The 144179-nt window shown below is 33.0% G+C and overlaps 1 long non-coding RNA gene across 1 annotated transcript; it reads right to left on the bottom strand.

The window, feature by feature from the left end:
- Positions 1-46354: 46354 nt before the first annotated feature.
- On the bottom strand, positions 46355-133529 carry LOC144287471 (uncharacterized). Its single transcript, XR_013355261.1, has 3 exons — positions 133399-133529; positions 57408-57540; positions 46355-46460 (listed from the first exon to the last, which is right to left on the bottom strand). It is a non-coding gene; the product is annotated as an uncharacterized LOC144287471 (long non-coding RNA).
- Positions 133530-144179: the final 10650 nt, after the last annotated feature.

The following is a 144179-nucleotide window of genomic DNA, read 5'->3' as shown; positions in this document are numbered from 1 at the left end:
ATTCTAAGCAGATTTTAGTTATTTTAAAAAATATCACTTAAAATTAAGCATATATATACATATATATGTATATATATACATACACACGTATATATGTGATTTAAGGGCACCATTTTCAGAGGATATGAAAATGATATTTCATACTTTCGTCCTTTCTCTTCTTACAGTTCTATTTTTGCATACACATAAACAAGATGTGTTTATCCTTTTATCTGTACATCAATTTAACTTACATGTAAAGCAAAGGTGTATTTTAATACATCTTTAATAATTTATTTCATATACGTAAAACACACATTATAAAATATCTTTCATGTTTCTATATGTATATTATATGTGTATCATCTTTCATGAAATAGCTTGGCAGCAGTCACTGGCTTTAAAATTCAGATTACTTCTGGAATGAAAAATATGTTTTTAAAAAGGCATTAAGAGGATAATTTGCTTTTTCTATATCAAAAGTTATAAAAATATGTTCATATAAGAGCACCTGGGTGTCTCAGCTAGTTGAACGTCAGGCTCTTGGTTTTGGTTCAGGTCATGATCTCAAGGTGATAGATGGAGAACCGATTCAGGATCTACACTCAGTAGGGAGTCTGCTTGAGATTCTCTTCTCTCCTCTGCCCCTTCCCCCTCACATGCTCTCTCTCTCTCTCTAAGATTAAAAAATAAATCTTAAATATATATATATATATATATCTCCTTATCAATTTAAATATTGTTAAATAACAGAAAAATAAGTGAATATAAGTCATCCTAATTGATATTGAAAATTACATTTAAAATAATAAATTTTCATATATATAATTAGATTTAACAGTTTTCTAAAATTTTAATACATTCATGTTATAGGTAGACATATAGAACATTAAATAATCAGTTTTACAACTTTGCTTAACCATTTTCCAACCCAGTTTGGTTTTCTGGGTTTCATTCACTGCAGCCAATCTTATTTCAAACTATAACCAAGAATGTTTTTTATTAAATTCCATGACATTATTGTGCTAAAATTAGATAAATGGATGTTACATTAATTTTGAAGTCTCACTGCATGTCAAATGAGATCATACAATCCTTTGGGATAACTGAGTTTGCCATTAAATACTGAATCTGAAAGTTCACATCAGTTCAGAGTCAATTATCCATTCTTTTCCATGATGAGAACTCTTTTTGAATAATATATAGTTCATTGTTAATTGTAAGCAATTGCTGTCTGAATTTTTTAAGTAATACTCATTGGCTTATTTTTGAAGAATAAAACTAAATAGACTTTAAATCATAAACATAATTAATACATTATTTGATCATACTGTTCTATTAAATATGACAAGCTTCATATTTTGCCAAAACAAATTATTCCAAATTTAAGTATTGTAGAAACAAAAAATGCATATTTTGTGAATATACATTTACCTTTTTACTCTATAGTCTTGTCACTTATATATATGTTTCCTGTTTTAACTGTCATAAGCTTTAAATAGAGTTCTCTAGGTTTATTTAATATAATGACTAAATTTAAACTTTTTTCTTAAAACGTTATTGTTGGATAACTGATTAAAAAAATTAAGTGTTCATTCCCAAGAAAGAAAATATACTAAGGACTGTTTGAGTTGAGCAATTCAACCTTCAAAAGACTATATTTGCCTTTAATATTGAATAGAATGTACAACAAGAGTGAAATTTCTGGGTAGAAAGAAACAAAAAAAAAAGGCTAAATTATATGGCTTTGAAAATCTGCTGAGCATTCCTCTTCACTTTGTTACATTTGAGGGAAATGAGTGGAGAGAAGTTTATGGATTAGCTGCAGGTATAAAAAAAAAAAAAAAAAGTGGTGGAAAACATAAAGTTGTAAATCCACTTAAAATACAGAATTTTCTAACAATAAAAGTTGCTTAACAGTGGCACGAGATTCTCTGTTGGTAGTAACTGAAACTCTTGGCACTGGAATTGTATACAACCTGAAGCTTTGTGAAAAGGTGAAGTGAATTTGAGGAGAGGCTTCTGGCAGTGAGCAGATATTTGTCATAGGTAATCTCAAACATCCCTCCAACATGAATAATACTGTCTGGAGTGCAGTTGGTGAATCTCTACCATCAAGAAAAAGTTGGAGCTAATATTGAGTGTGAAGGGTAGTATTAGAGGTTAACTTGTTGGGGATCCCTGGGTGGCCCAGCGGTTTAGCGCCTGCCTTTGGCCCAGGGCGTGATCCTGGAGACCTGGGATTGAATCCCATGTCGGGCTCCCGGCGCATGGAGCCTGCTTCTCCCTCTGCCTATGTCTCTGCCTCTCTCTCTCTGTGTGTGTGTGTGTGACTATCATAAATAAATAAAAATTAAAAAAAAAGATGTTAACTTGTTTATCAATAGTCTCTTTTTTATTTGTAAGATGAAAATCTGAAATAAAACATGCTAAATATGATCTAGTAATATGGATAATACAAGATTCTTTAGACAGAAGATAGGGTGTAAGGCATGAAGATGGTGAAACGGAGCACCCAAGAGAGGCATTATGAAAGAGGTAGGGCTTGAGTTGAACTTGACTCTTGGATAGGGAAATAGGAGGAGTCCTAATGAAAAGTTTTGAAGTATATCTGGGTACTGAGGGACAATGAAAAAATCAGCTTGGTTGAAACAGAAGATTCTTGTAAAATAGTGAATGATAAGTTAAACTTAAAACTAATTACAGGCATAACTTGGAGATATGGGTTTGTTTCCTGACCACTGCAATAAAGAAAATATTTCACTAAATAAATCAGATGAATTTTTGATTTTCCAGTGCATCTAAAAGTTATATTTACACTATAGTATAGTCTATTAAATGTGCATCAACAATATGTCTAAAAAAAAAACACTGTATGAATCATGACTAAAAAATGCTGTATGACTAAAAAGTGCTGACCATCATCTAAGCTTTTAGCAAGTCATAATCATTGACCCCAGATCACCATAACAGATAAAATAATGAAAAAAAATTTAAGTATTTTGAGCATCACCGAAATGTGACACAGAGACACAAAGTAAGCAAATGCTTTTGGAAAAATGGCACCACTAGACTAGTTCATTGCAGGGATGCCACAAACTTTAATTGTAAAAAATATAAAATCTACAACCCACAATAAGGGTAACACAGTAGCCTGAAGTATGCCTGTATTTCTATGCAATCTATTGTGCAGAATATTAAATGTCAAAGTTAAGAAGTGAGATCTAGAGCCACTAAAGGTTTCAGAACAATGGAAAGGCATTTTTGACCCAGTCCTATTTGGTAAACCAACTCATATTCAGAAGATCCCTGGAAGAGCTACTCACGCCTTTTTTTTTTTTTTTTTTTTTTCTGGATTAGGATTTACAACCTAACCAATCTTGTCAAGACCTCACTAATCATTGCTTGGAGTCATGTAGAAACAAACTTTATATATGGTACTCCATTTAAGGAATTACCACATATTGCATGTACTGAAGAACTACCTTCATTGTTTTCCACTTGGCCCCTCCTTCCACAACAACCAGCAATAATCCAACAGGAACAATGTCCATATATCCCTGTAAGCTCTGTATTCCTGCCAAGACTGTTTGTGAGAGATGCTCTTATGTAGGCATTGAGACTGAGTGGAACATAATGATCTAATGGCAGGAAAGAAAAATTCTTGAGCTCCTCTATTTGAATGGAGCTAAATAAAACAAGCTTGCAATGCCATCTCTTCACCACAGGATGTCAAACAACATGACCCTTATTCTAATTGTTGAATACTCAACACTGTCTTTTATAGTTGAATGTGCACAAAAACTACCCACACAGTCTATTTAAACATTTATGTTCTCATCCCACACTCAAGAATTCTGATTCAGCTTTGGATTAGGGCCATAGATTATTCTGACTCCATTTGCCTGTAAACTGGATTTTGGGAAAAACAAAACAAAAACAATATTTGGTGTATTCTTTACAAAGTACTAAATAAATCTCATGTTTCCTTTTCTCTAAAAATCACTATATCTTTAGAATGTCTGAGCCTGTAATATGTTCAATAATTCAGCAATTAAATTACCACGTTAAGAAAAGGTTGCTGAACAAATACATAATGGCAAGGTTAAGGGAAAACAAAAATTATTTGAGACAACTGAAGTTATATTTTATAAAATACGCCTTGTTTTTCAAGTAAGGCATTAAACTTACATCCTACTACCTTCCTTGGTCTTTCCATGATAAATTCTAGTTTCAAACTTTGACTGCAAGAAACTGACAGGCCAAGAGCCCAAAGCCAAGTGCAGCTTCATGAACGCTGAAATAATAGGTATAAGTACAATGGATCAGGAAATCCTTCAAAAATATTATTATAAAAGTCATTCTTACCTTTGCTCAGAGATTTGGAGTATCAGCTGCTATAGGGCCCAATTAAAATTTGTGCATGGATTCAATAATTTTTTTTTTTTTAGTATATTTTCGGGCAGCCCAGGTAGCTCAGAGGTTTAGCGCCACCTTCAGCCCAGGGCCTGATCCTGGAGACCTGGGATTGAGTCCCACATCCGGCTCCCTCAATGGGGCCTGCTTCTCCCTTTGCCTGTGTCTCTGCCTCTCTCCCTCTCTCTCTCTCTCTCTCTCTCTCTCTCTGTGTGTCTGTGTGTGTGTATGTGTGTGTGTCTCATGAACAAATAAAATCTTTAAAAAATATATTTTCTCCATTATTTATTAGGCATCATCTTATGGACAAAAAGTCCACCTCCAGTTTAATATAAGAAAAGATAACAAAAGTATCTCATCATTCAAGAAAAGAATAAACTTAGTTCAAGGGAAAATATGTTATCTAAAGATGATTTCACAATAATGCGTTTACAAGGTAATAATCGTTTCCAAAAATGTTTTATTAATTGCAATTTTCTGTCTTTATCTCTTGTTTTTGCATATTGTTTAATGAACTAGAAGAGGAAACCAATTGCATATTGTTTAATGAACAAGAAGAGGGGTTTGGATATTTTTTTAAATGTATCACTTACAAATATATTCTTTGATCTTTCAAGCAAATTTTTCTCAAGACTTGGAGGCTGGGGCATGCCACGCCACACCATTACAGTAAGTGGGAGATTTCAGAAAGGTAGACAAAGGGATCCCTGGGTGGCGCAGAGGTTTGGCGCCTGCCTTTGGCCCAGGGCGCGATCCTGGAGACCCGGGATCGAATCCCACGTCGGGCTCCCGGTGCATGGAGCCTGCTTCTCCCTCTGCCTATGTCTCTGCCTCTCTCTCTCTCTCTCTCTCTCTGTGGCTATCATAAATAAATAAAAAAAAAAATTAAAAAAAAAAAAGGTAGACAAAGAACACCTACAGATGGGAAAGAACTACTAAAAGGAAACATTACACATCTATCTATATATTTTTTTAGCGATTTTATTTATTTATTCATAGAGACAGACAGAGAGAGAGAGAGAGAGATAGGCAGAGACACAGGCAGAGGGAGAAGCAGGCTCCAGGCAGAGAGCCTGACGTGGGACTCGATCCCGGGTCTCCAGGATCATGCCCTGGGCTGCAGGCGGCGCTAAACCGCTGCGCCACCGGAGCTGCCCCTATACATTTTTTTTATATATACCTATATATCTCTAGCTAGAGGTATAGAGCCAGATCCAGATATATATCCAGATAGATAGACATGTCTGTATCTATCTATATCTATATCTATACACAGATATATATGTATATTTGTATTTGAAAAGTAACTCGATTTTATGCCAAACAGACCTTATTTTGTAGATACCTTCATAAATGTTTAATAAGAATATGAAATAAAGTCATTTTAAATTTGATCAGTTCAAATGAATTGGGGCCATAATTCAATGAATTAACTCAAAAAAAGATATTTAAGGGATGCCTGGGTGGCTCAGTGGTAGAGTGTCTGCCTTGGGCTCAGTTCGTGATTGAAGTCCTGGGATTGAGTCCCACATCAGGATCCCCACAGGGAGCCTCTCTGCGTCTCTCATGAGTGAATAAATACATAAAATCTTAAAAAAAAAAAAAGAAAATCTATTTGTTTTAAGGTATAGTGATGCATTTTAGGTATATAATTTAAAAAGACGGATAGCTCTGGTGGCTTAGCGGTTTAGCGCTGCCTTCAGCCCAGGGTGTGATCCTGGAGACTGGGATCAAGTCCCAAGTCCGGCTCCCTGCATGGAGCCTGCTTCTCCCTTTGCCTGTGGTGTCTCTGCCTCTCTCTCTCTCTCTCTCTCTTTCTGTGTGTCTCTAATAAATAAATAAAATCTTTAAAAAATAAAAAAATAAAAAGACTTTTTGCTATTCCATGATAATTAATATTATTAAAATTAAATTTAAAGGCAAATTGTTAGGACTGTTTAATAGTTCTCTCATTTTGCGCACTGATGTTTCTATACAAATGTATCCCATTGAATTATCAGTCTCTATCATTTTATGTTTCTAAATTGCTTGTCATGAGACCATTCAAACAACCTAAGTAGCATAAAGTCAACTCTGAAAAATGGGCACAAAGGTGAATGTAATTAGAGCTGATCTAAGGGAAATTTTGTTTAAGCTAGTAATAAATCTTTGGGTAACATTTAAATGTAACTTTCTGAGCTTTCAGTAGGTTTAAATATAGCTACTGTTCCCAGGGATATGTTTAAACGTTTAAAGTTTAAAATGCTGGTGAATAATTTTGTTTGACTATTTCTATGAACATGTCCATGCTTATCACTTGTTTCTGAACATCAATGTCAAAGGAGCATCAATAGATGGTCCAAACTCCCAGTCCACTACTTTGATTTGTTCATTTGGAATTCTTGCCAAGTATCTAGAGCCTATTAGAATTGCACTATTGTCTTTCAGTGAAGCAGATCCTGGTGGAATTTAAAGCAAACTATGCTGGCTTAACATTTTTAAATACATACTTTTTGTCTTTTCATTGTAATTTAAGCATTTAAATTTCCTGTAAGTTTTTCATTGGAAAGTAGTACCTTTTATATTTAGTCCCTGCATAGATTAGGAGTCCCCCAGACCACTCTCACTTTAGGCACCAACTACAAATTCAGAGGTCCTCAAGATTACCCTCAAGTTTGATAATTTCCTGAAATAACTAATAGGGCATTTCAAAGCTGTTATATTTGTGGTCATAGTTTATCACATTGAAAGAATACTGATTAAAATTAGCTATGGGGAGAAGTGCATAGAGAGGGTCCAGGAGAGTTCAAAGCATGAGCTTCTAGTTCGTGAAACTTCCCAGGGTAGTTAGGCAAACAGTGCTTGTTCGCTGCAGTTATTTGTGATAATATGCATGAAGTAGTGCTGACCAGGGAAGATCACTTGAGTCTTTAGTTCAGAGTTTTGATTAGTGTTCAATTGTGAAGATATGGCTGACCACAAGAGTGATGATGTTACTCTCTAGGCCCTCCAGAGGTCAGAAGTCAAAATGATATTGCAGAGTTCTAAGTTCCCCCAGAAATCATATGGTTAGCATACAGAATTTAGTTTGTCCCAAAGCACCAAGGTAAATAAATATACTCATTAGGAAAGAGATTCTATTGCTTAAAAATCACTGACCAAGAGATGAGGGGAAGGTTAGGTCTCCTTTTGTCAAAATAAATTCTTTACTGCATAGAACTCTTAACCGTACGTATAGTTTGGAGAGCAATATGAAAAAAATATACTCACAAGTTTTCATTAAAACCAAAAGATCATTATTTTTCCGTAATAGTGCTAAGTAGGAAAATTTGAAGAGAATTTCACCACCACAACATTAGTTTTACCTTTTCCTCTGTTTATTAATAAAGGAGATAACTACAATAAAAACATCTTGACCTGGTACACATTAAATCCTTATCCCTTAATACATGAAATTTTACTTTGATCTCCCAGCATATAAAAGAATGACAAAGAAGAACCAAGTAAGAAAATACAACTTTAATTTTAAAATTCTGCTCTAAGAATTAGGAAACTGGAAGTCTTATCCTGGCTTTGTGACTAAATTGTTATGTGATTTAGGCAAACAGTTTAACCTTTCTAGAGCTCTGTTTGCTCCTCTGTAATTACTGAGTATATTGAACTAGATTGATTTTAAATCCCTTCACCACCTTCAAATTTATGCGTATTTATACTTCTCACAAAAGAATAATAAGTGTTCAAAATAAGATTTAACCCCAAAGATAAAATGAAGTCAGTAAAAGAAACTTCTTTCATTTATTAAAAAATACCCAGAGAAATAGGTATTCATGCCATTTTTATATTCTCATTATGATTATTGAACTCATTTTTATTAAAAACTATCCTTGATATGTCCCTAAGAAATTAAGATATGTATATTTAAGAACTCTAATATAATTAAGTCAGAAAATTAATGAACATTTCAATCAATAGTCAGGGTTAAAATATAGTCCTTTGCTCAATTCCTTGAAGGCTGTAGATTTTTGCCTTAATTTTTAGGTTATTTATGCAATTTTAAACCTTGCATCTAGTTAAGGTGAACAAGCTAAAATAGTATAGTACAAACATACTTATTCTCTTATTATTCAAATGAACTCTTGCCCAGTTTAAATATGCTGCTGAAATATCAATCATAAGTAATTTTGAAAGGTGGGTACATAATGTGTACTAATTCTCCATTCTTTACATATTTTGTGTTCTGTCTACAATAATGTGTTTTTCTTGTATATACCTTGACATGGCTTATTTACCCTGGCAAGAATTTCTCAAGTAAAATATTTATTTCTGCTAAGAAAATGTTTTATTGGGCTATTTCCTAATAGATTCAATGTTAGTTTCAGTAGCAAACATTTGTTTTTCCAGAAAACATTTCCAAAATGGACTATTACTTTCAAGGGTTTTGGCAACTGTGTTGTATGGGCAGTAGGTTTAGCCAACTGTCTTTCCATCTGCTACTTTTTGTTCCCTGCAAATTTTTCCAATTAGCCAGAAAAACTTTAGAGATCCCAGTGGCTTCCTGGAAAAAAGCATATTTAAACATTTGTTCCACTAGGGTAAATCAAACATTTATAACAATCCACACTTATCGCGACCTTACTAAGAGGTCGTGTAATAACACATTACCTGAGTTATCTTGAAGTTAGTGAACTTTCTGTAACATTTCCTTTTGAAGTGAATATGTAACTTTTTAAAATATAAGCTATTAGACCATTAAGTAGATCACTAAAAAAATAGTTCTACAGATATCAAATACTAAATTAGAAATATAGTACTTGAAAACTAAAAACCTGGTGATTGAATCTACTAGTAAAAAAATCTAAAGATGTTGCATTCTCTAACAAAATAAATTTATATATTCACAAATATAAATATTTACCAAGCTTTTCAAAATTACAAAACAGGAAAATAAAGAACTATGTTATTTCTAAGATTACTTCCATTTTCAATCATTTCTGAAATAAAAACAAATGAAATTATAGATTAAATATTTATTAAAAATCTATTAATTTGTATATGCTTTTTCATATCACTTTATTTGGATGTCTTATTTGACTAGATTTTTGCACAAATTAATCAAAAATGAATTTAACATTCAGTTGATTGAGGATTTATTTGGTAATTTTATAAGTAGAGGTTGTAGAAAAGATATTTAGGGTACATTAACTTATAGGTCCATCATAGAAAGAGAGTAGCAGTTACTGAGTGGAAGTAGATTTGTTTCACATTTATTTTCTCTGTCCTTTAAAACAATACCTCTTAGGACAGTTTTGGCTACTGTCCTTGTCTCAAGCATGTCAACAAGACTGGTCTCCGCTGAACCTTATCACATTGCTTTCTACTCTCGTAATCTTGGCTCCTTCATTCATTGTCTCATACTTTTATATCACAAATCCACTTTGGCTTCCTTCCTATTCAGTCTCTCCTCTCTGGCTTAGTGAATTCAAAGCTCACTCCAAGCTCCAAACCCTAACTTGGTGTGGTCTCTTAATTCTGAAGTGCCTGAAGTTATCTGAAGCATTTGATAAAGAACATTTTTTTTCCTCCTTGTTTTTTTCCTTCTTTTCTTTATTTTCTTTCTTTCTTTATTTTCTTTCTTTCTTTCTTTCTTTCTTTCTTTCTTTCTTTCTTTCTTTCTTTCTTTTTCTTTTTTTCTTCTTTCTGATGCTGGTGTATAACCTCTAGGTGGAAAGAGAGGTAATATAATTTAATTTTATGGATTTTTATATTTGATAGCTTATATATTGACCTGAAGATATGCCATTGCTCAATAGAGTGAAATGAATATTCTTTTGTTAGAGTTTCGAGTGCACTAACCACCACACCTCTTCCCCATATGGGTTCTGAGTCAATTGATACATTATAGAATCAGTAGTTGCAAAATAAATCATCATCACCATTACTAATAAATTGGATTAGATAAGACTAGAGCATAGTTAGCATATATTAACTTCTACCCTTTCCACCTTCAGTCCAGACCTGGAAAAGATAACTGAGGAAAATTTCATTTTTGTAGTGTAGATGTCTTTACCTATTTCCCTGCCTCTCACTGGTTCAGTAGAAAAGACAGAAGTCTTCATAATCATGATTTTTAATAGATTAGCTCCATCCAACTGATCAGAAGAGACACATTATATCCATCTATTAATTAGGTAATTGAATGAAGAGTAAGAGTATAGAAAGCACAAGAAGAGTTAAAGGAAATTCCTCTTTTTGGTGATCCAGACTCCCAATATGATACTTTAATTTGTTCCTCATGGAATCCTTGCTAAGAGCTACTGACTGTTTGATTGCTCTAGTGTCAAATTATAAGAACTTTTTCTCTGAAGCATCAACCAGCAGTCTCCCTTATATGGGGGAAACTCTGCATTCTCTCTCACAGCAAGTTAGTAATATGAATGGATAACTTACAATTTTCCTTTTACGGGAGATGGTGCCAGTAATGTAAATAAATTGAGTATGCCTGAGTTTCAGAAATTTTATTAGTAAGAGCTTAAATACATATTTCTCATCACTTTTATTCTCTTTGAACATTCTGTCCCTGGGCAGGTTTACTATAACATTATCTTTGAAAACTAAAGATTAATGAGAGAAAAAAGAAGTATAGTTTCAAGATAGGTTAAGACAGGCACCTTCTTAAACACTTACCTTCCAATTCTTAAGATAAGCAAGCCTCGGTTACACAATTTCAAAAATACCTAGACATCTCCTGCTATTAATTACAAGACAGTAAAATAATTATATGCAGTACAAATAAATTTTACTTGAGAAAATTGTTTACTAAAAAGTGAGATATATAATGAAAAAAATAACATTTGTTTTTTTTAAGTGTTGTAACTCAATATCTAAAATAGTTCCTGAATCATAGTAGGAAAATATTTGTTACACAAAAATATTGAGAATACATCATATTCAATTTGGTGTTGTGAGTTTTATTTAGCACAAATGAAGACCTAACATTAAACGTTTTATCTTTGTAATTTCTTACGTGGAAACCTTGCTATGTGATATGGTGACAATGGATACTTTAGGAAATGTATGTGTATGTGATCACTTGTGACACTGTGTGACTATATTATCTATCATCTATCTATCATCTATTTATCTATCTATCTATCTATCTATCTATCTATCTATCATCTATCTATCTATCTATCATCTATCATTTGTTGGTAAATTAGATGGTGAATAGATCATTGATTTTTTTTTCTCAGATGTATTAATAAAGGTTCTCTTCTCCAGAGAAACAGAAACAATAGCATATATATGTATATATACGAGGAGATTTATTCTAGGATTTGGCTCACATGATTATGGAGGCTAAAAAGTCCCATGATATGTTGTTTACAAGCTGGAGAAAAAGGCATGCCAATGGTGTAATTTGGTTCAAGTTCAAAGGGTGGAGAACCAGAAGCTCTGATGTTGAAAGGCAGAAGGTAGTCTTCCCAACTCAAAGAGACAGAGAGAATAAATTTGCTCTTCCTCTACCATTTTGTTCTATTGAGGCCTTCAATGGATTGGATAAGAGCAAATATTTTTACTCAGTGTACGGATTCAATGCTAATCTCCAGACAATCTCACAGACACACCCAGAAATAATGTTTTATCAGCTATCTGGGCATTCCTTAACCTAGTCAAACTAACATAAAGTTAACCATCATACCAAGGAACTTTTCCAGCCACGAAAAACTAAAAGAACTAGTAGGAAACAAATAATCAATTTTCAAAAGCAATTTACAGTGGATCCAAAGGAAAACAAACAAACAAACACACACACACACACACACACACACACACACACACAAAAAAAACCTTTCCAAATTTCTCTAAATGATACTAGGTCTCCTCCTTCTATATTCTCAAAATATGCATGTCTTTTTCTGTCTCCATCCCAGAGATCCTAAGCTCCTTCTTCATATCAAGATTCTCCTGGATAATCTTCCTCTGTTCGTAGGACTTCTCCCTCAACTTATAATCTTCATGTGAAGAATAATTTTCCTTTCTTTGTCAAAAGTTGAAAATAATTTTTACACCAGGGTCACTAGGATTACTTCATAAATTATTAATTCTTGATACCATTTCCTATTAAAGTGGACATTAAAATGCTACTTAAGTTTACATTTTAAATCATGGTTATTCTTCCTCCTCTAAGAATTGTGTTTCTTTATTTATATGCTAACTTTAGTCTAGGACCAGAGGGAAAAAGTACAATTGGATAATTATAGACTATTTTTTACATCTGCTACATGTGATTCTTGAATTCTTAATCTCTAGAGCTATTGATAGGCAAATTGTCCTCTTCACTGTATTTTCTTCTTGATTCAAAACACAAAGATAATTTGGGCCATGTCCAGAGTCTCTTTGGAATAATAAAAATATTTCAGCAGCTTTTGGCTATTATTGTACTGCATATTGAAAAATAAAATTTTGAAGGAATAATTACCTTTATTTAACTGTTACCTACATATGCATAATAAGAAAACAAAAGAAAGTAAATAGTACACATAAATTGAGACTTCTCAACTTATCTGTTTTTAAGCACTTTTTCATAATATCCACATTTTAATATTCAATGGCTAATGTAATCCCTGTAATGGCTCTTTAAGAGAAGGTAGATAAACATTTCTGTTTTGTCCTTTCTCACGGACAACTTTTTATATACCTGGATCTATATCCATATATTTTGCCATAATATATGATATTCTTTTTCATTTTAAGGTATAATTACTATATAACATTATATTAGTTTCAGATGTGTAACATAATGTGATATTTGTATATATCATGAAATAATCACCATAATAAGTCTGGTAAACATTTGTCACCATACATAGTTACAAGTTTTTCTCCTTGTGAGGAGGTCTTTTAAGAACTTCTTTGAGACTTTGAAATATGCAATATTATTAACTGTAGTAACCATGCTATACAGTATATCCCCATGACTTATTTTTTAATTTATGTATTCATGAGAGACACACAGAGAAAGAGGCATAGACAGAGAGAGAAGCAGGCTCCCTGCTGTGGGACTCAATCTCAGGACCTCGGGATCATGACAGAGCCAAAGGCAGACTCTCACCCCCTGAGCCACGCAGCTGCCCCTTAACCACCTATTCCACCCAACCCCACTACCTCTGATTCTGGATTAAGTCTGGGAGCACACTGAACTTTGAAGGCCTGTTTTAAAATTTGCTTTCAGTAGTATTTTCTGTGTTATGTTCAGTCTTGTGTTCCTCCTTAAATTCCATTTGAGATGTAGAAAGGGAAGTCATAGCAAGAGAACACAAATCTCTGGGATGACAGAAAGCTCTGTGGGATCACAGAGAGATCCTTTAAATTCCCTTATGACAATGGTACACTGGGTAAGTGTGGAGTCATATTAGGATATGTAGCTCTGTGGGACTTTTGAATTTTTTCTCTTGATGGGTAATATTTATTTTCTACATCTGAAACTAGTAAATATATTCTCATTTCTTTGTTCCTAGGTCTTAATTTCTTTTTTAAAATTTCTTGTGATTGTATTTCTTAATTTTAGATAATTTCCTCAGATTTATCCTCTCGTTTTCTAATTCTTTCTTCAGTTGTACATAATCTACAAGTCTAAATAATCTTTGATTAAAATTTTTCAGTTAGAAAGATATGTACAAGGGTTACTGTTAAAGTGGAAAAGAATAAAAAATAGTTGAAGCAGTTGGCTCAAAGGAAGCACAAGTTTTCTACTAAAAAGACCACTTGTGAGCTATATAGTGTCTTAAGGATGACTCACTATATTTCCTTTCTCCAGAGATTAGTCAAAGATTAGTTGTTACCTATCAGGATCTGTACAAAACTTCCTGATTTGGTGGTGGGGGGGTTAATTAACTAATTAATTAATTAATTAAGAGCAGTCCTTATGGACACGGAAACAAGATATATGAAGAAGTTTTGGAATGGAACTCTTGGAAAATTTGTCTAGAGAACACCATTCTGAGAAGAAGCATTCCAGACTTCTCTCTCCCTGGGAACACCTTAGTCTTCTGATATTAGTCCTTTAACTCTTAACTTTTTCTTTTACAGATAAACAATAGTTATGATACTAGAAAAGCGAACAAGATAGTAGATGTAGATGTTTGATGCTAGAAACTAATTTCACCAATTATAATACAAATCAGATTAGATAAATAAAAATCACAATCCCAATGGAAAATGTATTCTTTGAAAGCAAAATAAAAAAATAAACACAATGCTTAAGGGATTCAACTAATTACCATAGCTCAGCTCAGTGTGTTGAACATTAGGAATCTTCAGTGAGTAGAAACACAAGGGGTCTCAGATGTGCATACTGTTCTTGAGTTGAGGGACTTAGTCAAAATAATGAGATTCTCAGTTGACCCTTAATGTAATGAATCTCCAATTCTGCTAATACCCTTCAAAACTGACATAACTGAAGAGCCTCTCAACCAACTTCTCAGAAGTGTAAGTTAGAAAATAATTTTTAATATAAGCCACTGGGATCTGGAGGTTGAATCCTATACAAAATCATTATGACAATAGCTGATTGATACAGCTAAGAAAACTAGAAATACAATATAGCATCAATAAAGCCCAGAAGCCCCTGATTAAACACAGTTTATGTCTGAAACTAGGAAAATAAGACCTTTAAAGTACAGAGATGAACTCTCCATACTGTTTTAAACATAATACAGAATTTTATATTAATTTTATCTACACATGTTATATCTAAACAAAGTTCTACAGGACAAATTCCATTCAACGTTCATGAATTAAAAAGAATTTTTTTTTTTTTTACCAAATCATTTTTGGAAGTGCTGTATAAGGGGGAAAAACATTATTAACCAGGAACTTCATGGGTTACCTTATTATTTTTACTATTTCGAATATATTTCTTAGCCTTATCAACTTTGTTCTAGGTTATTTTTTCCTATGCATTCAACATTGATCTGTATCGAAGTGTCTGAATGATTTGCTCAGTCAGTTAAGCCTCTGCCTTAGTCTCAGGACATCATCCCAGAGTCCTGGGAGCAAGCCCCATGTCTGGCTTCCTGCTCAGTTGGGAGCCTGCTTCTTCTTCTCCCAGTGTCTGCCATTTCCCCTGCTTGTGCTCTTTCTCTCTCTGTTAAATAAATAAATAAATAAACAAACAAACAAATAAATAAATAAATAAATAAAAGTATAAACACACACACATTGATATATATCATTGAACAAAATGACCAAATTAAAATAGTGTTTTGTTTTGTTTTGTTTTGTTTTTCAGTACTTTCTGTTCATTTTAAGTTTGTAGCCTTACTGTTGCAGACTGAATAATATCCTCCAAACTCATATGTTGAAGTCTAACCCCTAGTGTGAATGTATTTGGAGACAGGATATTTAAAAAGACAATGGAGGTTAAATAAGGTCATGACAGTGGGGCCCTAACCTGGTAGGACTGATGTCCCTATAAGAACAGGAAGAAGCTAGATACTGCTCTCTCCTTGCCATGTGCACAGAGGAATGGCCATGTGAGGACACAGCAGGAAGGCGGTCTGCAAGCCAGGAAAAGAGGCCTCCACAGAAACCAACCATATTGGCACTTTGATCTTAGATTTCCAGACTTTAGTATTGTGAGGAAATAAATGTCTGTTATTTAAGCCCTCCCCCCACCCCAGTCTGTGGTATTCTGTTATAGCAACCCTCTTAGATCAATGCATTTACTTAGACTCTTGAAAAAGCATCAGAAATATAACATGTTTAAAATTGTATTATTCATTTCCTTTATCACCATAGTTTGTCATCATCCATTCTTCCTTATCCTGGGAAATTATAGCCACATCCACCCAGTTGCTCAAAAAAATGTTAAATTTGTATTTGAATAATTTCTTTTACACCCACCCATATCCATTACAGCAAGTTCTGCCCAATTGATTGCAAGCTCCTGCTTGTTTCCAACATATCCCAAATCTATCCATGTCTTCTATTCACCCTCGATACCAGTCCTCTCCAAATCAGTCTCACTTCTCATTGAGAATATATGATAGCTTCCTCACTTATTTCCCACATTCTACACATACTGTCCTAGAAATCTGACCTCAGGAGATGAAATCCTGTGACATTTGGAAAATATAAACCACAATGCAGCTAAATTCCCTCCAGTGACTTCCTATTGATAAAAAGACCTTTCTTCAACTTCATTTTCTGCTTCCATTTTCCATTTTCCATTCACCACATTCAGCCACTAGAATCTTGACTCATTGAAGATTTGATGAATCTTCAATTTATCAAATAACTCAGTGGTTCTCTTCTGATAATAGAGCTGATGCCTCAGCTCTGTTCTCTTCTTGCATTGTTCTTATTCCTGATTTCCATGTCCCAGCTGAAATTTTACCTCCTCAGAGAGAATATAATATCTTTTCTACCTGGAGATTCCCCTCGCCTTCAATCACTGCTTAACTTTTTGCCAGGTTTCTATGTGAGTTCCTTTTAACACTTAACATTATCTGAAATTACCCTTTTACTTGTGCTCATGGTCAATGAGTTTCCAATGAGTATTTACTGAGTGACTCCATGAATGACTACTCAATAGTTATATTGTCAGTAATGACAAGATGACAGGACTGGAAGAATATATGGGTGTATGGATATAAAACATATATACAAACAAAGAGACACACAGGGACATACAGACACACACACACATATAATGTCATTCAGGCTGAGATAGAAGCCTTGTTCAAATTAAGATTATTTTGGTTGCATATTTAACAATAAAAACAAACAGAAACTTATTAGAAGAATACAGGGATATATTGAAGGAGTTGTAGTATGGAAAAAATCTTAACAAAAGAAAGTTAGGCTTCAGGGTCAATTGTAGATAAGGACTTGAATAAAGTTAGCTTGCTCATTCTCACTCTCTCACTCTCTCTTCACACCCTCTTCCTCTGTTCACACTTGTTTTAGCATGTTGGTTTCCTCTTCTTTCTGAGAACAAAGGTAGCTCATACTATTGTCGGCTTAGAAGTTTCATCTCAGTTTTGTTCTCAATTCCAGTTTTAAAATTATGAGGGACCCTTCTGATTGACGATGTTAGTGTTGATAGCTTATTCATACCAACACTGTAGCCAGAAAAGAGAGGCCACGTGAAAAGGTGGGAACCTCATTCTAAGCATGTAGATTTGCAGATATGTGCAGGGTGGGAAGGACAGCTCTATTTCTAGAAGTGACCAACACTAGGAGTGCTCTATCACTGAAGTCCTGACTAGGTTACAAAAGTAATTATTCACCAAGATGATCTCCAATAGAAGTGTAAATCGTGTGATTTTCAAAAGTACTATCTTGTACTTCTCCCTACTTCCTTAATTCATCATAGGTTTGGCACAAATCAGGAAACTTAAGTTGCCAAGGTTTGATTTTTAAACTATTTACTGATGCTTACTCTAATGTTACCCATCAAAAGATGTATTGATTTAGTCCATACAGGCTTCTATAACAGAATATCAATAACAATATCATAACAGAATATCATAACAGAACCAGTGGGTTATGAACAACCAAAATGTATTTCTTACAGTTCTGGCAGCTGCGAAGTCCAGGATCAAAGTATTGGCATACTTGGTGACTGGTGAGGCCCTTGCTGGCTGTCCTCTTGCTGCAATCTAACATGAGGGAGCTCTCTGGGGTCTCTTCAGTAGGGACACACCTCTTTTTGGGTGTATTGCCTTATGACCTACTGACCTCCCAAAGGCTCACCTCTTAATACCATCACTTTGGAAGTTAGGATTTCAACTTATGAATGTAGGCTGCTACACAAACCTCTGGTCTATGGTGTGTGTATGTTATTTTTATAGGTATTATTTTTATAATAAATTATAAGACATCACATTAAAATAATAATGTATGGCTATAAATGATATTGGTTTTAATAGTAATAACAAAATATGTTTCAGGATAACTTATCAATAAAGATTAACTTATTTTTTTATTGTCTCTTAAAGATTTTATTCATTTATTTCTGAGAGAGAGAAGAAAAGCAAGGGAAGGGGCAGAAGGAGAGAGATGAAGACTCCTTTCCAAGTGCATGGCCTGATTCAGGGCTTCACTTCAGAAATCCCTGATGACCCTGATATCATGACCTGAGTTGAAGTCATATGTTTAACTGATTGAGCCACCCAGGAGCCCCAGTAAAGGTGAATTTTAAAAAATTAATAAATAAATTAAATAAAAGAAGAAAAACATCCTCATTCTTTGTCCTACATGAAATTATTTTGTTATGTAATGAAAGCTATTAACTCTCATTAGGCTTAATTCTATAATGTGATTCTTAGAAAAGCCTAAGGTGACTTAGCATATTTTATAAATGATTCACTTTGCTTTTAGACCTGGTTTTCACTTTGTGATATGAGAATAGTACCTTTCCTATATTCCATTGTTTTGATGTAAAAATGGATCATAGAATGATTGTGTGGTGGAAAATAGCCCAACCTGTTATATTCCTGCCCAGCTGAAACTTTGCTTTAATATAGTTTTATCTCTTGATTAATGTTCTGTCAAAAGGAAGTCACATTGTTTGTGATTTCTAGCTTGATAACATGAATCTTGTTCATAGTAAATATGCACTTTCTAACCATATCTCTTTGTTATACCCAGTTAGGCAAGGGACACTAAAGTATTGAACTGTGACATATTTTTTCTCTATTTAGTACAAAACTACCTTGAACTAAAGATGTGATGATAATAATAGTTGATGGAAGAATATAAATAGTATAAATTGCCTTCCCAGTGACTTAGATGTCTTTGTTTCAAAAACAGTATTTATTTAAAAATATAAACATTGTCTAAAAGCCTTTGTTTCCAGTGCTTGTTTTCAGATATTTTTTCCTAAGCTAAGCTAAAATACTCTATACTAATTTTTATATGAAGATTGCATTTGATTTGATTTTTTATATGTACAAAATAATTATAGCTTCTAATAAGATTGTGTTATATACTATTTTTAGATACGAGATAGGAAATCAGAGGAAAAAAAAACAGTTATCATACTTCTGAGTAAGAAACACTTTATTTTATAACTTTAGTCTATTTATTCCTGGAAAAAATTTTTCTTTTTCTTTTTCTTTTATTTTTGTTTTTTACATTTTCCTTTTAAAATAATATTTATACATGGAAATTTTTTGTGAATTTGGAAAATGTATTGGCAAAATTTTGACTTGAACTGGGAAACAGACATGATAAAAAAAACTGACCTTTTAATATCCTTACTTCAATGTCTTTCTTCTGCTTTAGGATAAATGTTAACAATCAAAACTCAGAATGTTCCAAGCCCTCACCAATCTCACTGTCCTAGCTATAAGCAATTCCATTTCTAAACTTCATATTGTTGCTTACTTGCAATTTTTCATTTTCCCACTATCAGATCTTCACACATCCTGATCATTTTGTTTAACCATCATCCTGCCAATTCACCTAAATCCAGCTTATCCTAAGATAATTTAGAGACTTTTATCAGATTTCGGACTTCCACCTATGCATATAAAATCAAGTCTATCAAGTATATATTCTCACCACTCTCAGCTTCTCCAACTTATGTTTTATAACAAATATTTAAATAATTAGGGGTATTTATTATTTCTTTTTCTTTTTTTTAAAGATTTTTATTTATTTATTTATTCATAGAGACAGAGAGAGAGAGAGAGAGAGAGAGAGAGAGGCAGAGGGAGAAGCAGGCATCATACAGAGAGCCTGACATGGGACTCGATCCAGGGTCTCCAGGATCACCCCCTGGGCTGCAGGCGGCACTAAACCGCTGCGCCACCGGAGCTGCCCGTATTTATTATTTCTAATGTCAATCTTCCACACTGTGGTAGGCAAAATTTTATTTCTAACTTTCTAAAATGATCTAAGATTCCTCTCCCAATTTTTCCAATTAGGTTACATGATGGGACTTAGTTGAACTTTACATAGATTATAAAGGTGGAAAAATCTAGTCATATGGGCCCTTTGAATGAGGGAGAGTTTTCTTCAACTGGTAGCAGACAAAGAAATCAGAAGTAATTGGGATGTGAGAGGGATTAAAACAGGAGAGATTCTTTACTGCTGACTTTGAGGAGGACATGTGGGGAAAGACCTGAAGCCCACCTCTAGAAGCCAACAGGAGCCAATAGATTCAAGAAAATAGGATATCAGTTCTATATCTGTAAAAAAAGATCCTACTTCTCTTTAATTTTGTCCTTCCCTCACCGTTTCTCACTTTTGTGGCCATAAAAAGACAGAGATCCTATTGCCTTTTTTGCTACGTAGGTGCCAGGCATCAAGTGGTCTATGTCTCAGTGGTTTCACCTTGTGCTCATATTTGAGGAAAAGAAAAACAAAACAAAACAAAACAAAACAAAAAACAACAATAACAAAATTCTGAACATTTATGATGAGTTGAGAAGAAGAAAATAATTGGCCTACCTATAAATCTGTGCTGGCAGAATGACATACCACTGAAGGACAGTAATACATCTACCTGTTTACTTAATGTGTACTTGAATAGAGTCACTTTATATGATGCTATAGATTATAAACAGCAAGATTTCATGAATGGTGCCCCTGGATTTGTGCAACACATAACTTATACAATTGCATGTGAATATAGAGAACAATGTTTCTTTTTAAAAATATTTTATTTATTTATTCATGAGAGACAATGAGAGAGAGAGACAGAGACATAGGCAGAGGGACAAGCAGGCTCCTCTCAGGGAACCTAGTGCAGGACTCAATTCCAAGACCCAGGATCACGACCTGAGCCAATGGCAGATGCTCAACTACTGAGCCACCCAGGCACCCCAGGAAAATTTTTCTTGTTGCACTATCAAGAAAAGTATTAGTCAACTCTTTTTGCATTTGCTTTCAGCATGTGTTAATGTCCTAGATCTCCTTCCCTTAACAAGAAAGTTGAAATGCTAATCATTTTGACTGATTGCTATTGAGTTAGGACTGTTTTTGAAAACACGTCAACAGGGACGCCTGGGTTGCTCAGTGGTTGAGCATCTGTCTTTGGCTCAGGGCGTGATCCCGGAGACCTGGGATAGAGTCCTGCATTGAGCCCCCGCAGGGAGCCTGCTTCTCCCTCTGCCTATGTCTCTGCTTCTCTCACTGTCTCTCATGAATAAATAAATAAAATCTTAAAAAAAAATAAAACAGGATCAGGGATTCATTATATAGAGGTTAGGTATGCTTAGATTATAAACTTCTTGGGAAAGCAATGCTACCTAAATTTAGAATTGCACAGCTTAGATAATGTCTTTTTTTATGTTTATATAGTATGGTATTTGCATGCATAATTTCCTTTAGAATACTGTGTATGTCACATTAAAATGTATTAAAGTTTTTTTTTTAATATTTATTTTTTTGAGAGAGGGGGAGTGAATGGGAGGAGGAGCAGAGGGAGAAGGAGAATCTCAAGTAGACTCCCTGTTAAGAACAAAGTCCAATGTGGGGCTTTATCCCGGGACACAAAAATCATGACCTGAGCTGAAATCTAATAGTCATACGATTATCTAACAGAGCTACCCAGCTGCACCTTAAGGTTCTTTAAGGGAAAATTATTTCTGTCACAGTTAAAGTTCAAATTTTTATTTCTGTAGGATTTTGTTTCCACATCCATGATTTGAATATACCATTTTAATAAAATAAAAATGAAGATGAATATCTAGTTCTCTAAACTGTAATTTGTTTCTCTAGGTTTCTCAGAAAATTGGGACCGTGAAGAGTATCTGATAGTTAGTACTGCCCTTTGCCACATTCTAGTTATCCAACTGTGAGGAAGTAACTGAAATTGTTGAGAGGTTTCTAGAGTTTCTTAGTTCTTCCAGAGAATATTATTTTTTAATTAATTATTTTCAATTATCAAGACAAGCTGTAATATGACAAACATAATTTGGATTTCAAAATAATTACTTTAAATTGTTCGTTAATTCTGCTTATGCTAGAAAGCATTTGTTAAGCATGCATTTATTGAGCAAAAATATTTATAACACCATAGGTAAGTGATAAAATATAAAATATTTATATGTTAATATTTACATAATCTAATTGTATTGGGAATTTTTAAGCTCTCTCCTTTCTAAATGCAGAAAAACAGATTTTTTTTCCTGAAAATTTTTATTGAGGAAAAGGTGACAATTTTATGTCACATTTTTTTAGAACTGCCATGACTGGGAGGAAAAAAAAAATGAATTCAATTAACATCAACACCAGCATTTCTGTTGCATATGCCAAGAAAGAGCAGACATAATGGACTGATTGAATATATCAGCTCTACCTCCTTTAAGAACATCTTTATATTTTCTTGAATAATTATATGATTTCCTGAGTGTCAGTGAAAGAAAACTTAATGTTCAACACTATTGGGTTGTGTGCTAACCTGATTAAGAGTCTTAGAACAATAAAACCAGAATTTGAAGTTCTATTTCCCTCCAGACTACTATCAGTTTTGAAGGAAACCATCCTTCACAAAGATAAAGAAATGTCCCCTGAAGATTTAATTTAGGAAAAAATATGCAATGCATCATTTTGTGATGACTCCACGGAACTGATAGAAAGACTAGAACTTGCGTAAGGAAATAATACACTAGGCTCTTCTTCATTTCCTTTTCATTTCCAACCATTTTATATAGACTTATTTAGTAAATGAATGTGTATCTGTGAACTCATGTGCTTAATTTGGAATGTTGCAGAGGAAGGTAATAACCTTGCCATATTTTAGAGATATCATTATTCTTTGCAAGCATAAAAGCATAAAACTGTATTTTTTGATCACATGAAATTGAAAGCATAAATTTATTTGAATGAAAGTTCAAGGTCCTAAATGATGATTACTATGGTTCATTCTTACAGAGGTATTCATGATCCAACATTTTCTATACATTATTTTCAATGTTGTGTTCACATCTGCAAACAGTGAAGGAAACAGTAACTACTCAGTTACTCTTGAACTTGAATTACCAGCTTCAATGGAGTGAGCACTACTCTGAGAGTCAGTGTATGTGGGTGTTAGTAGTGTTATGTCACATTCCAGCTATGTGACCTTGAGGAAGTGACTGTAGTTGAGAAACAGAATCCTAATTTATTAGTTTTTAAAATATTTATTTATTTATTTTAGAGAGAGATAGAGAGTGAGCATGAGTTGGAGGAGCAGAGAGAGAGGAAAGGAGAATCCCAAGTGTACTCCATGCTAAGCACAGTCCCACACGGGACTCATTCTCATGACCGAGATTCTGAAGCCAAAACTGAGGGTCAGATGACTAACTGCACCATCCGGTGCCCCTAGAATCCTAATTAAAATTTTGAAATAAAATACAAAGAAATTATTGCCACTAACAGATTTCAGTAGAATATGATTTTTAAAATATTTTAGGAGCAGGGAGCAAGCACATGCAGGACTAGATCCCAGGATCCTGGGATCATGATCTAAGCCAAAGGCAGACACTTAACCAACTGAGCCACCCAGGTGACCCCAGTAGAATATGAATCTTAAGAGAAAGTTGCTTTTTACAGCTTATTAAGGCATAATTGACATACAGTAATCATACATATTTCAAGTGTGCAAATTGATGGATTAGGTGAAATGGAAATGCTTATACCCATGAAATCATCACTGCAATCAAGATCTTGAACATATCTCTTACTCCATAAATGTTTCTTATGTTTCTTTGTAATCCCTCTCTCTCATTTGTAAACACCATCCTCATTCTTAAGCAACCCTTGATTTGTTCTGTCACTGAAGATCAGTTTGCACTTTCTAGAAATTTGTAAAATTTGAATCATACAGTATATACTCTTGTTGTCTAGATTCTTTTATATAACATAATTAATTTGAGATTCAGCCATGTTCCACATATTTTATTGCTGAGTAATACTCCACTGTATGGCTATAATGCAATTTATTTATCCATTCACCTGTTGATGGACATTTGTATTGTTTCCAGGGTATTGTTATAACACATAGAGATCCTCTGATCTTAGCCATATTGTGGGGGTGTAGTATCGTGGGTTTTATTTACATTTCCCTAGTGACTAATAATGTTGAGCATTTTTTCACGTGTCTATTTCCTGTATATATTTTCTGTAAAGATATTTCATGGTGAAATATCAGCCAAGTCTTTCTAAACATGTAAGAAAGAATTACTTGATTGTGCCTTTGAATTTTAAAGACATATCCTTATAATATTTAAATTATATGTGCAATTGGTTTTCTAGTATATATATGGTGATAGCAATCAATTCCCACTATTTTTCCTAACTTGCAAGTGAAATCTCTAAGGTGATTACTTCTGCTGCTTTTAAAATGTTCATCCTTTCTCTTCCAAATATCTTAGATTTATGCTTTTTAAATGAAATAGTTTTAAAACATAGTTAATTTATTTATAACTTCACGACTTATAATTGTATCCAAATCATGTTGTCTTCATACCTATATAAACATACATGTACATATGTGCATATATACTTGTGAAATATATAATTTTAATAGTATTAGTCTTATTTCAATACAGAAGAATTTTGAATGATAAATTTATTAGAGTCATTATTACCTTACTTTTTCCCCAAATTTCTGATTCTGTTTTTCTGGTGGTTTTATTTTATCCTTATTTTCTTACATGAGATACACTGGATTGTAGAAAATTTAATTTTTTTAATATCCCAACTTTAACTACCCTAAGCTGAAGGATTGTGAATCATGGATGTTTGTCAAAATCTGATTAATAAGAAGATTTAGCAAATGTGCTTCATTTTCTTGATTAAAAGAAATCAAATCCTTGAGGTCTGCCAAGTGACCTAAAGAAAAAAATAAAAAAGATATTCCAAGTGAGACCACATGTTTTCAACTGGAAATAAAGCAAAATGTGTAACAGCTTCATTAAAACCTTGTTGTAGACCATTTTTAGTAACAACAAAAATCAACATGCCCAACATATTTGAATCATGAGAAAAATTCTTCTACATAACTTTGCCCTTTTGCTTCCTCTGGCTAAATAACATCAGTCAAATTTCTTATTGTGCAGTTAAATACTTTTATGTAATCAGGAAGATGTCTAGAAATCTCCCATTTTAAGTAATGTATTAAAATTGTATCACTTTCTTTTTGTGAAAAAAGATACATTAAAATTTTGTGAAATGATTTTGATTGAGAATAAGAATCAACACACTTTCACTGCCAAGAAGTGTTCAAATAAAAAATCCAAAATTTCCTTTTAAAAATAGCTATTAGTATTGTTTCAGAAAGGCTGATGTAAGAGTTTAGCGGTGATCAAGGCTTTTCAACTCTGCCAACTTAATTTTTATAAATCTATTACTTTAATTGAACTATTATTTTTGTCTTGTTTGTTCCTCAATATTGACATTAAATATAAAAGAGGGAAATTATATGGTGCATTTTAGGGACTTATTCCGTTAAGCATCTGCCTTTGGCTTAGGTCATGATCCCAGGATCCTGGGATCCAACCCTGCATTTGTGCTTCCTGTTCAGCAGGGAATCTGCTTCTCCCTCTGCTTCTGACCTTCCCCAACAGCTCATGATGTCTTTCTCTCTTTCTCTCTCAAATAAATGAATAAAATATTTTTTTTAAAAAGGAAAATTATAATATCAATTATGATGGATGTTTATTTGTATTTGTATTTAAAGATATTGCATTTTTAAATCCAACTAAGGTATTTCCAAAGCAATTTATCTGAGAGAATTTCAACAGATATTTATACGAATTAAGTCTATAATCTTTTTTATTAAACTGATAATTCAGAGTGGAAAATTCACTCCATAGAAATATGGAAGCAATTAAGAAAAAGAAAAAAAATCAAAAGGAGAATTGTTTGATGGCACTGAAACAAAAAGGAATTCAGAACATGATGGCTAAGAATGACCTAATCTTTACTTGGTCTCCTTCTGTTGTTTCTGTTGCATGCCAGAAAGTACATATTTAAGCTTGAAATAAACAGAAAAAAAATGAAAACACCCAACAGGCTAAATTTAATTTTTTAAAACATGTATTTCCTTCACAAAATTCTAGCATTTTATGATTATTTCCAATATGTCATATAAATATTTATGTCTATTGACATGTATATGTCATTCTTTGTGGTGTTTATTATATTTAAACATATTTTTTTATATTTCCATTAATATTTGTATCATTATTTAATTATTAAAGACTTATTTAGACTTCTTGTACATGATTCATATATATATGAATGAACATAATATATGCATGAATTATATATATGTATATATACACATAGTACCTTTGTATGCATTTAAATTATATCAAGAGATTTAAATCAATTAAAATATTAGCAGATTTTTGATATACCTGTGATTTCTTCAATACGTTAAGAAAGAACGTAATTCAATTTCTTTACTGTGCTTCCTTCTTTTTCAGTTGTGTCTATAGATATACACCATTTTCATTTATATCTTAAGTGGTATATTTTCTAAAAAAAAAAAAAGTGTATTTACTGTCTTTATAAATCCATGAAGCTCATGTGTTTCCGATGCACATTTGAAAAAAAGAATTAGCCCACATAATTGCAAATCTAAATATTTATCTTCATTTAAATATAAGCATTCTACTTCTATTATTTTTTTAAAGATTTTATTTATTTATTAGAGAGAAGGAAGCACAAGTAGGGAAAAAGGGGTAGAGAGAAACAGAGAAGCAGACTCCCTGCTGAGCAAGGAGGCTGATGTGGGGCTCAATCCCAGGACCAAGAGATGATGACTTGAGTCAAAGGCAGATGCTTAACCGACTGAACTACCCAAGCCCCCCAAGCAGCTACTTCTATATTCAGTTTTGTGTAAAGATCTAAATAGTGAATAGAAGTTTTAGACTTATAGCCTTGGACAGACAATGAATAAAATTACACGATAGACAGCTACGAGAGATTATAAATTTCCTATCACTTGAATTCAATAATATAATTGAATGTTATATGCAGCATTTGTGGATTGGATATGAAAATATAACCTATATGGCCGTAAGAAACTGATGAAGCATTTTTCTCTTCTTGGTGACACTCCATATTTTCTTCCTCATAATATGGTAATTTCGAGATAGTTAGATGTCTCATGTTGTGGCCTGCTTTCCCCAAAGTAAAGGTTCCAAGAGACTATGGCAGAAGCAACAGAGATTCTTATAATCTTATAATCAGACAGATCAATCCACCTTTTCTGCTCTACATTGTTTACACAGGGCCAGCTCAAGTTTAAAGAGTAAAGGACTATACAATACCAGGAAGTGTGGTTCATTGGATTTGGATGTAAGTCTTCTATAGATTACCATGATGGTAACCAAATTAATGACATTTATAAAGATCTAATCTTTTAAAAATTACTTGAAATTATAAAAAGAACAATACAACAAAATCTAAATGATTATATTAGTATGGCAGTTACCAACATTCGAGTGGATAAAGTGTAAACTCATCTGAAAAGTTCATTTATTGATCTCCTTATTTTGTCATTAACTCATCCTGTTGGATCTACAGAGTTGCTCTCAAAATAAGATACTTCTCAGTAGCCACAGTAAATCTTTTACAGTTCAGACAGCTAGCTGATGATTTCTAGCTCTTTATCTACTATATGATAGAGAACACTGGGACAACAGTCAGTCATTTGCCAAGAGAATTTAAAATGTGCAAAGCTGTTTTCTCTGAAAAAAAAAATGATAATTCTGCCCATGGAAATTCCTGTGGGCTACTTATGAGATGCAAGAAGATCCTCTATTTGGGCAAGTTTGTTTAGATTTTTACAGTGATGTATTTCAATATATTTTTTCAATTAATAAAGCAAACGTTTTATTCCAAGGTTCCTTGAGAACATTCATTCTATATTTTACCATTAACTAAAATGATTGTTCTAAAAGTTAATTCTTAGGGAAATTTTCTAAAGAAAATCATAATTAAACTTAAATTATTTCCCCTTGATAGTGTAGAGGAAAAAAATAAATGAAGTCCCTTAACAATGATAAAGCAGACTTTATTTAGGATCATCATTATAGGCATAAGGGTCACTGCAATGCAAATTTATAGAGGGGAGAGAGAATGGGCTGAACTCTGAATACACTATGGGCAAATGGGAATTAGGTAAGGAACAGGAATGGATCAGTTGGTAGAAAATCAGTGAGGAAATATCAGAGGTAAGGAGGAGTTCAAGCTAAATTGATGTAATAGGATTGTGGGTAAAGACAGGCCAGGGTGATCAGGCCTGGAGGATGATGGAAGGTGAGAAATATGATCAGATATTGAGGGAGACCATATATGGAGGATAGGAGGTTCTGGTTAAATCCACTTAACAGTGTTCTTGCTAAAACTAGCTTTTACAAGGAATTACACAGATGAGCATAGACAAAATTTCAAGAGCCTGACTAATGTTTAATCAAACAAACAAAAATATGTCAATAGTTAATGAGTTTCTTTTCTTTCTTTTTTTTAAATATTTTTTTTAATTTTTATTTATTTGTGATAGTCACAGAGAGAGAGAGAGAGAATGAGGCAGAGACACAAGCAGAGGGAGAAGCAGGCTCCATACACCGGGAGCCCAACGTGGGATTCGATTCCGGGTCTCCAGGATCGTGCCCTGGGCCAAAGGCAGGCGCCAAACCGCTGCGCCACCCAGGGATCCCCTTTTCTTTCTTTCTTTCTCTTTTTTTTTTTTTTTTTTTTTGCTAGTTCCTGAGCTAATCTATCTTTGAATGAGGATTATTGATCTAGTTACCTCTGTCTAACTTGGCCCTAATGAACTTAAACCTAACTGCATGGCATATCTTGCCACTAGAAAGCACATTCAATTTGGGGCAAGCCCATTCAGAAGTATTAATTAATGCATACTTATAAATATGACAGATTCCCTAGTGTATTTCACTCTACAAATGAAATTTTTCCTGGATTTTTAAGGATCACCATGAGTGTGATTTTTTTTAAGGTTTCCTACAAGCAATAGACCTGAATGTTGCATCTAGATATTTGCCACCCCAAATCAGAGATATTGTATTCAGCACTTTTCACTAAAATTACTACTCTCCCAGATTTTTAAGGCTTCTATTTGAGATACATTTATTCAAATTTTATAGCAATATGTGTTTCACAAGTTACAAGACTATAGTATCCAACAAGTGGCTTTAATTAGAAAAAGGTAGACTTTAGACACATATGCCAAAAAATGAAAGTAATTTTATTAGATTTTTTTTCAAGTTTTGTTCATTTGGAATTTATATGGGCAAGAACTAGTTAAAAGTCAAACTTTTATAAGATTGAAAAAAAAAGGTCAATAGTCATTCATTATCTGTGCCTCAGTCCTCATAAGCAAAACAAAGCTGATGGAAATAATCTCATGAGTGATTCAAAAGGCTTCTTTTGATCAAAATAGGATTTCCTTTAAATGTGAATTCTCTTTCAATTATTTATTAAATATCTGACATCATAGTTAGACCACTAGCATGGAAACAGTCACCATAAAAAAAAAAGATGATTGTCCATTTAAATGAGAACAGGTTAATTATGTTGCTAAGTAATCATCTTAAAGACATGATGTAAAATTAATTGTTTTAGAAGTATAATTTTTTTGGATATACATGTTACAGCTTGAAAATAATTTTAAATGATAATTTCACAATATAACATAGACCATGGTTTTTATATAGATAGTAATATCATTCACCCATATCAAGTGCATAAGTCAATATTTATTTTATTTTATTTTATTTTATTTTTCAATAAGTCAAACTGTGTAAATATTATGATAAATCAGCTTAGAATATTTCTATCACTCCAATAAGATCCTTCACACTCATTAGTATTAATATTTGGCCCAGCTCTCCTAACCACTCATCTAGGCAACCATTATAAGTTTGAGTTTATCTCTATAGATTTGGGTTTTCATGACATCTTTTTTACAAATGAAATCATATAATAGATGGTATTGATGTAGGAATGAGTTAGGGGAAGATAGGGTAGGCAGGGAAAGATAAGGGAAAGGCTCCGGAGTCAGGCTCCTACCCATCCCAAGAAAACAGAGATAAGATAGTAAAAACAAAAAATAAATCTGGCTCCCTAGCCTCAAAATGTTAGGGAATATCACCTTTAATGGCTACTAAGTAATCACAGAAACTCACCAGGCTACAAAGAAATATGTCATTAAGGTGTTATCAATAGTCTCTGCTCAAACCAAGATGGCACAAGAATCTCAAGGTCATAGGCTACCTGATGAGGCTCACAGAAATCTCAGATGTAGAGAAATATTATGGAGGATATATTAACCTGAGAAAAAGGAACACCTTGTTTGGGCTCATGATATTCACAAAGAAAAGTCTTATTTGTTACAAGTCCACCATGTTTGTTCTAAATATCCACCCTGATATTGACAAGGAATTTACCAAGTTCCCTGGTCAGTTTCCTATAAAAGACAGACCATAAAAACCCTCAGTGGCCACCCTGTCAGGACCCCTCTCACTTTTGAGAGCTTTCTCTGTATCTCTGCTTAATAAACATCTTTGCTCACTTTCTGTTGTCCACAAGATTCATTCTTTGACTCTGTGAGACAATAATCAAGCTCTCCCGTATCAGTATCATGCACTTGCCTACTTTATTTAGCATAATATTTTTGAGGTTCATCCATAGCTATTATAAATAATGCTTCTAAGAACATTAATGAACTTGTCTTCATGGGATGTATGTTCTCAGTTTCTTGGGTATATACCTAAGAGTGATTGCTGCATCATTTGATAAATTTATATTTAACTTTTTTAAGAATATATTTTCTATTCATATGAACATGAATCATATGAACATGATTTCAGCATTTTATATTGTCATCAGAAAAGAGTGAGGATTGCCATTTTTCTACATCCTTGTCAATGTTTTCTATCATGTGTCATTTTTCTTTAAAGAAAGAAAAATGGGTGGGTGAGAAATGATATATTATTGTGGTTTTAATTTACCCTTCCAAAAAGAATAATATGACTGACCATTTTTTATGTGGCTATTAATTATTACTATATACTATGTAATCCTTTTGAGACTATTTTATCTTTGAGGCTCACCAGACATCAGCATTACCTATAACAAATCACTTTATTGAGCACTTAATTAGACTATTATGAAAGATTATATTTGAATTATCATATCATAATTATTTGGGGAGTGGGATTAAAAGCAAAAGAGTAAAATTACAAAGCCTTACTTGATGTTTCTTTTACAATCTTGATTCATTCATAAGAATTCTCTGTATAACATTCTGGTTTATTCAGCATGCAGTGCCTCAGTTCAACTGAGACATAAATGGAGTAGACATATACAATGTATATTTGATAGTTAGGCTAGTTAGGCTTTTCACTAATAAAATGATGTTAACCTTGTCCTTAGCTGGTTATTAAACCATATGGCTTTTATTCAACTGGAAATGTAAAATAATTTTTCTCCAAGCACTGACTCTAATAGTCAAATTTGAAGTAATATTACCAGATATTTCAAAATATGACTTGAGACTCCCATGTCCAGGCAGATGGTGGTTGAGGTACTTTGAAATATTATCATACTGTATCACAGACTGATGGATACATCAAAATAAATATAATTTTATATTCGCAGCAGATTTTGTAAGAGTGTGAAGAAAACTCCATATGCTATGCCAGTCCCAAATAAAAGGAGAACAAGAGGAATCTGATGCCAGAGTAGAATAGTGAGCAAATGTGGAATCCAGAACAATAGAGCACTTTGGACAGACACATAGAAAAAATGGCTTGGTTTGGGCCCACGTACTTGGTTGGGGTGACAACAGACTTGAAGCCACAGAGAGCCTGCATTTTCAAAAATGTATGAAAAGGTAGATTAGAACAAAATTGAACTTACAAGTTAAAGAGCCTATAAAGAAAATCATTTGCCTCTACTATGAACTCAACAAAGAATATTAATAATAAGCTAATAATAACAAAAATAAGCCCACCTTAAGAGATTTGGACCTTGAATTTCTTTTACTTAGATGGTTAGGAAAATTGCAATATGGGAAATTATTTAAAGTGGTTATAGTTTGATAGTGTTCCTGCCACCCAGAAGAAGCAAAAGCAAAATTTCTCCAGGAAAGTCATGTTCTATTCAGGTTGTCAAGTATTTTCACAGCTAATATTCAGCCAACTATTAGCTATGAAAAAGTGGCAAGTTACGTGAGCAAGAAACTGGAGAAATAAAAAAAGAAAGCTTTAGCTCTCATGGCTTTTGTATGTTGGAAATATGAAATGCAGAATACAAAATAAATGCTTAATGCATATCAAGAAATATAAAAGTGGAATAAAATTAGCAATAGGAGAAAAAGTAGCTAGAAAGGATATTTTTAAAAAGAACCAAATGGAACCTCTATCTGGATTCCAAACCTAAGTAAGCCTCTTTCCCATTTTGCCCCAAAGTGACAAGCTGCTCTGATTTCCATCTTTGCTCACTATTTTACTGTGCCTTCCATTTCTTATTTTCCTTCTTTACCTGTGTCCAGGGAGTACTTTTAGAGATTTCTTTCCTCTCTGGAACATTTAGCTATGTACATAAAATTATACTTATTCATTTATTAAGCATCTAGGCAATATGGCAAGAGGGTCTTTGAAAATATCTCACTTGCCATATTCCTGTAGAAGTCTCATAATATTTTGACAGATTTGAATAACCTCTCTAATACCTTTTAAGAAATGTCATTTTGTATTCAATATTTATAAGAATAAGTCATTTTATCTTTCATACACTAAAATTACTAAAAGTTTTTATTCATTCTAATGTTCTATAACTATATACTTATTAATTTTCTACAAATATTACACATTCTGCTGTCATTTGTGAAAAATACAGCATTATTCTACTCTTTCTATTAAAATATCTTTCATTTATTTTCCTCTCATTTAATGTTTTTATTTTTTTATTTTTATTTATTTTTATTTTTTTTTCATTTAATGTTTTTAATGCAACCACTTTAGAGATCTGTTTCTGTATGATGCAATCTATTAAAGCAGAATTAATGAATATCCTATACCATAGCAATTTTATTTCTAGTATAAACCAAAGGAATGTATGAATAAGCTCTACCAAAGTCATGTACCAAGGCAGTACATTATCTGAAAAGCAATGACAATGTTTCAGTTAGCAATCTAACTGAAATAAGAGGAGACAAGGTAAGAACAGAAACTTGTACAGCATGTTGACATTATTACAACATCCAATGACCAATGCACTGAACAACATGCTTAGTAATCTAGTCAAAATTCAAAATTACATAAAATCTTATGCATTAAATTTGAGATTGTTATGACCTGCTGGTTAAATGTGCTTGCTCATTCTCTAAAAAAAAAAAAAAAAAAAAAAAAATCTGTTTGAATATGAGAAGTACATTTTTATTTATGTGTTAAACTCCAATAAAATATTTATTTAAAGTTATTAAAACCTACAGCAACAAACAATGTAATCAGGAATATATCTAACAGAACATGAAGAATATGTTTGTGGGATAAGATATATTCTTAGTGAAGTATGTTGTAAAAGACCTCAATAAATGGATAAACATGTAATACAAGGAATCACAATAGTAAAGAAGTTTATTCTACTCAAATTTATCTTCAGATTCAATAAAATCCAAACTAAACTTGAAAGATTTTTATGAAATTTGACTAATATTTTAAAATTTATGTGGAAACAAGAACTCAAACAGAAAAGCTAAACCTGAATAAGAAAAAAAAAAACAAAACACTGTGAAAGTTGCCCTACAGAGTATGCAAACATTCTGAAGCAAAAGAATGAAGACAGTGAAATAGCAGGACTAGAGAGACCTAGAAACTGACCTATACATATATTAAGCGCTTGATTTATTACAAGGGGGTATCAGGGAGGAACAGATTGCCTAGGTGAAATCTTGTGTCCTGACAATTTATCTATATGAAATCAATTGTTTCTCATCTTTACATCATATTTAAAAGCCTCAAATGGAAAAAAAAAAAAAAGACAGTAAACTTTTTGAAAAGGAAATATACAGCAACACATTTTTTACCTTGGCAAGCACAATGTTTTAACAAGCCAAAAAAATAATAAAAAGACTATGCCTTAAAGGAAAAGTATGATAAATTCAACTATATTAAAATTAAGTTTTGTTTTCACCAAAGGAAACAACACCCGGAAGAACGTATTTGAAATGAATATAATGAACAAATGATATTATTCTGTCATAAATGAATTAGTAGAGTGAGAGCTATACAACAAAAACAGGTAACTGAACTATTCAGATGCTTAATGCATTGGCAGCTATAATTATTTGTTTCAGTGCAAGCAGAGTGGTCTTGTTCTGTGGCAGCAGTGTGTGTGTGTGTGTGTGCGTGTGTGCGCGTGTGCTCTGGAGGGCAGGGAGAGGTGAATGTGGGGAAGGACTCTGTTTCACACAATTAGTCAGGAAAGAATCTTCAACCTCTCCTTTTCAAGATTGTGCTGAGGTTTTCATCCCAATTTTCAGGAGGGAGAAGCACTGAGTTGAGTGCACATTGAAAGTTTTTATGCATCTGTCTTAGAAGTGGCACACATCATTTCCATTCACATTCCTATCACAAGAACTCAACCACAGAATATGCTTGGTTAGGAGAGGCTGAGAAATGAAACCTAGCATAACCCAAAAGGTAAAAAGAAGTGCATTTTGGTAAGCAGCTAGGGGATCCTCCCATAATAAATAACTCACACAATGAATAGGAAAGTAAAGAAATTACACAATAGAAAACAATAGATGAAAAATCCATACATATATTTCAAAAAAATGGAACAGAACTGTGAATAAACTCATGGAAAGGAGTTAAAGATAAGCATAATTAAGGATACACAAGACCAAACTAAAAATAATAATATATTTTATGCATTGTGGTCAGAAATTAAAAAGAATACTAATGGCAAATGAGGATAAGCTACTGGATTGATTGTAAATTATGCTATAAATTGGTTCAGACAGAGAACAATCTGACAATATCTGACAAAAACAAGATCCACATATCCTATGATCTACCAACTCCACTCCTTAACATATATCTCATTAATATCGTTCACAGGCACACCAAGAGAAATATACCAAAATATCCATATAACAGCAAACATAAAAGTGAGCATGTAAAAACAAAACAAATGTACATATGCAGAAGAATGGATAAATGGATGTATTATGGTCCACAATAAATTTCTTCACAACAGTGAAAATGATAAACTATTGCTAAAGAAATAAACATGGATGATTTCAGAAACATAAAATTGAATGTAATAGAACTAAGCTCTAGAAAATTACTCATCATATGATACTATTTGAAAACTCAAACAAAATCATGTCGATGATACATAAATGCACATAAATATTAAAGTATGATATAAAATATATAATATATGATATATATAAATCATATATATATGTATGTATATAATTCAAATGAAAACCAGTGAATGTTGAACTCAGAGTCATAATAGTGCTTATTCACACTGGAAATAGAGGCATTGATTCCCCAAAAGAATGTATGGATCTTGATCATATTTTTTATTACTTTCTTCTTAAAATGGGTTGTGAATATAGGGGCATTCATTTCATTTTTAAAAAATTGTATATATATGTATATATATATAGTAATACTACATATTTCCTTTTAAATAAGTGATATATCTTATAATAAATAATCTTATAATCTTTATTTTTATTTTTTATAAAATAATCTTGAAGATTGACTAGCTAAGATTCTCTGTATACAGGGAAGACAAATAGGTGATCAATTCACTCTCCTTAAAACTCAAAAAATATATCTAAATAAAACAAGATTTAAGTAATCCATCAGTTTCAGAGCCTGATGCTTGACATTAAGTTTCTTTCACTCTTTTGTTACCTTTTTTATTTTAATGGAAATCTTAAGTGCTCTTTTGACACATATATTCTTAGAGGTGAATTGATTCTATTTTCTTTGCTCTATTTGTTATTTCATATTTTATATTTTATGCTCTTTATGTATATATTTATACATAGTTTGTTTCTACATATATATTCTTTGATATTTTTGAAATTATAGGGAAGTTTGCATATATTTCATATATGCAGTCACTCTGAAAATATGACCCCAGTACAATACTCTAATTTTCTCATAATTTTAAGTATTTAGGTTATAAGTCAGAGTAGTCTGATAAAGAACATTACTTGAATTAATTAAGCAATACTATCAAATTGATGAATGTAATTTTTCAATATGTAAAAATTTAATAGCACTGTTCATGCCTAATGAAGTTGCTGTGAAAAGCATCTCCTTGTTTTTATTTCACTCTTACACAGTTTAAGTGATTGAGTTAGCATGGAACAGGAAAACGGAAAGGAAGGAAGAAAGCATGAGTCAAGAAAGCAATTAGCAAAAGATGATAGTGTTATTGAACTTAATAAAACTGTAATGACTGCTCCTCTGATTCTAAAAGGAAAAAAAAAGTGATTCACTGCTAGTAGTTATATTTGAAAATAAAGCATTCTGTCAATCTTTCTTGATTAGTAATCTATTCTTTTTCTCTGTAATAGTTTTGAATGAGCTATGTAATCACAATGACTAGACTTGTTAATTCTATTCTTAAGAAAAGTTAGAGATGCCTGGGTGGCTCAGTGGTTGAGTGTCTGCCTTCGGCCTAAGGCATGATCCTGGAGTCCTGGGATGGAGTCCCACATTGGGCTCTCCCTGCATGGAGCCTGCTTCTCTCTCTGCCTATGTCTCTGTCTCTCTTTGTGTCTCTCATGAATAAATAAATAAAATCTTAAAAAAAAATAGGTAGAGACTATTTTGTAAATCTTTTCATCACCAACAATATTTTGCACAGACATTTAAAGTAAGCAATAAACCTTTAAATTATGCTGTGTGTGAATGTGTATGTTTCACAGGAATTATTTCTTAAATTTAGAAAATCAAATCCAATAGAATTGTTATATACATTTTATAATACATATGCCATATTATCAATGAGAATTAAACTTTGAAATTAAGTTCCCTAAATTAATCATGGTAAAGCATTCAGGACAAGCATGTAGACAGATTGCAGCTTACCAATTTTCTGTGAACTGATACGACATCTCTCCCCAGGTTGTTTGCTCCTGCTGGCCATAAAATCATTATCATTAGAGTCATCCGTATGGAAATGATAGAGGTAACTATTAAATTACATGTCTTTTATGAAATTAGTTGATTTTGAGCATAGCATGATAAACAATGGAAGAGAACATTTTTTGTTAAATGAGAATAAAAGAGTAATCTTGATGTTTGAAACCAGTGGCCCCGACTGAGCAATGAAAATGTTTTTTTTTTTTTTAAACAGAAAGATGTAAATAATCAAAACAAAGTTCTAACTATTTCACAACATGTATATGACCAGCTTCGTGTGAGGCAGGTTAATGTATTATAAACACAGGCTTACTACTTAGTTCTTGAAGAGTAAACTAAGTGAAAGAAATTGGTTTCCTACCACCTATGAAGTTCTAAATAGATCCTGCATTCAAATAAGACTGCTTGAAAAAGAATTCTGATTAGGTCCCAGCCCCACTCAGTAACTTTCTGGTGTTAATAATCATGTATGGAAAAATGAACACACTCTTATCTGGCACTGAAGACCTTTCATAATACACTCTTCTGGAATCCATTGCATTTTATTCCATTTCTTCCTTTCACAATCACCACCCTTCACCCAGTTGAAAACTCTCTTTTTCTCATACAGGCACAATCCTTTTCCTCTTTCTGTGCTGTGCCTAAAATTGTTTACTTTTCCAGGAATAACCTTAAGTACCTCAGTTGCTTGCCAAATTCTATTCATATTCAATAGTTACTTCAGAAATTAAGGCCCAGTTCAAGTGCTCAGTGCCTTATGACATTTTTATGAATCTCTTTTCCCAGAACATCCATAGCACTGTCTGTGCTCATCCTGTGGGACAGATCTATTTATGCCTTTTTCTCTAATTGTTTATATGAATGGGACATTTTTTTCTCATTTTCAAGATGGAAAAATTTCAGGAGATAATTTTCATATGTAAGTTATCTATAACATTGTATGTATATCAGTGTATATACAATATACTGATAGATTATATATATATATATCATATATCTATATCTAGCAAAGAACTGTCCAACCTACAGAGGTCAGGAGATGGGACAGAAAAGTCAAATTAAGAATTTTAGGGGGAAAAAATGTGTTTTAAGAAAAGAAAAATAAAATACTGAGGTCCACAGACTTAACCATATTCAATGGATCAACTAGACTGTCTTTATACCTGTGCAAATACCCAGATCAGACCAGATCACCTAGCACCTACTTTAAACAAAGTAAACTTCACTCATTTCTACTAAGTATCATTAGACAATCTTTGAACAAGCAGCAGCTATGTCATCATGGTCAGAATGGCAGGAGAGGAAATCTGAAAAGCTAAGCATTGATCCAAGGAAAACTGGGCCATTCAAAAATTAGTTACTAGCCAAAAGAATCTAAAGATGGTTATTTCAGAATGTTATGCCCCCTGAAGTTATTTCAGATTGTTAGGTCCCATGAATCTGATAATTTAGATCAATGATAGAATATGAAGAGACATAGCTATCTTGTGCCATGAATAAATCTGTTTGCTGTTGTTCTGTATTAGCAAAGATAATATAATATCTTTATTAGGCAAACATTTTTATTTTTAATGAGAATAAGAAAAGTCAGTAAAAAATACCCTTGAATGGAAAATATGAAATATGTGAAAAATGGCAATAGCCATCGTTTAATTTACAGGGTTTTTTTGTGTGTGTATGTGTACATCTGTGTGAAAATTAGAAATCCATATTTATTGTCTTGTAACTCAAAATGAAAGAAGTAAATAAAGATTCAGGGTAATGTCCAAAAGTCCATTTTATACCTGTTTACAATGATATGTTGATGAATTGTCTATATTTACAGAATCATTAATCGGGGACTTTCTTTGCAGTATATTAATGAGGAAATACAGTGTTTAACATCTACTACCAACTCAAAGGGGAAAAAAAAAGAGTTCTAGGAGCATTTTCCACCTTCAAAATTGTCTTGATTAATGTTCTATTTCTTTCTCCTTTGTGTCATGGAGAATTAGCAGATAACAAATCCTACTTCACAAAGAAAACAGAAGCTATATAAAGTGGTTTCCCTCAAGGACACATTATTTATACTTTATTATCTCACTTCTCAATCAAATGTAACAGAGCCTTTACATTTCCCAATGCAATGAAAGTATTGTAAATATATTAAAAACAATAATTGTCAAAACTGCAGTCTTCCTTATTCCTCTGTGGCTTTTGGATTATATTGGTTAATCTTTTTCCTTTCATTGTTCCTGAAACAACTACTCTATTTTTAGACCTTCACACTTTAAAATACAGATTTTTGTTAGTTATCTGTCATTATTTCTTTTCTTCTCATTTCCTTCATTTTTTAAAGTGAGGTTCCATGATTTAATTTTGCACCTATACCTGATGAATTTTAGTCTACTTTTTCCAGACCAAACTTCTTTCCAATCTCCAGAATATGTGCAATTGATTGTTGGATATTTTCATTTGGTTGTCTTACACAGATACTTCAAATGCGATGTCTAAATCTATGGTCATTATTTATCATGCAAAAGCCTCTTCCCATATAAACCTACTTTGGTAAATCTATCTATCTATCTATCTATCTATCTATCTATCTATCTATCATCTATCTATCATCTATTCATCATCTATCATCGATCTATCTATCTATCTATCTATCTATCTATCTATCTATCTATCCTAAATTTTCTTCTTGTGAAACTCATCCATTAATAACTAATGGATAACTATAAATGATGGCAACATTGTGTACATAGCTATATATGATGGCTTCTAAATAATTCTATATTATATCCTCATTTCTCCATCCCTACCATCTTCTCATTAATTTGGTACCTGATATTACTGATTATGATATCTGTTGAAGATGATGAAGAGAAGGATGATATAACCCTTCACAATTGTGAATCTGACTTTTTCCCAATTTACAATGCCCTTTTCATACCTTCTTCTATTTGAAATCTTGTTCCTTTCATAGGACTACCCTTTGCCTCCTTCTCCCTTTCCTAATTGGATAATTCTTACTTAATATTCAAAATCAAGTGTGATTTTTTTACATAACAATATTAGGAAAGATTAATTGTTTAATATTAATTCATGTGTTCAACAGAGTAAATTTATTGGACTATAACTCTGTGCTGGAACCCTAAGAGGGCACTGAGAATACAATGTTGAAGACCCTTGTCCACTCAGAGTTTACAACCTAAGTTTGCTGCTATTTTGTAGGGCTTAATATATACAGATTAGATGTTGTGATAAGTCCTTTAAATATATCATTTAACTTTCAGACAAGCTTATTAAAGAGGTATAATAATTAATGATTGTTTCCCTATTTTGAAGATTAAAAATTGGGTGACACAGATAGTGACAAATTTAAACTCTAATGAATTTGTTCCAATATGTTCCCCTACTGATTATAACTATTCAATAAAAACATTACAAACATAATTGATTGCCACAAGCAAGTCAAACCTTAAGATGAGGGCATTTAGAGGCGGCATTTACAAACAACTAGGAAAAATGCACATTGATTTTAAAATACATTGGTATGTGAGAGATCATGAGGAATTCCTTGATTTCCCATTATCAGTTCATTAGCCTTATTGACTATCAAAGATCTGGACCTTTTTTATTCAAAGAAACCTACTGCCTAGTGAGGGAGAAATACATATGGAAAAAGAAGCAAGAAATAGGGATCCCTGGGTGGCGCAGCGGTTTAGCGCCTGCCTTTGGCCCAGGGCGCGATCCTGGAGACTCGGGATCGAATCCCACGTCAGGCTCCCGGTGCATGGAGCCTGCTTCTCCCTCTGCCTGTGTCTCTGCCTCTCTCTCTCTCTGTGTGACTATCATAAATAAATAAAATAAATAAAAAAAAGAAAGAAGCAAGAAATAAATAATGACCACACTATTGCTCCTAATAATATTTGGTGGAAACAAGGAAAAGTAAAATAAATTCTTGCAAATAGGTCAGGAAACATTCTACAGACAGGTGTCTTTAGAGACTGGTCTTGAAGACAAATGAGGACTGCCAAAAACAGTTAAAAATATTTCACACTGATGTAAAAATGAAAACTGTATGTTAAAAAATATTAAGTAGACACACTCATTTAAGATCGAATGGGGATGACAGTAGTGTGTAATAAGGATAAAAAATTAGGCTGGAACTCAGCAGTGATGATGTTTCTGTGCTGAAATAAGAAATCTGAATTTCATTCTGAGCACTGGGTGGTTTCTTGACATCATGTCAGAAAATGGCATGTTTTTCAAATGTACTTAAATATATCCTTGACCAGCCTGGAGTTCCCAAAGAAAGAAATCATGCACAGGTTGAGGATCCTACCATATTAACTCAAGGAGCCCTGAATATCTCCTAGACTTTAGGCAGCAAATACAGTTCATTAAATTCTGCCTCAAGGGTTGTTGAAACTGTGTCTAAAGATGTTAAAGCAATACAGCATGCCAAAGTAAATGATGAATTCAGTTTTATTCAATGCAGTTCCCATTTTTAAAATGCCAAAATACTATTAAATTCAATGGGAATAATACTATTGTGCAAGCAGAAATTAAACTAAATTAATAATAATAATAATAATGATAAGGCTAAGGGCACACATGTTATATGCACAGGTATGGATATTAAATTATTTTCTTTGTGTAAATTTGGCAAATTCCCTTAACCTCTAGAAGCCATCTATAAAATGGGTGGAATTTTTTGTACCTATCTTTAGAATACTGTTTTTAATTATTAAATGGGATACAGTAAATAATGGACTCGCTACAGTATTATGCATATAGTATTATTTTATTAATCGATAGTAAAAGTGAGCACAGTTAGTACTATAGCACCTAGTAATATAAATTTATCCTATGGACTATATTTAATTAGCTATTTTAAATTGATTTTTATAATTGTTTTTCTCTTGGGGAAAGAAGAATGAGTAAGTTGGGATGAAATGGCTGGAGATGGGAAATTAGAGCCTCAGTGGAAAATGCTCTTTTAAAGCTTGGGGAAAAGAGCTAATGAAAATAATGACTTGACGGGATGAGCACTGGGTGTTATTCTGTATGTTGGTAAATTGAACACCAATAAAAATTGTTTTATTAAAAAAAAAGGAAATAATGTCTACAGTTGATACATAATCATGTCATTTAGAAAACCAAAAATCTTCACATACAGTTTGAAGATTCCTCATGAAGTGGTTTTCTTATTTAAAATTACACAGTTTTTGATATTTCAGCTTCATTTGTTTTGTGTTACTAGTACAGCTTATAAACTTGAATTTCATAACCACTGAAAGAATAATCTACATGGAAAGAACAACATAACTACTTTCAGTTCATGTACATGCATAAACTCAGGGTATAATTTCTCTGTGCTATAATCTAAAATGATTTTTTATAGGGGCAACTGGGTGGCTCAGTGGTTGAATGCCTGCCTTTGGCTCAGGTCATGATCCTGGGGTCCTAGGACTGAGTTCCACATCAGGATCCTTGCAAGGAGCCTGCTTCTCCCTCTGCCTATGTCTCTGCCTCTCTCTCTCTCTGTCTTTCATGACAAAATAAATAAAATCTTTAAAAAAATAATTAAAATGATGTTTTCTAGTTCAAAATATGTTTTCTAGTTCAAAAGAAGCGCTTTACTTTTTCCTAATGATTTCTAAGCCATTAGTTTGGGAATCTTTCCTTGGACTCATTTTTGTCTTTTCCACATGAATCTCAGATACAACCCATTCATCCAGGATCTATTTTACCATGTAAAAGTTTGCCTTGTGCTGAATGGTGGTGAGAGATTGTGAGTTATCAAGTAAACTATATATTCCCTAACAATGGCTAATGACTAATGCTGTGTCTTTGAAACAACACAAAATGTTTTCTAGTCATGCCCAGCTAATTAAAAGTTTTGTTAGTGGGATGCCTGGGTGGCTCAGCAGTTGACCGTCTGCCTTCGGTTAAGGGTGTGATCCTGGAATACAGGGATTGAGTCCACATCGGGCTCCCTCCATGGAGCCTGCTTCTCCTTCTGCCTGTGTCTCTGCCTCTCTCTCTCTGTGTCTCTCATGAATAAATAAATAAATCTTTAAAAAAATAAAACTGTTCTTAGAATGAGCTTGCCCGGTAACTTTGTTGGGGATGAGTGAGGTGGTTCTTATGCAGCTACTGCTTCTTCACATGCCTTGTCTACTACACTTAACTGTCATAGGGCCCACCTACTCCATGTTTGCACCTGGCTGATGCCCAGCCCTATATGTATCTAACTGGGGAGAGCGTTCTCTCCTCTCCATTATTGCCCAGATACACGGTTCTCAATGCTTCCTTTGCCTGCAAGCCCTTTGTACACAGTTCACTTCCATCAGCAACATTTCACCTTTCATTGATGGCATTACTGTTCCCCCTGGGGGGGGCGGGAAGGAGAAAGGAGAAGGGAACACATGTGTAATTTGAAACAGACCTTCTAGAGATTCTTAAGATCTGGATGGCAAGTCAGGCCCTCATGAGAATTAGTGCTACTATTTCTAACATAACAACCATTGACATTTTGGCACAAGAAAACCTTCAAAATATTTACTCTGAAAAGAAACTTTTCAGAGAAATGGAAATAATAAATGGTGTGAAATGTTTAGAAATATGACCATTAATGGTATTAAAGAAATTGTGAAATAAACCTACCTAAAAAGAAGAACACTGGGAAAATAAGACTCTTTGACTTCCTCCCCTTTCCCCCTTATTTCATGTTTAAATTAAGGAGAGTAACATTTCTAAAATCATATACTCCCAGAGGATGGATGATGGAGCCTGACAGAGTTTAGGAAATCATCTCTATAGCACCCTGCCTTTACGCAGCTCATGGCTACTATCTGGCATAGCTCAGTGTAAGTGCTTCTCTGAGTATCTCAGCATGCAGACACTAGAACCAACACAAAACTTTCACACCCTAACTACCCAGGCCTTTCAGTCACCCTACAGAAGTCTGTTATGCATTAACAGAATTTTCATTCTTTTTTTTTTTTTCTGTCTTGATTATTTAGGGCTGCAAAAGAACACATCCATACACACAATTAGTTGTTCAGTGTGATTCATTAGAAAATATTAAACATTTCCCAAAGAGAATTAATTATTCAATTAACTAGGATACTTCTAGACAACTGAATGCTCAAATTTGGGGTTTTTATCTATATGCTTAATATGTCTTAAAATCACCTTGCTTGAATAATTTACTGTATTTGAATAGTATAGTCTTAAAATATCTTTAATAATTTCAATTTTTCTTTAGCATCTTATTAGAAACAAAACATCTTTGAACACTGTTGAGAAAATAGAATGGCAATCCTATAGAAGAATATAATTTTTTGCATATATACTATTCTTTCATAAAGTTCCATGAAATTAGTTGGAATCCTTTGGTTTTTCTATCAATTTACTGAACCAAAACAATAGCTTCTGTCTCTGAAATAAGCAATATATTCTCAGTAAGGTTATTTTTATGATGAAAATGCAATGGTAAACAAGAGATCCACTGTTCAGCTGTTACCTTGCTTTGGCAATCTGGGTACTTTGTTTCTAATCTGTGAAAGTGTTTTGAATTGTTCATCCCACAGCATAGTTGCTATGCTAAAATGGGATAATAGTAGCCTGAAATATATTTTTTGTTTTCCACTCTGCTGTTTACTTTCCACTTTTTAGAGATCAGCCACTGCTATGATAATCATGTATGGCTGGAACTAAAGGCAACTGTTATAACAGCAGCTGTTGTTTAGATAAATTGATTTCAGAGAATGACAATAGCTTTGTATCAGCCTTGCAAATAACTACCAAAAATTTACCAGTTTCCTAAAGGTTCTAATAGAGAGAAAGAAGTTGTAAAATAAAAAGCATGTACATTTTCAAACTAATAAGTCAGTATCAATTCTTTTGTGGATAGAGTTCCAAGAAAATGTCAAAATGAATTTGATTACAGAATTCTTAAAAAAAATTTGGAAATTAATAGTCTGAGTAACAATATAATAAAGGCTTTTTTGAAGTGAGTGTTTTGTACACACCCACAGTGAACAGCAGGCTTCTATCTTCTATGGTTATAAAATCAGAGAAAAAAAAAATCAGTTTCAATGTGATAAGTTTAGGTTAAAAATGAGGTTAAATTTCCTGACATCAGTTGTTAAAATAATATGGTCCTCAGGACATCTGTTAAATTGCTTTTGAAGGTATTTTAAGCTAAGATTTCTGGTGCATGTGATTTTGCACATGTGTTCCTCTATTCTATGAAAGTTCTCCTACTTTTTTTTTCTTTCTGTAATAAATGCTTAAGGCCTATTAACAAAACTACATTTTCATAAGCTCTTTCCATCTTTGTTACTGTTTGGGGGCTAAATAGAGATATACAAAGTAAAACAGTGTAGTACTGCTTTCTGCATAGTGCAATTTTCTAGAACAACAACAAACACAATAGCAACAAAGACAAGCTACAGAAATGTTTATCCTGTTACGGAGCAAGCACCCTAAACTTTTAATTCTCTCAATGCCATACAACGTTGTGTATGTTTCTTTCTTTCTTTCTTTCTTTCTTTCTTTCTTTCTTTCTTTCTTTTTTTTTTTTTTTTGTATGTACTTTCATATGTACTTGGTGTTTAGTTTGCCTATGTAGGCTACCAAGGCATCGGAGACACCCCAGTTTAAAGGCCTCCTCATTTAATTATTTTAACAGACAATAGACTTGGAAACTTATTTGAGTATAGCTGTGGTAGTTCAAGTGAGAGATGATGAGATCACAGGCTGAAAGGATAGAAATTAAAGAATGGGATTTAAACATAGGAAAGTCATATAACACTGGAACTTTAGAATTACCAGAATGTGGGCAGCCTGGATGGCTCAGTGGTTTAGCGCCGCTTTCAGCCCGGGTGTGATCCTGGAGACCCGGGCTTCTCTCTCTCATGAATAAATAAATAAACTCTAAAAAAAAAAAAAAAAAAAATTACCAGAATGTGTAGGAAGAAGGGAAGGCAGAAATTTGGTATAGCTTACGAGTTGAAACATACATCAACCAATTGATAATATGGTATGTTTAATTTCCATCTCTGCCATGGATACTGGTCTATTATTCTTAGAACAAATAATTACAAATCTCTGCATTTTATTATTAGGAAATTACCTCCAAAAACACATATGTGTACATAACAAATTATAGGAAACTGTTCAGATCCCAAAATATATAACATTAATACTATTTGTTTTTCTTCTCTTTTCTCTGGAACAGTGTAAAGGGCACTTTAAAAGACTAGGACCAATGGAATGGGAATTACGTGCAAACTTCTAGCTGTAGTCTTCAACTTCTCTCACATCAAGGATGACCAGAATTTCAAATGCCTTCAGGGTGCATGCTTCACAACACAGATGAAAGCTATAAGACCATGAATATCATCATCCTTGCTAGAGTTAATGATCTCTCAACCATTTTGGTAATGTGTCTTAGAAAAATCTGTAATGAGAGAATATTGGCTTGCAAAATATTTCTTTGTATTAAAAATAAAACTTGTGAAATTCTCAGGGAAATTTTTATGTGATTATTTCAAAATATTACACTTCCTATGAATGTGAAGATACAAGATTTGATCACTAGGGAATTCTGTAGATATTTTGAATTGTGAATATTCATATAGCACATGGAATTTTATAAATGAATACATATATTAACATAGAAGTTTTAAGTGGCAATGATTTTAATAAAATCATAGATGGCTCACTGATATATTCACAGCAATAAAAATGTTGCCACACTACCAAAAATACGTTAATGATTGAAAAAATTAATCTATAATCCCCTTTGTCTGCAATTTTATATTCCTCAGGCAGTAACTCAAGAGTGAAGATAGATCTATACTTGCTGCACTCAGAAGTTTCTAGTCGGGTAGTGCAGCCAGAGAAGAACTGTTCAGACCACTTTTCAAAAAATAAGTAGTGAATCAGCTGTAAGGAGTGTAGCTGTCATCCCCCATCTGTTAGTATCATTAGCATCCATCTCAGATTTTGCTCTGAATCACATTCTTTCTGCTGTTTCCAGGCAGGCCCTAATCAATGAGTGAGCACTCTTTGGCCAATAGTAGGCAGAGAAAAACATTCCCACAAGGAAACTGATGGTGAGCCAAAATTTAATAGAATAAACAGGAGATATTAATATTAAAATGTCTATAATTGGGATCCCTGGGTGGCGCAGCAGTTTAGCGCCTGCCTCTGGCCCAGGGCGCGATCCTGGAGACCTGGGATCGAATCCCACGTCAGGCTCCCGGTGCATGGAGCCTGCTTCTCCCTCTGCCTGTGTCTCTGCCTCTCTCTCTCTCTCTCTGTGCGACTATCATAAATAAAAAAAAATAAAAAATAAATAAATAAAAAAAAATAAAATGTCTATAATTTACTAAATATATTTTGGGCTTATTCTGTAAAAGCTTCGTATGTAGTATCTGGAAATGAGGGATCAAATTGCTTTGATTGAAAATCAACACTCCAGGTGATCAGCTAGCAATATATCATAAAGTCCAAGAGCTCTATTAGCAACATTGTAAGCCATGTATTTATTTATATCTCAATCAAAACATAAGATCTTATTATTTAGCATATAAAGTGGAAAAAATCTACAGTTTCATTGGTAAATTAGAAATTTATTTAGTAAGATAAATAGGCTTTTCTTTGGAATGATTAATTCTATCAAGAATATAGAGCGGATAAAATAGAGACACTGCCCACTATACCACTATATATATAGACAGTGAGGCCCAAAGAGCCCTATTTTTTAAAGGTTGGGTCTAAAATCATGATTCCTATGATGACTATTATAGGAATTACTATAATATAAATTGGCTTATAATGACCTATTTTTTGTAGCATTTCTGATTGCTGATGCTTAATAAAGAGGGCTAGACTTTTGACTCTAGATTATGGTTTCTGCCAAATGTGGAATTTTCATGAAATATGATGAGTGCCTCTAAAGAACAGAGTTGGTACTTCATGGTAACTACAGAATAGATTATTTGAGTGTTTTCATGCTTTCTGCTAGAAAACATCTGACTAATAAGTGCCTGTGTGTATGGAAGAATTTGCTCCAAGATTTAGTATGATACGCCTTTGAGAAAGAAAAAAAAATAGCCCTGATCAAAGGAATAGCCTGGAATGTACTGTTTGTATCCTTCCAAATTTCATATGTTGAAATATTAATCCACAATACCATGATAATATAAGATGGAACCTTTGGGTCCCATCTTTGGGATGGGATTAGAACATGGATGTGGAGCCCTCATGAATAGCAGTATTGCTCCTATAAAAGGGACCTCATAAAGTTCTTTTGCCATTCTGCCTTATAAGGATAGGGTGAAAAAAGAGCCATCTGCTATCCAGAAGAGGGTTCTTTCTGGACTCTGACCATGCTGACACCTAATTCTTAGACTTCCAGCCTCCAGAGTTGTGAGAAATAAATTTCTGTTGTTTATAACCACTCAGTTTATAAAAGTTTGTTATAGCAGCTCAAATAGACTGAGCATCCAATCCAGATAACACCCCACATTCTTACACAGTCTCCAAAATCTTCTTACACAAGTCCAAATCTCATAACATGTTCTGTTTATCTTCATACTGAGACATCTTGGTTACATATGATATGTGTCCTCCTTCCTTACAACGTTTTTTTTAATTTTTCAAAAAGATTTATTTGAGAGAGAGAGAAAGAGTGTGGGAAAGGAGCAGAGAGGGAAGAAGATAGAAAACCTCAAGCCGACTTCCCGCTGTGTGTAGAGCCCAATGCAGGGCTTAATCTCACAACCCAGAGATCATGACCTGAGCTGAAACCAAGAGTTGGACACTCAACCGATTAAGCCACCCAGATACTCCTGAAAGTTTGTTCTTGATGGTCTTTTCCATAGACCAATCAATGTAAGACAGAATCTTCTAGTAAAGAAAGTTAAAAATGCACATAAAACATATTATGACTTCAGAAAGTTATTGTGTAACGAAGAATACTGAGTCCAATAGAGTAAGAGCTTAGAAGTAATGGTGTTGTGAGCAAGAGGACATTTTCTATTTATTAGTCCAGTAAGGTTTCTCTGAGAGGATGGCACTTGTGGAAAGACCTGAATGAAATGAGAAACATTTATAGACTTAACCAAGATAATTTCTGACAAAAAATGATCTGTAAGGGACCCTATATAGGAAAATTGTGGTATGGTAGTAGAGTCCCCAAAAGAAAGGTGTAAATGGAATAAACCTATGGCATCTATTAAGACATATTTAAAGATAATCCGGGGACAACTGGGTGGTGCAGTGGTTAAGCCTCTGCCTTCAGCCCAGGGAGTGATCCTGGGGTCCTGGGAACGAGTCCCACATTGGGCTCCCTACAAGGAGCCTGCTTCTCCCTCTGCCTCTCTAGCAATTAGATTTTGTTGGGGTTTAGAGAGTAAATATCAACACTCACTCCCCAATTCCCTTTCTACCCTCGATCTGGATTTGGAAACGATGAATAAAGAAAGAGTGAAACAGACCTAAGAATGCCAACTTAATTATTCACAAAGCTTTGAGCTGGAGATTATAACTCACCTTTGGACAAGTGAGTCTTATGACACCTGTGAAATAGGCAATTTCTCCATGTATTCATCAGCAAAGACAAAAAAAAATTCAAGTAGCTTATATTAAGGTGCAGAGGGCAGGCCAATTTATAAATGCTCTCTACAGATTTGCCTATAAGCAAATTAGGACTAGGAAGAGTTTTACCTCCAGAAAAATCTCACTCACATTCATTTCCCTTCCACTGAAAACCAAGACTGTTATCTAGGAAAGTCCTCCAAAAAGAAAACATGATGAGTGGAATAAAGTGAAAGTGACTTTATATCTTAGCTGGCTGAAAATACAGCCAGTTAGCAGTGTCTGTTCCAGCAAAATTATTAATAGTGTTCACTTCCACTATATAAAATTCCCTGGTGACCATGGGAACATGTGTCACCTCTTAATACATTAATTCCTTTTCTCTTTGCCTTTGGGAAGATTTTTCTCACATATATAAAAAAATAGAAAATTGCGTATTTTCAGCATACACTTGATTCTTATGCAGGAGGCGGATTTCAGTGTCAGTTTAAAATATGAGTAGTGTGATCTTTTAAAAACATTTTCAATTACAGTATTGTAAAAGAATATAGACCAATTAAAATTCTGGAGTAAAAATCCCTAATACAGAGGAAAATTTGTAAGAGGCTAGGCAGTATTGACAGTCCCATTATTCACTGTTATTTTAATTAGGTGGTTTCCCCTCTTGTCCATATTTTTCACTGCCTGCTCAGCTCTACTCTCTAAATTCTCTTTTCTGATCTCATTTATATCATGAGATATTATCCTTAATAGCTTGTGTTCTAGATTTTGTAAAACCGCCTGACTCCCACAAATCAGCGTTATATTTTATCCACTTTAATGATGTATATTAAAGAAGTTTAGTACGGTAAAACTCAAATTGTGAGAAATTATAATGTTGTTCATAAAATTGGTTGCATTAAATTCAAATTGACTATTTGATTTCCTCACTTCAGCAGAATGTTATTAGGTATTTTGTGTGAGTTATTTGGGTTGATTCATTTAAATTTAATAGAGTCAGTTGTTAAATCATTTATGTAGAAATATGTTTTTATTTTTTATAATTGAAAAAAATATGCTTTTTTAACACAAGAAAATGTTGTTTCCAGTGCATGCATAATTATAAGCTCCTACAAAGAACATGTTTTTCTACATTGCAGAAAAGCTCTGAATTACAGGCCTTAATTTTCTTTCAGACTAACTTTAGTTTTTACATATTGTCATGAATACTTCATTCTTTAATGATACATTTTATATTCACTGTTTCCCCCTTTTAATCATTTATATTGCATGCGATTTGCTCAGGTTCCCTCGAACTGTGGATTATATGAGATGTTTCTTTGAGGAAAAAAAAAACACAATAAGCTTAAGGTTTTTAGTGTTTAAAAGATATTCATCATCTAAAAACACACATTTTCAAGAATATAAATTTTCTGCAGACACAATACAATGATCAAAGAAAGACATAATTATTCTTTAGTGTTCAAAATAATACATTGTATTTCCTAGAAAAAATATTACATCTCTGAATTATAACAAAAAGAAACTGAAAAATAACTAGTCATTATAATTACATTTACTTAATTGAATATTTTACCATTAAGTATAAATGATGTTTTTTTAAACACATAACACATAAAATAATCATGCCAAGGTCTATTAGTGACAATGCCATAAGAAATATAGTATTAATATTTGGTTTTATAGCTCAGTTTTGAAGTGCAAAATCATTGTGGCATGGATTGTTAACTGTTTTCCCATACTGATTTTTATTTTCTCCAAAATTCTTAAAATTTTAGCTGATATCAGTCTCCAGAATAAATAATACACTTTACTTCACACTCTCCCAGAAGAATAACAATGTGACCAAGCTCTGACCAATGAGAGTAGCTGAAGAGATATTGTGCTTCCAGAGTCTTGTCTTTGAAGGGAATAGACTCTCTATTTTCCGTTACTTTGAACATAGATGTCATGGGGGAGCTAAACAGGTATCTTAAATCAAAATGTAGAGCCAGTCTTTAAGATATTCATATTCAGTGTCAATTATGTGTCAAACACTGTTCTAGGTAGAGGTGATAGAGTTGTGAACAAAGCAAACATTTCAGGACCTACATAGCTTTCATTCAAGTGGATATATTTCAAAAAAAAAAAAAACTACTATAGGAAACATCAATTTTCACATTCTCATTCATCTCTCTTAAAAAGTGTACTGTTTATCAAAGGGAAAGAACTCTTCACCATGAGGGCCAACCTTGGATAGTCACATCTCAATTCCCTTTTTTCTCCTTCTTCTCTAGAGTCAAGTTTCTTCCTTCTCAGCTTGTGGACTAAACTAGGGAGAACAGTTATGTGGATGATAACTAACTCTCACTATAAAGTTCAAGTCATATATCTGCATTGCCATCTTCCCAGGACACAGGCATATCCTCTGACGATCCAGATACCAATTACTACATGCAAACTGAGAATTGATGAATAATGTTTGGAGTCTAAGAAATCAACAACAGAATCAAAGAGTTCTGCTCTGATACCTATCTAGGTTCTACCGTAACAGAATGGCACTGTGAATGCTGACAGCATTATGAGAGATAGAAATGAACTTGTTCAACTCATTGTTTTGGCCTGTATTATAGTAGCCAAATAACAACAAAGCAATACAATAAGTGTAAATATCAAATACATTTGCAGTCTTGCAATTATTATTCATGACAATATTATACATTCACTTATATCTAAACACTTTATTTACATATGTGTTTATCCTTATATTTCAATGTTACAGAATCATAATTTCCCTATTGGAAGTTGTTTTACATAAAAACTAGCAATAAAAATAATTTGAATATGCACGTTCTGAGGTAAATTTCTGGTTTACAGCATAGTTGCAACATAGTTCTCTATGAATATGTCATTCATCTTAAATGAAACCTTCACTAATGAATACATACCATTTGTTATAACTAAGTACTATTGTGGATGTTGTGTTGTATTTATCCAGCATGGGATATGTAAATATTTCCCCAAATTATGAAAACTGAGAGTTTATGGTGGATACCTGCTGTTATTAGTCTAATTCTATATTATGTGTATATATTTTTAAAGTAAAAAAATTACATTAAATATGTAAAACATGAGATCATGGTTTAGTCTGAATAACATTTTATTTATCTTTTTTCATTCCACTTTGAACATCCTATGTTTCACATTTGTGAAAGCCACAAATAAGAAAAACATGGCCAAAACTAAGAGAATGAGGCGAATAGGCAAAGAAAAAATGTTCCATGTCTCTTTTCAAGTACTACCTTGTTTTCTTAGTTCTCCTTCGAACTTTATGCTGGATAAAACATACAGGCCTTTGAGATATAGAACTCTGTATATTCCCTGCAGAAAAAGCAATTCTTAAACATTCAAAATGTTGGGGAATGGAAGTGATAAACTGGAAACTATCTGCTTGAAGTCTACTTTGAAGTACAACATATCTATTCTTCAATTAAATAATAAACACAATAACAATAATATTTATTATCTAAGTGCTTTCCTTGGAATACCTCATTTAATTTAGCTACCAACACCATGAAAGAAGAGCTGTCATTATTTCTCTGGTTTTCACAAATATTTACATAATTTTCCCAAAGCCATTCATGATTTCAAACCTCAAGCAGTAAGACCCTAGGAACATCATTTTAAAATAATAAATTGTACTAACATCTAAAACGAGCATTTGGTTTTGCAAAATAAGTAAACTAAGGAGTTGTTATTTACATAATGATTACTTTGTATTTTTTTTAAAACCATGGCATCAAATTTCAATTAAATAAAGTTGTATTTAAGCTAATGAAATGTTGAAACACTTTCCAAAATAACTCTGCTGTCTTTCAGCCTTCGAACAATAACATACATTGTCACTGATTTCATGTCAACAGTATATGGCTAATCTTGCTATTCTCTTCATATTAAAATATATTTAGTCTTACTGATCACACTGTATTCTACTCTGCTTCTCTAAATAAATTATATACCAGAGGATGACAAACTCTTTTCTATAAAGGACCATGTATCAAATATCTGTGGCTTTGTAGGTCAAATGGGTGGTGCTAAAGTAGCCATAGGCAATAAGTAAACAAAAAGCAAATGAATAGGCGTGGCTGTGTTCCCATACACCTGTATCTCCATATACCTGTATACAAAAACAAACAGCAATCAGATTTGGTCATCAGGCCAGTGTTTGTCTATTTCTGTTTATATATTTTGTGGCATAAATGCCATTCACATTCAAATATTCTTACCAGGAAGCCCTGGTTATTTTTAACTTCCAAAATGAATGCATTTCTGCATGCGGCCTCCTCAGCAGCCCTTCATGTCTATAGTGCCATATCAATCCCTCTCCTATATGGTTGTCTTAGGTAAATGTGGTTTTTTTTAGTATTATAAATCATAGTAGGCCAATAACTTTAGTTACTTTGTGCATGTGTGTGATTACTTTTTGTTTTCAACTATGGTTATATAGCATGATATCCTCCACAATACTAAATATAGTGCATTTGTCAAGTGAAGAGTTTAATACACACACATATATGTTAGATTTAAGTGAATTATTTTTTAAAAAGTTTATTTATCATTGTGCAGATCTAGGAATTTTGCACGGGAAGTGAAGTTACACGCTGAGGTTGTATCTACACAATGCCAAAACATCTAGATTAAAAGCAAAACATTCAGTCAACCATGACATTATTTCCAAGTCTCTACATGCTTGGCATTGGGAAAGGAAAATGTTTAGATGATGGATGTTACTTCTCATTTTCCATCTGGTTATTTTGGCCTCATGTAGACAGAACCTCTGACAGTCTACATTGATGACAAAACAATTTCAGGTTTTAGATTTGGTTCTAAGCCCACCCACATGGAGGTAAACAGATTAGTTTGAAGAAGAGAAACTGTTGAATATCTAATCACATCTATGCTTTCAGCCAAGAGAAATCTCAGAAGAATGATAATCTGCATTTACATCTCCCCAGACTGTAATTCAACCCTGTTTCATAGAAGAGAGTTTGCCTGGAAAAATTTCCAGCTCAATTGCCCAGACATATCAGGAATCTCCAATAAGTCTCATGTCAGTCTGGGGCCCCACATCCAGTGGACAGGAAAAAAATAATTCTCCCTGCTATGATCAAACTGAGAAGTAACTGGATGGAATTCTTAGCGATTTTTTTTTTTTTTTTTTTTTAATGAAGGATTCAGGATTTAATTGGGAGGAACATGGTAGTGATTGAATATAAAGAGATATGTTTTCTGGATCATTTTAAAAGGGCTTTGAATTTTGTTTTGTGTAGAAGCCAATAGAGATAAGAAGTAAAATATCAGGGGTACTACATACTAATTATAAAAACATCGGCTTAAAATATCTATAAAACTTTGGAAAAAATTGAATTGGCTTCAGAGTGATTCTCTGGAGCAGAGAATTACCAAAATGCACATCACTGTGAACTGTCACTCAACTATAGGGCATTTTTTAAAAGTTTAATGAAGTACTCAATGAAACAATTAATGAAATACCCCTGCCTCACTCACCATGAATGTACACACAAACACACACACACACAGAGGGTAAAAGTCACATATATTAGAATATTTGTATATACACACACTAAATGTTTATACACGTATAGATCTAATAAAATAATTGGGTTATCCTAAATGAGAAAAAGTTTAATCCTCTCTGCTAATATTTATTTGTATATAGTCTTTTATCAAATAGCAGAAACATCTTTGATACTAATCATGATGCTAATATTTTTTAAAAGATTTTATTTATTCATGAGAGACAGAGAGACAGAGACATAGGCAAAGAGAGAAGCAGACTCCCTGTGGGGAGCCCAATGCAGGACCCTGGAATCATGACCTGAGCTCAACCACTGAGCCACCCAGGTGCCCATGATGCTAATCTTAAAACCATATATTTTAACTGATAGTTTAACAGTAAAATACTTTGAATTAGTGATTTGCTAATCTGTTTAGGATATTAAAAATATACAATTTTTATTCTGCTAATAGAATACAGGACTTAGCTATTTTCATTTTTATTTTTTTCCTTTTTTTTAAATAATAAATTTATTTTTTATTGGTGTTCAATTTGCCAACATACAGAATAACACCCAGTGCTCATCCCGTCAAGTGCCCCCCAAGTGCCCGCCACCCAGTCACCCCCACCCCCCGCCCTCCTCCCCTTCCACCACCCCTAGTTCGTTTCCCAGAGTTAGGAGTCTCTCATGTTCTGTCTCCCTTTCTGATATTTCCTACCCATTTCTTCTCCCTTCCCCTCTATTCCCTTTCACTATTATTTATATTCCCCAAATGAATGAGACCGTATAATGTTTGTCCTTCTCTGATTTAGCCTTCTTAACCAGTCTTACCTCCAGAGAGTCTTAAACAAGAAGCTCCTATCTTGATTTATATAGTCAAGCGTATTATCTTATGAAAGAATGGATGTAGTCGAACTGATATTTTAACAGTGCCAATAATATCTCACAAGTTAGTAAGTGTAATTGAAACTAAGAATAATAATAAATTTGTTCATTCTTTAGTAAGCAGTTGTGGAATTTGGAGTATTCAAAGACCCGTGAATGCTATATAAAGTCATTTTTTTTATGAAACTTAGCTAATATACTATCCTATTTGCAACATGTTATTTCAGATAGATAGATATGAGATTATGCTTCATATTTGTATATTACAAATAATAAGGCTACTCAAAAATAACATGAATGCTTGGAACAATTTTAAAAATCGGGGTTTGTTCTAAATTCTATTGTAGTTCTGATGCATATATTTAGGATAATATTAAACCGCTTGGTTTTGAAATTAACTTATAATTCAGAAGTTTTACTGTTCTTAATTCATGCAATAGTATAAATATACTCAGTTATCAGTTTTTGCATGAGATAACACTGTATGTCATATTTTTCTTCATGTTAGTGTACTTGGGGTAGCAAATAACATACAACACAACTATTAGTGACTTAAGTTCTATAGAGATTTATTATATCATATAACAAATATATTGAGATAAGGCAATGGGTCAATCCAGCTGCTTGAAGATACATTCAGAGACCTAAGTTTTTTATAGACTACTCCTATCTTTCTGGTACCCATTCTCTCAGTTTCCTAGCTCCTTTCATGAGCTACAGACTCTAGATATCACTTCCTCACATATTAATACCCAGAGATTATGAAGATTATGCAGTGTTAGACAGCAACATGCCCTCCTATGTTGGACTGTGATCTGTGAAGCATAATTACCTCATCTACTGTGCTTATATCCCTGTCTGTGGAGGCAATGTACCATGAAAGATGATGATGAGATCATGGGATCCTTGAAACTTCTAGTAGGTGACTTGAAAAGATGAGTCTCTCTACAGTTCAGTCCCTTTGTCTGAAAAAGAAACAAAATAAATGTCTACTTCATCGAGTTCTCTTGTCCTGATTTGTTCAGTAGGTAGATATTGGGACATGAAGGAGATTCTAAAAATACTGACAGGAAGAACCTAAGTACCACAATTCAAAATTGGGAGAAAAATCTGGGACCATCAAGTCAAATGTTAGATTATTTTCATGTACTGACATAAAATTTTTTAGTACTCCTAAAATCCATTACTCCATATTTTTTGAGGTTTGGATTTCATAGCCTTGGATCCCAAAGAGCTTTTTCCCTTTATTTTACCTTACAAATATAACTTTACAAAGTATGCTTGAAATATCTTCAAAGTTAATCTCATTTATTAGTTTTAATAAGAAACATAACATGTTTAAGGGACAAAGAGATATTTATGTTTACATACGTTACTGCAATGTTTATCCTACCCTGAGATAGTGCTTGGTTCAGTTTTGTTTTATTTTAGTCTTTATCAGATTACTCTGAAAAATGTGTAATAGGAAAGTGTAATACAAAGCATGCATACATTAAAGCATTCAAATTATGCTGACATATAATCTGTCTGAATTGATAAAAAGGTACTTTCTGGAAAAAGATTATACAGTTGGTAACCTTTAAATCTTTCTTCCTATTAGCAGGCGATTTACATTTCTCCTAAAGAAATCCCTGTAGGATCCTCTGTTCTCTTTCTGAGGAGTGAAATGTACATACAATAATCACAAAGCACGTATCTAAAATTGAATATCTACCAGTACATTCAACTAACCCTAATGAGTTAAATATATCAAGTGAGGATTGTGTGAATCAGAAACAAAACAAAAAAAACACGTGCTTTCACTAAAAGAGGGATATAGTATTGGTTCCAGGTGAGTTTTGGCTTTTTATTTTTTTAACATTTTATTTATTTATTTGAGAGACCAAGTGAGCGAGAGAGAGAAAGTACACAAAGAGGGGCAAGGCACACAGGGCTCCATGCCCGGGGCCCTGGGATCATGACTTGAACTGAAGGTAGACACTTAACTTACAGAGCCATCCAGGTGCCCCCAGAGTTTTTGGCTTTTTAAATGCAAAGAGGATAAGATAAAGAATACCAAAAATGTCAGTGTTTTCCAAGAGAAGCCAGAAATCTATCATGACCTTCAAGTTCGATTAAACTGCTTCAAATTGACCAAGGAACTCACATGAAAAAAAAAAAAAGTGTCTGTGGCACTCCTTTCTCTCTAGAGTTTACATGCTTTATATTTAATATAAATAAATAGCGTTAAAGAGTCACATGTTCCAAGACAGTACAGAGAGCACTCTTACCTATTCCACTTAGTTTCTGTGGAGCCTGACTACAAATCTCATGAATATAATATCTTTATAAACTGAGGTGTACTCAAAGACACATGCCATATGCAATGTATACACTTCATTCTGATGTTCTCCAAATATGTTTGATCATGACAATCTACCTGTGTTGCTTATTAAAAATCTTTATTCAGGGACACCTGGGTGGCTCAGCGGTTGGGCAGCTGCCTTGGCTCAGGTTGTGATCCCTGAAGGTCATGCATGGAGCCTGCTTCTCTCTCTCTACCCCTCTGTGTGACTCTCATAAATGAATAAATAAATTTATTTTTAAAAATAAATAAAATATTCTGGAATCCCTAAATTTACTCATATCATTCATTTTATCTAGTTGTTATTCATTTTCTATTAATATCCAGTTTCTATTGTATGAAGGACAATAGTGGAACAAGAGCAATTACCCCATGCACCTAAATGCAAAAAAAAAAAGCACAATAGAAAATTTACATACATAGCTCAAAGTTTCAATTATAGGCTTTAAAATCACTTGTCTTTAACCAATCTTACATTAAACTTTTTAAAACATTTTATTTATTTATTCATGAGAGACTGAGAGAGAGGTAGAGACATAGGCAGTGAGAGAAGCAGGCTCCCTGTAGGGAGCCTGATGAGGGACTTGAATACAGGACCCAAGGATCACTACCTGAGCTGAAGGCAGATGCTCAACCACTAAGCCACCCTGGTACCCCTACATTTAATGTTTAAGAGTATTTTCCTTTTTCATAAGTAAAGTTTCAATTCCATATATACTTCTATGTGCTTATTTTTAATTCTCCTATGAGGCACTAGTATTCTAATTACAGCGTTATCAAATTAAACTCCTAAGCCCATCCTGAACAAATAGATTGAAAGGAATAACTGAGATCAATCAGTATAATAATTTCACCTGAACATTACTTTGGTAGAGATTCTTTCATCATGACTCATGTCAATCAGTTTGAAAACCAGTGAAGAGCTTACTTGGCAAGTAACAATTTGAGAATTATTTATGAACCATCAGTACTATTATATGAAATAGTAAACCCTAAAAAGTTAATGAAAATGCAGGAAAACTTACCACCCACAGCCTTGGTGGAAATTTCCTTTACTTCTCTCAGACCCACCAGAGAATGGGACCAATTGTACATATCTTTGAAGTATAATCTATGCAGTGATCACACTTATATCAATATATGTACCATAGAAGATTCAGCTATAATGAAATTAAACATCTTTGAACCGTATATTCACTTAATATCTGCAGTTTTTTCTTTAATTCTGACATTCAAAAACAATTTAATATATTTTCCTCACAAATTTTAATGCATAAATCCATGAGTTTTATCATCATTCAAATAGTCTGAATCATTATTCAGTAATTATTTCTAATGAGTCAATTAAAAAATCAATGCTACGAATCAACAAATAAAAAATCAATTGTACAAAAGGTGCTAATAATATTAAATGTCTCCATATTTCTATTGACATCTGTTAGCTCACCTACTCAAAAATTGTGTGCATGTCTCTGTTAAAAACAATATGCTCAAAGGGTACCTAGGTGGCTCAGTTAAACATCTGACTTTATTTCGGTTCAGGTCATGATCTCAAAATTGTGAGGTAGAGCCCTTCCTCGGACTCTGAGCTGGGCATGGATCCTTCTCCTGCTTAAAATTCTCTCTCCCTCTCCCTCTCTTCTTACATCATATTTCAGAGATTAAATACACCTCTACATAAAATGGTGCTCCTGTACATACTCCTTCCTCTGTTACTTTACTTTATGCTTCAGCCAACTACTAAAAACATATATATCCACTTTTGTTTATTATCTGTTTCATCATGTTACTCACTTGAATAGAAGTACCAAGAAAGATAGGATGTGACTTGCTATCCTCTCCTAAATGCTTAACCAAGAGGAGAAACTTGAGACATATTAAGCATTTTTAAATAATATTGCATGAATAAATTAACATTTCTTTGAGGTGATCTTGGTTGTGTAGCCATTGTACAGATTAGGGAATTGTGCTGTAGAAAAAAGTTTATTTTTTTCACATTCATGTAGTGAGTAAGTGGAAGAACTAAGAAATTAGAGCCCAGATATGACATCAACTTTGCTATTATAATTACTCCTTATTCTTGGATGTAGGTTAACCTATTATCTAAGGCAATCACCAGAGATTAAATAGGCCAGGAAGATGTTTTTTATATTTACATAGTAAGGTGTGAGTGAAGGACAGTACTTACTCTGAAGCTATCATCATATTTTACCTAGGATCACAATTTATTCAATTCTGTCTTTAATATATCTTCCCCAGATCTCAGAATATTAATTTACTTTAAAATATTTCAGAATGTTTAATGTTCAATTCTGTGTGTGAAATATTAGGTTAAACTATAACCTAGGTGCTGATGTCAGTCTAATCAAGGGTGTAGTAATTGTGGACTTTAGTTCACATTGTGTTAGAATGTTCACACTCCAGGGGCAGTCACTCTAAGAAGCTCTCCTACTATCATTTTGTTCAATCTCTATTTACTAAGTTTCTTAATAAATGTCAAAAATATTTTTATAAAGTAAAATAGTAGTCTGTATCTAGTATGATGAATACTAGTTGTTGATATTAATTGGAACTTTCTCTGATAAAAAATAGTGCCATTGTTTTCTCAAAAGCAAAATGCATGAAGAATTTTGGAAATTGAACACATTTGATGCCAGATTAATTTAATTTGGAACTTTATTCTTTATTTTTGAAAAATTAATCTTTTGCTTATTGAAACTTATTGCAAAATTTGTATGTGACTATATAGGCCCATATATCTGACTACTTGGGTTTATTTCTTTCCTTCCTTCTTCCTTTCTTTTTTTCTCTTTCTCTCTTTTTTTTTGACAAATTCCAAAATGTCAGGATCTCCTGACCACATGGTTGAGATAATGTAGCCAAACTGTTTTGTAAATTTTAAAATGTAGGCAACATTCATATACTATGTATCAAGTACAAAGCTCTTTCTTTTTTCAGTCCCAAAATAAACAGTGTCAGACAAGACATTAAGAATACAAAAACTAATACAGCTGGATTCCTCTTCTCAAGAACTAAAAATAAACGGCATATTATACCACCATACAATGATTCCTATCATAGAGTTAAGCCCAAGATAGAATAGAAACACATACAAAGGCTCTTGTAGTCTAAACTTTGATTGGAAAACTTTTAAAAAGAGAAAAAAAAAAAACTAACAACAAATCTCACAAACCTTTTAAAATAGAACACAGACAAACCTAAATTTACTTGCCAAACATCATTTATAAATTGTGTATTTATATGCAAAATTATCTTCTTGATTCCTACAAATTTTTTTTAAAGAGAATAAAGATGATAGGAGTGGTAACACATTAAAAGTTTATTTTATTTCTGTCTTTTCCAACTTAACTATTCAGCAAAAGATTTTACTCAGGACATCCAGGGATATTAACTAGGGAAATCAATTTCTCAAATGTGTTTGCTTAGTCTCTTTAGGGTATGCCAGTTAATAAAAGTTGTGATTGCCAGAGCTCAGTGTTTTATTATATAAAAGCCTTTTTACCCATTCCTTTGGGTCAGCTTTATAATGATGAACTGAGCTTTTTCTGAGAAGCTTGACTGTCAAGTGGAGTTGGGTTAATTTAGGTTGTATGAAAAGAAGAAGGTACTAGTAAATGGGATATAAAATGTTTAATGGATTCCAGAAATGGAATCAGGCTCTAGAAGGAGAAGAAATGAAATTGAGAAGAACAAGAATTAAAGTAGACTGACAGGTAATGTATCCTGCGTTTTGGGGCAAGGTGTCCTGCATTCAGGTAAATTACTCCGATGCATAGCATAAGATGTTCCTTTGATATGTGTTTCTTTTTAATACATTCATACCATAAAGATTATTTTAGATTATACTTTAAGGATGACCCAAAGAAAACCACAAACTTGACATTCTTAAATTATTGTTATATCTTAAATATTATTAAATAGCAATTTGGCTATATTTCAAAATATACTGGGTCATTTGTGCTCAAGTAGTTATTTTTTCTTCATTCCTTTCTTTTTCTCAGAAATAATGAATTTGAAGGTGACACTAACATTTGCACACCTTTGATAGAATTAGACTCCACTTAATTTGAGCCTGAATTAAAAGATATGCCCATTTATACATTCAAGTCAAGAGATAAAGTAAAGCAACATTTAGACTGTCAGAGACAGAAGTTTAAATTATGCAAATGACCACAAAAGCATACTGGCAGTTGACAGTAAAGCGGAGATAGTGAAACGTCTGGACACAAACTTGCCGCTGAGAATAAACCTATGCAGTTGATGTTAATGGACTCCAGGATCTGCATCCACATGTTTCTTGCCAGCTCTTGAGCACTCCTGCAGTGTTGATGTAAATATGAAGAGCCATAAAGAAAACAATAGTTCTTCTGCTTAGAAAATATAAAAGTGCAGGATCGGTTGAATTATTTACAATCTTTAAACTATCCTAGGGACCATCTGATTCTAAGTCCTTCTTTTAGAAAAAAAGTTGGCAAGACTAAATGCCCTAACTAAAGTTATAATCTAGTTGATTGCTGAGTATGAATAAGAAGAGTGTCCTCATTCTTTTCTCTTTGTCATGATGCCAATAGGTATTGTGAGCATATATGCCATATTTATTATCAACTGAAAGATGTAGCCATAATTTAGCCATCCATAAACTGACAGAGAAAAGAGGGGCATAATGCAATGTATATGTCTTTTTCTGCAACACAGACATTGAAAAACTGAAATAATGCTGATTCTATGTATATATTAATTTGTTTACAGATTCTAAGCACACTCTCTATCACCTTTCCTTCTCTAATTTTTTCTTTCTCCCCTCACAGATACATTCTAAGTATATATTGTAGGGTTCAGGGAACATTTATAAACATAAAAGATAATTAAGTTTGCCCATAAATAAAGTTAAGATTGCAAAAATATATTTTATAAATGGGAAATTAATTCATGGAATTGATGAGATTACTCAATAAAGAAAGGTATGTAAAAAGTATCCAAGATGAACATGAATTTTAAAATAAATGAGGAAATATAACAAAAGTGAAATAAATTATGCATGTGGACAGAAAGGCAGGAAATTAAAGAGGAGTGCAAAGGAATGGAAGCTAAAATGATGGTATTTCAAGGTGGAGAGAGTAGTCAATACTTTCAGATGAGGTACAGAAATGCAATGAAAATCAAAAAGTGTACTTTGCAAATAGTAGCAAAACAGTAGTGCTGTTATTTTTTCTCATGGTGTTGGAGAAGTTTTAGTGAAGTTTTCTGAAGATTACTGAAGAAATAAAGGTGATTGAAACCATATTTGATATGTTGAGGAATGCAGTGGGCATAGGAATTATTGATAGCAGAGTAAACCTATTTTCAAGAGAGTCTCTTATGACATGGAGGGGGAGGGGTGATGAGCAGCATAGCTGAAAAAGAGCGTGGATAACAGATGCATGGTTTCTGAATGTTTTTTTCTTATTTAATTCCAAAATGGGTAAACTTAAACATAGTTAAATACTGCAGGAAAGAACACAGTAGAAAGAGAGTGGTTAGAGATATTATATTGTATAGGTAATTGATAAATCATTTCTGGGGAGGAAAAACTCAATATTTTTGAGAAAATGATACCCATCTATGTCAGGAATTGGTCTGGACATACGAAAATTAACTCCCATGTGTAGTGGGTACAATTAAGGAAATTATTTGTGTATACTGAGAAAGATACAGTGATATAAAGGGGGGGAATGCCAAGCAATTAAGGTCTATTAGTTTCTATTTTTGTCTGTGGAGTGGAGTAGAAAAGTATGATTGAGAGTGGTGGGATGATCCCCAAGGAAGTTTAAAAATAAAGTGGAAGGGCTTTAAATATCCACTGCAAAGGAAGCAGAACCATTGACTATTGATATATTGAAGGACTGACCAAAGGCTGAGTAACGAGAATTAATGGTGTTACTGAGGGGCAGAGCTAGAGTGTTCTTAGAGTAACTGGATGAATGAGTTAAAGAGGCAAATATTTCAACTAATTCTAGGTGTGTTTTTCCCCTGTGTATGTCCAACAGAAGAAAAATGGCACCAAGCATTGAAAATCTTGATAAGAAATTAGATAAATATTGTGGCTCACAAAATATAAACTGGATAGATAAATAAATGAGAATGGACCAGGATACCTAATATACTTTAATGCTCTCATAATGAGATAATTAAATATATAAATGCCAATCACAATGACAGTAGCACTCCCTCAGAAAAACTGGTTTGCTCTGTATGGGTTCACTTCATTAGTGTTGGCTTAATTTGAGCCGCAAGCACTTCCACTTTTAGCCTTTCGATATTTAGTTCTGAAAGCTCTTATATCTGTATTAACCTAGCTAAATTTTACTCCTTCATATAATTCACACCTTTAATAATTACTCAGGGACAGTTTCCACCACCAGACTAACCAGATAGACTAACCAGACTAACCAGATAGTGTACCATAGTGTTATGGTACACTCTATTTCCTTTGTTCAAACTTTATTCTTTAAATGTTTTTAGGACTATTGGAATCCTTTTATCAACCCTTTGATATTTTACCTTATTGGTAAATCAATAAATGTCTTGTTGCTCACTAAAGCCTTGTAGATCTGAGTAAGATTTATATATTGTAGTAGTTCATTTTTACTGGAAAGTTTTTCAGTTGATAGTAGAAAGCTTAACTCAATTAAAGAAAATCACTAACAATGTTTTCTAATATTTACTTCAATAGCTATAGTATAATTTATTGACCCTCATTATATTTATAATATTTTTCAACATTTTTATATAAATTATAATTCTGTGAAGACAGAGATCTCATCTATCTTATATACAATCTCTCTGGCATGTAATATAGTGCCTATAAGCTGGTCAGCATTTGATACTTATTGAAAATTAAACCTTTTCACAAGTATCTGGATTCCCATTATATTCAGCCTTTGCCAATACCCTAATGATTTCAACTTACTACAAAATTTTAATTCCTTGAGCCAGAGACAAATTCTCAAATGTGATTTTTCCCTAAATTACCAAGTTAAAGGCACAGACTATAACAACACTGAAAAATTTCTTAGTGAAAAACTTCACAACAGAAAGTGTCAAACAAGAGTGCTATGCAGGCAGGCAGATAGCTGAAGACATATCAAGATTGTCTGTAGAATAGGCAAGAAAGATGAGAACATTCATTAGTATGGTTCAGAAAAGAAAAGTTACAAAATACTCTAGCAACTCAAAAAAGTAAAACAAATATGTACTAAATCATAATCTCATTATTTATTTCTAAGGTGGGGACAGCCATATCTTACCTTTGTTTCAGAAATGAGTAACATAAAATCTATATTCAAATAGAAATACTCTTTACTTATGAATTACTGCAGTAGTAAAGATTTTGTCAGTTAATCAATTAAATCACATATTATAACTGCCTAATATAGGACCTGGAGATGGTGGAAGATGATCTCCAAGCCACAGTCCTTTTTGTCTCTGAAGAATTGCTTTCTCAGAGAAAAGGAGGTGGGAGTGTGTGAACTGATTGCCAGTTGTGAATTTTGCCAAATAAAGTAGAAACTCAGAAGAAGCAGAAAACAAAACACATTATTTTTATGTTACCAAAGGACATTATTCATTTTTTATTCTCTGACTTTGAAGCAGATACATTTATTGCAGAGTATCATGTGGAACAGGGAGTTTAAAAGTTTATTATCGTTTGTCTCATTTCTGCTGTGCTGTCACAATTAAGCATATCTAGAACCTTTTTATGTCATTTCTGATCTCAGACAATGTAATTCATGATTTGTACCATTTCTAGTCCAGATTTAATAACAAAAATAAGTTATAACCATAAATAAGAATTATAACTTTTAGAAATGTGATGGAAGAGAACCACACTATTTTTTAATATCTTTTTCATTTTTTTTGGCTCCAGGGTCAAAATATTTCTTACTGAACTTTTAGATCTACTGAAAAAGCTTTTTTGCCAACCCATTATACATTTATGAAAAATAAAATTTAAACAGATTTATCCAAGACTTGGAGTTACAACATTTGCAATTTTAGTAAATATGTAAATTTATCGACTCTGATAAATACTATTTTTAATTAGCACAGATATGGCCCCAAATTTGCCCCTAGATAATTTTTTCTTATTACTAAGCCAGTAACTACCATCTTTCCAGGCTAGTGTTATTATCAATTTCAATATCAGAATGAGATTTATGTATCATGATAGCTCATTTTAACCTGACAAAGTTCTTTGATTAAGAGTAGAGAGCTTAAATCAGTTTAATAAAATCACTTATTAGCATCACGTATTCTTATATTTGAAAGAGAAAAATAGTGCTGAAATAAAGCATTATATAAAACATAAAACCTGGGGCACCTAGGTGACTCAGTGGTTGAGTGTCTGCCTTTGGCTCAGGTTGTGATCCTGGAGTCTGGGTATTGAGTCCTGCATCAGGCTCCCCACAGGGAGCCTGCTTCTCTGCCTATGTCTCTGCCTCTCTCTGTATGTCTCTCATGTAAATAAATAATTAAAAAAAAACACACATAAAACCTGATGACTAGAAAAAAATAGCTTAAAATAAATTTCAGCAATTGCAAATGTATACACTTTTTGATAGAGATCTGATATGAAGTCTATGGGATATAAATGTTTCTAAGCTCCATCATCCTTAGTAGTTTCTCCCAAGCTTTTAGTAGTACTTACTATTATTAAAATTATCGCTCTGACTGGCATACAGCTTTTTCCAGGGAAGATATGACTTACTGGAAACTAATTTTCCTACCTAACTTTCTAGTAGATACTAATAAGCTTTTAGCTCTCATTAAACTGTTACTATAGCTTCCGATGAGAGCTAAAGATTAATGGTTTTTATTTTGGGGGAAAAAGGAGACCAGTTTTGCATTTACAACATCAAAAATTCAGTCCATCAGTCTATTTGTGTCCTGTGGTCTGGCTTTAGCCACTCTGAATTTTCTTTTTCCCTCTGAGTTGTCAAGACCTTGGAAGTTTCCGTAGAATCACTCCTAACTTCTGTCTTGCCTGAGATCTACTTCACTTCCAACCTTCTTTGAATTAAAGCAGCCTTACAACATATGTTAGTGGTTTTAACTCCATCTGTGTATTATTTCCCACTCACTGCTCTTGTCAGGCTTCACTGGGCCCATCTCTAATCTTATTTACTTTGTCACCGACAGCATATCTGTAGGCCACCCTCTTCCTCCTCATATCAATCTCTTAGAATCATCTCTAAGAATCATCCTAAAGAGATTTCCTCTAATAAATCCTCCTCAGATAACAACAACAACAATAGTATATACTCTGATTCTGAGGAGCTGAAAAATGAAACGGGAATACTCAAAATTACTAAACTTCCATTTAATAATGATTTCTAGAAATAATGTGGCATATAATTCTAATTAGATAGTCATATAAAACTCATTGAAACTAGAAATAGAAAAAATAATGTGTGCAATGACTAATTAGCTAAAAATATCACTTTTTTCCCTTTGGAAAATGTCATTTGTTTCCCTTTGGAAATGTTAGTAATGATCTTTCTTATCCGATAACATATGTTTGAAACAAAGACAATATTAAGTGAATAATAATTCATTTTAATACGGGAAAGTTTTGAACTTTCATTTGGGATATGGCTTTTCTATAATTAGGCACCTTCCCAAACAACAGTGTTCAGTTCTGGTTTACCCAGGAGAGATTCTTGATGGTTGTGAAATGTAACCACCTTCCCAAAAAAATTGCCTGATATTTTGCCTGCAGAGCACTGAAGAATGTAATTACTAATGAAGTCTCTCTCTTTCTTTCACTTGTCATCTCATTCATCATCCAACTGCCCATCTCCATTCATGAGGAACTAATCATATACATCCATACATGTATAGCACTATATTTATATATCACTGAAAACATATTTTATTTATATATATATATATATATAAATATTAGCTTTCTCCCATGAGATAAAATGTTAGCTTTCTCCCATGAGAAAATATTTAAAATCAAATTCAAAATCTTCTTTGTTTTGAGAAAATTAATAACTAAATTTATATCATTGCATTAAAGAATATGTTTTCTTAGAGCCTGGGTCACATAATGGTACATTGGAGATTTTAAAAGTTTTGTTTTTAAGATAGATTACAGCATTTTTTTTCTGTGGGACTAAACCAGCTTTTGTTTTTTCAAAAACAAAAGCTAAATTGCAACTCAGGACTAACAAATCTAAATATATTTAATACCTACTGTGGGTTCAGCACTTTATTAACACCATTGGTATTTCTGAAGAACTGAAATTTTCCTTAGAAAAGATTGACATGTATAAAATTAGGAAACAGAGTAAATGGGGGAGGGGGAAGCAAACTAAATGTGATGTCTTGTTGTGACTTTGTCACATCAACTCGTTGCCAATTACCCATGTGATTCTGTGCAAGATGATTTACATGCCTGAGACTCAATTTCCCCAATTCCAACACTGAAGATATCATTTATGCTAAAATACATTTAATGCTAAGATTCTGATTCTGAAGAAAGGACAGTACAATACAGTGTAAAATCAACAATTGGGTCAAATGGGCATGACTTATAAGATCTTTTAAAATTTAGAGAAGATAAAGTTTGACATGAATTGCAGAGATGGATTCAGTAGCAGATATGAAAACAGAAAAGGAATAATTTACTTAAGAGTTCTAATATCTCCTAAAACCTAGACAATAAATATAATAGGTGCACAAATTATTATAGAATCTATTTCAGCCAGAGAAGTTTTCTTCTCTTTTTAATCTAATAAGAAATAATATTTTTAATCACAAGAACAGAAGCGATTGACACAGACAGGCTTCTCAGTATATGTTCTACTTGTGACATATTTAAACAATTCTATATAAAAATTGTTTTAAATAATTTAAGAAAAGATATTTATATTTAACACTTAGATTCATGTATATGGATATATATTTATATATAAATGGATATTATAAGTAATATATGGATATATGTGTATGCATATATACATATATGTGTATATATACATGTGCAAGAGAAAAAATAATCTCTATTGACAATAAAATCAGAATATAAACATTATTTTAATGGTCATTTCACCTGATTGGTAAAAATTCACAGAGCTCATTGCATTTTTAAATACTTGGACAGAATTTTTTTAATTGATATCATTTCCTTTTTAATCCTTAATTCTTTTGGCATTTCTTCTTATTGTGAATTTCCTGCATTCATTATTCAGGTCAAATGCCTTTGAATGTTTTGCAGTTAACCAATAGCCCTCTTGCATAGAATGTCCATAATTAACCACAGTATTATTTCTCAATCTGTTTTTATTGAAACATGATGTAAAATTATATTCAGTTTATACAATATTCCATCTACCTGGATTTATAATGATGTTTTAGCCAACCAAAAGAAGTATACATTTAGTATGTGAACTATTGGATGGCCTCATTTCCAATAACCTGCTTCTGTTTGATTGAAATTTTGAATTTAGAACTTAGAAACAATATTTTATATACATTTACTGTTATAGAAGTTTACTGTTTTTTTCAGACTTCTAGCCTATTGTGATTACATTGAATTAAAAAAAATAAGATTTATTGCTTCATGTTTTGTGCTTGCTCTATTATACTTGTGTCTTCAAATATATTATTTAGATCCTTATTTAATCATTCATTTAAAATAACATGACTGGTAATAGGGAAAGTCTCAGAGAAAGTCCAGACTGACTCAGACCATCAAACTTATTTGCATTTACTGGCCAGATAACTGTCAATCCATTTTTTAAAATATTTTATTTATTTATTCATGAGCGACACAGGGAGAGAGAGGCAGAGACGTAGTCAAGGGAGAGGAAGAATCAGGCTTCCCGGAGGAGCTTGATGTGGGACTCGATCCCTAAACTCCAGGATCACACCCTGAGCTGAAAGCAGAGCTTAACCGCTGAGTCATCCAGGTGTCCCTCAATCCATTTTGTAACCCTGCCACTGAGTCCCCACTTAAAAATTGCTGTTATTTATCAAATGTTTTATAGAAATAAAACTAAATTATGTCTACAGCATGACCTTTATTTTGAACTTAGCAACTCAAAGAAAAAAAAATTCAAGGTGAATAAAAGAAAGAAACTAATAACATTTGGCACGACTTGAATTATTTTGGCTTTGAATCATTACTCTAATTACCGATGCAATATTTATTCTGAATACTGCTAAAAATTATGTCTAAGGTTACTTGTAACAGAACATAAAATCAACCTTTTTCAACTTTTGAAAAAGAAATTAGTCTGTTATTTGTGTTTTTGACTCTCTTTTAGTCCTCTGCTTCTCATTAATGAAAAACAGGCTCCACAATCATTTAGGGATGTATTTCATCTGGGCCTTGATATTAAACTTGTGTTAAATGCCTAGAAAAGTTTGAATTATAGTACTAATTCTTCCATTACTGGCATCCACCCTTGTTAGCTTACTCTTCCAACCTCAGTTAAAATTCTACTTCATAATTTAAGTGTTTTTGAATCTGAACCTCATCTTAAAGTGATCATCTAATCCTTTGCCTACTTCACCTAAAATAGTTTTATAGCATTCCTCTATGAAAATTTATTTTTATTTATTGCATACATATTTTCTATGTTGAATATTTTTAAAATGTTTTTTCTTTAGTCTTTTCAGCCACTTCCAATCCCTCCTATTGTTATCAATCTGTTTCTATTGTCTATTTTTCTCTTGCTTTTTGAAACTTTGGTCCTTTCTGCTGTATGCCAAATAATTTGTATGATATTCTTGAAGTGTGTGTCAATCAGGAATTGTGCTGAGCCAAGGCTGGTTTGCAAACCTCATAATGTTAGGGCACTCTCCCTTTCATGCCTCTCACCTCAGGACTTTCCACAGAAAAAGAGAAGTCCTGAAATCCTGAAATATTCATTGCATCAGAACGTCCAGACCTTCTAACCTTTGTCTCTTCTCAAGACTCCCAAATGTTCCTGAGTTTCTCTCTTCAGATTCTTAGCCCCAGTAATTCTCATTGTCTCAACACTCTCTGATGTCTTCAAGCATATGGTTCCTGTATTTTATGCATTTTTAAATGGGATTTTTAGTGTGGTAAAAGCTAAACTACCCTATCCAACTCAGAAGCAGAAGTTTCTGAAGTAATTAACATTTTTATGTATTTCTTTCCGCCATATTTATATTATCTCTCTCCCTCTATCTCTGTGAATGTCTATTTATCTAGATCTATATACATGACATATATGCTCTGTCAGATATTGACATTTGAGATACATATATCTAATTAAGGGCAGAGAGTTATACTGGTTAGATATCAGCAAAGTTTTCTACTCATTTGATGCTCAAAAATGAATAAATTAGAGGCATAGGGTAATTTTTATTTTTTTTTTTGGTGAGATATCTGAAAATGCCTTCCATAAATTAATTTCTTTCAGTTGGGCTAACCGGTGTGATATCTTCTTTTCATCACTTATCATGTTCTTCCACTTATTCATATTTTTAGAATCTTATAATTCTTTTAATTTACTCATGTATTCTGAATTATTTCTTCCAACTCTGATCTGCCAACTCTTTCTATTTTTTAAAGATTTTATTTATTTGTGAAAGTGAGCAAGAAAGAGTGTGCATGTGTGGGAGAGGAGACAGGAGGGAGTCTGATGTGGGCTGGATCCCAGGATCCTAGGATTCCAGGGATCATGATCTGAGGCCAAGGCAGATGCTTAACTGACTGAGACACCCAGGGGCCCCTACCAACTCTTTTAAAAAATAGGTATTCCTTATACTACTTAACTCTTTGACTTTCAAAAAAAGTAGTCAAGATTTTACTTGCAGAATAAAGACTTCACACTCATAAAAGGAAAGACTATATTACCACATATTCTACAGATTATTTCAATGGTTCAACTAGGTCTAATTTTTCAGGTTTCTTTTTTTTTTAATTTTTATTTATTTATGATAGTCACAGAGAGAGAGAGAGAGAGAGAGAGAGAGAGAGAGAGGCAGAGACACAGGCATAGGGAGAAGCAGGCTCCATGCACCGGGAGCCCGATGTGGGATTTGATACCGGGTCTCCAGGATCGCGCCCTGGGCCAAAGGCAGGTGCCAAACCACTGCGCCACCCAGGGATCCCTAATTTTTCAGGTTTCTAAGAGAAGAAACTGTTCTCATAAATTCTTCCTGGTAACTGTCAAATGAAATATCTATTTAAGTTTGGTCTGGAGATCTGGGCAACTAACTGCCAGGCATTCGTTTATACCAGTACTTGGAAAACAGCCTGTACCATTTCCAATCACAACATTCACAAAATCTAACTGAATTTTTGTCAAGAACATCTTTTACCAAAATTTTACTAGAGTAAAAATAAAAATGAGATGTTTTAATATTTTACTTACCTCTTTAATTTTATTTTGGTGTTTCCTAAGCACAAAAGGACAAATGTCCTTGATTTTTTCTTCAAAAATTCACAATTCATGAATTTTCCATTATTTAAATGCCTACTTAATGGAGCGCCTGGGTGGATCAATGGTTGAATGTCTGCTTTTGCCTCAGGTTGTGATCCCAGGGTCCTGGGGTTGAGTCCCACATCAGTCCCCTGTGGGGAGCCTGCTTCTCCCTTTGCCTATGTCTCTGCCTCTGTGTGTCTCTCATCAATAAATAAATAAAATAAAATAAAAATGTCTGCTTACGCTCCAACCATCACATCTATAATAATAACCAGCAGAATTTTTTAAGTGAAAAAAAAAACCACTTTTTAAAGGACATTTCCATTGTAAGTCACATATTTTTTTTATTTTTTTATTTCTTTTATTCTAAATTTTGCATGTATAAATTGCTAAGAAACAAATGGTAGTCTAGGCCATTAACTATCAGCTAGAAATCACTGGTATTATTTCAAAGAGAAAAAGGAAGAAGATATGATGGGTTAAGCAGCAGGGGATCTTTGTCATAATTATCCATTTGAAGAGGGTCTCATAATCTTTTTTGAATTATTTATTTCAATGCCAATTTAGCTTTTTTGTCACTGACCATATCCAGAAGTAACAGAATGGCTATTTTTTGTATATATTTTTTATTAGAATTCAATATGCCTTTTTAGAAAGCATTACATTTTAGAGACGTCTGGGTGGCTCAGTAGTTGAGCATCTGCCTTTGGCTCAAGCAGTGATCTCAAAGTCCCGGGATCCAGTCCCACATCCAGTCCCACATCAGGCTCCCTGCATGAAGCCTGCTTCTCTCTCTGCCTGTGTCTCTGCCTCTCTTTCTCTGTGTGTCACTCATGAATACATAAATAACATCTTTTTAAAAAATTACCCTTTATAACTTTTTAAACAAAGCAAGTTGATGGTTTCAGTGGTCAAATGCTATGGACTTATTTTATGATAGCATTGTTTTGTAAATTGCTCCATCAGTTTGCTTTATTAAGTAGAATCCTGCTACTCTAGGACAACCCGGTTTCACTTTATATGAGATAATCTGACTCAAGAAAATAACCTTTTATCACATTCTTGGCTTGTCTGCCATTAAGAAACTGTATGATGAATGAAAATATCAATTTGTCAAGTGCAATCTTAAAAAGAAGATGAGTAGATTTTAGAGACTTATCATTATAGCAGGTTGTCCATTTAACTGTAATGGAGTATTTTAGCAAATTATCCTAGAAATTAAACTTAAAAGTCTTGTTAGCATTATTTCAGACATTACTACCATTAAAATCTGTTTTAATTAAATGACTTTGTTGAGAATGTCACTTACATGAATTATTTTACAAAGGAACTACTTAAAATTATTTTAAAAAATGCTTAGAATTACTAACTGTTTGTTAAAATGTTCCTTATTTTAAAAAGAATCAGACAATTACCTTAATGGACTCATTACATGACCAAGTGAACAAATATATATATGTGTGTATATATATATACACACATATATATATATATCCTAATTCTTCAGAATTTTACTGAATTGTCGTCCCAGAAATGGCTCTTTATGATGTTTACAGTCTCTGCTTTATATATATTGCTAAAAATGCTATTTTTAGTGTAGTAAAGGTATATTACATTACATGTATTACAGACAGAAATAAGTAATGAATTGTCACATTGCTGCAGTACAAACATTGTGATAGTAAATTTTTTTACTATCATGATTAGTATATATAGCAGTATAATGGTTTAAAGTCATTCTTAGGAAAAAGAATACCACTGCATGATGAAATAGAAAAAGTCTTGTAAATTCAAGTACATACAAACTCCTCACCCTACCACATAATCAAAACCTGTAGAATGAGTTCATAGGTTGAGATTTCAGTATATAGCACAGAATAAAAGTAGTTTTTTATACACAATGTGTGGAATTGATATGTATGTGTGACTTCTCATAGTTCTTAATGCTTCCAAATATTTGTTATCAAACAAAAAAGATACAAGTTCATTATAAAAGAAATATTTTTTTATGATTATACTAATTAGTGGAAAGGTAGTGAAAATTTTCAACCCAATCTTTTCTCTTTCTCTGGTATTATACAAGAAAACTAAAAATTGGCAATGTCATTCTGAATTTATATATCCAAGAATCTATAGCCCTGTTCTTTAGGTTTTTGACAGTGCTGTACTTAACTAGACTTATGAAGCATTTTGAAATAACAAGTCACTTTATCTTTAGAATTTGGATGAGTTCTGTATGAAATTGACCTGTAAAAACATCAAAATCAGTCATTGTGATTAATTAAAAAAACATTTGACCTGAGCGTAAAATTTTAAAATGAAATTCATTTCAGAATATATAAATAAAACAATTATTCTACCTTTTTATTGCTATTTTATATTATTTATTTCCAAATGGATACATAGTCTCATGTGTATATATCATCAGAATTAAAAACTTGCACTTATATATTTATAATAACTTAAATATATGTAGCAGTCATAGTGCCAGCAAGAAATAGGCATACAAAAGAGGTAACTGAAGACTTTTTAATAAAGAGAATATTTACAAAAGTATAGGGAAGATTAATAGAAATCAGTTGAGAGTAGTGATGTACCCTGATGTAACAAAAGAAAAAAGCCATTATCAACTGTATGCCTGAAGAGTTAAGATAGGTCAGTGGTTACCACATATAGGGGAGCTCATGGCTTCCTTCCAAGAGAAGATTGTGTGACAAGAAATGTTATTTTCTGAAGATGGATAGATGGTGGGGAAAAATCTAGGATGTCTTTCCCTTTAACAATGTCTGTTTCTAAACAGAATCTTGATTGTGGTCTACCTCCCAAGGCAGAGCAGGATAGGTAAGGTTAGGGAGTGGATCTGAGGATGTAAACAGAATTAATTTTCTGTAATAGCATTAGGGCCTTTTCAGAAACAAGTGAAAGAAACATTGAGACTAGCTTAAGTAAAAAAATAAAATAATAAAATAAAATAAAGTAAGTAAAATAAATTGCGTTCTTGGCATAACTGGGAATTTTAATTACATTGGGATAAATTTAAGGAATAAATGCTGAGTTCTAGAAAAAAAGGTGTTGGGTTATTGAAATTGGGGATAGTGCCACTAAATCTCTCCATCCATCCATCCATTCATCATCCATCCTTGTACCCTTTGTTCATCTCTATTTGACATTTTTTATCATTTCTACAGACAGAATTTCTTCATGTGGCTAAGATGACAGTGACAGGTTGCACCCTTCTGTCAATTTAATGATCCAAATGGGAAAACACTATTTTCTCAATTTCTTCAGATTTATTTAAAAGAAACAGATAGGCAGGCCCTATTTAACAAATGTATTCAGAAGAATATGTTCGGAGAGAGGTGCATCCTTTAAATCACAATAACCAAACACATTTTGCACATTCAGGTACAACAAAGGAGGTACCTGAATTCTAGCTTCCTTGATCTCCTTTCCTCTGCTCTACCTCAGTTACCTATGTCCAAGCTATAATCAGAGGTCATGTTACCTCTGAAGCAAACAAACAAACAAACAAATTAAAACTAACATTCTAATCTCCAACTACTAATTCTTACCCTTTTGGTTCCTTTAATTAAAGTAATTAAAGTCTCTCAATATGGTAGTTCTTTAACCTCTATGAGATCTAAAATACATGTAATTTTCCATTTTTAAAGTATTCCTCAGAGTGGTGCCTGGGTGGCTCGGTTGGTTAAGTGTCTAACTCTTGGTTTCCACTCAGGTCATGATCTTAGGGTCTGAGCTCAGCACAGAGTTTGTTTGGCATCTGTTTCGCCCTCTCCCACTGCCTCTCCTCCCCTCACTCATGCTCACCCTCTCTCTCAAATAAATAAACAAATCTGTAAAAAAACACTTTGCTCAGATATATATATATATTTTTTTTAAATTTTTATTTATTTATGATAGTCACATCATAGAGAGAGAGAGGCAGAGGGAGAAGCAGGCTCTATGCACCAGGAGCCCGATGTGGGATTCAATCCCGGGTCTCCAGGATCACGCCCTGGGCCAAAGGCAGGCGGTAAACCGCTGCGCCACCCAGGGTTCCCAGCTCAGGTATATTCTGACTTCTGCTTTGGATTGTCTGATTTAGTCATCACACATTCATTCCTTTGTATGCTTTCTCTTTCTTTCCTATACTATTACCTAAGCATTTTCTCTGTCATTGGTATCTTATATCCATGATCCCTTGAACTTTTACAGTAATATTTAGAAGACAAATACTATTATCCTCACTCTAGAGATGAGAAAACTGAGACTCATAAATAAATTTGTACAAGACCTAATAGCTGAAATCAATAGCAAGTCTGCACAGCTCCAGACTCCATGGTTTCCACATTAAATATAATTATTAATTCTACACAAAAACACAGAAAAAAGATAAAACAGTGAATGATGAGAATTTACGTACAATTTTAAAGTTTTAAAAATGTACCTGTAAACTCCCTGAAGGGAATATTCATTCTGTAAGAGGGTACAAACCATTTTATAATATTTTTAAATAAGTGGTTTAAAATATATTATTGTTGTTTCTCAGATTCAAATCATAGGATCAACTTTAAAAATAGCTGTGACTGTGCTGTGAATTTAGGGAATCAGAAACAGGAGACTATAACATTTTGCATACGCACCACAAATGTACATATTATTACACAGTTAAAATGTAGTTAAAATGTATTACTGCCTGAAGAATGCCATTTGTATATTCCCATTTCTAGGATTGGTCACTTCAGAATAATTACATTTTTATTTAATTTTTAGAACTCTACATGGAATTACAATATATATTTAGAAGGATAAGTGAGTTAGAGACAAAGTACTTATGTAACAATGTGGCATAAAGTAATGTTCATGGGTTTGTTCATGGGTTTGTTCATAAAGTAATGTTCATGGGTTTGTTCATGGGTTTTAGATAATCTGAGAGTCACTCATCCTGCTGTTTCCTAACAGTGAGAAAATTATTTAACCTCTCTAATTATGAGTCACTTTATCTGCAAAATAATAATGATATATATCTAGGCATTCAATAAGTAACCTTGGAAATGATGAATTAATAATTAAGAATACACATAGGATGAAACTGACAAAGATCGATAAACAGCGAAGTGTAATATTAAAGCATGAAAGATAAATAACATTGAAACAATTTTTCATATTTAAAAAAAAATTCAGAGAACTCTTTCCTACTAAAAAAAAAAAAAAAAAAAAAAAATACTGTGATTTGCTTGACCTGTCTTGCTGATTTAAGAAACTTTCCTGTCAAACCAATTTTGTTTCTTATGCCTGCATTTATGTTCCAAGACAATTAGGATTTGAAAATGCTTTTAAATCCTGGAAGTTAGTCCATCTTCTTTCAGACTTTCTTCTAGCCAAGAGTAGTTGGCTTACTTAGGGATAATGGGTTCCAACTACCAAGAATGAGTTTCTTTTTTATTTTTAAACATTATCTGAATCCTGATGCTTTCTACATACTTCTATAAATTAATCATTGCTTTTACAAATGCAAATTGATACCACAAAAAGAAAAACCCTGCAAAATGTATTAGTAAGTTTTCTGGAGTTTTATAAGTGCTTTTTTTAAAGATTTTATTTATTTATTCACGAGAGACACAGAGAGAGAGGCAGAGACAGGCAGAGGAAGAAGCAGGCTCCACGCAGGGAGCCTGATATGGGACTGCATTCCAGGACTCCAGGATCACGCCCTGGTCTGAAGGCAGGCACTAAACCGCCTTATAAGTGCTTTAAGATTAATAGTAGATGTATGTACCAAAGTAAAATTCCTTCAATTATCACATTAAACTGAAGAAAACTTAAAAAAAAGGAAGGTCATATGTTATATTAAAATAGTAAAATATCAAGAATTTTTCTGCCATATTTGATGAAATTTCTAGCTCCCTTGGTACGTAATGCTTTACAGAATAGTTAAAAAGAGAAAAAAAAATTGAGATTAATTACAGTCCTGTTCATTTGGGCCCAGTGATAATGCAATTCAACTTAAAAAAAAAAATAAAGAGATACAGAAAGCTCTTGGCTTAACAAAGTTAGATGGTAGTTAGTTCAAATTTATAGCAAAGCCTCCAGGTAGCCAGAAGACTTCATTTTCAATTTCTTTGAGTAGATTAAGAACGCATCATTTGGGATCCCTGGGTGGCGCAGCGGTTTGGCGCCTGCCTTTGGCCTAGGGCGCGATCCTGGAGACCAGGGATCGAATCCCACGTCGGGCTCCTGGTGCATGGAGCCTGCTTCTCCCTCTGCCTGTGTCTCTGCCTCTCTCTCTCTCTGTGTGACTATCATAAATACATAAAAATTAAAAAAAAAAAAAAAAAAAGAACGCATCATTTTAGCAGCCATTTGGAAAAATACGCAACACAAAGGAAACTTCTATTTATTAAGAAAAGAGGTCCTCATTTTTTAAAATGCAAATGACAACAAACTTACCATCAACAACTCTCAACAAAATAAAATAATAGAATTCTAAAAACAAACTGAAAAAACTAATTTTATCTGCTTTTATAATACCTATTACTCTTGTGATATTGATCAGTTCAAATAAAAAGAAAGAAATGTTTAAATATCTTTTTAAATTATGTATTTCAATTTAACTGTTTAGCCCTCATGGGTTAAATAAGAGTTTAACAATTTTTCAGAAAACAGAACGTATCACAACATGATCTGCTTTGGTGAAAGTTTCCCCAGAGGCGGAGAGGAAAAGTAGTGGTGGAAATTTCTTTTCTCACTTGACTAATATTCCTATAGCTGATGTCCCGAGGGCTTTTCTGTGTTTTTGTGTTGTTTAGGGTTACCAGATTTGCAATTAAAAATGCGGAATGAAAAAAAAAATGTGGAAGGCCCGATTGTATTTGAAGTTAATTGATGAGTTAATATTTAGCATAAGTATGTATGATGTACTTTTTGGGACATTTATATGTTTGTAGCTTTCCCACATAACATTAGAAGCATTAACATCCTTTGACATCCCATCCTGTAGACTTCCAGGCACAAAGTAGCTTGTATATTTCTGCACAGGGCCATTTTCTCCTGTCTTTTTATTTAAGGAAGATTCATAGAGAGGAAAGTTGTCTCTACAACCAAACTCTCCTATGCCCAAAGAAATCCTGACCTGAAACATACTTCCATAAAATAATGGGGATCATGGGGACCTAGATGAATTTTTACACTGATGAGCTTCCTCTTCCTTTCTCTCCAATAAAATCCATGTCTTAATCTATTCTGATTTTGTGAAATCTGTTTAAACCAACATGAGCCAGTGTCAGTCATGAAAATATTTCCCTTTTATGAGAAGTTTTTGGAGACATATTCTTATTTCATTTGTATGAACATTTAGTATATAATTAAACTTCTTTTAGATTGTAAGTATGCTACTTAAGTCTATTTTTGGCTTTTGATTTGATTTTTTACATTGATTTTTATACAGGGTAATAAAACCTGTATCTCTCTAGAGAAATAAAAGGTAAAATAATGTAAAACAGAGATTGTAGCAATGTATTTTTAACACGCATGAACTGAAAAACTTGCAGAAACTAAAAGTTTACTTTATCACAACAACATATTTCATTATTCTACATAGTTTTTTATAACTTTTTATTGAAGTATATTGCACAAACAAAAGTGTGCAAATCATAAGTGTATGGCTCAAAATATTATAAACTTAGTTTATTTGATAAATGGTTTGTTAATGCTTTTTAAAATGATGGCTATTGAATTTTCTCAAATGTTTTATATGTTAAATATGAATGTATGATTTTAAACTTCTGTTAATATAATAAATTAAATTTATTGAAGCTTGAAGCTTAAACTATCATCACATTCCCTTTCAATGAGTTCTGTTTAATTACATTATAAAAACTTGTATAACACTGATGTCAGTTGTTTAAATATTTGGTAGGATTCACTAGTGAAACCATTTGATCCTGAATTTTAATATATGGAAAGGGTTTTGTTGAATTTAAGGTTTCTTTATATATTATACATACACATCTCTTATCAGATATTCAACTTACAAATTTTTTTTTTCATTTTGTGGGTTTATTTTCACCTTCTCAGTGGAGTCTTTGAAGCCCAAAGATTTCTGAATTTCAGAAGTTAACATAGAAATAATAATAAATATAAGAGCAAAAATAATATAATAAAATATTTTTTAAAACCTCTATTAAAGGAGATCACCAAAGTTAAAAGTGGTTCTTTGAAGAGAGAAGCAGACAGAAAGAGTGAGAACAATCAATATCAATAGTGAAAAAGCAGACATTTCTACAGATCCCACAAATTTAAAAAAAGGTAAGAAGATATTAAAAAAAATATTAAGGACATCTGGGTGGCTCGGTCAATTCAGCTTCCAACTCTTGGTTTAGGCTCAGTTCATGATATCATGGGTCTTGGGATCCAGCCCAATGTTGGACTTTGCACTCAGCAGGGAGTCAGCTTGAAGATTCTCTCCCTCTGCTCCTCCCCCCACTTGCAAGCCCTCTCTCTCTTTTTCTCTCTCTCAGGTAAATAAATGTATCTTTAAGAAGAAAGAAAACACCTTTAAATAATTTGATTTGGGATTAGTTTATTTGAAATAAATTATTAAACTTGACATCAGGCACGAGTCACCTGTTTTCTTTTGGTTAGCTTATAATTGGTTAATTTTTATTATTCTACTTGCCCTTGTGTTATCTCAGTAGCTATATATTATTTGTATTTATTTACTGAAATTCTTTTAGAAAATAAGTAAGATTTTACAAATTTCCTTGGCATGTCAAAATCTAACAGTAAGTACAGTAAATTACTTTTACTTCTCTTCAGATAATACAGAAACATTTTAGAGTTTAGAACACTTGGATTTCTTTTACCTTCTCCAATCCCACTCTTTTATGTAATTCAATTATACACACACGCACAAATATATATACACATGTATACATGTATACATGTGTATAATATATATATATATATATAACACAAGATATTAAAATATTGTTTTGTAGAACTCCATTCATTATACATAGCTAAGCTACATTTATACCTATCATGTGATTTATTATTTTGGAACTCTGAGTGTTCCATTGAAATCATCTTTTCCTTGTATAAAGAAAATCCCTTAGTATTTATTTTATCATAGGTTTGCAGGTTACAAGTTCTATCAGATTTTCATTTCTTAAAATTTGTTCATTAAATAATCATTTTTGAAGGATATCTTCATTTGGCATTAAATTCTAGATTTGCAGTTATTTTCTTTCAGCTTGTCAAAGATGTCTCATTTTGGGGCATTTTTTCTTTGTTTTTCATTTGTTTTTGTTTGCTTGATAAGTCAGCTATCTGTCTTTGGATTTTCCTTAGACACAAGTGCTTCATTTTCTTAACTCCTGCCTTAACTGATTTTAAAAAGATTTTCTTTTCTTTTTTAATCTGTTACCTAGGTGTATCTGCTGTATTCTGTTTGGGGTTCAGAAAGGCTTTTGGCATTATAGCTTGGTGTCTTTTTATTTTATTATTTTATATTTTTGTCATAAGAGTGTCAGGGTTGCTTTTCAAAGTTTCTCTATGTTGTAATTTCCAACTTATATTCTATTGTTAAAATTCCTTTCCAATTATCTCATTTTTGCTGGGTGCCTTAGGAACAGGATATGACCATGATCCAACCAATTATTATGCATGCCAAGTATTTTGGAAAAGTCTTAGATAGGCTGTAAGAACATGAAGTTGAAAAGCTTCTCTCATCTTCCGTTTACACCAAAAACTTTGAAGAACGGCCATGTACAATTGGTTTATCTAGTTGGATTAAGGAAACTTTTCTTAAGATTTTTCTCCTAAGAAATGTGTACTTTAACTTGCCCTAGATCTGAATATCTGAATGATCTGAACTATCTCCCTAGTGAACAGTATATTACAAATAATATGTGGGCCTCCATGTTGGAAAATAAATTGAATTTTATCTTTCTTCTTTTTAATATTTATTTATTTATTTTAGAGATAAGCAGGGGGAGGGGCAAAGGGGGAGGTAAGTGTTGAGGAAAAGAATCCCAAGCAGACTCAATGCTGAGCTCAGATCCCAGAGTGGAGCTCAGTTCCACAATTCTGAGATCATGACCTGAGCTGAAACCAGGAGTCGGACCCTTAACCAACTGAGCCACCAAGATGCCCCTTGAATTATGTCTTTAAAATTTTATTTTATTTTGTTTTATTTATTTATTTTATTTTATTTTATTATTTTATTTTATTTTATTATTTTATTTATTGTCATGTTTATTTTATTGTCATGGTAAGTTTACTCTTTAATCACTATCTCCTATTTCCTTCATCCTCTCACCTACCTCTTTCTGGTAATCTCAAAACTAGTTTGTTCTTAATAGTTAAGAGTCAATTTCTTGGTTTGTCTCTCTTTACTTTTTTCTTTCCTTTGTCTATCTGTTTTGTTTCTTAAATTCCACATATGAGTGAGATCATATGATATTTGTCTTTCTACAATTGACTTATTTCGCTTAGCATTATACCGTGTAGTTTCATGTATGTTGTAACAAATGGGAAGATTTCATTCTTTTTTAAGACTGAATAATATTCTATTATATATATATAGCACCTTTTCTTTATCTATTCATTTATTGATGGACATTTGGACTGTTTCCATAGTTTGGCTACCGGAAGCAATGCTGCAATAAACATAAGGTATATGTATACATGTATATGTATCCCTTTGAATTAGTGTTTTTGTAGTTTGGGTGCAAATACCCAGTAGTATAATTTAATTACTGGATCATAGGTAGTTATACTTTTAATTTTTTGAGAAATCTCAACCGTTTTCCATAATGGCTGCACCAATTTTGTATTCCTAACAACAGCGCAAGAGGGATCCTTTTCTCTCCACATCTTTGTACTGATGTTTCTTGTTTTTTTTTTTTAAACATTCTGATCAGTATGAGGTGATATCTCATTGCAGTTTTGATTTACATTTCCCTAATATCTATATACATTTTGAGTAAAGTTATATAATTCAGCTCCAAAAATCTGTGACTCCTTAAAAATAGGAACTATATTCATCTATTTTGTTTCCATTTACCCTGGCTCAGTATCTGGAAGAATTTTGTAACATTTAACTGTCCTCTCTGTCTCTGACTTTAAATGATTCTATTCCATTCTATATTTAATTCAATCAAAACTACCTTTAAAATATTTTTTCTGGCAATCATTTTGTTGCTTTTGTTTTGTATTGATTATATATTTTTTTGCATACTGAGCATAATAGCCTACAATTATTAAATCTCCTCCATGCTAATCAATTGAAAATATATATGTAATTATCCATACACCCCTGAAATTTATTATTTTCCCTATTTTACAGCTGAAGAGTTATTTAGCTATGAATGGTTTTTAGCTGCATCCAGCTACTCAATGACTGTACTAATATCACTGCATTGTGTCAGTGTATCTGAGCCTAAATTTAATGCTTCTCATTTGGTTTTTAGCCACAGTATATTGTGATGGGCACTTAGGAAATTTTGGCTTTTTAGTTTATTTTAAAGTTTTATGCAGGAGAGAGAACTTCAAAGTCAAGCTGACCTAAAGAACCTAGATAGGGTCAACCTTTTAGTGCTACTATGATGAAAAAAAATGGCTATAAAATAAGTATTCAAAAGAAATTCTGGTCTTCATTACCTCTGCCTCATCCCTGAGGAAAATGACCATCATGTTTTTATAAATGCGTTGTGGCTGTAGTGGCTTTTCTCTGATGTATTTTAAAAGTCACTATAAAGATTCTTTATGCTTTAAAAATCTTGGCAAATGTTTGTTGCTTTTTACTGCTTCCTAATGTAATAATGTATCCCAGGATATTGATTTATCTCATTATCTGTTTGACAGACACCCATTTATTTCCTTGTGTTTCTTATATTATGCATATTAACTTGTATTTACTGATTTCAATATTCATGCATCTGTATCAAAACTATTAGATTAGATGTTATATCAGGGAACACACATTCAATTGTGTTTCTTGTAAAAGAGCTGTTTCTGAAACAACAATTCAAGGCATTATTTATAAGAGGGGAATATTTACTTTTATTTTTCTGTTCACCAAAATATTAAAAAGTTTAAACTTTAAGAATTCAGATAATAATGTAACAAGCAAAATTATATTGTTTACAAACTTTAATCTGAAAGAAAATTATTTTACAGATCAGTTTCCTTAATTTATTGCAAAGACTTAGTTCCAGATTCAACTGAATGCGTATGACCATGAAATGAGCAACTACCCTTGAGAATACAGATATAAGTTTTAGCATCCATATAAAATGAGTAAACACCAGAAAATTTGTCATCATTTCTGCACCTTAGAATTACTAACCTCAATGTTGTTTTAAAAAAAGAAATCTAATATAGATTTTACTTTTAATTTTGTAGGAATTATATTAACTTTTTTTTTATTACAAAGATCTATAAACAGTGGTGTCTGGGTTTCTCAGTTGGTTAGGTGTCTGCCTTCAGCTCAGGTAGTAATCCCAGGGTCCTGGAATCAAGCCCCTCACTGGGCTCCCTGCTCAGCAGGGAGTCTGCTTCTCTATCTTCCTCTGCCTCTCCCCCCTGCTCATGCTCTCTCACTTTCTCTGTCAAATAAATAAACAAAATCTTTAAAAAATAAGGCAACTGGGTGGCTCAGTAAGTTGAGCCATCTGCCTTTGGCTCAGGTCATGATCTCAAGGTCCTGGGATCAAGCCTTGTATTGACTCCCTGCTTGGCTGGAAGCCTCCTTCTCCATCTCCCTCTGCCACTCCTCCTGTTTGGACTTTGTCTCTACTAAATAAATAAATAAATAAATAAATAAATAAATAAATAAAATCTTAACAAAACAAAACAAAGATCTATAAACAAAATTTATCAAAATGGATACTCAATTTTAAAAATCAAAACTAAAATGATATGAAGAAAAATCTTCAAACTGAGTGAAACTACATATATGCATATATAGTTGATGTGGCAGTATCATAAATTAGAAATCATTTGAAAATCATTGGTAAAACCATGAGTGATATTTTCCTTCTCTTGTGATTTCAGAATAACTTCAAATCAGTGACATCTGTGTCTTTCATCTGTCCTGTCTCCAAATGAGAAGTGAAAATTTGATCCTATACCACTTTTGCACACTAGGTGTATGTTTGGAGAGGAGGGCAGGAAACATAATTTTAGTCTATACATCTATGTACCAAGGGAAGCTCCAACGCCTGATAGAGGAAATTTTATATCATACAGAGATCCTAGACTTTGAGTTGGGTAAATTGACAGGGGGGGAACTTCATTGTACCTCTGACATAGGGTTATATATGTTATATTTGGGAAGGATATAATTATATTAGATGAAGAGAAAGCAATCTATGACAAAGGAAGCAAGGATATAAAAATTCACATGTTCTGCAACAATTTATAAGTATCTTTTCCCCAAAATCCCTACCAGGAATTCAAACTCTGAACCACCTGAGTATACAACGTTCTAATTAAGGAAGGGTAGTATTCCTAAAATCTAAGAACTCTGAAGTTGAGACTTTCCCTGAGTAACTGACATCCTGGGGATGCCAAGTAAGGAAGATAAGTCAGGACCATTATAGGGAATAGGCAACATGTTCAAAGAACAACAAAGAGATAATAAAACACTACTAGCAACCAAAAATAATGGCAGGCACTGTATTATGACCAATATAAACATAAATGAACTAAATGCAAAGGAAGTCTTTTGTAGTCAATTCCTTAGGCCAGGCATAAAACTAAAAGAGAAAAGGGTATAGTGAAAGACATCTAACAAGCTCTATCAATTCAGATGAAGAATAATTTACTAAGTGCACAGGGAGGATAGGTATTTAAATGAGTAAAGCTCTTTTACCATCTTTTAATTAGTAATATGTGGAAGTTTACCATCAAAGAAGGGGATATAAGTGGTCTGGTATTTCATGGATATGTTGTGAAACACAAACAGTTGTTCTCATGAATTCAAAGGAAGGAGACATCTTTATAGGTTGGCTCCAAAGAAGACTCAGGTTTTATTTTTTTTTTAAGGAATCATTTCGATACATAGATATATGAACAAAAAGAAGGGTACTATAAAATAGGGCATTATAAGCGTAAAACACTTTTAGGAAATAATTATTATATTTTTCTTAACAGCTATCAAGATTTAATATGACTATGCAAAAGTCTTTCTTTTGATTTATCTCCAGCATACAAAGAGTCTAGTATGGGATTGTTTGGTCCTCAGAATCAAAAAGACTGGATACAGACTGTTGGAAGTCTTAATAGAGTTGACATTGGATACCTGGGTCTAATCAAGGCATCCTGTTTCCAAAGGGATAGAATAGGGCTGGAACAGTGTTTCGGTGTCAGCAATTTGCTAGTCTTGCAGGCTAAACTACAGAGGGAGTGGTTAAAGAATAAAGGATCTTTATATAAGATCCTTTATTCTGGCTATTTAGGGGGTAAACAATTTCTGGCTTTATAAAGCTTTTGTGGACTCTTCCTGGCAGAGTAAAAATTAATCATTCAGCCTTGAACATTTAATGTCAACTTCTACCTGGAAAGCACCATTTGCTACTCGGAGTGCCCACTCAGCTAAAAACTCTTGACCTAAAAATTGGCTGATAAATAAAAGTTAGCTAATAAGTAAGTCACTATAAAGCTACTATGGGAAATTTCGGTGCAGCCTTAGGAAATTCATAATGTGTTTCATATCAAGCTGCCACCCTCACCCAAAGATGGAGATAATCTACCCATTTTTTATTTTTCCAGAAACAATGGAAATACTGTGAGGCTTAGCATAAGATAAATCTGGTTTGATTCAGAATTCCTCTGCTCAGCCACTGTATGATATTCATTTATTCAGTGTCATAATAATAATATATTGCTACTAGAAAACATAATTAGTGATTTACTGTGTGTCAAACATTGAAATGGCTGAAGATTCAGTGATCCCTTCTAGCATTATTTATTAAGTGTGTGGTGTCAGGTCAGAATTGTTCAAGACCATTTACTGACAAAATACCCCTTCCTTATGCAGCTTATATTCTCTCTTTATCAGGGAATTAGTGGCATATTAAAGAAAAGAGACCAATAAAAATTAATACAAAGTAAAAGAGCCATAAAAAGTAGTATTTTCCAAAACATAAATATCAGATTATGAGACTGTTCTCTATTTTCTACATAATAAAAGGCCACAAGAATATTTTGGTTTATCCTGAATGAAAATAACTAGATAAATGTATACTTCTAATATATAGCTAATCTACTTATACAAGACGATTAAAATAGCACTATATAAAGTTCAATATTAATATAAAGTTATGGTTTATTTCTACTCATATTATGTGAAGCAATTGTCTTAAACTTTTCATGTGAGTCTTAAACATCACTGTCTAGTCATCAGGACATTGACTTTATGAGTCACCTAATATAGTTTTTAAAGTGCATTGTTTTCACTTCTGCCTGTTTTCTGAAATACAACATTTTTAAAATCCTGTATAATGCCATTACTGGAAGTTTTATTGCATGCTATCACACTAGGAGGACTGTTTTCTCTCACGTGCTTTTTTCAGTTATTCTTGAGGTTTATATTTTATCTGTATAATACTTTTATCTGTGACTTTTCAAAAGTGATCTTTACATGGACCATTTTTGTTAGTATCAACACTGGTAGTTAAGAAGTGCTAAACTTATGAGTAACAATGAACTATTCCAAAATGTCATATATTTTTTAAAGACAAATCCTATTAGGTTACCTAATGAAGCATCCAAAGTCAGAAATAATTAAAGCTGATTCAGAGAATTGTTTCTTCCTTGATTTTTTTTTTTTTTATCCAAAATCGTAATTCAGTAGTTTGGAAACTGGAAAGAGTCCAGTAATATAAGAAATTGGAGTCTAAGATAATTCCTTTTTCTTGAGGCATTATTTTGGGGAAAAATATTACCATACTTTTGGGGAATGTATGGTACATGATATTCACCATCTCAGGAATAATTGTTTCATTAGTCTGACATGCTTTATAGAGGAGGTAATACTTGAGTTGGTATTTCAAAAATGAATGTAAAAATCCAAACTGAGGAAAAATGTGCTCAGAGACATGAGACATGATTGTGCAAAATCAGATAAAGAACTACAACCCACTTTGTCAGAAGGGAGCATCAGGTTCCAGGGGAGGAGCTGCAAGGGAGAAGTAGAGTGGAACAGGAGAAGGCAGCTCAAAGAAGGTCACTGTATCATGCAAAGAACATTCACTTCATGCTCACACAATAGGGAATCCCTGAAGGATTTTATACTGAGAAGTAACATGAGCAGACTTTACTGATATGTGGAAAGGAGAGGGGAGGTATTTAAACCTGGAGGCATAGAATTAACTAGGAGTAGTCCAGGTGAAAGATTATAAAGAACTGATGTCAGATTTTGACAGTAGGCCTGGGGGAGGGAGATGAGAGGCTAGATTTTTTAGGGTACTCTTTGGATATAAGTAATTTTATATATATCATCATGTAATATATACTATCTATATATGTCTTATAGATAGATATAGATACAGAGAGAATAAGTTATATTGAAGTAGAACTCTAAGAAATATGTTAGCCTCTACTAACTTCAGGATTTTTTTTTCTGTCATTTTAAAATAATAATATCAATATTGACTTCACAATGTTTAGGGAAAATCAAATAATTCTGAAGCTGTGTACGTTAAAAATCAAGCGAAAAAAAAAGCCTCACATATGGTAGTTATTCAGTATTAGTTTCCAGAAAGATTTAACCTTTATTAAGGCCCTTATTGCATTCTACTCTGTATCACTGTCATTTTTCCCTACTTTGTTGTGTACATGTTTAGAGTCCCACAGTGACTTCATGGTTTACTGAGTAAATGCACATACACTGGATGGGTAAATAAGTGTATAATGGATTGATGTGCAAGGAAATGTTTGGAGAAGGACAATTCATGGAATGGAATTTACAACTGATGAACTGCAGCAATCATTTCCCAATTCACTTTGATCAAACTTTGTTCAAATAACACAAACTTTATTAAAAAGAATATTCATTGGGCCATAGCTCATTATGTTCTACATCTGCTTGGAGGCTGAAAATTGCATTAGGTACTCTTCCAAAATAGAAAAAAAACTTTCCAGGGTCAAAAATATCTCAAAACCATATTAAAATATTGTCTATAAAGTAGTTTCTCATTAGAAATCTTGTGCCATGTATAGTTCAAAATATAGATGCACATAGTCAAGGCTTGGGGGCAATGTACAATATTATGTTTTCTTGAGTACCAGAAAATATTGCTTCTGTTTACCCTCTCTTAAGTCTTTACTATAAGTCTAATGACTGTACTTTGTCTTAGTCTATTAGTGAATGTTTGAATTACCAAAATTTCCCCACTTCAGAATCTTGAAAGATAATGCTTTAGTCAGTATCACACTAAAAGTGTGCCCTCTTTCATTTAAAAAAAAATAGTACATTTATTTCTTCTCCAGTAAACATTTATTAAACATATATATTTATGCCAATTGTATTTCGTTATATTTTTATACTTTATATTCATAAATAAAATATATAAATATTATTTCATCTGACTCCACATCAATCTCATAAAGTTCAGTGTCTCTGCTTACACAAAAAGAAGCTAAAAGACAGTGGTTAAAAAACATGAGTAAAAGGGACACCTGGGCAGCAGTGAGTTAAGGTCAACCATCTGACTCTTCTTTTTGGCTCAGTTCTTGATCTCACGATTGTGAGATGGAGCCCCTCACTGAGTCCGTTGATTGGCTCCACGCAGGGTGGGGAGTCCGCTTAGAGAAAATCTTCTCTCTCTTTCTCTCTCTCCCTCGTCCCTCTGCCCCTGGCTCCCCAGCCTCCTGCCGGCTCGAGTGGGCATGTACTACCTCTTTCTCTCAAAACAAAGTCTTATTTCTCTTTTAAAAAATGAATAAAAGTCACAAAACTGCTGAGTGAAGAAGCCTTGCTAAGGCAGCCCCTTTGTCCCAGGCCCTGAATGGATCTAACCAATCTACCTAAATCTAAAGTCTACATTCTTAAAGATCAATAAATGTATTCATTCAGACAAAAATTTAGTAGTAATTGTTGTTTACTTAACAATGACTAATATAGAATTAATTTTGTAATCTCTTCTACTTTAAGAAAAATTGTAAGTACCATACGTGTTTGCATATTAACTAATAAATTCTTTTTCCCAGTTTTTATTAAACCATACTATTTCATTTGAAACCATGTGAAATTCTAAATATAAGTAATTTCATTATGATTCAACTATCTATAAACTTTCCATTTTTTCTCATTTAAAAGTTGATATATTTACACCAAGGGTTTCCTTGTTTTATCAACTTAACTGTTTTAACAGATTAAGTTATTGTCTGTGATCATATGCTGACTTTTAAAAATTGTTGTTTCAAACCTCAGGAACACTGATTGTCACAATTAATATTTGTCCTACACTCTATTTTTGCATCTGTCCCCACTTTCCATACCACAGGAAGCAGATGTCATAAACAAAGAAAATTGGTGGCAATCAAAGTTCTACCAATGTTCTATGCTGGACATCAAATGCCTGACATCTCTGAATATGACCTTGTTGCCTATTCAGACACTTTATTTTTACCTCTCCTGAAATTATAAGTTATAGTAGGAGTGATTTAACTGAACCAAGATTACTTTGTCTTTCTTTGACTAGATCAGATGTGGTATTAAACATAGCTGAATAATATAAGAATGATATTTAACTATCTTCACCTCATCCACTTTAAAATGAGCTTCCTAAGAGGCCATTTATTCTAAGATAACTAAGGTATTTTTTAAAGTGCATTATGATAGTTGATGATTTTGTTATATTTTGCTTCCCAAAATACATTGGCATTTCCAAAGAAGTATAATTTGCAATTTGGAGAACATTATTAGACATAAGTGATACACTCAAAAACATTCAGTAATTGCCTGCAGTTTATAAAACTCTAGTAAAAGATACAATGTCAGGCTTAACACTATTTTTGTTTACCTATTTTTCTTTTTCTTTATCTGTATCCTCCACTTTATTACACACTCCTCAAAATCAGGGACACTTTGATTTATTATTATATCCTCAAAGCCAAGAACTTGACATTAAATGTCATTCATTTTTAAAATTTTTTGAAGAATAGGTTTGAAAACTGCCCTGTTGTCATAGCTTATCCTTCTTCACTATAATATTATAACTTAAATCTCTATATTATAAGAACTTAAATCTTTGCATCAAAATCAAAATATTTATACACTGTGGTACATCTGTACACACTAATAGAAAACGGATTAATTGTCAGCCTTCAGGCCTTACATGCCTATTATACTTACTATATAAGTAATTACTATTTCAATTAGTAACAGTGAGTGGCAATGGAGAGGAATGAAAGTGTTGGAAAAAAATTTAAAAAGGACTTCTTGAAACACTGAACCTAAATTAAAATGAACTAGGCTCTGAGATAATGTAACAAACTATGACAACTGTAAAATCAAAATTGAATCAATAACTATTTTGGTCTTTAAAGAAGGTTGATGTTTGCTTTGAAGTAATGTAACAGTAGTGTGATATAATGAATACAAATAGCCATGGGGTGCCTGAAATTTAAGGAAAAAAATAAAAACAAAGCTCAGCTTTCATAAAGATAACACACAAAAGCAAATAAAACAACCAAAAAACAGCTATTCCAGTTTTGGTGTAATGATTATATTTGTGCATCCCATTTAGTAGAGAAATTTATTAGCATCATACTGAAATCAGCACATTTGATTTCCAGCTTCTTGTCAAATATATGAAGGTCGTTTGTAAATTCATAACACCAAATAAGTGAAATTACTCTCAGAGGGGTATTGGAGCATTTCTTTAATGACTCTTTGTTTCCAAACCTATGATTTACCCAAATATAACAGGTACTTCCTAAATTTAAATATCTTATGTGAATTTTGAAGAGATATTATTGATAAGTAAATTTGATCATCATCCTCTGATTATAGTTCTCAAAATTTCACTGTACTCTGCAAATGAATGTGGACTACTTATCAATCTGCAATTCCCACTAAATGATTGCTTATATTCTTCACGTAGATTCCAGAAATAGTATTAAACTTGCTATTTTCAAGTCATATCACACTATCATAGCATTTGCAATGTTTTAACCTTATTTTTGAAATTTCATTAACTACTTTGGATTTCTTTTTTTTTTTCAAATTTAAATCCTGTGAGATTTATAATTAAAAAAAAACACTTTTATTATAGTATAGTTGAGGGGCAGCTGGATGGTTCAGTTGGTTGAGCATCTGACTCTTGATTGCAGCTCAGATCATAATCTGAGGGTACTGGGATCAAGCCCCATGTTGAGCTCTGCACTCAGTGGGAAGTCTGCTTGAGATTTCCTCCCTCTTCTTCTCCCTCTGCCCTTCCACCTACTCTCACTCTATCTCTCTTTCTCAAATAAATAAACAAATAAACAAACAAATAAATAAATAAATCTTTAAAAGATATGGTTGACACAACATTGCATTAGTTTCAGGTGTACAACATAGTGACTAGACAACTCTATGTTTTGTGCTATGCTCAACACAAGTGTAGCTACCATCTGGCATTATATAACACTATTAGAATACCATTGACTATGTTTCCTATTCTGTGCCTTTATTCTGTGTGATTAATTCATCCTCAAACTAAAAGTTTGTATCTACCATTCCCCTTCACTCATTTTGCCTAACCCCCTCACTCTCTTTCCCTCGACAACATCAGTTTGTTATCTGTATTTATGGGTCATTTCTGCTTTTCTTTCCCTTTGTTTTGTTTTTTAGATTCTACATACAAGTGAAATCATATGGTATTTGTCTTTTTCTGTCTGATTTCAGTTAACATAATACACTTAGCATGAGCATAATACTCTCTATTCATGTTGTCACTAATGACAAGGAATTATTCTTTTTTATGGCTGAGTAATATATATGCCACTTCCTTATTCATTTGTTTATTGATGAGCACTTAGGTTGCTTCCATATTTTGACTATAGTAAATAATTCTGCAGTAAACACAAATCCTATGTATAAGAATTACTCTAGTGTGGTCCAGCAGGTGAAGCTTATTTCATATTCTAAGTTAATTGAGCCCCAACCCTTTTCATATTTCACATTACAGATAGCTCCATTCTGCAAGCTCTTGTGATATATGTGTGCTACTAATGCCTTTAATTAGCCCATCCTCACATCTCAAGAGAATTGTCCACAACCATACCTTTTGAGGATTATGATTTTACTATAGAATGAGCCTAGTGGATCAGTGAACTCCATAGACCATTGACATATAATTTTACCTCTATCAGGACTATAGATTTAGTTACTTGATTGTGAAGAGCTGAATATTAACATCATGCATGATTGAAACTAAGCCCAACCAATTGTAATTAAAAGTTGTAAGAGAGCAAGGATGCCATGACTAAGTGGAGAAGTCAACCTGCAAAGATTTGAAAAGAGGGGGCATAATTTTGGAGAGCAAAATTAAAATTATTTGTAGAATGACATGTGTTCCATTAAACTGGTAAATTCCTTCAGACTGCCTTGTCCTATATTTTCATTTTTACAACTAAATATTATGTCTGGATGAATATTAAGTTCCTATTACAAAAAAAAATTCCTATTACATTTTAAATCATATCTGTGCCAAAATTCAGTGATAAAGTTTTAATACAATTAATATTGATTCCCATTTACATTTGTAAAAATTCATTTTGTAAAATTCAAAATTATATGGATCCTATTAACCTAATCTTCATCAGATCACACACAAAAGATCCATTTAAAGGAATGTCAAGAAATAAGTAAACTTACTTTAGATGAAATTGTAGTGTCATTGTAAGAAAAAATGTTAGTCTGAGTGCCACTGGAAATTCTCTCTTAAGACATTCAAACTGATAGCCTTTGTTTGAATTTTTATGTGCTTTGCTTTCTAATGCAGAAAAGGAAATCTGCCAATTTTCCTCAGAGAGAAAGCATCAGTGATCCTTTACAATAATTTTCATATTTTGGTTTCAGGAAGATTGTCAGAAAACATTACAAAAACAAAAGCAAGCAAACAAAACACTTGGCATTCAAATAATTCTTAAACATCATAGCAGAAGAATAATTAAAGTTATAAAAAAATTTTTTTAATTTTTATTTATTTATGATAGTCACAGAGAGAGAGAGAGAGAGAGAGAGAGAGAGAGAGGCAGAGACACAGGCAGAGGGAGAAGCAGGCTCCATGTACCGGGAGCCCGATGTGGGATTCGATCCTGGGTCTCCAGGATCGCGCCCTGGGCCAAAGGCAGGCGCCAAACCGCTGCGCCACCCAGGGATCCCTAAAGTTATAAAAGTTATTAAGGTTATAAAACCATGAAGGAAAAGGAATGCAATTAAAGGTATCAGAAACATGCTGAAGATGAAAAGGCATTTACTGAATCATAACTGACATAACACCTTAAACATATCTACCTATTGGGGGGTGGATGTCACTGAGAATGAGTCAGTTTAAATTACAGAAGTCCAGAAAGACTCAGTAACTTTGGCACTTATTATCCTGAAATCAAGGATATGAGACAGACTGAAAATACCTGTATTTTTCAATAGTTTATATAAGAATACTTTTCTTCCTAAGACTTCACAGTCAGATGTTTACTTTCATTGCCTTTAAAAAAGATAGGAGGACCACATTTTGAGAAACAAAGGCTTTGTACCCAGCGGTACCAATGAGAGATGGTGGTGCAAGTAAATGTCATAGCAAAAAACAGTAGAAATAGATAAAAATCAGCATATTTATTATAATATCCAAGCTGTGTTCTCCTGCTCAAATCACAGATTAATTGTCACAGTCATTGTGAACTTACAGTAATAGAGAGAAAATCTCTCTAAAATGGTGCTGCCCAAGAAGTGAGAAGACATGGGCTCATGAAAGCAAGTCATGTTACCTAAAAGACACTTTCCTGTTTATACTCGGGTCTGACTCTCTGGGTGTACAATTAGTACAATTGCAAAAAGCCTTGCACTTGCTGTAATGTGTTACTGTGTTGTCTTGAAATTCTTAGTTTTATTTTTGATCTTGTGATTTGTAGGTGAAATCCAATGGGCTAATAACCCAAGTGCATGGACAGTGGTGATATATATATTTGCACCCTATGTTCTTTGCCAGTCTTTTTATATATAGCTTTTGTGATGCTCCAGGAACACCAAATACCAAAGGACTCACAATGCAAAATAATTCAGCAAAACTCCAAGTGTGTACAAAGTGTGTTGAGATGCCTGGGTGGCTCAGTGGTTGAACATCTTTCTTTGACTCAGGTCATGACCTTGGGGTCCTGGGATCAAGTCCCACATCAAGCTCCCCACAGGAGGCCTGCTTCTCACTCTGCCTCTCTCTCTGCATCTCTCATGAATAAATAAATAAAATCTTTAAAAAAACCACAAAGTAAGTGTGTTATATCTATCTATGGCAGAGTAAATGGAACACCAACAGTTCTCCAAGAGACATGTTTTCTGTTAGAACTAAAACTTACTTCAAATGCAGAAAGAAGACAATTGCATTCTAGGAAACATGAATCTTCCAAGAGACTCTTATCATCTTCTCTTACTCATGTTACTTCCCACATCAACCACTTAAACTGAAAATGTCATAGAAAGAGAGGGAAAGATAGGGCAACTCATTTTCTTTCTCCTCACAGTCTTTCACTCATCAGTAAGCCAAAGTTACAGTGTGTTGGTAGAATGTATGTATATCAGTAAATGAAATAAAAACTATTGCCTTCATTTCTGTGCTGTATTTCTATTGTTCAGATAAGAAAAATGTTGGGATCCCTGGGTGGCGCAGCGGTTTGGAGCCTGCCTTTGGCCCAGGGCGCGATCCTGGAGACCCGGGATCGAATCCCACATCAGGCTCCCGGTGCATGGAGCCTGCTTCTCCCTCTGCCTATGTCTCTGCCTCTCTCTCTCTCTCTGGGACTATCATAAATAAATAAAAATTAAAAAAAAAAAAGAAAAAGAAAAATGCATGCACAAGCTATGAAATACAAGTAACATAATACAGTTATTGCAGATGAGTTAAATGCTCTTGTATTCATATTAAAAAAAACTGGCATGATATAAAGATGAACAGTAAGGATATGCTAATAACATAGAATTTTGTCTTTCTTTACTTAGAAGGCCTTTAAATAGCAAATAAAAAAACACCATGACAACTTGAGAGAGATTTTAGAAGAACAGAAAAGCTTTATATTAATCATGCCAGTTTAAAATACTTTATGGTGAAGGGGCCCAACATTTTCATTTTGTTTTACTTCGACCTGCAAATTATGTAGCTGACACTTGCTGGAGAGTATGATTGGATAAAGCAATGGTAAATTTATTAGTGTTTCCAAATTACTCTCTGAGCCAGCAGTCCTTTCCTTTAGTAGTTTCCCTTTAATTCTAAGACTATGCATTGGCTTGAAATATTAAGACAGAAACAATAAAAGAATACCTTGTGAGAAAGAGATGTTCAGTGCATCCTCTGTAAAAAATCACATGGTTTTATTGGCATTTTATATCATTTTAGTTTTGATTTTATGGATATAGATGACTTCATAAAAATTCAAAAGTGCTTGCTAAAGACAAATGTGTAATTCTATGCAAGCAATATAAAGGTCAACAGAAGGAGAAGCAATTAACTAGACAACCAGGAATGCCAATAAAGGTTGTTTGGAAATGTTATATATACTATATTTAAAATAAATGCTTAAGATTCATAATTTTTGGAATTAATGCTTTTTTTTCTATGCCATTCTTCTTTTCCCACATAACTTCACATTTAGAGAAAGATGAGTAGTAGAATAATTTGCCTATGTATACACAAAATCACATATGCTTGGACACTCTTCCTTCGTGTGTGGAAAATTACTCAGGGTTTTGCATAACTCTTAAAAACTAGGTGTTTACTCATGAACAAGTCATGTCTAGTTAGTTGAATTCCTTTAGAAATGAATTAAATGAATTGGAAAAAATGACTGTAGGGAAGAATGTGAATATATTGTAAAAAATAAAACAGGCATGTCTCCATCTTGAAGAAAAACAAAAGAGAAAAAGCAGTATCTTTTTTTCAAGTATCCTTGTGATCTAGGCAGAAAAAAAAAATAAATTGATTTCATTAAAAAATCCCATTGGGGATGAGCTATCCCATTAGGGGAGGAATGTGAACGTGTCTTTTCTCAGGGCTCTCCTGGAGGATCTTAGCAACTGCTTATACTTGACAACTAGAGCATCTTTAATTTTAAAGGGGCTTGGTTTAGAATAAAGTGGTGGCCTAATAGCATAATTCAGATTGCTGATAATATTTAATAAAAGAGAGAAATATTAAAACATGTAAAATGTTCCACGGAGGTTATAAATATACAAGGATGTATATAAACTTCCTAAAAATATTTTTTTCTTCATTTCCAAGTTTCTAATATTTTATTCAAAGCCAAAGTAAAATATTGACTACCTTATTGGAACAAGAAAAATGTGACTAGCCAAGATACTGAAGGAAATATTGCTAGTAAGTTTATGCTGCATAAAGCTAGTCATATGCATATGCTTATAACATAAATTGTGTCTCCTTTTGGCAAAATATTCAGGAAATTCAAAGAAAGAAAAAATGTATATTTGTGTGTGCGTGTTAAATGTCTACTTCTTTATACATCTGTATTTAAAGTTTAAAAAAGAAATAATTTCTGAAATATTTTTAAATAGTCCGAATTTAAAGACAGTAAGTAATTTGTTTTTGTCAAACTGACATGTGGGAGACCTTTCTAAGCAAAGTCAAGTAAACTAATATCAACGTGCTGTTCTAGTAAAGTTAATAAAGTTTGACTCTCTCAATTTGTCAAATTAGATTTAGGATTTTCTAACAACAAATAAATAACCCTAAAAATATGGTTATAGATACCTGATGAAATTTATCTCCTGTAAGAAGAAAAGAAACACATACTGTTGACAAAACACTTAGCAAACTTAATAGTGGACCCATCTCTTACAAAATGCATAAATACAGATTCTGCCTTCACAAACTTTTCATATGATTACTGTATATTCTAGACCTTTTAGTATCATTTACAATTTTTTCATTTATATTCATTTATAATTGTTTCATTATTGTACTTTTACATATTGGCTCTTTTATATTAAAACCTATAACCTTTCTAAAGCAGTGGATATGTGAGATACAAATGGCAAAAGATTATATATTTAAGGTTACAGCAGTCTTGTTTTCCTAATTTACGGTCTGAGCAGAGGTCTGGCTTCTTGTCAACATTAAGGCATCCAGAATAGGGAAAGAAAAGTGCTAGCTAGGGAGATCTGAGGCATGTTTCTAACTTTGACATAGTTATTTTTTTAAGATTTTATTTATTTATCATGAGAGACACAGAGAGAGGCAGAGACATAGGCAGAGGGAGAAGCAGGCTCCCTGCAGGGTGAATGATGTAAGATTTGATCCCAGGACCCCAGGATTATGACCTGAGCCTAAGGCAGACACTCAACCACTGAGCCACACAGGTGCCCCCAACATAGTCACTTCTTTGCATTTACTTTTAAAATAACTGAAACTTTACTATTAGACATTTCAATACTAACTGCAAAAAGTGCTTCAGCACCACCTTGACAAATCCATATCATCCTGGGTAACTAAGAATTAGTTCTGACTTAACAGGAGATTCAGAAATGTAAGAGTTTTAGATAAATAAAATCAATGTTCAAACACAAGTCTATATTAAGACATCCTAGTAATAAAAAACTGACGAGTGTCTAATAGTTTAGTATATTTAGGAGATAACCTGAGTAATAAGGATTATTTAGAAAATAACCAAAGAATTAATACCTCTTGAACATTCTTAGGATTGCAATCAGTATTTAATTAATATTAAAGTTAAAGTAAAATTAAAGGGAAAACAATTTGCATCTACATAGATATATCAAATCAAAATTGCATACTCTTTGAGAGTTACAAAAGAAAGATGTACAAACAGCTAAGCTGACTAGAGTGAAAATAGAAGTCACTACAATTTTAGGCATCTATTTAAGGCAATAATGTAAATTCTGAAAATAATCTTAACCGTGTGTACCTTTACTGGGAAATAACCAAATGTGCTAAGAAAATGAGAAAACATTAATGAAAATATAATTTAAGTGCTGGGACCTGAAAACCTTATTTTCATACCACTTCCTTCATACTTTATGCAAAATAAGAGAACCTAGTTTGCTTTTCAAAAGCGTATATAAGGAGAGATATGAAAATGAGGTTTTCCAGGTGTCTTGCGAAAAACAAAAAGACTAGCAAATGCAATATCACTAGCTAGGGAGAAATAAGGACATTTACTAAACCATGAGTATGTAACCCATTTTCTAATATGCCAGTGTATTATATATATAATGCATGAGTATAATATATATATTATAAAATACTACTTGCTTTATATATATATATATATATATATATATATATATAATGCATGCCATATATATAATTCCTTACATTAAATACATATAGATGGGGAGACTGATAAAATATAAAAACTTGATAAATTGTGGTAAAGCATACATATAAGTCTGGCATTATACTGTTACACTGTTCTACTTAATTATTTTTCTATTTTATTTTAATTTTTAGTAAAAGAAAGAGTGCGGGGGGAGGCAGAGGGAGATAGTGACAATCTTAAGCAGGCTCCACCCCCAACACAGAGCTGGACATGAGGCTTGGTCTTATGGCCCTGAGATCATGGCCTGATCCAAAATCAAGTGTTGGCTGCTCAACTGACTGATTCACCCATGTGCCCCCTCCCGCCCTTTTTTTTTTTTTTTTTTTTTTTTTTTTAACATTTCTGTGAGGGAAATGGGGAAGGTGTTATACCTCAAGCAAAATAATTCAACTAACGAGAAAGCAAAAAAATTCAGTTTGGCCTGGACTGGAAATTTGGAACTCCAAGTTCTTTGGTCTCCTGAACTTCCAGTGACTTGATTTGTTATCAGACAAAAGCCTTTCAAAACTGTTCTGAATGGAGTTTGCTATGGGATTCCAAAATCTTTGTTCAATTTAGTTTATTAAAATTGTTTTTAATCACCCCTTAAAACCTATGATAATGACATTACTGCTTTTGCTGATACAGTTCAGCAGCATCACTACAACATTAGGATAGGCAGCGTGGATTAAGAAGGTTTCAGAAAGGGGTCCCTGGGTGGCTCAGTGGTTTAGCACTGCCTTCAGCCCAGGGCATGATCCTGGAGTCTCGGGATGGAGTCCTGCGTCGGGCTCCCTGCTGGAGCCTGCTTCTCCCTCTGCCTGTGTCTCTGCCTGTCTCTCTCTCATGAATAAATAAATTAAATTAAATATTTGAAAAAAAAAAGATTTCAGAAAATATCTGGAGCAGGTTAAATATACACTTAAGTTGAATGTCCCTGAAATACTAAGTTCCTTCTTGAAAATTCTCCTGACAGAGTTATTATACTGCAATATTACAGACTTGTCCAAATAAAATGTGACAATCAATAATAAAATCAATGTCCATCATCTCAGGTAACTCCTCTATTTTTTAATTGAAGCTAAATGAATATTGGAAATGTTCTTCATCCAGAGATGTATGAAATAGCTCCAGTTATGCTCTGAGCGAGGTTTTTTGAAGAAGCTACTACTGATCAAAATTGAGATTTAATATATTAAAAAGTAATGACCTTAATTAATTATAACACACTGACATAAAAAATATGAGTACATACTAACTTTTAAGGGCAAGAGAAGGGGAGGAGACAAAAACAAAAACAAACGCCTTAGAGAAAATTGTTAGGGAATAAATGTAGAAAATGCTGAATTAAAAAAGCACTATTTTGCAATCCCAGGAAATAAAGTTGAATCTAGCCAGAATCATCAGTGGATGCTAAAACCATTGGAGAAAATGCTGTAAGGGCATAGTTATTTTCATGTTTTTTTTTTCTTTTTAAGATTTTATTTATTTATTCATGAGAGACACAGAGAGAGAGAGAGGCAGAGACACAGGCACAGGCAGGCTCCATGCAGGCTCCATGCAGGGAGTGTGACGTGGGACTCCATCCTGGGTCTCCAGGATCACACCCTGGGCCAAAGGCAGCGCTAAACCACTGAGCCACCCAGGCTACCCAATATTTTCATGGTTTTAAGGGTATGATGTGAGTGATTACTTGTTAATATATGGAGGGTGGTGGTAGGAGAATGCACCTTCAGAATGACAAGAGATTTGTTATTCACCCTCTCATCTAAGTGCTCAAATTTATTGTCACCAATAATGGTAAAGCCTGGCCTTGTGTGCCTCATAAAATTTTCTTGCCACACAAAACTCTTCAACCTGGATCTTGTCATGAAGAAACAGTCTGACAAATTCTGAATATGGGATATACTTCAAGATACCTTGTCTGGCTGTTTCGAATACTTTAAAAAATATGTATTTATTTATTTGAGAGAGAGAAAGCATGAACAGGGGGAGGGGTAGAAGGAGAAGCAGGGAAGGAGAAGCAGGCTCCCTGCTGAGTATGGACCACTACCCAAGTACCCCAGGATCAGGGCCTGAGCAGAAGGCAGATGCTTAACTCACCAAGCCACCCAGGTGCCTCTGTTCCAGCCTTTTTAAATAAATTAATACTATTTATCAATAGAAGGTTTAGAAACTAATCTAGATCAAAAGACATTAAAGATGATTAACAGTCAATGCAATGAACATATCTTGATTGGTTCATGCATTAAAAAAGTGAGGGAAAGGAGGATAAGGAAGAGGAGGAGCAGCAGCTGCTATAAAAGGCATTTTAAAGCCAATGGTCAGAGGTGCTGATTTGAGTACATAATCTGTACTTTAGTATCATTAAGTTTTTATAGAATTATAGATTATTTTCTTACATATTGTAATGCTGCTATGGCTATGTAAGAAAATAATCTTATGGTTAAAAAACTCATACTGAGGTATTTATGGTTTAAGTGTCATAAGTTCTCAAAAAAAGTCATATAAATTCTACAACTTTCTTTTAAATTATCTATGCACATAAATTGCATATATATGCATATAATTACATAAATAGGTATCGTTTCTGAATCATTAAAATGTTACGTGCGTGTCTGTGTTTATGTGTGTGTGTGTGTTTGTATAGAGACTATGAAAAAAACTTAAAATTTGGTATATTTTGGTGAAATACATGTAAGGATGTTATTATACTACTGCTCAATAATTTGTAAGTTTGAAATATATTCAAATTAAAGTTGATAAAATTGGGACACTTGGGTGGCTCAGTGGTTGAGGCCTGCCTTTGGCTCAGGGCATGATCCTGGAGTCCCACCTCGGGCTCTCTGCATGGAACCTGTTTCTCCCTCTGCCTGTGTCTCTGCCTCTCTCTCTCTCTCTCTCTCTCTCTCTATCTCTCTCTCTTTGTCTCTCATGAATAAATAAATAAAATCTTAAAAAAATAAAGCTGATAAAATTTTAATAGAATATAATTATGTAATATTATAAAATAAACTATAAAATAAATTAAAATAAAATAGTTATTTCAGTATATGTATTTGAAATTGAAAAAAAAAGTTTTTTTAATCCTTTCAACATTATTACATATCTGCAACTTTGCTACCAAAATATTATTTCCTTTTGCCTCTATATTTTGTGATTTACTCATAAGTTAAGTCCAATAATTGAGCATTTACTTATATGCTTTTTAAAAAAGATTTTACTTATTTATTCATGAGAGACACAGAGAAAGAGGCAGAGACATAGGCAGAGGGAGAAGCAAGCTCCCTGCAGGGTGCCCAATATGGGACTCCATCCCAGGACCCCCGGATCATGACCTGAGCCAAAGGCAGTTGCTCAACCACTGAGCGACCCAGGTGCCCTGCTTATATGCCTTTTAAAGTACATTTGCTGTGCAAAATTTCTGTAGACTTCCTAAGAAGAGAGATTTATAACAGTTGAAATACTATATGCTAATCAAAAGTTGTACATTTTTATGGTACTCAAACAAGTAGCAATTTAATATTGTAGGTAGTTGGTTTGACTTTCTTTTTTAATGATCATGCTTCTTTCTCTTTATTATTGGGAAGTAAAGAAAAAGGCTATTAAGAAACTGGAAAAAGCAATAGCAAATAAAAATCAAAGAACATAGAAAGGAATCTACAAATACTTGATTTTGTAAGGTAATATACACATTTTATGTGTTATCATAATTGAATAGTGATCTAATCAAACCTCCAAAGAATGTCTAACCCTAAGGTATGAGTAGGCTTCCAAGTTAATGGAACTAGCTATCAGTCAGGAATGACATATATATGTAGATATTTTATCATTTATATGCCGTATCAGTGCCAAGGAGACAAACATGTTTTGTCTTTTGGGGATTATAAATTTCTTATATATTTTCACAACTCTCCTAGAAAAAATTCCCCTGAAGCAATGTCTATTCCTTTTAAAAGTTCTGAAACTATTTCCTTTGTGACAGCCTCCCAGTATATAATTTTCAAGCCCATGCATGAAATAGCTAGTAGGCTTTCTCAGTGTTGATTTCCAACTTTAGTTCACTCACTATATTTTCACTCATTAATCTTTTCTATTTCTCACACTGTCCATTGTTTACAGTTGTAATTCTTTTTGTTGTTACCGTAAATAGAAATATAATTTATTTCCTCAGCCACCACTGGATTAATGTTTCTAAAACTCTTCCATATCAAGTCACATTTCTGATTTCAATCAGCACCAGCACCTTATTACCTACTTACTGTATAAAGGCAATACGTTTCTTAAACTGGTATTCCAGGGCCCACACAACTGATCTCTATTTAGATACACTTCGTCATGTTCTTTTAAATTTTTTTATTCCATTCAAATATCTTTATTCCACTCTCCACACTATGGCATATTTCTACTTATATTTAGAAATAGAGGCACATTTCTGACATGTTGCCTGTTTGTTTCCAAACCACTGCAATAAAACAAATATCACAATAAAGTGAGTCAAATGAATTTTTTGGTTTCCCAGTGCATATAAAAGTGATGCTTACATTATACTGTAGCTTGTTATGTGCAATATCATTATGTCTAAAAAATATACACACTTTAACTAAAAAATACTTCATTACTAAAAAGTACTAACCATCATCTGAGCTTTCAGTGAGTCGCAATCACTGATCATAGAAAACCATAAAAAAGAGTACTAATAAAAAAGTTTAATATACTATGAAATTTATGAAAATGTAGCACAGAAACACAAAGTGAACAAATGATGTTGTAAAAATAGTGCCAATAGACTCTCTCAATGCCTGGCTGCCACAAACTTTCATTTTCTAAAAAATGTCATCTCTGTGAAATTCAATAAAGTGAAGAGCAATGAAATGAGGTATGTCTGAAACTATGTCCTCTTGATCTCATTTCTTACTAGAAAGACCAGCCAATTTTCCCAATTGTGTTAAAGTTTCTCTGAACATCCAAAGCCTAAATTACATACATTTTCACCAACATTAATCATTTAGAACATGATTTAATTTATTAATACTGGTCTTATTCATATGCTTATCAGGATGTTCATAATATGATCAGGAAAATATTGTTTAGTTTAATCACAAAAAAAAAAATCCTCCAGTTTTAAACTAAATTCTCCATTGCTTATGAATTTAGGTATATTCACTCTCCCAAATTTCTCACTCCACTTTATAAATATTTAAATTACTGTTTAAATGATAATGTATTGAACAAATGATAATGTATTAAACATATTCCTTCTAGATTACACCTTCCAGGAACAGCGACTATTTCTTTCATTAAACATATTCTTTGTTATTTGCATGCTACTTGGTACAAAATACATGGTAAAAAAACTTGGAAGACTGATCTGTTTCCATCCTTGATAATACAATATGTTAAAATTAGAGGAAAAAATCAGTTACGTAATAGTAGTATATATAGTATTATAGCACTTCAAATAAGTTGATTTTTTTTTAAGATTTTATTTTTATCCATGAGTGACACAGAGAGAGACGCAGAGACATACACAGCAGAAGCAAGCTCCATGCAGGGAGCCTGATGTGGGACTTGATCCCAGGACTCTGGGATCAGCCCTGAAACGAAAGCAGACGCTCAAACGCTGAGTCACCCATGGACAGTAAAATTATCATTACTTTGGAAAGCGATATATGTTTAATTGTGGTGAAATTTAACCTTTCTATTCATGTTCAGAAGGGACACAAACAAAATTTCCATATGAACATGTCACAAATAAAGTGAACGGTATCCTGTCCAATAGGAATACATAAACAGCTATAATCATTCTATAACAAATAGATGCATTCTTATCGAATGGTCTTAGAATCAAATAATTATCTACTTCTACAAATAGAAAAGATGGATAGTAACTCCATTTCAGGTATGGTCTAGTTATGGTTTTATGTAAAATGTTAGTCTCATATAAATATGTGGAAAGTTGTGGTTATAATGCAATCATTATTTAACTCTCCATATTTGTGTCATTATAGTCCTCTCACTGGGGTAATTTGGAGTGATAGTCTCAATTATGCTAAAATCTATATTCTTTCCTAGTTCTAAGTAAACATTATTTCCTAGATAGAGCAGGGGATCTTTGTTTTAATGTAACTACCTTTAGTTTGTCTGTAAGAATTAATGGCCTGTCTCAAAGATATAATTAAGTTTTAAAATTATTTGACTTAATTCACATCCACATATTTAATCACTTTGCAAACTCTTGTAGGTAATTACACCAGTATTAATTAGAGCATGTCTATGAAAATTTTTTTCTTGTTATAGATAGTACTGAGTATCAAATATTTCACTTAAATGAATTAGTCAATGACTTGACTTTTATAATTTTGGATGGTACAATTCCATTCTGTTTTAATACTTAGTGACATCAGTGTCGTATTTAGAATAAAAATAGTAATCATGAATATAGCCACATAAATGATCCTAACTGTTAAAATCAAATTTTGTAAACCAATTTACAATAATTATTTTAAAATTTATTAATAATATTTATTAATATTTTAAATATTAAGGTTTAATATTTCAACATTTGAAAAGTATGCTTTTATCACTGTGGCCTTCATTATATTAATACTTTATTTTTGTCATTTAAAATTTCATTTTCCTTGTTTTTTTTTAATAGGAAAGATAATTCTGGAGTTGATTGTGTGGAAATATTAGGTGTGAGAATCTTTATCCTAGCTCATTTATCCTGTATCTACTATAACATGTGTGTGTATATATGTGTGTGTGTGCATATATATTTTTTCATTTTAATTTAAAAATATCTGAACCACTTCATAGATTCAGAGAGGCTGACCAGAGAAATAGTCTAAACATTGTTTTTCTTATTGTGACATCATACATCCCTCAGTCTCCTCTAATTTTTTCTTCTACCCCATCCAAATTCTGTTACTCCAACTAAACATGATGTAGTTGTGACTTCGAGATTGCCAAAACACTACCTTTCATATTATTTGATTTTCAGCAGTATTCAGATATTTAAGAATTTTCTCCTTCTCTAAACTCTTTAACTTCTCTACCTTTATCCTGGCTTCCAAGGTATAATACAAGTATTTTTTTAATGTTTTTGTTTTGTTTTGTTTTGTCTTGTCTGTCTTGGCTACCTCTCTAACTTCTTTTTCCCTGTTGTGTTGACTTCTCTTCCTGACTGGCAAATGTCTCCCAGTTTGTAGATCTAGCTTCTCTTCTTAACTAATAAACTTTTTTTTTGAGGATTTCATGCGTTCCTAGGGCTTAACTGATAACTTTTTGCTGACAAATCTAATTATTTATATCATTGTGGATCTTACTTCTGAGTCTGTAACTGCATATTCAAATGTTTAGAGCATTTGAAATTTTTGCATGGTTGTTACATTATGTTACAAAGAGAGCACCTAAACAAATACCATTTTCCACATTTCTGAATGTATTTCTTCTTCTAACTTCCCTCCTGTGGTAACTGACACATCTATTCACTTAGTGGCCCATGACAGAAACTTTCCTTTTTAAGAACTCCAAGTAGAATCCATGATCAGGTCCTGTCTCATTTACCACTAAAATCTTTCTTAAATGCATCTAACCTTCTACTACTCTCGTAGAACTAGTAGGTAGTTCAAAGTGCATTACTAATCCCCTGGAAGAGGGGTTTGAGCTCTGTGGAAATGTTTTATTTATCGCTATATATTGGTAGAGTAAGATAATTACTTTGTAAGGATAACAAAACACTAAACATCTGCAGAGCATAGGCCAATTCCACCCAGTGAAGTTTTTGTTGTTGTTGTTGTTTGTTTGTTTTTTGTTTTTTTTTCCTGCCACTGGATTTTAACGAAAGGAATTTAATATAGAAAAATGGTTAACCAGAGGTAGTAGGGCTTAGAACACTATAAAAGCAAAAAGGAGACACTTTAAGTATGACACAAATCATGACTGCAGAGTGACTCTTATCCCTTGGACTAGGGAAACAAAGCTAAACAGATGTAGTTACCAGAATCTAACGCTTAGAGGTAGACCGAACAGACATTGGACTTGGGAGGAGACACTGCCCAGCTTGGAGATGGTACCTTAGGAGGTCAGAGCAGGAGCCTGCAGGAACTCAAAGAGCTGAGAATGGGGAATAATCTGGTGAGAGCTGGTGCCTTCAAGGATGTCATGGAAGCTGGTTCTGTGAGCATAGAAATAACCTGTAATTGGAACCAACCACTTCTAGAACCAACTGCAGCTGCCTAGGGGAGCGTTCATTATCCTGGTGAAGCAGATGAGAAGATTTCCCTCGTACCTAGATTCTTGGCACCCCAGGCACCTTCTCTCGATAGAAGCATATGAGGGAGAATACATGTAGGTTGCAGGGTCCCAGTTTTAGAATCATATAGCATTAGTTGGGAGGGCAAATTTGGAACTTAGAGATAATAATTTTGTAACCATTATTTCTCAGTGTGGAATGGCATCGGATAGCTAATTAGTCATGATATTTTCTAGTCACTTCATTTTCTATCATATCAATTATCTAGTCTATAGATTCCTCATCATTTTTAATGTTATTTTAAAAAATCACTAGTCATGTAGACAATATTTCCAGTCTATCTAGAATTATTTTCTATTAAAAAAATCATTTAAAAAAAGAAAAAGTAAAAAAAAAAAAAAAAGGAAAATTTTAAAAAGCAAAAATACATGGTTAACAATAAAAGGGCTACTGTGAAAAATGTAAAATTTTCAAATATCACATTTAAAGTAATTATTGCACACTGGTTTTAATATTCTATTTTCATAGTTAGGGTCATTTGTGTGACTATATTCATAATCACTATTTTTACTCTAAATATAACACTGGTACCACTAAGTATTACAATAAAGTCCATTGTGTCTGGTCCAAGAGGTACATATCTTCTGCCAGAATCAATGAAACTATGACAAACAAGTTTATTAACCTATAAATTAGTTTAAATCTCAACCTTTCCTAGCTCTTGAGAAAAGTAAGGAACATTTTACATATACACATGCATACACACATCTTTTAGCTAAAAGATCAGGATACAAGGTCTAATTCTTAAATACAAATTATACATTTTTCTTCCTTGTATAAATATATTTCTTCCTTTTTTATTCAAATATCACTTAATAATGTTCCCTTGTTTACATTCAATTTTAAGTATTATTATTTTTTTATATCAGCTCTTTCGAATTGTGTTCTGGAACCTGCTCTTCATGTTTGCGAAAATCAATTCTACATTTACTTCCCAATTCTACATTTACTGACAAAGGCAGCTTGAAATCAGCCATGATGATGGTACTTATAATATAATGGAGGTATTAACTAACACTATGGTGGTAATAATTTTTCAATATATGAGTGTATCAAATCAACACATTAAACTTACACAATATTATAATTTCAATTTATCTCAATAAACCCGCAAAAATGAATTCTGGCAATGGCCCAGGCCCAAATATATCTACATCCAAACTACTAGGAGGAGAAACAAAAACTATTATAACAATGGTCATATAAAAAGAGAGAGAGAGAGAAAATAATTTACTTGGCTTCACATTTGATATAGATGGGAAATCTTACTGTATTTTGTTTGTAACTTTCCTATATGTAACAAAAGCTTCTTGCATTGCATTTCTTTCCTTTAATACAATAAAATATAAAAATTGTTTAAATGCCATTAGTTAACAGATTATTCTTACTTTAAAAAGATCCTTTCCCTACATCTCATTTTAGTAAACAAACTTGATGGGGTGATTGGGTGATGAGCATTAAGGAGGGCACGTGATGTGATAAACACTGGGTGTTATATGCAACTGATAAATTGTTGAACACTACACCTGAAACTAATGATGTGCTATATGTTGGCTGATTTAATTTAAAGAAAAAAAAGAAAAGAAAGAAAAAATACATAAAAAGAATGAAATATGTAACAGAATAAGTTTTAATATTTGCCAATTAGTTTTTCATAGATACATTTTAAGTAAAGATATTTAACATATTTAATGCAAATATATAAAATATACAATCTTTTATATTCCAAGAATGGATGTATATTTTCCAAAATAATATCAGTACCAGTAGGGAGCTATCTATTTAAGAAAGAATGCATTATTGTGCTTCAGATAAAGGAATCTTCTTTCATGGAAGTCAGTGCCTTTAGAAGGATCTCAAGAGTATGACAAATCTAGAAATGAATATTTGAACCTCTGACACCATTGTGTCTCCATTAATGATATAAAATTTCCTGCCCAGAAATATGTAGATTATGAGAAAATGATCCACAAAGACAGCGTGTAGTTAGATGTGTTCTTTTTAAAATTTAAAGTAACTGACAGATGGAAGAGATTATTTGTTCAATAAACTACAGGTACTTTTTGAAAACAGATTTCTTTATTTTAAAGAGTGTGTGCAAGCAAGAAATGGGGCAGAAGGAGAGGGAAAGGACAGCAGACTACATGCTGAGTGGAGAGACTGATGTGAGGCTCAGTCTCATGACCCTGATATCACGACCTGAGCCAAAATCAAGAGTCCGATGCTTAATTTACTGAGACACCTCAATGCTCCAAATGCAGGGACTTAAAATTAGGCACAATGAATGACTGTAGTTCTAAATCTGAACCCCAATATAAGATTGACCAATATTTGAATATCCTTTGACTTGTTAAAGGAAAGGTATCTTTGTTTAAATTAAAGATAAATGAAAGCCCCACCTAGATTAGTGGATACTGCTTTAAAAAACTCGCTACTAAGAGTGATTTTCAAACCTCCTGTTTATTATGGTATTATAAAAGAGTATTATGTCAATCAATATCAAATGATCTTTTTTTTTTTTTTAATTATCTTATTAGGTCCTATGAAAGAAATTATCCATTGAGTCATTTTAAGCATTTTCTTACTGAATACATTTCCTTATTTGGAAGTATGTTAACTTAGAAGATTCTTTTCAAAAAGAGGAATATATTCCAGCTAGTTCCAAGCTTCATCACATGTGTATTTTCTTACTGTGAAGACTTTATAGAGTATGGTTTCAGTAAAACTTCCATAGGTCATTACTATAAAATATCCGAACAAAAGTGGCTAATATCTCATTGAAACTGACTCCTTGTATTATCTAAAAGTTTGAGGGTGAGAATAAATGATTACTGTGAAAGACTTCTTTGTTCTGTTATCTGGAAAATGCAGATTAGTAAGCCACAGAGGTTTAATTAACAAAAAGGAAGATCACTGATTCATTTTTACTCCTTGTACATTTGCTTTTGGATCTAATACAGTCTTCTCAATAAATTATAGAGTTGATAATTTAATAAGAACCTGCTATTTGTACCAGGGAGCATATGATTCAATTCATTCCAGGATGAAGCCACACTTAAAGTGTGCTCAGCAGACAGGTTTAGCATTTTCCTCATTCCATGGTTCCTGTACTGAATCAGTTTGTTGTAGTCAAAGCAATTTGAAAAATGACCCTGGGCTCCAGCTTTCCTTAATACCTTTCTACTGTTCTACTACATTTCACTTTACATCTATATTCTGATATATGCTATCATTGGTGCATTTCTCTTTCTCCTTTGGGAGTTGTAACCATAGGAATTGTTTGAATGTAAGTAACATGTCATAGATACATTTACCTAGTCTACTTACATATTCCTGACATTTTAAAAAATACATATATAATTATTTTAAAATTTACTATAGATATAATATGATGTAATAGTTGATATTTCTTTAGTTGCAAATAACAAAAAACTACTTCAAATGAGCTAATGTATTTTATAGAAAATAATAAGACTTTCTAGAAATAGAAACGGCATGCATCAGGGATTGGACAATCAGAATGGAGAGTCAGTCAGAATATTCTGACTCTTTCAGTTTTTCTTTCCTTATTTCCTCCCATTTTTTTCTTTTTCTTCTCCTTATCAAAACTGATATTTTAAGCATAAGATTCTGATGTATTAAGAATAAGAATTAAGGACAAGATTTTACTGGAATAGTATGGAATTTGACACAAATTTAAGCCAGAAACCTATGGGAATATATAGTTGATTGATATAAACCTTAATGTATAAAACAAGGTAGTTTATTAATCACAATAAAATTTTCCTTAGAAAATACTTATAAGTATTTATTTCCACATTTGCAGAAGTCACATTTTTGGCTATTTTATGTAATGTAAAAAAAAAAAAAAAAAAAAGACATCTAAAAGGTTTCCTTTTTTCTACTTGATCATCTCTCTTAATGTTCAAAAGTGAGAAATTGCCTAGTGTAAATTGACTGGATGAATGACAGAATTTGTGCTTCTTCTTCTTCTTTTTTTTTTTTTGAATAAGACATTAACATGATTTCAATACTATTATGGACCTTTCAGCTCTAAATACAACACCCCCAAAAAATGATGTATATCTTTATCATGGAGGAAAGTAAAAAAGTTTGCATGTGGCCACACTACAACGTAAAAATCAAAAGTAAAACACATTTATATATTAAAACTAGCATTCTTTTTATAATATAAACATATTAGAAAAACTGTTTTATATTAGCCGTGTTACATATTATAGAAAACAAATTATCCAATTGTGAGCAATTAATGCTTTCATTTGGATACAGCTTGAAAAATGCATAATCTTCTTTTCTTATAATGAGAGCTAAATCAATGATTTGAAGTGTCAATTCTCAAAAAATATAACTGAAACAAAATAACACATTAGCCATTCATAGATTAATGTAAATCATTTTAGGAGAGGAAGCAAGTACATCACAGTTAAATGCTAAATTAGCAAAAATGTTCTTTCCTGATTTATATACTTTTTAACTGTAGTTGTTTTTCATATAGAATTGCTGCCTTCATTGCATTTACTGAGAAGTCCCAAGGCTTAAAACTAAAGTTGCAAAAATTAAAAACCAATTAATTTTCTGATTAAAATACTAGAAATACTACTTTGTGCTTCTTTTTTTTTTTAATTTTTTTTATTTATTTCTGATAGTCACACAGAGAGACAGAGAGAGAGGAAGAAGCAGGCTCCATGCACCGGGAACCCGACGTGGGATTCGATCCCGAGTCTCCAGGATCGCGCCCTGGGCCAAAGGCAGGCGTTAAACCGCTGCGCCACCCAGGGATTCCCTCCTTCGTGCTTCTATGAGAGTATTTCTTAATAGAAATAAAGGAACTGATAGTGTATTTTTTTAAATATTTTATTTATTTATTCATAGAGACGCAGAGAGAGAGAGAGAGAGAGGCAGATACATAGGCAGAGGGAGAAGCAGGCACCATGCAGGGAGCCTGACGTGGGACTCGATCCAGGGTCTCCAGGATCACATCCTGGGCTGCAGGCAGCACTAAACCGCTGCGCCACCGGGGCTGCCCCTGATAGTGTATTATTTATAGTGGAAGGTGTTCCTGATAAGTCATTGAAAATTAGAAAACCAAAAGCCAAGTGAAATCCACACGTTTTTAATAGAAGCGGTGTTTGTATGCAAAATCTATCATTCAAGATCTCATTCATATACTTACTGATATGTGCAAATAGGCAACAGGTAAATGACAAACACTAAGCTTTATTATTGGGCCAGGCAATATATAAAGATTTTATTTATTTATTCATAAGAGACACAGAAAGAGAGAGAGGGACAGAGACACAGGAGAGGGAGAAGCAGGCTCCATGCAAGGAGTCTGACACGGGGCTCGATCCCTGGTGACTAGGATCAGGCCCTGGCCAAAGGCAGTGTTAAACCGCTGAGCAACCCGGGCTGCCCCAACCCATTATAGTCTTGAGACATGGGTAAAATATAAGATTCAAGTCACATGAATTAGTATTGTTATTTTTGACATTATTATCTCCATTATATACCAGAGCCATAAAATATTAAACATTGTTCAACTTTTGTTTCTAATTTTCAAGACTAGAAGCTTAGTCCTAATTCAAATGCCTGTTTTAAAGGATCTGTAAATCTTACATTTTATAATTTGCATTTATATTTCTTATTTCTATAATTCCCTTAAAATTGTATTATCAACAATTATTGTAGAGAATATGGTTTGTATGTATGAATGAAATATGCCTTACTATGCTATTGGAATGCTAAAATCAACATTTACAGAAACTTTAAAAGCTACTGAATTCTAAATATGATTTAAATTCCCTCAGATGAATTCAAGCTGCATTTAGAAGGTAACAGTGAGACAAAAGACATACTTATTATGATTCTGATGTGTCCACTGGAAAGCATGATCAAAAAGGGTCACCTTTTGTTAGAACTGTTTTTAGTAGGTGAGGTATACTTCTGCTTCCTTCAATGAACATGTCCTCACCACAGTATCTTTCTTTTGATAGCAGTTGCTAACTATAGTAGTAGCCCTCTTCATAAGTTGGTTCTGCAATGCTGTGTTTATTTTGTTTCATATTTTGAAGTCAATGCTGAAAGGGCAAAGTAACATTTATTTTCAACCTTCTAGATTATTCTGAAAGTCATTTAATTCATAGAATGCAAATGTTTTATAGTCTGATTAGTTAAAATAAATCAATAAAAAATGAGCACTCAGAAAATTACAAGTAATAAGTATCAATAAAATAGGAATCTAATATTGATTTTCTGATCTGCTTGAATGTGAAGGTATTAATTATCTACTCAGGATTAGAAAATGGGACGTTAGGATCCCACGGAGTGTGATGATGTACTTTTAGATGTACTGCTGGAACCTATCACTGACTAACACATAAGACTGCTAACAACCTCCTCACTTTCCACCACCAAAAGATGATATTATCTAGATAAGTCTATGCTGGAGGGCAAGGAGCTTTGCAAACTTGTGTTTATGATCTCCTAGTATTATCTTTCCTCAGATCAGGATAATATATAGGGAATGAGTCAAACATCAATAGGAAAAACAACAGTACAGGCCCTAGATTTTTGGAGCAAATCCATATACATTTCAGGAAATAATTCTCATGGAAATAGATCTTGGCTTGCTACTGAGATCTAACAGAGGTTTAATATTTGAATTGGGACATCAAATGACTATGATTACTAAAACATTGTCATAAATTGAGGTTGTCTGATCCACCTGGTCTAATTTCTGTCAGACCGTAGCACTCATCAAGTGGAATTAGAAAAACTAGATCCTTCAAGGAGGTTATAAAGGTACAGTTGATTGTTTGACCTGGTGTCTCATTTCCCAGTATTCCTCCTTGTCACAGAACTGTCACCTTTGACTCCACTCACATTAATGGCCTGTGGGTTATTCTCAAGATCTAGATCATTGAATAACAAAACATTGAACTTGATTCAAAGATAATTCTGCATCATTTGTTGACACCAGGTGATAATGGACTCCTGTATATCTTAACTCAGTGCAGGGTGGTCAAGGCCCTGAGAATAATGTTCTACACCTGATATGACATCTATATAGTAATAGTAGGTAGTAATTTTCATTGGACTATATATACATCATGGTGGCTATGACAATATGTCTTCACTGAAATCAGTGCTTATAGTGGGGATGGATTTACTATCTCTGTCCACCATACTTTTGACAGCACCACTGTGGAATCCCAGAATATCTTAATTACCACTACATACCATACAATTTTCTTTCTTTCTTTCTTTCTTTCTTTCTTTCTTTCTTTCTTTCTTTCTTTCTTTCTTTCTTTCTTTCTTTTTCTTTCTTTCTTTCTTTCTTTCTTTCTTTCTTTCTTTCTCTTTCTTTCTTCTTTCTTTCTTTCTTTCTTTCTTTCTTTCTTTCTTTCTTTCTTTCTTTCTTTCTTTCTTTCTTTCTTTCTTTCTTTCTTTCTTTCTTTTCTTTCTTTTCTTTCTTTCTTTCTTTCTTTCTTTCTTTCTTTCTTTCTTCTCTTTCTTCTTTCTTCTTCTTTTTCTTTTTAGAGGGGAAGAGGCAGAGGGAGAGGGAAAGAATCTTAAGTAGGCTTCACATCCAGCACATAGTCTGATGTGCAGCTCGATCTCACAACCCTGAGATCACAACCTGTGCCAAAATCAAGAGTCAAACATTTAACCAACTTAGCCACCCAAGTGTATACAATTTTGTTTCTGAACAATAAACTCATTTTACAGAAAAGGACATCAGACAATGGGATGATTCATGGGAAGATTAACTGATTTTGTCTTGTTTCTTATGGAGAAGTAATAACAGGTCTCAGAGAGAAATGGAATAGATTCTAGAAGACTCAGGGAGCCAGCAGGGAGACAAACCTTACAACTTTAAGTTGCTGTATCATAGGATTTGTTATATGGTTTCATGTAATAAACATTTCTTAGTGCTGTTTCTCCCATTGCTAGAATATGTGGATCCAGAAACTACAGAGTAGAGGGTAGAAGTGGGAGCATTACTTCTCATAACCACAAATATGCAAAATCTTTACTTCCAACCTTTATACTTTGAGCCTCTGTTGTTTAGAATCTTAATTCCTAAAGGAAAAAATTCTACTGGGGCTCAAAAAATTTCCAATAAACTGGACATTTCAAACTGCCACCTAGCCATTTGGGGCTTCTTATGACCCAGGAAAAACAAGAAAGAAAAAAAAATGGAATAATTGGGTGAACTAGATCACAATATTATTTTTTAAGAACTTTTTTAAAAGATTATTTATTTATTTATTTGACAGAGAGAGAGCATACAAGCAGGGGGAGTGGCAGGCAGAGGCAGCAGGGAAGCAGACACCCTGCTGAGCAAGGAGCCCAACACGGGGCTCCATCCCAGGTCCCTGGGATCATGACCTGAGCTAAAGGCAGATGCTTAACTGACTGAGCCACCCAGGAATCCAAGTCCCTATTTTTAATTCAAATCTCTTCCTCTTATAATCATTCGAAGAGATGTGCTTGCTCACAACATTTAAGCAAAACTAAAGGTTGGATCATTTAAATATAAAAAACTCTAAAATTATTTTTAAAGAAAAAAAGAGTATATCCTCTGGCCATGGTAACATTAATATTAAATAATAAATGCTAACAATTTGAAATGAACTAATGCACATCTAAACAACCCAAGGTCAAATACAAGATCATACTAGAAATAAGTGCATGGTCTGACTAAGAGATAAGAAAGATATGACACATCAAATCTTGTGAAATACAGTTAAAACAATGTTTAAAAGAAAATATTTAGCCCTAAATGAACATACTAATAGGAAGACCAGCCAAAATTCAAGAATTTAAGCTGCCATTATTATTTTTAAAAAAAGCAAATCAAACCAAAGGATATGTGTAAATAAAAATATGTATAAATAAAACTTATTTATATATTTATTCATATATGTATAAATAAAAATAACATGGAGAACAAAAGGAAACTAAAGAAAGAAAAATTTAAATGCTGGTTTTTTGAAAGATGAATAAAATTCATAAACCACTAGCTAGAACTAATGCAGAAAAAAATATAAGGAAAACAGAAATTACTAATATTAGAAATAAAGAAGAATATGTCAATATAGGCCATGGAGATATCAAAAATGTTAATAATACTATAAAACTTTATTAAATCAGTAATTTTGATATGTTGGGTAAAATAAACCAACACCTAAAAACAGCACCAATTAACACAGCTTATCAAAAAAGAAGGCAAAAACAAAGGATTGCAGAAGAGAAGAAGGGCAGGGGGATGTGGTAACTGGGTGATGGAGACTAAAGAGGGCACTTGATGGGATGAGCACTGGGTGTTATACCATATATTGGCAAATTGAATTTAAATAAAATATTTTTTTTAAAGAAGAAGGCAAAGAAACTCATTTATTGTCCTAGATGTCAAGATAGTACTTATTTTTGTAGGGGAGAGTACCTAGAAGGGATTCCCAAAGAAACTACTGGAATGTTGGCTATGTCTGTCTCTTCATATTTTGGGTTTCTGGACCCAGTTCCAACATGTGTGTGGTTGGGGGGCATGCCACCCAACACCAAACAATTCTTGGATGGAACCCCACGGTGTTCAATAATTCAACTCAGTTCTGGCACCACCTACAGAAGGACTGAAACATATTCCACAGGTTGAGGGCTGAGTCCTACAAGACTGCCCTCCACCAAACTTCATATCCCAGTCTCAAGCTCAGGCTGTTCCCTGTCTTTCTGTTCCTACAACCTCCTCCTAGAGTAGACTAATTTGCTGGAGTGGCTCACAGAACTGAGAGAAATGTTTTACTTATTAGATTTCCAGTTTAGTATAAAAGGACCAGTCAGGAATAGCCAGATAGAAAAGATGCACAGGTTAAAGTGTGGGGAAGGAGTGGAGAGCTTCTGGACACTCTCCATGGAACCATCTTTCTGACACCTCCACGTGTTCACCAACCAAGGAGCTGTCCAAACTCATTCTTTAGGTGTTTATGGAGGCTTCATTATATAGGCTTGCCTGATTAAATTGAGCAATGATGAGTAATTCAACCTTCAGCTTTTTCCCTCCCTAGAAGTCAGGAGAAGAACTAAAAGTTCCAGGCCTCTAATCACTGAGTGGGATCTGCCTTACAACTCAGGTATAATTCTTGTTATTATACTGGAGCCCTCGTATTGTGGTAAAATCAGGGGCAAGGGGAGTATTCTGTAATCCTCTGATGAAATTTATAACTGATAATATATTACAATAAATAAGCCACAGCATATTGTTGTTTTGTTGGGAAAATGCATTAAAGTTAACTTTTAAAATATGGCAGTTTGCAAATCTTATATTTCTCTAGGCTAAATAAGCACTATTAAATTTTTGAAAAAGAAGAGCTTAGTGTATGTTCCTTGGAATAATCAGGGAAAACTTATCAGTGTTACAGAATCTGAAGGATGAATGGAAATAAAACAAGCAAAGAGGAGGGAATTTTGCATGATCTGGAAAGGAAATGTATAAGGAATGTTGGTTGAAGCTGCATCTAGTGAGTTCAGCTTGGTTTAAAGAGCTCATAAAAAATGTAAATGCTCTTTAAAAATATAACATTGGGCCATTTATTAAGGAGTTCAAACACATGTTAGAAAAATTTTACTCTATCTTTCAGGAAGCACTAATCTTTGAAGATATTTGAGCAAGTGAGTGCCAACATGAAAGCTGCATGTAAAGCTAAATAAACACATGTTCCCCTCCAAAGATAATTTTCTTTGAGAGTTTCAGAAAAGAATACTGGCTCCAAGAGGTTTCAGAGTCCTTAATACAATAACAATTAATCTGAAAACTTTATTAACACATGAAATCTCCTTTGGAAATTTTTAGATTGCTGTTTCTCACGAAGTCTGTTCTCCCTTTCCATGAGATTTATCTTTTAATATTTTGTTTAAAAATACATGACCAGCTGTTCCACATTTTCTTTCGCAGACCTTTACTTCAAATACCAAATACCTGCTAGATCTAGTGCAGACTCCACATTTTATTCTCCTCATTAATTTTATCACTTGGGCCTCTTAAAACTTTCCCATTCTCCCACAGAAAAACTGCCATGGTGTTATTCCTCCCTCTGTTATATTGCTCTTGACTTCTATAGCTAACATGGATTTCCTTCTCTACGTTCATTAGAGACCACCTCCACTAGATCTTTTCTGTAATTATTGGGCATCTCTTGGACATTTTTTTTTCATCTCCAAGACGGTATCCTATTGTTTATTTAGTTTTTTTCCAGAACTGCACTGTGATTATCACATCTTTACACTGGTAATTTCACAAATTTTTTCCAGGAAGTTTTATATTCTCTTTGGTTACCTAACACTGGGTTGGTAGATGGAAAATACAGTTGGCTAGACGTTTTCAATTTGAAAAAATATGTGTGACTTCTAATTGAAGAAATAAATCATTTCAATTATCTGTTGTTATTATTATTACTCATTCACCAATGTAAAAGCACATAATAAAAGTCTTTTGTGATATACTGTTCAGTATTTTATTTTTGACTACTAAGACAATGGAACAAATCCTAAAACTTTTCCTGTTTGTGAGGACTTATATACAGCATAAAATTGGTATTTGAAGAGATAAATTGACTGTAAAATAGTAAGTTTTAATTAAATCTGCATAATAAATAATGTTACAACATAGTACAAAAATTTGTCTTCCAAGATTAAATTGTTAAATTGTTTTATAAACCTTATATGCTTTATATATACTAATTAAAGCGTAATGAAGTAATATCAAAATATGACCAATGCTTTCATGTCAAAAACAACTTTTAGAGGTTACATTTCATAAAATGGTATAAGTAAATTATTTGTCTGTTGTACTCACACAGTGTATGCACATTAGGATTTAGTGAGAAATATTTACATGGGATTTAAATGTTGCATTTATTAAAATCATATTTAAACTGAATCAATTTGGACTGTAGCTCTTATCTTTTTTCCCTATAAATATCTTTAATAAGATAAGTGATTTTTGATCTTCTAGAGAATCACTTTACATTCACACATATAAAACACTGTATTCTTTGTGAAGATGCAATCATTAGTGATCTACTATGCATGGGGGGAAGGATTCTGTATTAAGCTAGTTGACATGAGATTCCAGAACATTAAGCCAAAACTTCAAAAGTGAAAAAAAAGGGGGGGCAAATGACCAATGGCTGAGGAATCAAATATAAAGCATCTAATACTTTCAAGTATTAGTAGTAGAGTCTGTTTCCTTTTTCATTGTTTTTGTCCACCAAATATCAGCTTTGATTACCTAATGCTTAAACAAAAAAAACCCTCCCAGATTCAGTAAATGTTGCAATTATTATCTCCTTTAGAAATATTTATAAGCTTTCCTAAAATATTCGTTAAATTATATCCATCTTTTATAAAACAAAACAAATAAGCAGGTATTGGCTTTTAGTTGTGATGAGTTTTAATATAATTCACTTTTCTTAGATTCTTTGAAAGAATTTAATCTGGGAGAGATCAAAATTATAAACAACATGTAAGTTTAATTAATTTTTTTAAAAAATTACACACATCTCATTTAGATTTCCTGTATAATTTGGAATGAATCTTTCTGTTCCATATGTGTGCTAATTAGCTAAAGAAAACAGGAATTAGGGGCTACCTGGGTGGCTCAGGCTGAGTGTCTGCCTTCGGCTCAGTGTGTGATCTCAGCATCCTGGAATCAAGTCCCACATCAGGCTCCACGCAAGAAGCCTGCTTCTCACTCTGCCTCTCTCTTTGTGTTTCTTATGAATAAATACATAAAATCTTAAAAAAAAAAGGGGGGGATTAGAAACATCATTTCCTAATCTGTGTCTTGCAGATCAATCACTTTGAGAAAAATTTTATGCTTTATCATCTTCTATGAATCAGAATCACTTTAGAACAACAACAAAAAAGACTTTAGAAAATGTTAACTTTTTAACTCTGAATTCTGCATACATTTTTCACCATGAAATAAATTTCCGTGAAACAATCTAAATATTTTCAGCATCACTGCTCCCCTGGAAAAGGAATAGTTTGTGGCCATCTGTCAAAAATGCATAGAAATATCAGTGATAACATACTCTAATCCCTTTATCATATGTGAGAGAAAAAGTAATTGCAAAAAAATAAAGTGACTTGCTTGATTAGAAGTACAATCAAGAAAAAAATATATTGCTCCTTGTTCCCTCTCCAGTGCTGGGGGAGAAAAGTGGGTATTATAGCTCTGGCTTAAAATGATACTGAAAGTTACTATATGTATTTTCCATTCATTTGATCATTTGCTATCTTGTAGGTGTGTGCTATTAATGAGTAGTTACTCAGACATCATCTTTATCCATTCTGTAGATGTTGAAAATATTTTTAAACAACCAAAAAGTAAAAAAGAATATGCTAATAAAATAGTAAATAATGAAGATAACTTTATACAAACTTTTAAAAATCTTTAGCTTAGAGCAAACATGATGGGTTCCTCATACTAAGTATTTAATACATGTTGACTGGGTTACTACATGGATTTTAACCCCATTCTATCTTTATCATTTTTGACTCAGTATTACATACCTCAAAACCCACAAATTCTTAAAATAAGGCTCATTGCTTTAAAGTCTGATTTTGTTTGGATTCTTGCTCTCATCTGGAGACATAACTTTCTGAAATTTAATTTTATGTTTTTTATTATACAGAAAAACTCCTTTAGAGTTTGTAATGAAGCTTAAATGTAGTCATGTATGTGAAACACTTGGTTTATGCTCCTGAAATGGTGTCTATTATCATAGTAATGAAATTTTAGGACTAAAATACTCTTACTACCATCTAACTCAGTCCTTTCATTTTACAGTTGTAGAAACTATTTTAAGGAGCTAGGGGTGATCAAGAGTGCAAAGCAAATGCATAATTCACTTTCCTGATTTGTTTTTTTTGTGATTTCCTAACTGTTGTGCCATTTGTTTGCTTCTAATATTCTTTTTTTTTTTTTTTTTGCTTCTAATATTCTTAAACATTGTTTATTTCGTAATTTTCTTGTTTGAAGTTCATTAACTTTTAAAATTATGTTTTATGTCTCATCTGAGGAATTTCAACTGCTATTATTATTAAGTGTATCCTTTTATAGTTTTACTCCCTTATCTTCTTTCACTTGTAAATTTAGTAAAGTTGAAAAAATTGATTAAAATTACAAAATTGGACATCAACATGCAGATTGAAACTAGACCACTCTCGGGGATCCCTGGGTGGCGCAGCAGTTTGGCACCTGCCTTTGGCCCCGGGCGCGATCCTGGAGACCCGGGATCGAATCCCACATCGGGCTCCCGGTGCATGGAGCCTGCTTCTCCCTCTGCCTGTGTCTCTGCCTCTCTCTCTCTCTCTCTGTGACTAAAATAAATAAATAAATAAATAAATAAATAAATAAATAAATATAAAAAAAAAAAAAAAACTAGACCACTCTCTTTTACCAAACACAAAGATAAACTCAAAATGGATGAAAGATCTAAGTGTGAGACAAGATTCCATCAAAATCCTAGAGGAGAACACAGGCAACACCCTTTTTGAACTCAGCCACAGTAACTTCTTGCAAGATACATCCAAGAAGGCAAAAGAAACAAAAGCAAAAATGAACTATTGGGACTTCATCAAGATAAGAAGCTTTTGCACAGCAAAGGATACAGTCAACAAAACTCAAAGACAATCCACAGAATGGAAGAAGATATTTGCAAATGACGTATCAGATGAAGGGCTAGCTTCCAAGATCTATAAAGAACTTATTAAACTCAACACCAAAGAAACAAACAATCCAATCATGAAATGGGCAAAAGACATGAAGAGAAATCTCACAGAGGAAGACATAGACATGGCCAACATGCATATGAGAAAATGCTCTGCATCACTTGCCATCAGGGAAATACAAATCAAAACCACAATGAGATACCAGCTCACACCAGTGAGAATGGGGAAAATTAACAAGGCAGGAAACCACAAATGTTGGAGAGGATGCGGAGAAAAGGGAACCCTCTTACACTGTTGGTGGGAATGTGAACTGGTGCAGCCACTCTGGAAAACTCTGTGGAGGTTCCTCAAAGGGTTAAAAATAGACCTGCCCCACGACCCAGCAATTGCACTGTTGGGGATTTACCTCAAAGATATAGGTGCAATGAAACACTGGGACACCTGCACCCCAATGTTTCTAGCAGCAATGTCCACAATAGCCAAACTGTGGAAGGAGCCTCGGTGTCCATCGAAAGATGAATGGCTAAAGAAGATGTGGTTTATGTATACAATGGAATATTACTCAGCCATTAGAAACGACAAATGCCCACCATTTGCTTTGACGTGGATGGAACTGGAGGGTATTATGCTGAGTGAAATGAGTCAATCGGAGAAAGACAAACATTATATGTTCTCATTCATTTTGGGGAATATAAATAATAGCGAAAGGGAATAGAAGGGAAGGGAGAAGAAATGTGTGGGAAATATCAGAAAGGGAGACAGAACATAAAGACTCCTAACTCTGGGAAACGAACTAGGGGTGGTGGAAGGGGAGGAGAGCGGGGGTGGGGGTGAATGGGTGACGGGCACTGAGGGGGGCACTCGACGGGATGAGCACTGGGTGTTATTCTGTATGTTGGCAAATTGAACACCAATAAAAATAAATTAAAAAAAAATAAAATTACAAAATCTAAAAAAAATAAAAAAATAAAATAAAATGACAAAATCTAGACTGTCTCTCTTTACTAAGTGTACCATGAACATGAAATGATTGTTATTAAAGTGGCCTCATGGCAACTATACCAAAACAGCATTTTAATTTGTTGAATATGATTTCAAAACCATGAGTATATAGATGACATGCATGGCAACATTTTAAAAACAATGTTTTTTCCCCTTTTTGTCTAAATTTATATCTTTCTTCATCTAATGCCTATGGTATACATAACTTTCAATAACCAATTATTGCATACACAATTAAACTCTGTGTGGAAATGGCTCACATAAGAATTTTCTAATATTTAATTTTAGTCTTTTCTTCTTTTAAATGTTTTCCTTAAAATGTAGTTTTAATCAAAGTACACAAATGACTTTGTGTCTTATAAAGAAATTGTTTTTGAGCTAATGATTATAGTTAAACTTCAGCAATATATCAGAGCAAAATGAAGTATAAGTAAAATTAAAAATCCATCCAAATTGGTTTCTCTGCCTCTTCTTACTAACTCAAATAATTTCAGGGACAATTGGTCATCCAAACTTGTAATTCTGAAAGTAACTCTTAAATTTTCCATTTTCTTTGCTCCCCGTAGTAAGTCCTATGATTCTACTTCACAATGTAGATCATATTTAAATGGGAAGTATATTAACGAATTATTGTGATAGATTATCTTAAGTACTATAATTGAAATATATATTAAACATATATATGAACATATATGCTCGACATATAAATATGTTAAATATATGTAAAAAGTATATGTATATATAAAATGTGTATAATACATATGTAATATATATAATATACGTATATAAAATATATATCATATGATATATATAAAATATATATTCACATATACTCAAATATATTTTTAAATATGGGTAACATGTGGATATATAGCACCAAAACACTGCTTGGCATAAAGATGCAATGATAAACAAAGGTGAAAATGATCAATTATAATTGGAATTATGATCAAGGATGGCAGAACAGAGAGATTAGTAGATGCACCCTAGGTATAGGAGTTCATTCCAGGGGAACCTGGGCTGCTCAGTCAATTGAACATCTGACTCTTGATTTTGACTCGGGTGGTGATCTCAGGGTCCTGGAACGGAACTGCAAGTTGCTGAGCACAGAGTTTTCTTAACCCTGTCCCTCTGCTTCTCCCCTCTGCTCATGCTCTCTCTCTCTCTCTTATGTAAATAAATAAAATATTAAAAAAAAAAAAAGTTCATTCCAGTTGGAGGGACACCAGCATGTGCAAAAGACTGGAGTCATGGATTAAGATATTTCATTTAGTTAAGTCTGTATAAGTTGTTATGATAAGCAGAAGAGTTAAAAATAGACTATGTGTTTGAAATGATAGGAAGGAGAAAGTCATATCGTCCTATAAAATAATGTGAGATGAAAAGTTACTAAAATATTAGAATACTTCAGTAATATGCTTCTATAAGACTTTTTAAGTGTTTTGATTCAGAGAGTATGGAGCAGTTTAGAAAGGGTTTCTAATAATGGCAACAAGACAATTTAGAAGAGATTATTGCTTTAGTCCCAGTGTGAAAAGATGGATTTAAGCAGTAGCAGTGCTGACTCAAAGAAAGCAACAAAAGTGGAAACTATTAAGAGAATATTGGCAGAATATATCAAAAATTAAATGCTACATATAAGACAGAGGTAAGCCATGCATATGTTAGAATTATTTCCATGGTGTTAGAATAAAAATTTTAAATATAGGATAAAAAGATGGTGGTGAGGAAAATATGAAGGTATATTTTATTAGATTGAATTGAGGGCCTGTGCGGGTCAGTATAGTGTAAGTATAAGGTACAGCGTTTGTAATAAAACAACTATCAGATTGATTAACAAAAGTAGCAAGCCTTCCACTGTGTCACTTTTAACAAATAACTCAATTTCTCTATGCTAAAGTTACAACCAATGTAAAAATGGGATAATAACGTTACCTACTAGATACAATGATTGTGAAGATTAAATGATATAAGAAAGGTGATAGTTAAAATAGCACCAGGGCTATGAGAAATATTGAATAATATTATTATCTGCCAAAAGCAAATTCCAATAGCTGCTTCATTGTGTGGTTGGGTAAATACACAGGATTATGTTTTGAAGCTGTCATACATCACAAATGTTTCCTACAAATAGTATCTGTAATCACTATACATGGGAAACTATTTAGATGGAGATGTAGTTGTCTATATAAGTTTGTAAAAATATCCATGTTAGAAGTATATTTTTAATGTTCTATAGGTAGTTGTTAGAGAAACATATGCCTAGATTAAATCTCTCAGTAAGAGAAGATGTTGATCGAAGGCCAAATCTTGATTAAATACCAAACTTTTAAGGGAACCAAAGCAAATGTATCTGGTGAAAAAAAATAAAAAATAAAAACTGGCCATTAGAAAGTTAGCATAGTGTATACCTGGATAAAAAGAAAATATTAAGTACAGTGTTTTTAGAAGAAACGTAAGAAAGGGTATCAGAGAAAAGTATTTGGCTTTGAATTGATTACTTTTCTCTCTTCTTTATTGTAAATCACATAATCCTAACAATGGTGTAGTAAATTTTGAAAGACAACTTTTTTTTTCGAAGTTACTATCAATAGGAAATGTCAAGGTGAAAACGTAAAACTTTTATAACCTTTGGTTTTGTAACAGTTTTAAAATAGTTCAATGTCTGTTTACTTTCAGGAAAAGAAGGGGAGGTGTAACCAGAATTTTACTTCATTTAATCCTTGGTTCCAAATACTCATTTGATTGCCAAGAAAATTAGTTCATTTTTCTTCCTTTTGACTTTGTGCCTCTTTTTTTCTGGGAACATTTTAAAAGTAGAAAGATTTTTGCTATTAAGAACTTTTGGTCATATTTTTCCTGAATCTAATGAAGTGAACATTAAGGGAAAAAACTTGGAGACTAATAAAACTAGAAAATAATTTCTAAAACTTTCTAGAAGTTATCTTTGGACTACAGAAAGTATTTTGTGGGAATGTGACAGTTTATCTAGGCCAGATTTTTTAAAAATTTATTTAATATGAAAGGATTATTTTACACAATTGTAGTTGAAAAACAAAAGACAAATCACTCCTTTGAACATGCAAGTAAGATAGGTAACATGAATAATTCACAGAATTTCACTCTAAAAATGAGGGCCATTATAGACAAAGACTGTAGAAATTACATTTGCTATTATTTGGGGAAAATATTTGGGATGTGGGTTAGAGTAAAATATGTGTGCCAAAGATTTAGATCCATGCTATATCTCAGGGTACACGACAATAATAAAGTCATTTATTTATTATTCCAGATGAATGTATACAAATACTTTACTGATAATCTTAAAGATTATTTTACAATGCACAACATTTACTATATTTGACTTGAATGTTCAGTATGTCTTGCATTTGTCTCTTCTTAAGTTTAACAAAGTGATAATAATTGTTAATAAATGGATTGAGAGAATTGTTTTTACTTTTTATTTGCTTTAAAGTTTGAAACTATGCACATTTATAACATGGAAGATCCCACTAAAGGCTTTTTTGAAGGAAGTAGCATTGCAACAGAAATTAGGTCCCAAGATTATATGTTCTGAAAAATTTCTGCTGACTCTATACCTGGATTGATTGTCATGAGAAATGTTTGAAATTAAGTCACCACACTAATGGAAGTTTTTATTTTCAAAATTCTTCAGTTTCTTGAATGGAGCTTTATGTTCTCAAAATATGACCATCACTAGAATTAATTTTATGGAACAACAAACGTTATGAAAAGCCTAACCGTCACACCATTTATAAAGCAAACATGAAAGTGAAGTGAGATATGTCAGTGCACAAAGCACAGATGGTGACTGAGTGCCAAAATTTGAACTGATCCTTTTCAGTTGATCATGCATAATTTAATGTGTCAGTCAATTGAGGTCTTCAATAGAAAAAAAAAAAAAAACTTGCAGGAGGTAATTAGAAATGAACTTTTTTGAGCTGATATTAATAATAAGTAGCCTACAACACAGCAATTAAAAAATACTATGGAATGATTTTTCTGTATTTGGATTTAGATTTTGAAATTCTGGATATTTTTCCACCCCAAATGCCACAGAATTCAAAGAATATTAGGTTATTTTTATTCCTTTAGATGAAAGATACTTTTTGAAATTAAAGTATCTTTGTAATTATCAAATACATAGATATAAAATTTTTAAAGTGATAAAACATAACAGGTTTTTAAAAAGGATATAAAACCTTTACTGATGAAATACTGATGGATATGAATGAAGTGAAAATTTAGGAAATCTGTAAACCTAGATAAGCATTCTTTTATGAATAACTATTATGATTTTTTGTTTCAAGTAATGCAATTTAAATAATTTTAAAATTAAGCAAATGAGATAAGGACATTATAGTAAAGATGGTGGTTCTGTAAAATTCTAATTTTCAAAGATGCTTTAGATTTTTAAAAATTAAATTCACCTACACTACTTATTGCTTTGCCAAACTGGAAAGATATCTGCTAACATAGCTTTATTCCTCTACCTAGGTTAATCCTACCATAAAGAGAGTGTAATAAACTAGAGGTATGTAAGTTCACATTTGTGTAATTGCTTTTGAAAGTTTTGAAACAGGAAAAAACAAGAGAGTGCAGTTAGAACAACTTCACTTAGTAAACCAATAAGGCAATTATTCTATAAATACTTACAAATATTAACTTAAAATTTAAAAACTATAGACAAATGCTTTATTAGTTCTGTTAGATGAAGCAATTAGCTAAAAGTAGCATGAAGTTGCAGTTTAAGAAGTGTGTATTGTAGATAGAAAAATCCACAAAGAAGAGACTATTGAAAGTAGAAAATACTTAAATTCTCCCTGACTCTATTCTGTGCAAATTTCCGGAAGCATGTGTGATTTGGTGGCCTAGATTGGGATAGCTCTTGTCGTTGATCATAAGTAACTGTAAATCTTGACTAACATAAAAGTGTTGTCAATAACAAGTGGAAAACAATGCTAAATTCCCTTGGCTTTAGCCCATATAGTCTTAGCGCCTTTTCTGTATTTACTACATTAATTTTAAGTATAGACCTCCAATTAATTAATGCCCATAAGATGTAAATAAAATAATTAGCCTCTCCTTTTCCCACAGATCCATTTGGATGCTTAATATAAAGATTAACCATAAGAATGAAAGAGTATGATTTCACATAGGCAAGCTTTAGATGTGAGAAATAATGAAATTTGCGGATTTGTAGTAGAACATGATTTGAACAATTAGAACATGAGTTGAACACCAATTCAGTTGCAAACACATCACATAATTGCTAAGGTTTAACTGTCACTTTAACAGAAACATAAAATAAAAATATGGCATTTCATATTTACTATAAACAAACAATTACTAGAGGTATGAAAGATTCAAGAGTAATAAAGTCAAATCACAGATTGAAACCTGGAGACAAAGAGTATGGGACTTCCACAATATTATGTGTCTTTTCCACTTTTCTGTAGCTTCAGAACTGCCCTTGAAAAATAGAACAAATGCCAGCTAAGCAGAGAGAAAGGCTGAGGGAAGCAAAGCAGCAGCCAGCCTTCCTCTTCTTTCCTTATTTCATTTTTCCCTTATTCTGTCAGAAAGCCACAAGAAGGAAAGACAAAATTGAAGGCTCAGTGTGGGTGGCACTTTGGAAATTTTGACGACAAACATATAAAGTACATGTTTTTATGAGTTGTCAGAAATATTAATCTTTATTACAGTCATCTCTAACATAAATGGGTGACACAAATAGTTAAACTGACAATACTGAGTCTTTTAGTGTGTATTTGAAATCATGAAGAGTAAATGTCAACATTTTAAAAAGTCCTTAATCTCCTTGGAATGGTATAGGACATATATTCTTATCCAGAATTAAATATACACTATAATAAAAAGTAACTTAATGGTGATATATGTTTAAATATATACTGATATATACATATATATTAATAAATACATCTTAAAAACTCAAAACCAGCATATTAAAAAATTAAAACTAAGAAAATTGCTTAAATTTTTTTATTCATTGATTCACATATATCTCTATTTTTTCTCTTTTTCATTCAGACAGCTATTGTAATCTCAGGAAGGTTCAGTTGTGAAGTCAAAGTAAAAATATTTATAATTAGTTTACTTTTGTAGATGCTTATTTGGTTGTGACATATTGTTGTACTTACAGTGTATCTGTGTAGACCCCTGGCCCTAGAATGCTAAAAGTTACTATAAGAAAGCTCTGCATTCTCAATATTATTTTCTGCTCTCCAATATTAAGGATAGTTGAGATTTGAATATAATTATTTCTGCTGAATAATAAGTACCATATAATACTAATTGGGACTATTTTCTCTATAACTTTGATTCTCTTTGGTAAGTATTCAAGCTATATATCCTTTTAATATTACAGAGTATTTATATTACAAGTGCCACGATTATATATATTTTCTCAAACTAAGAATGCCTGATTAAAGGCAGCTTGCAATTACAAGCATCACATCCATATAAAAATCCGACTTTTCTTTCATGTGCAGCTACTTAGTATTGATATCAAAATTTCCATGGCTGCCTTGCTTGTCCATTCTGTAATGCACAATAAGGAAAAGCATGTTTTAAACCATAGATCACATTGTATGTGTGACATATTATCACAGGCTCCCTAAAAGCTCCAAAAATCTACTCTACAAACTGCCAACTTTGCATGCCTCTGTGCTTCATTTTAAAAAAGAAAATTTAATGTTATTAGTAGTAGTGCTACATATGCATTACCCACCTAGTATTGTGCATAGCACCTGAATATTTAATCCACCTTTAAGAAGTTACTAACACTATTGCCACTTTTTAGATGGGGAAACCGAGGCTAAGAAGTTAAATAATTTGTCAGATGACACACCACTGGCAAGCGGTTGACAGGGAATTTGAACCAGGTTTCTAAATTCAGAGGCTTTTATTCATATATTGTACAATTACATCATATCTTATTAAACCATATTGTCAGTCAGAAAGTGTTACCAAGTCTCAATTAAATGAGAAAAACCTAATAGAAAGTAGAATTTCTACTTTAGTAAGTGAAAAAAAAAAGCTGTTAGAAATGATAAAGCATGAGGACAGCTGAGAATTTTTGTAGCTGAAAGAATTTTGAGATAATAAGATCCAAGTTCTTTGTTTAAAAAAGATACTTTAGCAAGAGATTATAGCTCTCTCTTATCATCACACAATAGCATATATATTAGAACTGATATATAAATTAGAACTGATAGAAAATGACCTGTATCGGCTGTGGAATAAACAGGAACGATTCTCTGTTCTTAGATTTATAGTCACTCAGTATTTTACTTTCTCTATTGGAGCAGAGGTAGCTCTTATGGTGAAATGCTGTTTAAGCATTGCTTTGCATTTGGCTTCTAATACATGCCATGAGGATATTTAATAGAAGTGAAAGGGTAGAAAAGGATTAGAATGAAGAGTGAAAAATTGTATGCAGAAGGAGGACAACCAAAGATCGTATTCTTTTCATATGTAATTTTATGGCAAAGTGGCTGGTTTGTTGACAAAAGCATAATATATAATAGAATATGGTTGGGATCCTGGGTGAATTGTGCCCCACATCAGGCTCCCGGCTCAGCGGAGAGCCTGCTTCTCCTCCCTCTGCTCCTACCCTCTGCTTGTGCTTTCTCACACTCTCTCTCCAATAAATAAATAGAATCTTAGAAAAAAGAAAGAGAGAGAAAGAAAGAAAGAAAGAAAGAAAGAAAGAAAGAAAGAAAGAGAGAAAGAAAGAGAGAAAGAAAGAAAAAGAAAGAAAGAAAGAAAGAAAGAAAGAAAGAAAGAAAGAAAGAAAAGAAAGAAAGAAAGAAAGAAAGAGAAAGTCACACTGCCTGATGGTTTTGTAGATTTGTTTATATGTAATTCTAATTGTGACTGGTTTCCCGGCTGGAAACTGAAAGTATAGATGATGCTCCTTCCTAATAAAGCCCTTTCCGTATGGATTGTGCATATTTCACGATTGGACATGGCAAATGATCAAATGAAAAATAAATCATGGGGGATCCCTGGGCGGCCCAGCGGTTTAGCACCTGCCTTCAGCCCAGGGCGTGATCCTGGAGGCCCGGGATAGAGTCCCACGTCAGGCTCCCTGCATGGAACCTGCTTCTCCCTCTGCCTGTGTCTCTGCCTCTCTCTTTTCTCTCTGTCTCTCATGAATAAATAAATAAATATGTAAATCCCTGCAAATGTGAGAAAATCATTTAGGACAGATACTACTGTTACCAACAGAAATGAACGACTGTTAAGAGCTTGTAGAGGAAGGGGTACACAGACTATGACTGAGCACCAATCGAAAAAGAATATACATGAAAACATGCTTAGCTAGTGCATAGATTTACATTAAACTTACATTTTCTCTGTTTTCACCCAGGAGGACTGAAGAACAGAAGAGGCAGTGTAAATATCCACTACATTCCTTATGCATTCTCTTCCCCCTCTGTAACCAACATTGAGGCCTCATGGTGGCATGGTAGAACCATGTGGAATCACTGATTTGCCACATGGATTAAATAGCTCTTAAATCTTGCAGAGTTCATTGTTAGATACATAGAAACAGGAAACAGACTTCTGTGGTGTTATTTGAGTAAGAGTAGGATTGTATATTACTACATCATTGCTTACCACAAGTGAATATGGTGAACTCACTACAACCTCTTAATTGCCTAACAGAAGTAAATAAAAATCAATAAGTTATCCTAAATATGGACAAACAATCTCTCTCAGAGGGGGTTTGCTTCTATGGTTGAAAGTAGGAATAAACTCAAAGACTGAATAGGATTATAGCAGCTCTTCCTGGTATTAGATGATAGCTCTCTTGTAGGCCAACTTACTGGAAACATTTTGCTCTGAATAAAGAAACAAAAAAGAGAATTCTAAGTCCTACTCTCAATACTCAGAAGGAGCTAATTTTAAGCTGATCCTGTATCTTCCAAAGAAAATTATAATCATTACCTAGATTAAGAAGGAGACCCAGAGGATCTACAGTTAATTACTTAGGGCAGGATTTTATAAAAACATTCCAAAGAAAAAGTATTCTGCAAGATAACTCCAATAAGACATCTATGAGCAAATACATTTGGGAAATCCTGCATACTATCATAGAAATTCAGAAATCATATTAGCACATTAAAGTCTCTTAGAAGTCCCAAGTTAAAGAAATATGTGTAACTTTGCTGAATATGAGTTCTTTTTTTTTTTTTAAATGCATTCATTAAATTATTTGTTCCTGTAACCTTAGTTAATATCATGAGTTTCTGGCATTTTCAGAACACTTTTTAAGAACAAAACTAATATAGAGAACTCAGAATAATGCCACTGTAACCATGTCTGGAGAAAAACATTGTGAAAAAGGAAATATGTTACGTCAAAAAGAACAGAAGCCAGAACGGCAGAGCCATTTCATATTAATTATCAGGTTGTGAAAAAAAAAAATTATCAGGTTGTGTGAGTCCCACCACACTGAAGGAGAAATCAAGCTATTAACCTAACCTTGGGAGCAGTGGTCAGTGTTTGATCCCATCTATCATGTCCTGAATACCAGTATTCTACCTTCAGATACAGCAAATAATATGAAATCTCTGGACCTTGGGTCACTTTTAGAGTTTAAGTTATTAATTTTGTTTTTAATAAACATATCATGTTGATTTCTTTGTCTTTTGTTAAAACTTCCATTTGATTATTGAGGTCTACTTATTTCCAAGTAGAAATTGGGATGAATCATTTTGATGATATATACTTATATTTGTGGGGTCTCAAGACAATAGCAAAGTACACCTCCTGAATGATAATGTTGATACTTGGTGATACAAATATCCTTTTAAAAAGATTAAAGTATGCCAAGAAAATGAGAAAAACAATGTAGTGGAGAACTAATGCCAAGTACAATTACCTTACTGATTTTGTATCCAAAGTGTTATTCTTTCTAAGAAGATGACATGAATCTAACTTTCAAGTTTTTTTTTTTTTTTTAGCTATTTATAAACAATAAGATGCTTTCTCAAAAAGGAGGAATGACTTACCACTTTAACAATATATTTAGGAAGGCTCACAGGAAAATGATGATATGGTCTTTCTGCCAATAATAATAGCAATGCTTCTTTTCTATTTTAATGACATAAGTAGATAGTAATAAAGAGTCTGGAATAAGATGCCAAAATATAAATAATGCTTGTCTTTGTGTGAAGAAAATTTTGAGTAACTTATTTTCTCTATATTTGCACTTTTTATTATCCTTTTTTGTCAAGGTATTTGTTATTTTACCATTGTACAAAATAGAAAACATATTTTTATAAAATTAATTAAATTTTAAAAAAGACCTTACAATAGGACTACAAAAATACAGAGTGTATTAACATCATTAGATACCAATAATATCAGACCAGATGGATCTAGACAGTTAATGTCATCATGTTATTTATTGTTTGGGAATAAACACATGTTATTTATCATTAGAATAAACAGTGAGAGATCCAGCTATGCCTGTGGATTCAGACCTTGACAATCTGCACTCATTTACCTTCCCAAACATAAGTCTGTTCTTTCTCAAGTTACCACATAATCAATTTTAAACTTAGTCACCTCTAATGACTGAGCCACCTGCTATTTCCTTGACTGGTTTATAATGTTTTCAGTCCTTTATAAATAAACTTCTTTTCCTTTAGCAGCCTGTGCTATTGCCAAATTCCTTAAGGCATTTCCTCAAGAATTAATTGTGTAGTGACATGCACTAGTAAATGCACAAGTTGAGGAATGTTTTAGGTTAACGATTTGCCTTGAAGACCTCCTAGGTCATGTATTACCCACTATCAGGAAGATCCAATACCAGTCAAGATAGAGAGCAAAACATTCTCAGTTAAAATTGATTCTGAGAGTGTATCAGTTGAGCAAAATGCCAATCAAATGATGCACTCTGAGATGATCTAGAGAAGTTCATGAGGACAAGTGAGCACATCTTTGGCCCACTAACAGATAGCATATTGTCCTGTGGCTTTCAGCTCATACTTTCTATTTAAAATCAAATTCTTAAACAATTCCTCCGTTGTGATACACTGTAAGCCCAGTGGCGATGGAGTCACACTCATTACAATTCAGCCTGATGGGGCAAGTCTGCAAGATTGGGTGAATGACAGACGGCAAAACCACATACTGACTGATGATTTGAAGCAGGATGATCACAAACAAGTCAGGCAGAGAAAACATCACAAAACCCCATTATTTGGCAAGTTGAAGCACTGTGAAACATTGCTGATGGCTGAGAAGTGACAGCAGGGAAAGAGAAAAAAGAAAGCCATGGTAGCATGTAAGCTACTGCATAGGGAAAGCTCCATTTGTGCAAAAATGTCATGTAGTCCTTGGGGGAGAGGCAAAAATCCTGCACAATGACAGGTCCTGTAAGCACTGGTCATAGCTGGAGACTAACAATCAGTTTACAGATATTCTCTACGGACTGCATTGCAAATAAGAAGTTTGTTTTCAACCAAACTCATAGAAAAACATTGACATTGAATATTTTGAAAGATAGCTCTCCAAAAATCTTATTATCTTTTGCTGAGTCACATAGCTTAGTAATGAATTACAGAGTAATCACTTAAATTGTAAATTATAGTTTGCTTAGTATAATCACTAAGTTGCAATTATGCATGATTAGTGAGATTTATCACCTTTAATTGTTGAAATATGCAAATGAAATTCATTCATTTTCCATCCAGGTGTACTGCTATGAGACATTTCAGAACAGCAATCAAAATTACAGAGAGTGAAATGAAAGAAGGGAGAAAAAAGCCTAGGCTCAAGTTACTCCTCTGTTTTTTCTTTCACTGAGATCCATACATAGAAACAGAGATATCTCTGTCTCTGAAAACATTTTTAATACCTTCCCAGAATTGACCTTTGCTGAAATTTGTCTCCAAGAATTTTCTTCTCTAGGACTGTGATAATGACCAGGGAGACACCCTTGAGCCATTGACACATTTAGAAAGTAGAATGGACAGGGCTTACTAAGTAATGGGAACAGGGCAGAGGAAAAAGAAAAAAGAAAAGAAAAACTCCAAGATTTGGTGCTTAGGCAAAAATGTTTAGATGGTGAATCCAAATATAGATGCAGGATGACTATAATACATCAATTATTGTGAAAACCCAGATTATACAAATTTAAGTACTTTATATAAGATATCTTAAAGGCTTCTATATTAATATGTATTATGTATCTCTCAGGAATGGATAGGGAATGCACTGTCTTGATATGAATAAAATTTACTTGATTGCAGAACGTTTCTACGGTCTTTTTTACGAACTAAACTTTAAGTGAAACAGGCTTTAATCAGTTGTTTTCTGTTTTATACTTTGGAAGTCTCACTTATCTGAATGTATAGATATCTGTTTTTCTAGACTACAGGTCATTTTAGGGGATGAGTGGAATCTTGCTCATCTTTGTGTTGCTGGAGGAAAGCAATTATTCCTTATAGTGGCAACCCCATCAATGGTTATAAAATTAACAGGCAAATGATGATGATTGTGTCACAGTAATTCTAAAGTTATTGGCAAATCTCTCACAATAGATGTGATGCTAATTTTTACCAATATTTGTTGAGTTGGGTATAATTTGATCAACTGTGGAAATGACAGCAACATAGAGGTTGTTGGTAGGAAGCTCTAAACTATATTATCCCCCTAAAATCCTTCATTCTTGTGTTATCTCCTATATGTAGCACTTAAAAAATAATTTGTCTGTATTTGTCATCTTTAGATGTGGTTGATCATGTATTAACAAATCATATGTTCTCTTGGATAGGGTTGTTAAATAAATATAGAGTGCTCAATATAGTAAATATCCTTAGGTTGATCTCAAATGAGACACAATCTTGTGTAATCTCCTCACCTTGAATGTGGGGAGAACCTGCAACTTATTTCTACCTAATAGAATGCTGTGAAGATGATGGGATGTTCTAGTAGATTTATGACAAAGGTGAAGAGATTTTTCTAATGTAATTAAGATTCCTAATCAGTTGACACTGAGTTAATCAAAAGAGAGAATATGGTAGGCAGGCCAGATCAAATGATGAGTCTTTTTTTTTAAGATTGATGTATTTATTTATTTATCTATTTATTTATTTGTTTGTTTATTTATTCATTTATTTCAAGGGGAGGTGGCAGATGAGCAGAGGAAAAGGGAAACTTAAGTAGACTCTCTGCTGAGTGCAGAGCCTGATGCAAGTAGTAGATCTCAAGACCCTGAGATCATAACCTGAACTGAAATTAAGAGTTGAAAACTCAACTGACTGAGCCACCCACCTGACCTTCATTTGAACTTCTTAAAAAAGCAACTCTGTCTTCTCTGAAGGCAATGAATCAAATCAAGAGATACTTTATATTCATTTCTGATTTTGAAGAAGCAAGCTACCACAAATTATATGATCAAATGAAATTTGATATAATGTATTTAGCAACCTTCAGGAATTTAGAGGTGGATCCTTCTCTAATTGAGCTTCTAGATGAGCATACAACCCAGCTGTCCCCTTGATTTCAGGCTTATGTGACTCTGAGCAAAGAACCCAGCTGTAGGTCAGAAGTACCCTGACATGTGACCAATAGAAATTGTAAGACAATAAGTGGATAATTTGTTAAGATGCTAAGTGTGTAGTAATGTATGCAGCATAAAGAACATATACACCCATTTAAATTTGTTTCAGAAAAAAATTAATATGTTTTCTAAATAAGTATGTCTCACAGAATACTTGGGGGAGAATATATTAAAATAATTACCTATTTCTTATGTGAAATTTGAATTTACTAGGTATATTGAATCTATGTATGCATGTACATATTTATTGCTAAATCTAGCAATCCTACTCTCAGGAAATGCTTTTCAAAGCCTTTACCTGTGCTCTAACCCTTTAGGTAAGTTACTAGTACTTTCTGTATAGACGTTTAGTCTCACAAAAATGCTACTGGGACAAAAACTGGGACCACCAAATAAGGAATGTTTAAATTTGTGTAGTGGAGAAAACCTGTTTTGCATTATGATTTTGTATCATAGCCATACTCCCCCACACAAATTATTCAGAGTATCTTGTCACCTTTAGACACACACACATTGCACAAATACTCATTATCAGTAAAACGTATTCCTAAAACCACATGCTATTCTATAACTTCGTTTTACTTAAACGAATAAAACCTAAGAATGTTTTATTGGATTTTCTTTTTTATCAAAACCAGAACAATAAAAAAATTAAAAGTTTATTTATGGTTACTTTCCAGATTTCTCTTTATATCACAAGAAGTCAGGTGAAGTCATTGTAAAGAAATCAATACCAGATTTTTGTGTTCTAATCATAACTTCCTTAAACATGGTATCTGCTATTAAATTCGTTAGAAGTTGTGGGAATTTCCCTATAATGAGGCTATTGTGTTAGAATTTAAATGGCTTTGAATAAAAAAAAAAGCCGTTTTAAGTAAAAAGAGCTCAGATTTTGATGTGAGCAATTCTGATTTTCTTTTTTTTTTTAATTTTTATTTATGATAGTCACAGAGAGAGAGAGAGGGGCGCAGAGACACAGGCAGAGGGAGAAGCAGGCTCCATGCACTGGGAGCCCGACGTGGGATTCGATCCCGGGTCTCCAGGATCGCGCCCTGGGCCAAAGGCAGGCGCCAAACTGCTGCGCCACCCAGGGATCTCTATCTGAACAGTTATTAACTCTTTACCTCTGGATAAGACACCTAACAAATTCGAGGTCTTGAATTTTTCATCTGTGTAATAGGCAATGTGACATGTGCCTGGCAGTGTTGAAGGGACACTTCAGTGATAATTATAATTTAATGACGAGAATTTTAAATATAGTACTCTATCTACTTCTCATATCAACTGGTTTTTACAAATGAATAAATTGAGTCTCCAGGATATTAATTATAATTTGTCGAAAATCATGCAATAAAATGTGCCTCAATCAGGGGTCAAATCAAGACTTTCTCTTTAATCTCATGTTCTACAGATTCTTCTAAATAAAACTACCTGGGTGGCTCAGGGGTTGAGAATCTGCCTTGAGCTGGGGTTGTGATCCTGGGGTCCTGGGATTGAGGTCTGCATCAGCTCACTGCAGGGAGCCTGCTTCTCCCTCTAACTATGCCTCTGCCTCTTTCAGTGTCTCTTGTAAATAAATAAATAAACAAAATCTTTAAAATCAATCAATCAATCAATCTCACTTTGTATATATTCACTTGAGCTTTTTATATCACTAATCTTCTAGTAGAACTCTTACTATTAGAAAAAGAGGCACAAGAGTATGGTGGCCATGAAAAGTGTGTATGCTTTCCCAAAATGCCATGACGAAAGTAGGAAAGATGTTATTATCTTTATTTTCAGAAGAAGAAATTGAAACTTGGAAAAGTTAAGTAACTTTTTAGTTCAATAAACTAAACTTCAAGTAAATAAACTTACTTGAACCTACAGCTTCATATAAGCTCTTTTTATTCTGCTTTATTTCATCTCAATTACATATGCTGAAACCATCTCCATTGAAATTATAAAGTCCCTTTCTTTGCATGAAGCAACTTGAAAGGAAGAAAGTAGAAGGCAAAGATGACACATTTACAAATTCTGGTCCATAAAGTTTCACTGATGTATAGGAATTGACGGTTAGGGTGGAAAGGGCTAGTTTTGCTCCTTTGTATTCTTACCCCAAATAACATAGCAACTATCCATTTTCCTCTTCTCCTCTGCAGTCAAGTGTTGAGAAGGGAAGAAACAAACAAACAAACAAACAAAATCTAATCTCCTGTACTTCACCAGGGAATGAGCTCTGATCTTGGTTTGTTTTGTTCATTCTTTCTTTGTAGCATGGCTGGGAGATCTTAGATATTTGGCTGTCACAGAGGAAGTGAAAAGGGAGCCAGGGAAGGACTTTTCATTCTGAATATCAAATCATCTTTTCCACGTGAAGTTTTGATAAATACCAAGTGAGCTTCACTTGTTTTTGTTCAGGTACGTGAGAATAGATCATTATACATATTCCTACTCATATGCATTCCCATTCAAATCCCACTCTTAAAGTTTTCCAAAAATATGATAAAATTGGTTTATCCTTATGGACAGATCTTGATCATTTTCAAAAATCAGACTAGAGTTCACATTGGTTTAGAGGATTAGATCATGTCTTCTTTAATAAGGGTTTATTGAAAAGCTCTAATCTCTTTGGGCAACTCACTCTTTGATGTGTAAATTGCTTCTTAGTAACTAAGACTGCAAAGAGGTTTGTTTTACCAAATGTAACCTTTCCATTCAAATACAGTAATGAATGCACAAGAACTCTCATTTAAATGTCATTGTCACCCGGATGTTCACATGAGATAGGCAAAAGTAGTTCACAATAAGTGAAACCACTTCAGACTCTAAATAACTAATGCCTTGTAATTTTGGAAAGTAAGGTTTTTGTTCCTTTTCTTATTTATTTATTTATTTTTTCATTTTGGAATTTGTTTGAAAAAATGTGGTATGGATTACAAATGCATTACAAAATAATTTTAAATGAAAAGCAATAAAACTTCTGCCCACATCATCATTGTGATTAATTTAAACTTAGAAATTACTTCATTTAAATTCTGGTTAATTCTGTACACTAGTTTAGCAGATGTGTCTTAATTTTGGACCTACCCGGAGATAATTTTAAAAAGATTTTTAAAAACTTTAATATACTTAATATACATTTATAAACATATTTTCATTATAAGCCATTGCATTCCAAAATTCAGTTTTTTAAAATGTCACTAATAATCATTAGTCTCTTGAAGATTAGATTTCTTGAGAGATGACCTAATTTGGACAATGTGAAATACACTGGCTTTTCACATGAGTTTCAATGACTTTTTTACTTTTATTATTCACCTGAATTAAGCATTAAAGTTATATTTCCTTTAGTTCTTCAGATTTTGCTCAAACTTTAAGTATAAATAAATTATCTCCTTGCAAAGCGTTATGATAATACATTCCCACAGGGGAATAAAAATATGTTTAAATATTATTTATACTTTTACATAAAGCTAGGATACTATAGAATGAGAGTTTATTGTTACTATCATTGCCTGAGTAAAATATTCCTGATGATCAAGGTATCCTGTTTTACATAAAGAATGTACATTTTCATGATGACAATGTGTTTTACCAATGTGGGAGTCAGAATCATTTTCTGATAAATGGCCATGAAGTTTTCTTTTTCTTTTTTTTCTAATATTGTGAAGATATGTTTATATAGATAGTTTAAGTCTTTTACTTCTGACCTTACTAAAAATATGGTTTAAACAAGTCTACCAGAATTTTAAATCAGGCATAATTCAGATCATTTACCTGGGAAATGAACAAGTGAGTCTAAATCTTCTGAGAAAAGCTTTCTATGCAATTTCTTCTTGTCTTAGGTGTTTTTTTTCCCCCTTAAGAGTTATATAGTGTTTACTATGAGATAGCCACGTTAGAGATACTAAGAGGTGGAATCTATATAACAAGTCTATGATTAAGTCCTATTAATAACCTATTTTGCAACTAAGGAGATTGTATCACAAAGAGATTAGATAGCTTGTCCTTAAGAGATGTACATACAACTTTAAGATAGAGTTCAATGAGGTGTTACTGGGGAAGAGAGATTAAAGAATTTATTTCTCCAAAATTCTCTATACCAGGTTTTCTGATATTTCATTCTAGATTTATTGTTAAGAATCTTGAACATGCACATGTATGCACGCAAGTACATTCACACCCACACCCACACTCACACACAGAGATACACATAATCATTTGAAAAACATTATATACAGTACATCCTTTTATTTGACCAAGGCCATATTTCATTCATTCAGCAGCAAGTAATGCTTAATGAGACACTGATACTCATTTCAATGAAGCCTGGCTGAGGAAGTGCCACTCAGCACCATAGCTCGTGCATCTCTGTACCAAACAATAGTCTTGGCACAGAGATTGACATCCAGTTTGTAAACTGGTGCACATATTTCAGGTTCCCTCTCAACAAACAGAAAGAAAGATTACACTTAGGGAAATTAAAATGGTTCTCTCCCTGCCTCTAAAACAACCTGTTAGCACTCTTATGAGCAGGGAATTAAACTAATATCACTCAAAATATTCTCTCAACATTTTCAATAGCTGTACCATCAGATTTTCATTGTCCAAATCAACAGAATCAAAAGATGTCTTTTTGAAATTTAATTTGTTTTAAATCAGCAAAGATACAGAAATGTCAAAAAAAGTCATTGAAGTATTTTAAAATGTTCATTTTGGAATACTTCTGCAGAACACAAATCCCACGTCATGAGGGTTGGGAGAGCCTCCACTGTATACCGGCAATTGGTTCATATGACACGTAAATGAGTGTTCTGACCTGAAGTCTATCTATAAATAATCAGGCTACCTTACTTCATCATATTTGAAATGTGCCAAAATTCTCTTAATTAAGTTAAGGATCCATATATTCTGTATGTATAAAATACTCTATACCTTTCAAGAGCAAATTAAGTTTTAATATTTTTTCCTGTATTAGAAATGAGTTTGATTTAGAATTTATTATGTGATATTCACATATAAGAGATGACTTTGCAGGACTGACAATATATGTAGTAAAACCATCACAACCGTCAAAACAACAATAGTGCAGAATTGCATTTTTGTATCTCACAAGCCAGAATGTGGGTAGCACCATACATTTTATTAGTAATGACTCTCCTTAATAGTCATTTATCTAATGAGATCATCTACCAGTTTCTTACTAAGCATTCACTACTGCTCTAAGTGTTAAAGAAATAATACTTAAAATGTCATTTCCTTTCTGCTGTGCACAGCTTATTCCATAAAGCTAGGCAATTTCAGAGGTTTGACCTATTTCAGAAAATTATTCTTGATCTTAAGCTCTTTGACTATATCCCTCTTTAGATTTACATCAAACTAATTCTGGATAGAGTTTAGTGATCTTTGACATCAACAGAATAATCTTTGGTGTGATGAAATATAGCCCTATTGACTAAATTGCAGCCAATTATATTTGGACCTTTGACCTAAATAGTGACCTTGAGATCAAGCAAGGCAATCTGGACAAGAGAATTTCCTCTTATTCATGGCATGTATTTCTCTAAGAA

This window comes from Canis aureus, chromosome 17, assembly GCF_053574225.1.
Source record: "Canis aureus isolate CA01 chromosome 17, VMU_Caureus_v.1.0, whole genome shotgun sequence".
NCBI classification, from domain to species: Eukaryota; Metazoa; Chordata; class Mammalia; order Carnivora; family Canidae; genus Canis; species Canis aureus.
Note: the sequence above shows the minus strand (reverse complement) of the source record. Positions and strands in the feature narration are given on the sequence as shown.